This window comes from Phocoena sinus, chromosome 21 (assembly GCF_008692025.1).
Source record: "Phocoena sinus isolate mPhoSin1 chromosome 21, mPhoSin1.pri, whole genome shotgun sequence".
Taxonomy (NCBI): Eukaryota; Metazoa; Chordata; class Mammalia; order Artiodactyla; family Phocoenidae; genus Phocoena; species Phocoena sinus.
The window spans coordinates 10,695,279-10,838,816 of NC_045783.1; the positions used below are offsets into that span (position 1 = coordinate 10,695,279).

Genomic DNA, 143,538 nt, shown 5'->3' on the forward strand with positions numbered 1-143,538 from the left:
ACAGACAAGCAAAAGCTGAGAGAGTTCAGCACCACCAAACCAGCTTTACAACAAATGCTAAAGGAACTTCTCTAGACACGAAACACAAGAGAAGGAAATGACCTATAGTAGCGAACCCTAAACAATATATAAAATGGAAATAGGAACATACATATCGATAATTACCTTAAATGTAAATGGACTAAATGCTCCCACCAAAAGACACAGATTGGCTGAATGGATACAAAAACAAGACCCTTATATATGCTGTCTACAAGAGACCCACTTCAGAACTAGAGACACATACAGACTGAAAGTAAGGGGATGGAAAAAGATATTCCATGCAAATGGAAACCAAAAGAAAGCTGGAGTAGCAATTCTCATATCAGACAAAATAGACTTTAAAATAAGGACTATTAAAAGGGACAAAGAAGGACACTACATAATGATCAAGGGATCGATCCAAGAAGAAGATATAACAATTGTAAATATTTATGCACCCAACATAGGAGCACCTCAATACATAAGGCAAATACTAACAACCATAAAAGGGGAGATCAACAGTAACACATTCATAGTAGGGGACTTTAACACCCCACTTTCACCCATGGACAGATCATCCAAAATGAAAATAAATAAGGAAACACAAGCTTTAAATGATACATTAAACAAGATGGACTTAATTGATATTTATAGGACACTCCATCCAAAAACAACAGAATACACATTTTTCTCAAGTGCTCATGGAACATTCTCCAGGATAGATCATATCTTGGGTCACAAATCAAGCCTTGGTAAGTTTAAGAAAACTGAAATTGTATCAAGTATCTTTTCCGACCACAACGCCATGAGACTAGATATCAATTACAGGAAAAGATCTTTAAAAAATACAAACACATGGAGGCTAAACAATACACTACTTAATAATGAAGTGATCACTGAAGAAATCAAAGAGGAAATAAAAAAAATACCTAGAAACAAATGACAATGGAGACACAACGACCCAAAACCTATGGGAGGCAGCAAAAGCAGTTCTAAGGGGGAAGTTTATAGCAATACAAGCCCACCTTAAGAAGCAGGAAACATCTCGAATAAACAACCTAACCTTGCACCTCAAGCAATTAGAGAAAGAAGAACAAAAAAAACCCCAAAGCTAGCAGAAGGAAAGAAATCATAAAAATCAGATCAGAAATAAATGAAAAAGAAATGAAGGAAACAATAGCAAAGATCAATAAAACTAAAAGCTGGTTCTTTGAGAAGATAAACAAAATAGATAAACCACTAGCCAGACTCATCAAGAAAAAAAGGGAGAAGACTCAAATCAATAGAATTAGAAATGAAAAAGGAGAAGTAACAACTGACACTGCAGAAATAAAAAAAATCATGAGAGATTACTACAAGCAACTCTATGCCAATAAAATGGACAATCTGGAAGAAATGGACAAATTCTTAGAAATGCACAACCTGCCAAGACTGAATCAGGAAGAAATAGAAAATATGAACAGACCAATCACAAGCACTGAAATTGAAACTGTGATTAAAAACCTTCCAACAAACAAAAGCCCAGGACCAGATGGCTTCACAGGTGAATTCTATCAAACGTTTAGAGAGGAGCTAACACCTATCCTTCTCAAACTCTTCCAAAATATAGCAGAGGGAGGAACACTCCCAAATTCCTTCTACGAAGCCACCATCACCTTGATACCAAAACCAGACAAGGATGTCACAAAGAAAGAAAACTACAGGCCAATATCACTGATGAACATAGATGCAAAAATCCTCAACAAAATACTAGCAAACAGAATCCAACAGCACATTAAAAGGATCATACACCATGATCAAGTGGGGTTTATTCCAGGAATGCAAGGATTCTTCAATATACGCAAATCTATCAATGTGATAAACCATATTAACAAATTGAAGGAGAAAAACCATATGATCATCTCAATAGATGCAGAGAAAGCTTTCGACAAAATTCAACACCCATTTATGATAAAAACCCTCCAGAAAGTAGGCATAGAGGGAACTTTCCTAAACATAATAAAAGCCATATATGACAAGCCCACAGCAAACATCATCCTCAATGGTGAAAAACTGAAAGCATTTCCACTAAGATCAGGAACAAGACAAGGTTGCCCACTCTCACCACTCTTATTCAACATAGTTTTGGAAGTTTTAGCCACAGCAATCAGAGAAGAAAAGGAAATAAAAGGAATCCAAATCGGAAAAGAAGAAGTAAAGCTGTCACTGTTTGCAGATGACATGATACTATACATAGAGAATCCTAAAGATGCTACCAGAAAACTACTAGAGCTAATCAATGAATTTGGTAAAGTAGCAGGATACAAAATTAATGCACAGAAATCTCTGGCATTCCTATATACTAATGATGAAAAATCTGAAAGTGAAATCAAGAAAACACTCCCATTTACCATTGCAACAAAAAGAATAAAATATCTAGGAATAAACCTACCTAAGGATACGAAAGACCTGTATGCAGAAAATTATAAGACACTGATGAAAGAAATTAAAGATGATACAAATAGATGGAGAGATATACCATGTTCTTGGATGGGAAGAATCAACATTGTGAAAATGACTCTACTACCCAAAGCAATCTACAGATTCAATGCAATCCCTATCAAACTACCACTGGCATTTTTCACAGAACTAGAACAAAAAATTTCGCAATTTGTATGGAAACACAAAAGACCCCGAATAGCCAAAGCAATCTTGAGAACGAAAAAAGGAGCTGGAGGAATAAGGCTCCCTGACTTCAGACTATATTACAAAGCAACAGTAATCAAGACAGTATGGTACTGGCACAAAAACAGAAAGATAGATCAGTGGAACAGGATAGAAAGCCCAGAGATAAACCCACGCACATATGGACACCTTATCTTTGATAAAGGAGGCAGGAATGTACAGTGGAGAAAGGACAGCCTCTTCAATAAATGGTGCTGGGAAAACTGGACAGGTACATGTAAAAGTATGAGATTAGATCACTCCCTAACACCATACACAAAAATAAGCTCAAAATGGATTAAAGACCTAAATGTAAGGCCAGAAACTATCAAACTCTTAGAAGAAAACATAGGAAGAACACTCTATGACATAAATCACAGCAAGATCCTTTCTGACCCACCTCCTAGAGTAATGGAAATAAAAACAAAAATAAAGAAATGGGACCTAATGAAACTTCAAAGCTTTTGCACAGCAAAGGAAACCATAACCAAGACCAAAAGACAACCCTCAGAATGGGAGAAAACATTTGCAAATGAAGCAACTGACAAAGGATTAATCTCCAAAATTTACAAGCAGCTCATGCAGCTCAATAACAAAAAAACAAACAACCCCATCCAAAAATGGGCAGAAGACCTAAATAGACATTTCTTCAAAGAAGATATACAGAATGCCAACAAACACATGAAAGAATGCTCAACATCATTAATCATTAGAGAAATGCAAATCAAAACTACAATGAGATATCATCTCACACCAGTCAGAATGGCCATCATCAAAAAATCTAGAAACAATAAATGCTGGAGAGGGTGTGGAGAAAAGGGGACACTCTTGCACTGCTGGTGGGAATGTGAATTGGTTCAGCCACTGTGGAGAACAGTATGGAGGTTCCTTAAAAAACTACAAATAGAATTACCATATGACCCAGCAATCCCACTACTTGGCATATACCCTGAGAAAACCAAAATTCAAAAAGAGTCATGTACCAAAATGTTCATTGCAGCTCTATTTACAATAGCCAGGACATGGAAACAACCTAAGCGCCCATCATCGGACGAATGGATAAAGAAGATGTGGCACATATACACAATGGAATATTACTCAGCCTTAAAAAGAAATGAAATTGAGCTATTTGTAATGAGATGGATAGACCTAGAGCCTGTCATACAGAGTGAAGTAAGTCAGAAAGAAAAAGACAAATACCGTATGCTAACACATATATATGGAATTTAAGGGAAAAAAATGTCATGAAGAACCTAGGGGTAAGATAGGAATAAAGACGCAGACCTACTGGAGAACGGACTTGAGGGTATGGGGAGGGGGAGGGGTGAGTTTTGACAGGGCGAGAGAGAGTCATGGACATATACACACTAACAAACGTAGTAAGGTAGATAGCTGGGGGGAAGCAGCCGCAAGGCACAGGGATATTAGCTCGGTGCTTTGTGACAGCCTGGAAGGGTGGGATGGGGAGAGTGGGAGGGAGGGAGACGCAAGAGGGAAGACATATGGGAACATATGTATATGTATAGCTGATTCACTTTGTTATAAAGCAGAAACTAACACACCATTGTAAAGCAATTATACCCCAATAAAGATGTTTAAAAAAAAAAAAAAAATGTTTGAAAATGGGCTCTAAACTACTTCCAATAAATCTACGTGGAAATCTAACAGCCGGCCAGGCGGGCCTCTCTCTCCTGCTGATCTGGGATTCAAATGGGCGCCAGGAAAACACTTTTGAAAAACCGCTAACATCAAACTTGTAGGGCCTCTCTCTTTGAAACCCCCAGGCCTTCTTCCAGGAGGTGGGGACGCCCTTGATGTGTTTACAAGAGTGCTGGACACGGATTAGTTGCTGCTTCCCTCAGGCCCCCAGCTTCTGCTCTCAGCCTCCTGGGAAGCAGGCCGGCAGCTTTTGAGGGGGAAGGATGGCCCCCCCCCCCCCGCGACCGGGGACAGTTGCGGGCGCCAGGAGTGTGTCCCAGCAGCCACTTCCCCTCTGCCACCCCACCTCCACCCAGGGGTTTGTTCTGCAGCAGAAGGTCCAGGCGGCAGAAAGATGGGAGGGCCGGCTGGGCTGGGGCTCCCTCAGACCTCAGAGCCCCCAGCCCATCTCCTGCTGTGTCTCCCCCCTACCCCGGGGGTCCTGTGGCCTCGAGGTCTGAGGCTACAAGGGCAGAGGACTCGGTTGGTGGGAGGGGATGCAGGACGGCTCCTCCACTCACCATCCTGGATAAACAGATAAAGGCCACCCTTTCCTGCCGCCCCGAAGGTGACAGTGCCACCCAGCCTGACCTGTTCTTCCTGGAAACCCTCCGTAATCCTGTACGTGCCTCTGCACGCTTCCAGCAAGGTCCTGTCAGGTGCTTTCGAAGCCATCAGATAAACTCCTTGTTTATCTGAACTTTCAATACAGAAAAGAGAATTAATCTCGGGAGGGGGGGCGGGGGGAGAAGGGCCGGCCTCGCCCTCATCCCCACCCCCCGTCCTCCACCCCCAGGGAGCATCTCCCAGGCCTCATGGCCCTTCTGCAGTCACCACTTCTCCCAGCGGGACCACCACCCCAGGGCTCAGCTACCCTTCTCCCAGCTCTGCTCAAGGCCTGCCCCCTCGGTGAAGCCGCTTCTGGGGGCTTCCCAGCCGCTCTGTGCCCACACCTCTGTTCAGAGCTTCAGTGCTGTGCTCGTGCGCTGGCCCAAAGCTATCTGGTTCCGGGTCCGTCCCCCCACCAAGGTCTCCTCTGCAAACCCAGCTCCCAGCACACAGATGCTGCATGGACAACACTTTTTTTTTTTTTTCTTTTGTGCGGTACGCGGGCCTCTCACTGTTGTGGCCTCTCCCGTTGCGGAGCACAGGCTCCGGACGCGCAGGCTCAGCGGCCATGGCTCACGGGCCCAGCCGCTCCGCGGCATGTGGGATCCTCCCGGACCGGGGCACGAACCCGCGTCCCCTGTATCGGCAGGCGGACTCTCAACCACTGTGCCACCAGGGAAGCCCGGACAACACTTTTTAAACCGTGTTTGTATCTGCATATTTACATCACGCCCTGTCTTTGTCGGCTCGGGCTGTGGTGATATACGACTGTTTCTCTTCATCCTTTCTCACGGTCCTGGTGGCCAGGACCAGGGTCCTGGAGGTCTGGAGGTCTGGACGGCACCCTCTCCCTGTGTCCTCACTTGGCAGCAGCCAGCACACTCCGGGTGTCGTCCTCTTCCTCTAAGGACACAAATCCCATCACGGGCCCCCCCTCATGACTTCACCACCTTCCTGAGCGCCCCCCTCCTGACACCATCCCACTGGGGTACGGACTGGGGGACACACACAGGCCATAGCTCAGCCTTAGAGAAGAGCTGAAGGTCGTACACCACATAGGACCATCTCTGCCTGAGTATTTCGTTCTCTGTGCTTTTTCTTATCTCCTCCTGAAAGTATGTGGTTTTGCTTTTATCACTGGAAAGAAACAGGAAATGTGCTTATTTTCGACAGGTTTGTTTAGAGAATAAGCCCCACGGGAACGCTGCTGAGCGTCCAGCCCCTCGGCTGTCACCGGTCCCCGAATCAGCCGCCAGTCAGCAGGCCTTGCCTTACGCCCCATCTAGGAACCCCTCCTCCGGTCCTGCTGTCGAGCAAGGCCTCCCCCTGCCCAAGACAGCAGCCAGCCTGCCCTTAGGCCCCCCCAGGAACTGGAGAGTCCATCAAAGGACTCACTGGGATCTGACCGGCCCTCCGGGATCTCCCTGCGGGTGAAACGCAGCAGGTGGGACTGCGGTGCTGAGGGGCTGGGGGTTCGGGCACCTGGGCAAGCTTCCTGATCACACCTCTCATCTCAGGGACCTCAGCCTGCATCCGGGTTCTGGCCTTGTCCTCGGGCACCAGACATGGGCAGGGCTGAGGGGAGCTGTGTGTGCCCGGGGGAGGGGCTGGATGCCCTCGGGGTGTCCTGCTGCCCTGGGGCCCCCCACCCCCTCACTCGCTGCAGAAGGCAGGAGGGTAGGGAACGTTTCCCAAGCCTGGAAAGACCCCGGCCCACGGCCCACGTTAGCAGAGATCAAGTGAGCCGCCCCAGGTGCACCTGTACCCACAGGTGAAAGCAGCCTCCCATCCTCACTCTTCCACTCGGGCCTAAGGAGGACACCTCGGACAACGTTTCCTGGTGACAGGCCTCCCTCCACACTGGCGGGTTTCTGTTCTCAGCAACGGTGCAAAATGTGGGTGGGGGCTTCCCCAGACTCCCCAGAGACCGGCTCAGTGTGGCCCCGCTGACTGCCCCTCCATGGTGTCTATTCCTATGGAAACGGAACTTTTTCTTTAGTCTACAGGACTGTATGGTTCCCTGTGGCTGCTCAGACAAACTGCCATGAATTCAGTGGCTTAAAACAAGATAAATCTATGCTTTACAGTTCTGTAGGTTAGAAACCCAACGCGGGTCTCATCGGGCTGAAATCAACATGTCGGCAGGGCCAGTTCTGCTTGGAGAGTCTCGGGAGAATCCGTGTCCTTGCTTTTCCAGCATCTAGAAGGGCCTGTAGCACCTCCATCCGTATCAAAGCTGGCAGGCAGCACCTTCAAAGCTCTCTCTGACCTGTTCTGTCATCAGGTCTCCTTCTCTGGCCCCGACCCTCCCGCCTCTCTCCTATAAGGACCCCTGTGATGACACAGGACAGCCAGATGGCCCAGGATCAAATTCTCATCCCAAGATCTGTAATTAGTTGCAGTTGCAAAGTACCTTTTGCCACACAAGGTAACATATTCACAGTAGTGGATGACGAGAATGTGGACACCTTTGGGGCCATCATTCATCCAGCACAACAAGTTACTGAGATGGGGCTTGTTCAAGAAGTGAAGTGAACAGCCCAGTGGGGACAGCACGTCAGCCAGGTCGGGGAGAGGCCCACCTGCCCTGAACACCCAGCACAGGGCCTGGCCCACTGCACACAAACACCACGTATGTGTTGAAAGGGTGAAAACATCTAAATAGAGGAGAAACTGATGGGCTCATGAGGATAACCGTGAATTACAGGACTGCAGGTCCAGAGGAGAAGAGAACGAAGAGAAACAGCTGCTACGTATTGATACCAACTGTACGCCAGGCACCGAATGAAGACCCTCCAGCCGTTGTTTCATCTAAATCTCCTGCCAACTCCGTAAGGCAGCTTCTTCTAACTCTGTGTACAGATGAGAAGACGGAGGTTCTAAGAAGTGACGAGCCCCTGGCTGGACGTGTGGTAAACACAGCAGTAAAGCCTGTGTTCTTACCCCGGTTTGTGTTTCTAGAAAACTAACTGAAATGGAATTCAGACGCAACACAAACTTCACGCACCAGGAAGGTGGCTTCACGTAGTTTCCTGATCATCAGTTTGGACAGAGGGATGGACCTTTCTCCTGGGGCGGGGGGCGGGGATGCAGCACAGAGCGTGGCGGTCAGCATATTCTTTCTGGAAATTCACAGCCCCTGATGTCAACCGTGGACCCTGGGGAGACACGAAGTCTAGGGGGAGGATCCTCGTTTACACACATTCTGTGCTTGAGGAATTCAACAGCGCGTCTATCGTGAGTGTATGTGGGAAGCCAGAGCTCACGTCCGTCGCTTGCATACATCTGGATACGCGTATGCTGAACTTGCTTAAAATATCGTATATTAAGGTGTCTCCTGCCAGCACGGGTTTCTCTTTCTCTCTCTTGGCCAAGTATGAATCTGTGTCTTCTTCAGGCTCTAGACTAGCCACTACAGTGAATCTTGCTTAAAGACCAATTTAAGTAAGGGTGTTTGAATGTGGGCTGTTTGCCCCTGTTCACACCTGTTAGTCTGCAGGAAAAGTTCTGTTTCAGGACCTAAACAAGGTATTTTTATACTCAAATTACAATAATGTGCTAAAATGAGACAGACCAGTGAGAAGTCGGGGACATCTGGGAACAGAACGGGAATCCTGTATGTTCACATCACAAAAGACACCACACTGTGATGTCTGCAACGGGCTGGAAGGAAACAAGAAGGAACCTCCGGGACCTGGCCTCAGCCCCGGGGACGTTCGGGGTGTCCTGTGCCTTGCGGGGTGTCTGGCAGCATCTCTGGCTGCTATGCTCTGGGTGCCTGTGGCACTCACGCCCGCACAGGTGGTGACCAGACAGTGCCCCATGGCCCCCGGGGCCAGTTCACCCCTATTGAGAACCACTGAACTGAAGACAGAACAGGAATCCCATACGCTAGCACCGAAAAAGAAAAGAAGCAATTATTTCTGATGAGCAGAAGATAAAGGTAACTCCCCCATTACTTACAGACTGGAGCATCACACGCGCTGTCCCCTTCCTCGCCCGGCGCAGGTGTCCGGCCCTGACGACTCTCCTGCGGACGCCAGGGAAGAAGCCTTCCTGGCTGCTTCTCAGAGTCTTGCAGCATCCCTTCCCGGTGCTCCGCTGGCTCTGGGCAGGCCCCCACCGCCTAGGCCTCGGTTTTGCTGCCCCCAGCCTGCTGCCTGTGCTCCACGCACACCCTGGCTTTGCCGTCAGGCAGCAAACAGCATCCCGCACACTCAGGAAGGTCATCCCCTAGAAGGCAGCCCTACGTCCTTGGCTGTACACGCCAGACAAGGTGGTCTACGTGACCCCGACTTACCAAGACCCTCTGCATGCAGGTGGACGCAACCGGGTTCGGAATTTCCAGGAGGGAAGCCGCGCTAACGGGTGCTCGATTATCGCAGCAAGTGGCAGGAAACACTGAGGGAAGAGCTCCTGGATCCCCGATTTCCGTGGGCGGCTTTTCTGAGGTCTGTGCTCCCAGCCCTTGGTCTCCCTGCTCCGTGCCCTGGCTGGGCTCCAGGCAGCCCGTCACACAGTCCTGGCCATGCCCCTGCCTCCCAGTAGAGGCTTCAGCCCTTGTCTCCCTCCTTCCTCCTCTGTGAGTCCAGCCCTGTCATCTAAGATCTGGTAACTTCGGGGAAGGACGCGGGCCTACTCCAGCCCCTCTGCTGGCATCTCCTGCAGCCTCAGTGCACCCACCAACCGGCCTCCCCACTGCCCGGCCCAGCCTGCTGGCCCTTCTCCAAGCCAGTGTCCATCTGCAGGGGGACGTGAGCACAGCGGTCCCGGCCCCGTGTCTGCGAGGCTGCAATGAGCTGCCCTGGGCCCCACACTGCAGGGGGGCCCGGGGGACAGGCGAAGCTCCAGGGTCACAGCCTTCCATTTACACATGACAACACGGAAGTTTCTGCCCTGACTTGGCCCCTGTCTACCTCGGAACCAGGACTCGGCCTGTTCTTACCAGAACCAGGCAGAAGTGTCGCCAGATACGGGCCCGGAAGGCGAAGGAGGCACCAGGAATCCACCTGGAAGGACCAGGATGGCATTTCCCCCATTAAGATGCTGCAGAAATGTGCCTTCAACCCCCAGAAACTGTCAGGTTAGAAACCTGACAGCAAAGAACTCACTAACACGCTTTGCAGGGGTTAATTCTTTCAGACTCTGAGGGCGGCCCTGCCAGCCCAACAAACGCACTGCACCGCTGGGGCCTTGGGCGGGGGCCGCAGGGGTGTGTGCGCCCGCCCGCAGGGTGGCGCAGGGGATGAAGGGAGAAGAGGTTTCCCAGGGAGCAGGAAACGCCCTGGGCCCGGATAGAACTGACACACGGGTAAGGAAACTTCCAGAAGAGTACCACGCAATCATCTACTCAGTTTTTCTTCCACATTCACTCAGTTTTTTTTGCCGTACGCGGGCCTCTCACTGTCATGGCCTCTCCCGTTGTGGAGCACAGGCTCCGGACGCGCAGGCTCAGTGGCCACGGCTCACGGGCCCAGCCGCTCCGCGGCATGTGGGATCTTCCTGGACTGGGGCACGAACCCGTGTCCCCTGCATCGGCAGGCGGACTCTCAACCACTGCGCCACCAGGGAAGCCCTCACTCAGTTTTTTTTTAAAGCAAGTAAGTGAAGTGGCTGCTATCTCCACACACTGCTTCCCTCAGGAGCCGTGACTTGGCATCCGATGGCGGTTCTACGTCAATGCAGAGCTCCCGCTACTTTGAAAGCTTTATGCCTGAAAAATACCCAGTTTTATGAAATGCTTTCACGCATGTATAAGTCTAAAAGCCACCAAAAAAATGTGCAGTCGCTAGGGCTTAAATTATGTCCATTTGACAGGTGAGAAAACTGTGGCTATAAATTATCCCTCTGTCCTCAGGATCTAGAACATTTTTATCAAATTCAATATATGAAAATATTTACAGAAAAAGATACTTTGGGACGTGATTTAGAGAATCAAATCAGATGATTCCACTTGCAAAGAATCCCATTTCCTGCAGCTTGTCGGAGAGAGAATCAGTTACACGTACTAATTCAGGGAGTCCTCCAGACCAGCATGAACTCTGTTCAGGCCCGAGTCCGGTCACCGGAAAGAGACCGTCTGGAAGGAAACCTCTCCGGGCTCCAGGGTCCGGACTCCTGCTGTGAGCACTGCAGGTTCAAAAGGCACCGTGTCCCTCCCCCGCACTGGAACCAGGGCCTCTCGGCAGGGCCGGGTCCCGGAGTGACTACTCACATTTTAATTAAAAATGGGAATAGAATAAAGTGATATTGAAAGCTTCACCACACACCTGGAAAATAAAACCTGGTGAAGTGACAGATGGGCGTGAGTGACAGCAAGGCTTTCCTGAATACGTCACCAATATTACAATGTAAGTGGAAACCTCGGCTAGCACCATTTTTATTGTTTACTTATTTATCCCATAAGAAAATGTGGCAGTTGTAAGTTGAGTTTTTTGAGGTACTGATGAAGAACGACCAGTCTTTGAGCATCAAGGTTTGAGTAAAAGGCATATCCAAGTACTTCTGTTTTATGTGGACACTGAAAACACGGAGAAACTGTATATTTTTAATCAGTGCAAACAGTACGGAGCTGACGTTAGACACTCCTCTTTATATTTTATATTAAACTAATTCAACCCATGATGTCACTCAAGTACACGCGCCTCGAGAGAGTTTCTCAGCACCGACTTGGGATTCAAAGCGCTCTTTGACACGTACGTTGTGCCCGTCTCTGGAATCCACACGTAAACTCCCAAACCAGCACGTGGGGATGCCACATTGGAAAGGAACCCGACCGTCCCTCGAACCTAACTGCCCCTTTGCGTTTCACAGGAAAAAAAGCAACTCACGTTATTGTATTTTTAAATAAAAAGACTTTATTCATGAAATAAGATAGCAGCTAATAGTTTAAGGAAGGCTGGGGGAGATATTTCTTTCACATGGGGGCACACGTGCACCTTGGAAAATATTTGGCAAAGTCATAAAATTAGCATTTTTAGTCACCTGTAAAGTGCTGAGACATTAATCTCGGGTGGACTTGCATTGTTTTTCTTAACCATCCAGTAAGTAGAACATTGATAGATAACGACACGTGGAGCACAGCGAACTCACGGACCACTCGTGCATGACGCCCGCAGAAGGGGCCCTAAGTGCCAGTCTGCCGACCAAGGGCCACCTTTCCTGTGTCCTGTGTCCGCCGCCAGCACCGGCGCCCGCCCTGACCAGCACCGTGCATCCTTCAGGACATGCATTCAAAGCTAGAAGCGCTCCTGGTCGACAGATGCAAACACAGCAGGAAAGGATGGACCAAGACACCTTCTACGTCTCCTGAGACACTAAAACACACACATCTCCAACGTGGGTATTTTGGCATTGACGCTTGAGTCTAAATGTTGACAGGCGTTGAGGATTTTGGTTCAAAGCAAACGTTATTTGTGAAACGTTACGGATAACATAGTGACTAAAACTTTGTTAATTTTTTTTAATAGAAAAATGCGATATAAAAATACTACTTTGTTAAAAATATACAGTACACGTGTTATACCACTTTGGAAAACTCAGTTCAACTCAGATAGCACATAACACCACCCGGCCTGGTATGTGTTACGTGGCTTTCTTCATTGTTACAAATTCTATTCTGGAGTTAAAAGATATACAACATAAATAAAAGTAGTGAATCTGAATCAAGGACAATTACTTTAAGAATTGTTAATAAACCCCTCCACCAGTGAATACGCTGTATTTCCCCGTGAGTTCTGAGTCTGTGAGTTCTCTAGGTGACAGGCTACGAGAACAGGTCTGCAGCGTCCCGTGTTTATTAAGGACCACGGGGGTCAGAGGGGGAGCATCCTCCCGGGACCCCCACCCACTCGAACACGGCGTCCACCCCCTTCCTCATGCGCGTTCACACGGGGCTCCCCTGCCTGGGGTGGAGGGAGGGGCTGCCGGAGATGCCCCCGTGACGATATTGCACTTTTCGGCCCCGAGACGGCTGGCGATTCACACCCAGTCAGTATAGATGCGGCGGGACCGCTCGGGGTGTGTGACTTGGCTGAAAGGCCACCCCCGAATCTCGACCCTGGCTCACACATTCAGCAGGGGGATCTGCCAGACCATGACGGACGAGGCCAACTCCTCCGGCCGCTGCTGCCTGGCCTTCCTGCTCACCCGCCGGTGGCCCTGTCCCCCACAGGCCACCAGCACGGAGCTGGCCTTGGCCTTCCTGGCCCGCCGCCCTCGGCCGGGGGAGCTGCAGGGGAGCCGCAGGGGGTCCTGGATGAAACTCTCCTCTGAGCGGGGCCCCAGGGAGCCCGAGCCCTGGGAAGGCGTCGGGGACCCAGACGTGGAGGAGACGTCGCTGGCCTGGGCGAGGGAGCCCAGCGAAGCCCCCAGCCAGACGGCGTCAGGACTGCTGCGGCTCAGGCAGGGCCCGGGCCCCTCACCGGGGAGCGGGTCCCTCTGGTCTTCATCCTGGGGGTCGGCACCGGGGGGCGGGCTGTCCCTGGGCTTGTCTCTGTCCGCCTTGGAGGCGGCTGTGGCCACGACCAGGAACTTGACGGGCCCGTTGTGAGCATGGTAGGAGACCAGGCCTCGACCTGAAAGGGCACAGCGCTCAGCAGGGCTCCGCATGCTGGGCAGGGCCCCGGGCACCCCCCGTCCACACGGCAAAACCCTGTACTCGACAGCTCAGAGCAAAAACAGCTTCCAGACCACGTTCTCGTGGATCTCTAGGGAAGTCCAAGAATGCTCTCAAAACCATGGTCTAAAATACAACCGTGGTTTTCGTCAGCGGTATCTCAGTTCTGGTACTTGCGTGGTACTTTTAAAGTGATAAAGTATCTATTTTCCTGTTCTCTGTATAAATGCCTTCTCGCCTGCTCTAAGATAATATATTTAGGAAAAGTTTCCCTAAATCTTGGTTTTAAAAACTTAAATGCCTGAAACATGTCAATGTTAGGAATAAGATGCGTAAACTCTAAGTAGTTTCCTGCCATTTTTCACTTTAAAAAGATTCTGTGGTTTAGAATAAGTTAGTCCTATGGTATCGATTAAAATGGGGGCTCTTCAGTTCGAGGACGATGTGAATTGAATTTTAAAAGAAGCACCAGAAACTCCCTGTAGGCCGTTTTTATGAAATGCAGACTCCCCCATAACACCGGGACTCCAAGGGCCAGGCGGGAACGGGATGTCCATTTTTAAGCGCCTCGCAGGTGAGGTGACAGAAATGGGGGGGTAGATGCCCTTTTCACCAAATGCTTTGAGGCTGAAACAGGGCCCTAGCACCTCCCTCCCACTCTGGCCGAAGCAGAGGACGTTACAGGATTCCTCAGCTGGGCGAGATGACTTCCTTCAGTCAAGAACTCCACCAACAGCGGGTACAGGGTGAAGGGATGGGGACGCCCAGACACCGGGCATGGAGGTGTGATCTGACGCGACAGCCCAGGGGAACATCCCAGCATCACCGGGTGAACCTGAATGTGAGTGTTTCCTACACACCTGTGGTCCCCTCCCGGACACACAGCCAGAGGAACCCGAGTCCTTATGAGAAGGGGTGGCCAGAGGAACCCCCACAGAGGCATAGCACGTAACACACAGAACAGGAAACAACTAAATACCCACTGTACGTCACATGGGGAACAAAGCCACGCTCCAGAGCAGTGACACGCATGAGCTACAGCCACGTGACCAACAAGGATGCGCCTCAGAAATAACATGGAAAGAAAGCAGTCGGAGAGGAATACATTCACTACGAGACAATGATAGAAAATGTGGAAACGGCACAATTAAAGAGTTCTTTTTTAAAAAAAGGTACAAGTTAGCAAAACTATGGAGAAAAAACAATGGAACGGTGACGTGAGACCCAGCAGGAGAACGGCTATGTTTGGTTGTCGGGGAGAAGCGTTCCCAGCTGTGACGGGAAGAGCTTCTGACTCCTGAGCCTTTACCACTCAAAATGCCCGTAGTCATCATGTACAGCTTCTGCATGTATCACAGGCAGGTCATAACGAAGACAGCAGTTAAGAAATGAATAAACCAAGTTGGAATTCCATGATCCTAACAGGTGGATCATGACAAAATAGGAATTTATCTAAAGCACAGACCTATTTGCAGTAGACCCGTGAACGCTTGTTGAGGGAAGGAAGGGCTGCCTGTGGTCAGAGTGAAATACTCCAGCGTTGACAGTAGGAAGAAACTATAGACAGAGATCTTTATAAACGTTTCAATGAGTTTCCTACAAATCTTTTTCTCTGAGAGTTATTACATAATCGACATACAATTTTAAGATCTTGGTTTTCTTTAACTTACAGAATTAACATTTCTCTGTATCATTCCAAGCTCTCTGCAAACATCATTTTCACTGGCTGTGTTACGTTCTAAAATGGCAACGCGACCACTGTCTTAGGCGTCTCCCTACTCCTAATTTTGGATGTTTAGGCCGTTTCCTGTTCTTTCTGCATCATGGTTTATTCCTAGAGTTGGCTGCTTCACGAGACAGAATTTCCTGAATTGGAAACCCTGACTCCTGACGCAAAAGCATCTTCAAGTCCTAAACACCAAAGTGCTTTCCAAAAAGGGTGTGCCCATTTGAACTCCCCGCAACACTGCAAAACAGCACAACTGAGCTTTCTCAGATGCTGGGCCTCCTCCTTTGCAAAACATTAAAAAGCATCCATTTTCACTGGGCAAAACTGTATAGAATGATCAAAACCAACAGGTGGCAAAAAAGGTAACGTGAAAACACGTCTTGGGGATAAGGGTCTCCCTGGACCACTGACGTCAGAAACAGGAAGACAAAAGTATAACCTGATGATTCAAATTAATAGACATAGTCTTTATAGTAGGAAAGAAAGGAAGGAAAAAAGGAAGGGACGAAGGGAGAGAGAAAGCCACCTAAGTAATTTACACTGTTTAAGCAAAGACACAGCTGACCACAGACCCATGGGCTTGACGAGAGTACAGTACAGCACAGAGGCCTGGGAGACGCAGGCACTCGGGGGGTGTACTCACCAGTCACCTTGGGGATCCCCTGCAGACGAGGGACGGGCAGGGCCACCACGACGCCCAGGCTGGTGCCGACCATCAGCAAGCCGTGGCAGACGAGCAGGCTGGTCACAGACAGCCGCTGGTGTCCTGGGGGACAGGAGAGACTTGTGCCCCGCAGTCTGGCCTCTGCAGCCCACACGCTGGGGCAGGGGCCCCGGGAACTGCCCAGAAACCCTACAGACGCGCCAGAACGCTCCCCGGGCAGCCCCGAGCCCTCCCGGCCAGCGGGTGTCACCGGAGCCCTAGCCACACACCGCGACTCCTTCAGCCGGACGAGCAAGAGAGAGATCTGGGGGGCGTCCTGGCTGCACCCCGGCAGAGCACGGCCACGGCCTCAGGACACGTGCACGGTGCTCTCAGCACTGCTGGTGCGGCCCTTCCAGAGCCGATCACACACCCCCGCCCCGAACCGTCCATGTAAATCATCCACTTCCAGGCAGAGCTGCACACACACACGTACACACACGTACACACACGCGCACACACACGCACGTCAGACGGCAGCCCCGTGTGCGCAAGAGCCCACCTAGGCAGATAAGAGGGGACCTCGCAGGTAGGACGGGCTCCCAGCGCAGCCCGCGCTCAGCATCACAGGGGAGAGATGCAAGCGACCACCCAAAGGTTCCGTCTGAAGGAGACCACTCACGGCCTCGGTGGGAAAGTCCGGGAGACGCGGACACCAAACGCTGGAGTCCAAGGGCTTTGGAGCTTCCGGCTGTTCGCTCTGCCTTGTTTTGTTTTGTTTTGCAGTCGAGGCTCTGCGGCCCAGAGAGGTGGGTCAGCCTGACAACGTTAGGATGTGGAGGGAAAGGTGCGTGTCTCCCCGTGACTCTCGTCTCAGGGACTGAGTCTAGGCCCCGAGCATCCCACCCCTGCCCTGACCCTGCCCACAGCACCACCACCTTCGACAGGGGCTTTAAGCCCCTCCTGGCATCTCTGCTCAGCACTGAAGCTCAAGAGCAGAGAAGGGTCATGCGGCTGCTCCCAGGAAGGAATGGAGGGCGCTTCAAAACAGCTGGTTCTTCTGCTCTCTGGAAATGAGTCATTTTCAGTATCTCTGCGCTTGACCTAAGTTCATCTTAGATAAAAAGCATGGAAACAAATGGACTGAACACCAAAGCCAAAGGCAGGTCACCATGTCCACTGAAGTTATTTTATGATTATTGAGGCAACGAAACACTGAAACCAAACCGAGACAACAGCTACAAAAACTAAAGATCTGGTTTTACCTCTAAATACAGGCATATTTTTTGAAGAAAAGCTAATGTATTAAGTTCCCAGGAATCCAAATGCGTGCCCGTGCGAGCAGCTGGAGCTTTAGAGACGCCTGGGACCTGCGTGTCTGTCTACACCTGGGCCGGGAGCTGCCATTTCCAAACGCCAGGGAGAACTGCAGAAGCCATTCAGAAACACGGCTCTGGGCACAGCTCACAACGATTGCTATCCAGGGGCAGGTGGTCCCATCGTGGGGCAGCCCTTCGGAGAGGAGCTCCAGGGACCAGGGAACGTCCCAGGACACACGGGTGTGCCTTCCAGAGCAGAAGCCTCACTTGATGCCACGTGACCTAAAGATTCCCCACAGCTACGCTCGAGACAGAAAGCAAACCCGCAAAGCAGAGACCCTCCTCTCCAACCCTCCGGGAACCTTTGGTGGAAGCAGCTGGTGGAGGCGACTTTTGGGACTGGCTCACTGCTCTGTGTTTTGTTTTGTTCCGGTGACGTACGGCCTCCGCCACTGCCCTGGTGCCAGGGGCAGCAGGTTACATTCCATCTGGATATCTTACTTCTCAACACCAACGTGGAGAATGTCATGACAACGGGATGGACGGGGGACAGAGCTATTATTTCCCTTTTACAGCCACTTTCTGAAGCCACCCTCCTGGAAGGAATACAGAAACTGGGGCAGTGGTATAGCCCTGTGGTCCTAGACGTGAATAAATTTCCTTTTTAACACACGAAAGTATTGGCAACAATAAAAACAAGCAGACTCTCATGACGTGGTCTCAGGGCTCGGTTCCGAGGTTGGCTGTGGGTTTTTATATCATTTAAGTCCACCCACACCCTCATTTTGGTAGCCAAGTCCTGCATATAAGCGAAAACTGTTTGTATGAATAAACTGTTTTGTGATTTATTTGATCGTCCTGAAATATTTTGGTCTGGGAAACTGAGTTTCCTTTCATTCTCCAAAATAGGAATTTGTGAGTTAAATTTTCTTTCACAGAGAATATAACATTTTTAAAATATCGGCCTAGGACTATTAAAGAAGCATCTGAAATACTTTTAATCTACCACTTGGCTTTAAAGAAAACTAATGAGGAAAAGGGAATTTCAAACAGCCCACCTCCACAGTGAGGATTAACAGATCCTCGTAAAATATGATGTGAAATATTTCCAACCACTAATAAAAACATTAAGAAGATCTTACTTTCAAATTACAAAGGATAAAAGTTTACTACTTATTTTCATTCATAAATGCATTTTGAAAGTGACCTTTTATCCCCCTTAGGAATTTTCCCGCCTCTTTGCCTGTAAATAGCATATTAGGAACATCTGACGTTTCATCCTGCCTCCAGCTTTTACATCTGTGTTACGTTATATGCAGTGAAAATCTGGGAAACTCTCTAGTCTCTGTGAAGAAACTCCTCTCTCCAGAAGTGGATCTTTCTAAAGAGAAAGGACAAAACAATTCCAAGGTACAGAAGGCGCACCGTGTAGCATCGGGATGGGAAAAGTCACCGTGTGGGGAAAGGTTACGAAACATGACGAGAAGGGGAAAAACTACGTGGTCGGTGGGAAAGACCAACGGAAACAACCCCGGGGCTTCTGGGTGGTGCTCCTGGGGGGACACCCACAAACCTTCACTTCATCATAACAAACGCGAAAGCAGGGAAAACTGGGATGTTTTCCTTTCTAACTGGTTTGAAAGCCTTCAGTTCCAGCACATGATGGTTTGTTCCATTTTCAAAGTAGTCTAGGATTCATCTTTAATTTCACATATGAAAGTTTAACTGAATGGTAATTAGGGAACGTGGAGATTTTCCCATTCCGGAGGGTCTGCAGACAGAGCTGCTGAGAGGCGTCCAGGCTACTCCTTGTGGAAGCACCAGCTGTGGCCTTCTGAGCTGGCCAAGCTGCGGGCAGAGGGGCCACCCACTCAGCATCTAAGGGGGAGGCGGGGCGGGAGGGGCGGGGCAGAGATGCCGACAAAGGCTGCAGTTGGCACGGGGCGGAAGTGAGTTATCCACACGAAGGGGCAGGGGAGCTGGCCGCTGTGTGATGCACGCTCTCTGGGGACCCTGCTGTCCTCTCACACGGGGACACAGGAGCACGGGGGAGACCGGCCAGGTTTATTCAAATGCTCGCAAGAAACACACAAACAGGGGAGAGAATAGGAGAAGGAGCCAGCCTTCCAAGTGTGCTTGGAAAGGCTATGACTGGAACCCACTCCTGGCTCCCACCCGGGACAGAGACCAGGGAGGCGGGCAGGTTAGCGCAGGATTAACTGCTGGTTAAAGAGCCGCTGGTTAGCGCAGGACCAACTGCTGGTTGAGTAGCTGCTGGTTAGCACAGGATCAACTGCTGGTTAAGGAGCCACTGGTTAGCGCGGGGCTTAAGGAGCCGCTGGTTAGCGTGGGATCAACTGCTGGTTAAGGAAGCTGCTAGTTAGCTCAGGACCAACTGCTGGTTGAGTAGCTGCTGGTTAGCGCAGGATGGCACCAGAGCCCAAGGGACACGAAATCCACTCCTTGGTCTGTTCCCTAACTCATAAATAACCTTGAGTCTAGTTTAAGTTGCTGAATTCCCTTATGATGTGGTTTGATGGTACTTAGAAGAGTTACACTGACTTTTGTATTACATAGAAAATCGTGCCACTTTATTTGGTTACGTCACCCCTGGAAAGCAACGTGCTCACTCAGTGGGGACCTGGGAAGGCTAATCTGACAGGGGGCGGGGGTCTCAGCACTTTTTCATCCAGATACCCTCCCCTGACTGTTCTGGATGAAAAGGAAACAGCTGCATCCTGACGTGACTCATGCAGCCTCATGACCCGGAGGAGATGCCGCCCTCTGAACCACGGGCTGTAACCACCTCGGGGGCCGGGAAGGTTGACCGACGGCCCCTCGAAACGTGTGTGCTGACCCCAGGCGCCGTCATCCACTGTGTCTGCCAAGTATGATGTGGTTTACGGCAAAGCGCTTGAACTAATGGTGCTCAGAACAGAGCTCCAAACCGGACAGAAAGATGCAGCTCGTCACACGAGTCCCAGTCCACAGGGGAAAGCACGCCGAGACCTCTAGGGAACTAATTAGGGTTCTCAATTCTGCTACAAAAAGTCACAAGTTACAGTACAGTATAGTAATTTTTTTTTTCCAATTGTGTTCTTTCTGGCCTGGGAAGGCTTCATCTCTAGAACCTACTGGAATTTTATATTCCAGTGAGAGCACGAAAGGACAGTTTACACGTTATTGCCATATATACGTAAAAAACCCATTTGGGCAACATCACGAACACAACTCCAGAATGAGGTTTACATACATGTGTCCGGGATGATGGTGGTCCAAGGACCTGCAATTCCACAGGCTCACATAGGGTGCAAACACGCACTGACACAAGTATCTAAGTGTCAGAGAGGACAAAATGAAACACTTCTCACCGTGAAACACTGGCCCAAGGGTAAGGCGATTCAAAGAAGGACAGACAAGACATGGGTGTCTGGCCTCCCTGTTCCCCAAAATGCAAGAAAATCAGACCAACGTCAGATGCCTTTTTGAGGACCACATTCAAGAACCACTGCCCGGGCGTAGCAAGAGGACTGTCATTCTAAGTGTCCCTGATTTCTGCTCTAACTGTCCACCTTCCTCACGTCCGCCAGGTCTAGCAGCTACAAACCTGGGAGTAAAACATGAGATGCAGAGAAAGCACAGAACCCCCGGATATTGCTGAAACTGGAGGTATTTCGCACACAGCAGGCAGATGCGGGAGAACACGCCACCCAAAGGCTCCTTCTGCATGGGACATGGGCTTGGGAGAAAGAGCCCTAAGTCCTGGCACAGGGATAGGAGGCGGGGGGCCCGGGGGGGGGGGGGGCAGGGACTGTGTGTGGTGACGGTGACAGCAGGCGGGGGCACACCTGCCAAGGGGCCCGGGGACGTGGGGCCGCCAGGTGTCCCCACCTGACCACACGGTCTCCTGGCTCCACAGGAACCCAGGCGGATCCTGACCTGAACAGTGAAAGCCACGCAGGTGGATAAGAAACAAGGGAGTCGTTAACTGGGGGATGGAAAGAAGGAAAGAAAACAAGATGAAGTACAGCCGGTGGCCCAGGTGCAAACAGGTTACGTGGTCACAGGTACGTGACCGCTGGGCTTTGGTAAAACAGGGACTGGGGGTTCGAGCGCCCTGGGAGGGCTTCCTGCACAGGTCTGTTCACGCGGTGTGGGTGGCAGCCCACGTGCTGCACACCGGATCTTTCTCTTCTCCAACCGGGAGCCAGGAGACACAGCCAACGTGGGAAAGGAGGGGAATGCCATGCGGCATGAGCCTGGTCCTTAAAAGCCCCGTGGAGACGTGGGGCAATACACACCAGGCACACACACCTGTACACAGCAAGCAACGCGTATACATACAAGTTACATACATACACACATCTGCAACATGCTTATATACACTAGCCACACACCCGTACATAACAAGCTCACACGTGTACATACTAGCCACATACCTGTACATAACAAGCCCAGGTGTACATACTAGCCACACGCCCATACATAACAAGCCCACACGTGTACATACTAGCCACACACCCGTACATAACAAGCCCAGGTGTACATACTAGCCACACGCCCATACATAACAAGCCCACACGTGTACATACTAGCCACACACCCGTACATAACAAGCCCAGGTGTACATACTAGCCACACACCTGTACATAACAAGCCCAGGTGTACATACTAGCCACACGCCCGTACATAACAAGCCCAGGTGTACATACTAGCCACACGCCCGTACATAACAAGCCCACACGTGTACATACTAGCCACACACCCGTACATAACAAGCCCAGGTGTACATACTAGCCACACACCCGTACATAACAAGCCCAGGTGTACATACTAGCCACACACCCGTACATAACAAGCCCACACGTGTACATACTAGCCACACGCCCGTACATAACAAGCTCACGCGTGTACATACTAGCCACACACCTGTACATAACAAGCCCACACGTGTACATACTAGCCACACACCCGTACCTAACAAGCCCAGGTGTACATACTAGCCACACACCTGTACCTAACAAGCCCAGGTGTACATACTAGCCACACGCCTGTACATAACAAGCCCAGGTGTACATACTAGCCACACACCCGTACATAACAAGCCCACACGTGTACATACTAGCCACACACCTGTACATAACAAGCCCACACGTGTACATACTAGCCACACACCCGTACATAACAAGCCCAGGTGTACATACTAGCCACACGCCCGTACATAACAAGCCCACACATGTACATACTAGCCACACACCCGTACATAACAAGCCCAGGTGTACATACTAGCCACACGCCCGTACATAACAAGCCCACACATGTACATACTAGCCACACACCCGTACGTAACAAGCCCAGGTGTACATACTAGCCACACACCCATACATAACAAGCCCAGGTGTACATACTAGCCACATTCCAGTACATAACAAGCCCAGGTGTACATAATAGCCACACACCCGTACATAACAAGCCCAGGTGTACATACTAGCCACACACCCGTACATAACAAGCCCACACGTGTACATACTAGCCACACGCCCGTACATAACAAGCCCAGGTGTACATACTAGCCACACGCCCGTACATAACAAGCCCAGGTGTACATACTAGCCACACACCCGTACATAACAAGCCCACACGCGTACATACTAGCCACACGCCCGTACATAACAAGCCCAGGTGTACATACTAGCCACACACTCGTACATAACAAGCCCACACGCGTACATACTAGCACATGCCCGTACATAACAAGCCCAGGTGTACATACTAGCCACACACCCGTACATAACAAGCCCACACGTGTACATACTAGCCACACGCCCGTACATAACAAGCCCACACGTGTACATACTAGCCACATGCCCGTACATAACAAGCCCAGGTGTACATACTAGCCACACGCCCGTACCTAACAAGCTCACGCGTGTACATACTAGCCACACACCAGCCACATGCGGCTCCCACACCCCACTCCTGTACCTTGGCTGGTTTGACTCCCGCTGCCAGGAACACCCTTCCCGCGTGGGGCTGGCAGAGCCCCTTGGAGCCCCCCCCACCAGAGAGTCTCCTTTTCTCTGCCCTTCAACCTCAGATCCTTGCCCCCGCCCTCCGCCCCAGTGCTTTACTAACAGCACTAAACCGTCTGCGATGGGCGGCTCTGACCTCTAAGAAGGGCGCTTTAGTTCGCGTTACCCGACAGCCCCGAGCGCCGGCCCCGGGGGAGGTGGCACCGCCCCCCAGCGCCCCAGGGCCCACCTGGCAGCATGTGGTGGACCGGGGTGGCGACGTTGACGTCCTGGAGATGTTTGAGCGTCTCCGTGTGGAAGAGGCGGAGCGTGGACCCTGAGGTGAAGGCGATCCAGATGCCCACACCGGCAATGGCCATGTGTGAGACCACCATGCCCTCCTCCTGGTGGGCCTCCAGCTGGCTCTGCGGAGACCAAGGAGAAGGCGAGGGCGTGTCAGGGATACCGCACGGAGCTGCACCCACGTCGCCGTCACGGACCCGCCCTCGGGGCTGCGCGTGAAGCCTCGGGTGGCGCTGTCGTCCCCACCGTGCCAGCGTGTCCAGCTGGCACCCCGGATCTCACCTGCCCTCAACCACCTACAGCAAGGGCACCGTCACCCCAGATCCGCAGGTGCTGAGCAGCGCCCTGGACGCCGTGGACCATCAGCACCCCCAAACCCGAGCGGGAACGAGGGCCACGTCTGCCCGCGAGGAGGCCTGTACGGGCAGCTGAGCCCCGCCGAGCTCGCAGGGCCCCCTCGCTGTCCAGCCCCGTCCGGCCCCCGGGTGGCCACCTGCAGCTTCTCCGCTTGACCAGGCCCTTCCCGAGCCTCCGGGCTGCGCTCTGCTCCAGGTCTCCATCCTGACAACCCTGCTCCACGGGGCCCCCGAGAGGGAACTTTTGGAACTTGTCCCCATGGTGGACGGGCCTGTGCTGGGCAGCTGTGGTCACTGCCTACCAGGGATTGGCGGGGGGCAGGTGGGGTGAAGCTTGGAGACACAGTGAGAAGAAACACTACCCTCAAAGAAGTCCTCTTAGCCCACAGCAGGTCACAATCCTGCACAGCTCTCTAGCCTGAAAAGAGGTAACTTAAAACCCCCTAGGAAAAAAACAGGCTTATGCCTCTGTCCCCTTCCTCAAGGACTGAGAACAGTGCGGGACGCTCTTTACAACCCACTATGCGGCCGAGGGGGCCAAAGGCGCCATCCTCGCACGCCTACCCGCGTGGAAAGGGCTCGCCAGTTAGCCCCTCACGCTGCACCCACGCCGCGCGGCACTCCCGAGCTGGACCGAGGGGGACACGTGAGTCTCTGATTTTGTCAGAAGGGAGGCTGCCCGTCCAAGGGCACCACACCTTGTTTTAAGTGAAGACTGCAGCTGGACAGGCAGGGCTGGAGAGCGGCCTGGGGGTCATCCTGAAGCCGGGACTCAGGCGTGACAGTGATTCTGGAGTTCGCAGACGCCCCCGACGGCCTGAGCGCCCAGTCCTGCCATCACCACCTGCCCGGGCTGCGCATTCCCTCCAGAGTACCCGCGCACCTCCCGGGAGGGAAGACGAGGACCCTGCTCTCGGGGCGGACAACTGGCTCGGGCCCTCGGCCCCTCCTGCAGCCAAAGCCGGGGGGCCGCCGTTTCCTCCGAGACGCCCGTGCTATGCTCACCTCCACAGATACCTCCCTCCGCGCACGTGTGCACCCTCCCACAAAGCGACCCCGATCGTCACAGGTCTAATTTAAACACGCGTCAGTGGGGACGAGCCGGTGCCGGCGGTTAGGAAGGAGCCCCGAGTTCTTACAGAGTGAGTCCTCCTGAGTAAACACGTATGACTGGAAACGCTGGGCCACACAGCAACTCCACATTTCACTTTTTGAGGAAGGACAGACTGTTTCCCAACAGCTGCCCCATTTCACGTCCCCACCGGCGATGTGTGCAGCTCTCGACTTCTCCGCGTCCTCTCGGCACTTGTTAATGTCCCTTTTCTATTGCTGTCATCCTCGTCGGCGTGACGTGGTGTCTCATGGTTGCTTTGGTTTGCATTTCCCTAAGGACTAAGGATGGTGCACACCCTTCCCTGTGTGGCCGACTGTGTATCTTCTTTGTAGAAATGTCCGTTCAGATCCTTGGTCCGTGTCTGAACTGGACTATTTTTCTTTTGATCGTTGAGCTGTAAGTTATAGAAGCTGTTTGTTATGCACTCTTGGCAGATACACGATTCTTAAGTATTTTCTGCCATTCCGTGGGTCGTCTTTTCACTTTGCGGACAGCCCGTGGAGGTAGCTTGGGCTGCCCTGTACCACAGAAAAAGACATGGCTTTCCTCTCTGGCAGGCTTCAAGGGGCATAGCTTCCATGCTGTTTTGTGGACCGGTACAGATCCCCTCGGAGGAAGCCCACTGCCGAGACCAGGGCTGCAGGAAGCGGTAGCACTATTTCGCGTCCCACTGCCCTGTGTGGGGCAGTAAGGTGTATCACCTTACTGTGTATACCTTACTGTGTATACCTGTGTATCACCGAGCAGTAAGGTTTCAGTAGCAGAGCGGGGCTGACTGGGAGGAATGGGGCAAGCGGCCCACGCCTCCCACGTGCGCTGAGACTCGGCCTCACAGCTCTGCGTCTCTGAAGAGGAAAAGCCCAGCTGGTCCTTCAGGTCAGCTCAGGACAAAGCGCTCACTGCTCCCGGAAGGCCATCTCTGGCAGAGCAAGGCGGCTTCCAAAGAGAGGTTAAAAAGGGAAGAAAAACGTCACGTGATGCTGAGAAGTCCTTGTGCTACCTGGGCGTAAAGGAGCACAGGTACTCGCTCTCCTGGCTGCTGGCTCTTTCACAGTTACTGTTGAAACTTCTTGTGGAAGAAGAGAGAAACTCGCAGTCTGCTGGTCCTCAACCCCCGCTTCTTTCTAAGAACTCAGCAAGCCCAGGGAGGAGGCAGCCCAGAGCCACTGCTGGTCGGGGCCCATCCCGTCCCTGCCGTCCAGCGGCTCCGTTCGGTTACTGCCTTGGCCGCCCCACTCCCATCCTCTGTCTTGCGGGCCATCTTGTCCCACGCGTCCTGCACGCTGCTTCCCGGCCGTCCTGTGGCCACCTCCACCGCTGCAGCGGCTGCCCGGGTCGACCACTGCCTGCTCACGGGTCTTCGGCGTCTCACAACTGGCTGTTTTTCTTTACAGAAGTGCCTCGTTCTGCAAAATCTACCTCAGATTCTCCCTCTCTGTCCTCCACCCACGGGGAGTGGAATTCTCCCAACAGAGCTCTGGAACAACCTTCTCAGTGAGTCTTCAGTCCCCAATCTCAGCCCCCTTTCAACTCCTTGCAAAAAAAAGTCCTCGGAGAAGACAGATTACCTGGCATCTGTCCCTTGGTTAAATCCCCACACGGCCCCCACCGCGCACAGCGTGGCGGGGCTCAGGACGTCGCGCGCCGATCTGCCCCGGGAACGGAGCCAAGCGCGGCTGCCCTCACAGTCACGGCCTTGGCCTCGCCAGAGCTGCCCAGACGGGCCCCGTGAGCGCTCACGGCAACAGAGGCTGAAACCCCGGGAACCGAGGCGGGGACCGCACACTCCTGCGTGCGAGGGACCAGGTGCCCTCTGACCACACCTGCGCCAACCCCACGTCCCCACGCTCGGACTCACCCTGTTTCTGGGCAAAGGTCCTCCAGGAACTGCCTTCTCATGTCCTGACACACAGCACTCCTCCTCTGAGATGTTGTGCGTTTTTTGCCGCCTGCTGAAGTCCTCCTCTCCCCGGACAGGGCGGCTTTACGGGCCTGTGACCCTCGCGGGGTCTCAGGCTCAGAGGGCTCCGCACCTGGCATGATGCTCGGGCTGCTGGCATCTCGGAGTCCGGGCTAACTGACATTGGACGTGGGACCCTGCAGATGCCGTAGCCAGTCCTGCCCCCAGACCTGCCCCCAGGGGCCAGGTGGCTGGTGTTGCCCTCACCTGTTCCGGCACGGCACCTGGCCTGTGAGTTCTTCCTGGGCTTTGGGGTTTTCTGTATAGCCCTGTGCTTCTTAAATGCGTGACACGTCTGTGCTGGATGATGGGTGATGGGTGATGTGAACGGTAATTTATCTCTGGGATGCTGGCCATTGTCTCCCACCTTCTCAGAGGCTTGGTCTTCTGTGTGAAAACAGGAACTTTGGGCAACAGGGTGTCGGAGTCTCCTGCCACCTTGAAATCATACGGATCTGAAGGTCTCTGCAGGGTAGCAGGGCCGGGACCGGCAGTAGGTGTTCAAGAACCGGTCTGCCTGCCAGCTTGGGCCTGTCGCCTGTGTGCCCTGCATTCGTGTCTTTCTATACAATGACGGGAATTTATCTCATCAGGAAAAAAACGCATCAACTCAGAAGACGCTCTGCTACTAGGTCACCTTTAGTATCGTATCCATTTCATTCTTTCATTCTATTTTTCTCTTCAACGTCGGGGGTAGGGTTGGAAGGAAAGCTTTTTCTTCTTCTCCTGTCCTTCTGTCTGTTTGTCCTGAGTCAGGAACACTGCACATTACAGAAAATCGAGAGTAAGGAAGGACAGGTCGTACTTTAGAACAGCTCCAGTAATTAAACCGAAACTACCTGTGAAATCGGGGCTCCGAGAAACAAAGCTGTGAGGTCAGCACCCGCCGTATCCACCAAACCGCCCGCTCTTCAACGTCAGGTTGCTTTCAGAGCTGCGTCCGTGTTCCTAAAGCTCAACGTTTTCTTAAAAGGCATGAAGTAAACCCCATGAAGAAGGCCCTACGTAGCTGGGAAGGAAGAAAGAAGGCGCCCCCCACCCCAGATCCAGGTGCAATGACTGCAGCTTCATTACGTGCATTTAACACTTACGCTTCCCCGTCTGCTTTCCCTGACCTGGCGGGAAGGCGGGGAGTTTTATTCCTGCCACGCTGGGCACGCACAGCCCGCCTGGCTCGGCATCTCTGGGTGAGGTGCTCGGCGCTGCCCCATCAGAACGCCGAGCTGGCACTGCAGTCCCGCCGTCCCCACTGCAACTGTGCCAACCACTGCCGTGCAGAGGCCACCGCGAGAACATTCATGCCCCTGGACATCAGAACTCACACCCTGCTCAGCCCACCGCAGAGCGAATGCAGCCTCGTGGCCCCACGTCGCTGGCCCTACAGACAGGGAACATTCAGGGAGCCTCCCTGTAGCAGCTGTCCTCACCCCAACCAAAGAGGCTGCAGACGCATTGAGGTTCCAAGCCTGCAGAGCTGCACCGGTACCCCAACTGTGGTTTCCCCGCCCGGCGGAACAACTGGATAAATTACGTTTTTTTAATAACAGAGTAGATTTTGCTTCTCTCTCCATAAACACATTTACTCATTTTGGTACTAAAAACGCACAGAAAGGAGGCTTTTATTTAAATCCAAATATGTTACTTCTGAGTCTTCAAGATTTACAGCATATGGAGCCTCTGGAGCATGTGGAAATAACCCTTTAATGATAATAAGGTCGTAACGTTCTGTTAGTCTGGAATCGCCTTGGCGGCAGCTACAGAAACCATCATTCCGGCTTTCGGTACGAATTTATGGCAAAATTAACGTATTGGTTTTGGAGAGATGTTCTAAAGAAAGATTGTTACGTTATTATTCCTTCTCTGTGAAAAGAAACTGAAATACAGCTAACAGAATGCTATTTCTGGCTCTTGCATATTTACTCTAATAATAATTTATTCTAGTAATAAATAGCAACCACTACTGGGGTGCTCTTTACTGGCAATATTACCTCCCATTTTGATGAGGAAGTTGGTTGATCGCCAGCTTGTGGATCAGAGCCTGAGGCCCAGGTAAGCGGCTCACCTGCGACCACCGTGCAGTGCAGGGTGGAGTTAGGATCTGGACTCTGACCCTCACTACGTCACCGATAAGGTGCGACACTGCTGGTGTACAAGGCAGTGGAATACAGCCCAGCAGTGGTTACAGCGTCTATAAAGTGCCCTGCACAGGGGCCGTGGTTAATGACCTCTCCACACCCACTGAGGGCTTCTTATTACTCTGAGGCGTGTGACGTAAAAAGGAGCAGGTGGAGAGAAGTAGAAACAAGAAGTTACCATAAAAATACTGGGCAGAGACTTCCCTGGCGGTCCAGTGGTTAGGACTGCGCTCCCACTGCCAAGGCCCTGGGTTCAATCCCTGGTCAGGGAACTAAGATCCCACAAGCCATGCGGTGCGGTGTGGGGGGGTGGGGGGGGAACGAGCAAAAGCAATTTCACAGGTTTGTCTCCTGCCTCCTATTCTGGACATCAGCCCCATCTCCTCTACGGCTGACCGCTGACCCCCTGTCACTTGAGGAGGCTCCGCCCTGCAGGCCCCTGGGGAGGTCACGTCGGAAACAACACATGGAAGAACGGTTTGCGGTCCGACCGCAAGAGCGCCAGCCTGGAGTCCATGCAGGACCGAGCTCCTGGCCGCAGCACCTCGGCTCCTGGGCGTGGACCTGCTCCCCAAGCCGCCCACAGGGATTCGGGGCATCTGAAGAGGCCCCAGATCCACAGAGAGGTGGGCCCACCCCCCGCAACCCTCACCTGAACACACTTCCCTTCCTACTACCTTCCTTGTGAGGGTCGCGAGATTTTCACTTGTGAGGTAGTTCACTGGCTGCAAAAGCACCCGTGTTATAGGAGTTTCCTTAGGGCAGAGCGGAGCGAAGAGACGGTGATGAACAGGTAGGAAATAAGTATGTCTGTCTCATCTTTAACAATAAAGGAGTAACATGGCTAAACATATTACACGTGTATCGCATGTTTTAGTAACGTGGCTAAAACATTCAAGAGGTCCAATGAGAAGTGAAATTCATCTTCTCCATGTGTATATATGTACATACACATATACACGTGTACGGCTACATGTTTACGTACACCCACGTGTGGGTCCACTCTCTGTGTGTGTGTATTTTGAGTACGTCGCCTACTTGTACCTCTTCTTCTGTGAGCTGCCTTTTCATGTCGTTTGAACGTTTTCTATTAGCTTGGTTTCTTCTCTTCAATTTAGCGAGAATCCTCTTTATATAAGAACACTGACACTTGGTGGCAGATGCGGCAAATATTTTATCAGTTTTCATTTACGAGCGTTTTGATACAAACAACACATAGTAGATGTTAAAAAAAAAAGTTCTAAAACTTTACCAAATTTATCATATTCTTTACCATGGCAACTTCTAGGTATACGACGAATCTGGAAAGTTCCCCCCGCCGCAAAGTCACGGAACCATCCTACTGTCTGTACCTTGTAAGTCTGTGGCTTTGTCTGTAACTCTAACATCGCCGGCTCCGGAATGCCTACAACGGTGAAGAGCTGGGGCCTGAGACGCAGTCTGGTTTCTCCCAGTGACTATGCTCTCTACTGAATAATCCATTTATCACACTGACGTGAAACGCCTCTTCAATCAAACACTAATTTTCCACATGTCCTTGAAGACTTACTAGTATGTTGATACTGAATACACCTTTTAAAGTAACGTCTGTATTAAAGGTAAATAACAGACAATCAGTGCATGGATGTGGCTGGACAAGGGCTGTGGGACTTTTGAGTTAATCCTTCCTTCTAAGCCACACTAGGAGGGATTTTCTTTCAGCACAGAGCCGCAGGCAGGACACTGCCTGACCTTTCTACCCGCGAGAGGCGATCCTCGACATCAGCCTGGGAAGTTAGTCGCACTGGTTCTGAAGTGCGTCTTCCCGCACTGTGTAGCCACTTAAAATGACTTACCTCCACGGCGTGAGTCTCCACACTGATTACAGACACTTGACCTCCAGACGCCGCCCACAGTGTGTCTTCCATCATTAGCAGACTTCGAACTGGGAGGACGCCTAATTGTATCACTGTTTGAGGTTCGGAATTCCAGGATCCATCTTAAAAGAAGAGGTTTCTTTCAATTTCATTCAAATTCAGTTTCTCACACAGACATTTCTCCGAAGAAGAAATACAGATGGCCAACAGGTACATGAAAAGATGCTCTACATCACTCATCATCGGGGAAGTGCAAACTGAAACCACAATGAGATGTCACCTCACACTGTCAGAATGGCCATCCCCAAAAACACAAGAAAATACAAGTATTGGTGAGGATGTGAAGAAGTGACAACCCTTGTGCACTCTTGGTGGGAATGTAATAAACTGGTGCAGCCACTGTGGAAAACGGTGTAGAGGTTCCTCAAAAAACTAAAAATAGAACTGCCGTATGATCCAGCAATTCTAGTCCTTGGTATATAACGGAACAAAACGGAAACACTAATTTGAAATGATACTTGCACCCCAATGTTCATTGCAGCTCTATTTACAATAGCTAGGAGATGGAAGCAACCTAAGTGTTCATCATCAGATGAACGGATAAAGAAGATGTGGTACCTATGTACAATGGAATAGTACTCAGCCATAAAAAAGAATGAAACCTTGCCATTCGTGACAACACGATGGAACCTGAGGGCATTATGCTAACTGAAATGAGTCAGACAGAGAAAGACAAATACCGTATGATCTCGCTTTTATGTGGGATCTAAGAAAGCCAAACTCATAGAAACAGAGAGTAGAAGGGTGGTTGACAGGGGCTGTGGGTGGGAAAACGGGAGATGCTGGCAAAGGGTTCAAACTTCCGTCATAAGATGAATAAGCTCTGAGGATCTAGTGCACAGCGTTACAACACTGTACGATACACTTAAAAGTTGTTAAGAGACTAGATCTTAAATGTTCTCACCACAAAAAAGCAACGGTAAGTATGTGACGTGATGGAGGTGTGAGCTGGCAGACGGCGGTGATCATTTTGCGATATGCATCAGATCAAGACACTGTACACCTTAAACCTACACAATGTTATATGTCAGTAATAGCTCAATAAAGCTGGGCAAAAAGGTTCAAATAGCCCCCTCCCCAATTAAATAAATCAAAATAAAGCCTAAATAAATTCATAACACTGGAAGAAATGGACACAGACACTCCAAATCAAGTTGGGAGGCCTGCTAGACCAGACATATTATAGTAATTTCAAAATTTCAACTAGTTAATAATTCCCATGAAATTTAATCTCTACCGGAGCAGTGGAAAAAACAACTTGAATGAGCAAAGCCGTGCTACCAAAGCCAGATAAAGGTCGCAGAGAAGAGAAACAGAGAACCCCACGATAAACACTCACATGGTTCCAAATAAACGTGTATTGAAACACAAATCACATCCAGCAGGAGAGAAACAACGAGTCCTCGGCAGAGTAATCATGCCCCGAGGTGCCCCTGATCCTGACACCCACCCCCCACCCCCGGAATCCGCCTTTAGAAGGAACTGCTTCTGCCCTTCCAGCCCCTCACATCCCAGGGACCTGCAGTGGCTCCAGCCTCAGGACTCCTGGGATGGACGCTCATCCTCCAGGGCTCGCCTGACTGCCGTCCTCCAAAGAGCCTAGACCCCAATGCCTGCAGGCGCTCCTCCCAGGGCTCCTGAGCCCCCCAGTCTCCCCCCAAAGCTGGCCTAAGCCCTAGTTTTATGGTCTGTTTATGGTACAACCCCTCAGGGTGTGAAAAGTAGGACTGCTAGAATCTGTGGCCACAGGGGATCAGTCCAGGGTCTCCAGAACCAAGCTGACAATCAGATTCTCCCTGTGGTGATGGTGACACCGGGCCCCCCGCCTGGTGACAGCCACACCACACCGAAGGGGCATGCACCTCACTCCGTCCCAAAAGAGAAGCCCCGAGGGCCTTGAGCAAGGGCAGGATAAAGGCCTGCACTGAGGTCATCACTTTGAGGGACACGGAGAAGCCAGCAGGAGGACTGACTTTGCAACGACGGCGGGTGGCTGTCTATCTCACACCCTCCTTTAAGGACCGAGCGAGTCACAGGTGCCTCAGGACGAGGGCTGATAAAAGCCGATGAGCCTCGCATTCTGCGAGGCTCGGTGCAGAGTGAAACTCCCTCGGCCCACCCCAGGCGCGGCAGCGGCCCCTGCCGCCCTGCAGACGCGCCTGTGTCGTGCTCACCGTCCGCTCTGGCGTAGATGGCCACGGCCCCGTTGACCAGGCCGGCGTACAGGCTCTGCGGCGTGCAGGCCAAGCTCATGACCGTGGATTTCTCGGGAGTGAAGAAGTGCTGGAGCCGCACCTTCTTGGAGCCTTGGCTGCTTTTATAAATGGAAATGCTGGAAAAGAGAAATGTCAGCTCATGGGTACGTTTGCTCACAAGAAGTGCAAGCCTGCCGAGCAGAAGCACGTGCGACCTTCCTGTCCATCCCCCGCATCCCGCCACTCCTTCCAGAAACATCCCACTTGGCCGTGTTGTAAAGACTGCTACCACTCTGATCCCCCTCTTTTTTCTTTTAAAAGAGAAGTTCTGCGTTATTAAACAAACAAACACCTTAGTTCTTCCTGTAGATCTAGGAACTTCACATCAGGAAAATCATCGTAACTCTCCTTTATACTCTGACCATGTTCCGTGTGAGAATAACACAGAACAAGGCTCTGTCTCATTGCAAAGTGTAAGAGTGACGTGCACTTTAAAGCATGAACAAGAATGAAGCGTGTGCAAGGCAAAGGGCAGGAAGAACTAGAACTTTCCCCGCAAGGAGCTGCTGCCCCCCTGGGTTTCCTCGGGTGACTTCCTCAGTCACTGGCTCCTTCCAAGTCCTGGACCCAACAGTCTCCACCCGCGTCCCAAGAGAGGGGGGTCAGGGAGGGGCCGGCGGACTCCGCCGCCTCGCGGCTGGCAAAGCCGAGGGGCCCGTGTGCGACGCTCACCTCCCCTCCTCCGTCCCCAGGCAGACGGTGGGGATGCCCAGCACTCGGCCCCCCGTGCTCTCGGGCTCCCGGGGCCTGTCCTCTGCGGGCACGTACACCATGCACAGGACGCGGGACTCCACGTTGAAGCACTCGATGACCTTGGGGCTGGAGTTTTGAAAGGAGACGATGGCTATCTGACCCATCTGACTGGTGCAGCTTCCGATCTGGGGGGTTCGGGAGGGAAGAAGTGGGCTGCAAGGGGCTCCACAGCACGTGCACGGCTGACACCCCACAGCCACGGCAAGATCCGGCTCCCATGTGGGAGCCAGCTGGCCGATGAGGACCAAATAACCTTTAAACAGTCTGCTCACAGAGCCCCGCTCCCTCTGCAACATGTTTAATTAGGTCATCTTTTTCTTTTAATTTTAATAACAAGAACACAGTTTTGTTTTTGTAAAAGTCACATTTATATCCTTTAAAAACCACACACCTAGCACCACAGGATGGTAAAGGCCTATCCGTGCACAATTCAAAGTCTGAAAAAGGAGGCTGGTATCAATTTTAAACCAGGCCTTGCCTGAAAAAACAAGGGCTTAAAAAGAGACAAAATGGGGTGAGAATGGATCTCAAAGTGGGTCCCCAGCATTTAACACATCAGGGAGTGTTGCTGTTTTCTAGAACTTGTACTACTGCTGCCATGATATTTATGAGCCCCCTGTTTGCTGGATCACTTAGGAACACTCAGCAAGGTTTGCTTCCCAACTTAAACCTAAATTTGATTGTCTTTTCAGTGGGAAGGAGCCGGATCCTGTTACCAGGGAAGAGCATGCCTGGCTCTACAGGAGAACGCTCGTCTGGTTCCGGGTGGTGTGCGTTCTTCACAAATTCCTCTTCTTTGCCATCAACATTGAGGATGTCGTGACCCTCTCCTTATTCTAACGGATTTTCCCCTTCTGATCAATAAGCATCCTGCCTTTCCCGGGACAATGTCAAACTGCCAAGCCCGCTCAGGCCGACAGGAAGCCGGGGTCTGACCAGGTGCAGGTCCTGAAATGGAAAAAACCTCCTCTAAAATTCAAAAACCCTGAGGGAATTCAGCCCATCCCTTCGTTCTGGGCTGAGTGCAGAGAGCTATCAGTTCATCAGGCTGTTTTCTTTCCAAAACTCAACCAGGGACTCCAAGCAGGCCAGCGCTCTGGCTGTGAGACGGGGCGGGGTGTGTGGGGAGTTATGCGGGGTCAGGACACCCGGGAGAGAGCCAGGTGGGGCTGCAAAAGGACAGAGGGCCCATCGTGGAGGAGGTCTGGCGGCTCCCCACAAGGGGGGCACCAGGAGACCTGAAAACGCACCGCACAAGCAATTCCTCTGGTTTGCACGAGCCAGCAACGTCTACTGCAAACGCAGCACCGTTCAAAGGCAGCTCTTCATTTGGAAGAAACTAATTTTAACTGCTAAGTTCCCAGCGTGCACAGCCAGCATGGTCTTGGAAGAGAAAAAACTCCATGCCATTTAACCGTCCAAACTGAAAAAATATTCCAATGCTTCTATTAGTTCATGGACTTTGGACTGAATTTAATCTGGTTAAGTTTTACAGGAAAAAGAAAAGAGAGAAATGTTTTAATGCCTTAGAACTCGACACCTTTTCCGAAAGTGATCAGCCCCCTTTCCTGTTTGTGACCCCCATGTTTATAGACACAAGTTGGGACACACCAGCCACAACGAGCTATCGGACCACTCAAATCTGTCATTTCTCATCTCATTAGCTGTGGATATGGATTCTTCGTGAACTTGCATTAAAAACAAACAAAAGGGGCTTCCCTGGTGGCGCAGTGGTTGAGAGTCCGCCTGCCGATGCAGGGGACACGGGTTCGTGCCCCGGTCCGGGAAGATCCCACATGCCGCGCAGCGGCCGGGCCCATGAGCCACGGCCGCTGAGCCTGCGCGTCCGGAGCCTGTGCTCCACAACGGGAGAGGCCGCAGCAGTGAGAGGCCCGCGTACCGCAAAAAAACAAACAAACAAAAAACAAACAAAAGCATCTTACCCACAGGAAACCATGAGCCGTGGAAAACGAGTCTGGCTGATTCTCATTATTTAGGTAAGGCTCAGGATTATAAACGGCACATTCGATCTAAAGGGGAGAAAGAAATCAAAGGCCCGAATTTCAAATGGGACTCAGAGGAGGCCAGAGGCCACGTCTCACAGGGATGACAGCGTTCTGACATAAACCACGGCAACTCCAAAGGCTAAGAGAGGGGAAGATCGATGTATGAGTCTCAGAAATTTGCTTTTTAGAAGCAACACCTAAGTGTGCCCCGGGCAGCTGCAGCTCTGGGTTGAGGCCACACCAACAGGGCCCTTGCCTCTCCCGGCGAGCAGGTTCTGCCAGCGGGAATGGTCCCCATCGGCTGAGGGAGCTCCAGGGAAGCCCGGGTTCCAGGACTGAGTGTCGGCCAGGGACCAAAGTGAGAAAGACACACCCACAGGCCTCCGCAGTCTGTGTGGACACCGGCCGCAGCGCTTGAGTCCACTGTACAGCGACACTGACGAAACGCCACCCCAGACGGGGTCTGCTTCAGCCAAGAGCGGGCACCATGCTTCGGGCCACCGGGAGGTCTCCAATTATGACCACGTGGAAGCCGAGCCGCCCAGCGACGGGCGCAGAGCTGCCAGACCTGAGCCGCGGGGCCTGATCGCGGGGCCTCGGAGGAAGGCCCAGCACCGGCTCCGGATAAGCAGCCTCTGGCTTCAGACCACCGCCCTCCTAAATGACTGCTACACAAACGGGCCCTGGAGGGGCCACGCCCAAGGCTGCCCGGCGCCCCTTCCTGGTAACCGCCCGCTGCGTCACCTTGAACTCCTGCTGCTTGGCCACCGTCACAGGCATGTGTCCCACGAGGAGGGGGTGCCTCTCCTTCTTGATCTGATTCCCGTCGTCCTCCACGTAGAACCAGCCCAGGTGGTTCTCTTCCTCTGTGCCCGCGCCGGGGGAAGGGAACAGAGGTGGGCAAGAAGCACAGGCCCGGGGGCAGGGGGAGAGTCTGGCCCCTACTTTGGGTAAGACTGGAGAACTGAGGGTTTTCCTTCTGGAAAACAGCACAGCCTCTTCTCACGGGGGAGGCTGCAGACTTGTGGCTTTATGAGGTAAGCGCTCTGCCCCGAGTCTAATGGACGCCCACCGCCCCGTTCCCACCTTGTGGACCAGCCATCCGCTGGGGGCGGGGGCACTGCGAATCATCAAAGCGCAAACCACCTGGGTCTGGTCTGTTTTCCTCTGTCCCTTTTTCAAACTAGCTGAGATGTTTAGATTCAAACACCAGGGACTGAGTGAGAAGTTTTCTAACATGGCACAAAACCATGGGATAAAAAAGTACGACGAAATGAAGAAATGTTTTACTACAAAGCAAGTCATCCATCTCAGCTTTGAAAACATGACGCATCTGAAGATAAACGGGAGCTTATCCTCAGAGCCTATCCGTGTCCTTGTTCACGGGGTCACCCCGAAGCTGGCCTGATAAACCACTGAGTCATTCAGGGAGGGAGGGAGCCCTGTTCCGAGGATCACAGGCCATCCCGGATGGCCTTCCTGCCACCAGCCTCAGATCACGAGGCCTATTTCTCTTCCGTATTATATTTTCAGTTAACATTTCGGATTGTTTTGCACCTGAATGAGAGTTTTACACACACATGGACGCAGGACATCCCCGTGTCCTGAGTAACAGACCTGTGTGTGTGTAAATAACATCCAGGTATCTTATCCCACCCACCCATCTATCTAAATGTTTGCTACACAGATCAAAAGAAGGCAAGGCTAAAGGGACGTAGGGACAAGAAAATAATCAGAGTCACTCCCATCTCTGATAGAACCACAGGACTTATTTTTCGTGCTTAGAGGGTCTTCAGGGACAATTCGGTCCACTCCTGTGTTTTATTTCACAGGTGAGGGGTGAGGAAACAGGCTGAGACGAGCCATCACTTTCTCATCCTGTGGGCCAGACCTGGGACCGGGTCCTGCCTCACAGGCCACAGACTCAGAGGACTTTCACTTGTGTTGAACCATCTCAACTCATATTAATGTTTTGTTATAATAAAAGTGAGGTTTTTTCCCCTACAACCCTTAAATTATAACACAAATGTCTTAAAAATCGCTGCACTAGGGTTGATTTTTCCCACGTGGAAACATTCTTTCAGGTGAATGGATGAACCTGTTGTAAAGTTTACTTCTCAGCCGTGACCTCATCCTCTTGGGCGTGCATTTCTTCACAGAAGAGGAACGGACATTGTGTCTGGTTCGAACATGCCTCATTTAGCTGAGATCAACCGGCTCTTACCGAGGGCGAGCTTGGCCATCTGCAGGTTGTTGATCCAGGACTCCTTGATGGCGGCGGTGAAGGTATTGAACACAGCAGTGAAGAAAGTCGGCCGGCCGGACCTGCCGGGGAGAAGAAAAGACAATGCACTCCACGCAGTGGGCTCCATCGTGTGAAACCCAATCACGGGGCCTGCCCCTCAGATACAATCCCCAAACCGCGAAGACATGCACGTCATGACAAAGGGCCCTGTTCTCGGTGCTGGCCCGGAGGCTCCCTTCCGACGTTTACTGACTTGTCCTGTTTCCCCGGGAGCTGTAACTGGATCCGACAGCAGTCGGCCGCTCTGATCTCCTCTTCCTTCTTCAGAATAAGCCTCTGTAAACCCGAGGTCCAGTCGTGGGCTACCGACTGGTTCAAATTCTAGGAAGGAGATGCAGAAGCACACGTAAAGATGTTAGTAAGACGGGACCACCCCGAGGGAGAGAAAAAAAGTGATGCCGAAACATGAAAAACCCAGGGAGACCAGTAACACTCATCTGATCAGGAAGACAGCACCTTTGGGAGGCGGGTCATGTGGTGCTGGGACATTCCTAAGAGAACTGACGCTCAAGTCAGCCTCCGGATGAACAGAAGTTACACCAAAAGCGCTTCACCTTCCCCGAAATAGGAGAAAATACGCGATCAGATGGATTCTTAAAGTAACATCAGTGTTTGCTTTTGATAGAACCGGGAGGTGGGATCACACGCTGACAACGCCTGAGAAATTAAAAGAGAATCTTAAGCCAAGTGGCTTCGACTGTCACCTGATAGTTTCCTTTGAGGTTTCCAACCAGTTGAGTGATTTGACCGACGACATTTAAGTCATGCGCCAAATTTTGTAAATCTTGATACAGCTGCCCCGGCCCCACGTAAACTCTGTCTGCAAAACAAGACAACAAAGAGCACAAATCTCAGGCGTGTTCACGCCGGGGCTTGACGAAGGAGACACAAGAAGGGAGTCTAGTTCATCCAGATTTTTCTAAAAGTGAACGTTTTCAAGTAAGTAGATGCTTTTCCCTTTCCGACCTCTCATTTTGACATAATTTTAGACTTTACAGAAAAGCTGCAACGGCACAGAGCCCCCTGCACCAGGTCTTGGATGTTAACCTTGTAGAACCACAGAAGCGTCGTGCAAAGCAGGAACTCCCATTGCTGTAGCAACACCAACCGTCGCGGGCTCTACTCAGACCTCACTGGCTTCCGCACGGAGGCCAGCCTCCCAGGGACGCGAAGGCGGGTCCCATGACGCGTGAAACGGTCACACCTCCATGAGTCTCCTCCAGTCTGCTAGGTCAGTGCCTCAGGCCATCTCTCCCTCGTGACCTTGACATTTTTGAAGGACGCTGGTGAATTAGTCCATCGGATGTGTCACAATTTGTATTTTTAAAGCACCGTTGAGGTAATCACCATTAGGAAAAGGTCCCTGGTCTCTAGAAATGACCTTTAATCGCAACCAAAGTTTCAACAACCGCGCTCTTCCCAACGCCAACCTGAGCGCCCCAGTGAGCCTTCTCTAAACGCTTTTTTAAAAGGATGGAGAGGAGGCCTGCAGTGAGCCGGGTGGGTGCACAGGCTCCCAGCGCCCGCGAGAACAGCACCCACCGCTGACTCGGGTCGATCGCTTAGCCAAATGACCTAAGTCTGGGGGGACATTAAGCAAACGGTTAGCACACAAAGAGTTCTGAAGCTACCGGAGGGTTTCGGGAGTGAAGTGGGTGGATGGTGAGGATGGTGACTTTCTAGGCACCTCAGTGTAACTCTTGCCTGACCAGTGGAGTCATCTGGAAGCCCTGTGTGAGCAGCCATCCCGGGGGGGACAGGGCAGAGATTTGGAGCTGATTTAGAACTCTGCCTTCTGTGTCTGTAACCAAGAGGATCATAAATGAATAGGTACCTGTAAAGCCTCTTTACTCTGTATCAGAGAGTAGGTAAAGTGCAAGGTTCACACAGAGACGGCAGAACAAGAAAGAAAAGGAAGGAAGGAAGGAAAGGGCAGATTCCTCTGTGCACCTCCTGAACGCACAGGGACGCCCTGGAGGTGGGCGGATGGTCCTCGGTGTGAAAACAAGAAGGGCTCGGGCAGCCCCAGGGCAGCCGCACTCGGACTCCTGGGTCACCAGGAGCCTCCTGCCAACCCGACACACTGGACTGATGCCGTCCACCACCCGGCAGCTGGGACCCGACAGGCCCAGGCTGTCCAAGCAGAGGGAGGGCGGGGTGGGAGCCGGGGAGGACGAGGCCCAGCGTCCAGGGTGGTCTAGAGTCACGTGTTGGAGCAGAGAGGTCGGCGGGCGCCCGGGACAGGCTCTGGAGACGGGGGAGGACGGGAAACGGGAGGTCACAGGACTGGGCCTGGTTCCTCCTTAAAGCTGCGTTCACGAGGCCCCACCAGCCCCATCCTATCTCATCAAGGATAAAACCAACGCTGCCTGAGTCACCCCATCCCCAGAGGGAGAAGAGGACTTTTCCTGGCGGGTTAGAGAATCTTCCTTATTGGGCAGAAGGAGTTTCTCTGCCTTTACCCAACGTGAAAACATCTCAAAGTTCACACATGTGGTGAGCGTCAGAGATGCTTTATGGAAGGGCACGCTGGGGACACAAACACACAGCGAGTTAGATGCTAATGAACCCAGAGGACGCGCACGAAACACCACAGCATCCACTCAAGTCACACAAGACAGAACAAAGAGCCGTCGTTCTTTTCCCAAACGTTACTTTCAGTTTAGGAAAGAATCTCTTTTTCTGGCTAAATTCATATAAACAACAGATCTGCAAATCAAGATTTTTGTTGGGTGGACTTCCTACCATCTGGTCACAATGCCCAGCACCCTGGGTTTCTGGGAGCAGACGGCTTCTCACTGCGCCCGTCTCCATGGAAACCCCTGCAATTTGGCTTGAAAATTCAGGGTTTGAAAGCTAAGTGGAGTCCATGTGGCCAAGGAAACAGCAACACTGTCCAGAGACTCCCCGTGGTGCGGACTCAGGCCCCGGCGGGTATGGACCGGCTGCAGCTCTGAGGCCGAGGCCCCTGCGTCACACCAGCCACCTGGGTGGTGGGAGAGTCCGGGCCCGGGGGTCTCCAGGCAGGAGGCGCGGCAAGGAGGAGTAAACGGGGTACGGAGACACTGCAGACGGAATCCAACCCAGAGACAGTGGGTGGTTCTGGGGTGGCGAGAGGGATGCAGGGTGGGGGCTGAGTAAACACCCCACTGAACGAGAGAGGCAGACCTGCCCCACCCAGCAGTCAGCAGGCCTCGGGACAAGTTCTCCTTTCCAGAACTTTCCTTTCATTCAGAAAAGTTTGATATCTTACAAATCAAGGACTTTTTTTTTACCGAGGAAGAACGGACTGTTAAAAATTACACATCTTCGGGTCACAGTCTGGCGACCGGATACGCACACTTCTGTGGGAGCCTCTCTCCCACCCTCCCGCCTGGACCGCACGATGGCCTCTGCCCGGCAGGCCAGCCCCCGCCGAGCACCCTGTCCCTCTCGGGCAGCTGCTTCCGCACGGGGAACACACTTCTCTTCTTCCTCTGATGGCGAGGCTGGTGCCTACAAAGGAGCCCGGGTCTAACAGGGAACTTTCCCTCCTTTTCCTTCCAGAATGGAGTCGACCCAAAGTCGCATCTGCGGCTGAAAGAAAGCTTGACGCCCTGCAGCGTGAGCATCAGCTCCGGCCCTGGACCCTCGGTCCAGGGCCCCTCCGTCTGCCTCAGGGCTGGCCTCACATGCAAGACTACGGCCAACCTCGCGCGGGTTTCTCTTCTGTTTGTATCATGAAGAGCACCTCCTCCCTGCCCCTGAGCACCTGCTTCTTGTTTGTTCTTCACGCTTTGTCTTCAGCTGGGCTCACTTCTCCGGTCTTCGGTTTTATCTGCCCTTCTCCCACCCCGGCCTCTGCACTTGACTGTGGAGACCCTCCCTGCGTCCCCAGAGGGGCTCCGTCCCCGGCATCCCCTGCCCAGATGCTGCTCCCTGGAGTGTAAGGATGCTTAGGGCTCTTCCGGCTTTTTTGTTTTTTTTTTTTAATTTTTTTTTTTTTTGGATGTGGATCACTTTTAAAGTCTTTATTGAATTTGTTACAATGCTGCTTCTGTTTTATGTTTTGGTTTTTTGGCCGAGGAGGCATGTGGGATCTTAGCTCCTGGACTGGGGATCGAACCCGCTCCCCCGGAATTGGAAGGTGAAGTCTCAACCACTGGACCGCCAGGAAAGTCCCTCTTCCAGCTTACTTCTTTTTTTTTTTTTTTGCGGTACGCGGGCCTCTCACTGTTGTGGCCTCTCCCATTGTGGAGCACAGGCTCCGGACGCGCAGGCTCAGCGGCCATGGCTCACGGGCCCAGCCGCTCCGCGGCACGTGGGATCTTCCCGGACCGGGGCACGAACCCGTGTCCCCCGCATCGGCAGGCGGACTCTCAACCACTGCGCCACCAGGGAAGCCTCCAGCTTACTTTTAATCATGGCAGTAGCCCCCTCCCTCATTCCTGAGCTGCTGTACCCACTGCCCCGGCTTCCCCCTTCACAGCCAGATAGCAGGGATCCGGGCACCTGTGTTAGATTTCAGCCTACAGGGGACACGCAGTAAATGCTTCAGGATGGGAAGTGACACTGTCAGGCTGGCCTTCCATTCTCTCTGCAAAGTTCCTGATGGCAAACAAGGGCCCCATTTCCAAACAGGGGCGCCTGGCTCCCTAGAACTGCCACCTTTTCCCCTGCAGGCTGCCGGCAGGGGCGGGGGGCACAGGGCAGACCACCGCCGACATGCACGTCAGCGCCATGTCCACCACGGCTCTCCCTGGCCTGCGTCCCTGCCCCACGACAGGAAAGCTCCACAGCTGGACGCTGGTCCAGCCGCCCAGCGCCCCAGAGCCCAGGCCGGTCCTGTGCCCCTACAGTGTGTCTCACTGTGCGACAAAGAGGCCCAGCTACGCGTCTGGCTTTTACTGCCCATTTTAAGGATTAAGTAACCAAGTGGAGAGCAATGGGCGCGATTTTTACAAGACGACATGTATCAGTATTTACACATGAAAAAGCGCTTCCCTTTAAACCAGATCTAGCTGCTTCTCTCCTGTTGAAATGTCTCAGGAACCTCTCCTTGGGAAGCGTTTGCTGCTGGGTGGTGAAGGTTTCTCATTCTTGTGTACGTGACTCTCCGAGGGTCCGGCAGCTCATCCCCCCAAGGCCCCTGCAGAGCCGGCACTGTGGCCACGGCCCCTCACACCCTCCATGGAGCCCACCTGGCACAATTCCTTGCAAACTGGGGGCGCTTTAGGGCCCACTTGTGGGAACTAAATGAAGAAAACACTCTACAGCGTCACCTTATTTCTAGCAAAAGGGAAATTTTCTCATAAACCCACCTCCTGAGAAAGCGTGGAGCAGGGTAAAAATAAGACGCTATTAGCACAGAATTTTGCAAAGTCAGTTCCGGGGGCTGGAAGCTTAAACCAACCCAGGGAGCCCAGCTTGCAGGGCCCTGCACTAGAGGGAAACGTTTAAGGCCATCACGTGTCACAACTCAAGGACACGGAGGGTGCAAAGCAAAGGCACGCAGCAGGGGCCACGCTGTCTCCGCCGCTGAGTAGCAGACCCAGTCTTGCAGCACTGAGCTTCAGAACAGAGTCGTTCAAACGGCAGAACAGTCACATGAATATCAACGGGGAACAGGACTTCTAACTTAGCTGACGGGGCTTGAGTCCCGTCTTCCAGCACATTCAGAATTAGCAAACTTTAGTTTGTTAAAAACCATTTTTTTTAAATCTAGAAGGCATTTTGAAAACCATCTACTCCACACTCCCCTTTCACAGCTCAGAGCTAAAAATTAAACCCACTTTAAGGATGAGGAAGCTACAGAGGCACGCACTAAACCAGGATCCCAGGCAAACATCTGCGCCCACGGCGCTGACTGCGTCTCTGCCAGCATCGCCCCTGATCTCCAGACTCGGTACCCAGAGCATCCTGTCCCCCGCCCGCCCCCCGCACTGTCTGTCCACTTGGCACCTCGACTGGTAACACCCTGCACGTAACACTGGTGAATTGTGTTCATCTGTATCATTTTTTTTTGGATTCCACATATAAGTGATATCATATGATGTTTGTCTTTCTCTGACTTACTTCACTCAGTATAACAAATCTCTAGGTCAACCAGAGGGAAAGAATCGGGGGGGGAAGGATAGTTCGGGAGTCTGGGATTGACATGTACACACTGCTATATTTAAAATAGATAACCAACAAGGACTTACTGTGTAGCACAGGGAACTATACTCAATATTTTGTAATAACCTATAAGGTTAAATGTTACAGGGAAAAGAACTTGAAAAAGAATAGATATATGTATATATATAACTATATCACTTTGCTGTACACCTGAGACTAACACATTAGATTGTTAATCAACTATACTCCAAAATAAAATAAAAAGTTAAGAAGCAACATGTATCTAGGACTATTAAAAGAGTTTTGGACAACGTGAACACCAGCATGGGCAGCGGCTCTGCAAAGCGCCCTTCCCAGGACAGCTGGACCGAGAACATGTCCTCCCCGGGAGTCTCCCCACCTGGATACCTGCACCAAGACACCAGCCAGTCAAACTCCCACTGTCACAATCTGCTGATGACACAGACCTGTTAAGGGACGAATGGGCACCTTAATTCTTTCTCCTCAAGAAGCCAGCATTGCCTAAACATTAACAATCCCCTTCACTCTGCTCTCCTTTATTCCAGGAGACAGATATTCTACTGCGTTATCAGCAACTGTTTTGTTATCCTTCTCTGACCTTAGCCTTTGTTCTCCTGGCATCCGACCACACATGTAATGGAAACCATAAGAGTAAGAGGATCCTTGGATGGAGATGGATCCAGGGTCCCCGATTCTACAGCAACTTCTCAGGTCTTGAGGTCTATCTGGGGACCACTCAGTGGTCTTGGTCCTGCCTTTAAGGACTTAGCAGTATCACCAGTTGTAAAGCCAGAGTGAGCAGCTAGATAACCTGGAAGCAAAGTTCTCCTTAAACTCAGAATGAAGAAAAAGATGTACTCTACAGAGTGACATTTTCTTTTGACAGACAATGAGGATTACGTATCTGCATTTGCCACAGCTGGCAGGAACTCGAGATAACATCTAGGGCCACAGCTGGCAGGAGCTCGAGATAACATCTAGGGCCATAGCTGACAGGAGCTCGAGATAACATGTAGGGCCACAGCTGACAGGAGCTCGAGATAACATGTAGGGCCACAGCTGACAGGAGCTCGAGATAACTTCTAGGGCCAGAGCTGACAGGAGCTCAAGATAACATCTAGGGCCACAGCTGACAGGAGCTCGAGATAACATCTAGGGCCATAGCTGACAGGAGCTCGAGATAACATCTAGGGCCATAGCTGACAGGAGCTCGAGATAACATCTAGGGCCATAGCTGACAGGAGCTCGAGATAACATCTAGGGCCATAGCTGACAGGAGCTCGAGATAACATCTAAGGCCATAGCTGACAGGAGCGTGAGATAACATCTAGGGCCATAGCTGACAGGAGCTCGAGATAACATCTAAGGCCATAGCTGACAGGAGCGCGAGATAACATCTAGGGCCATAGCTGACAGGAGCTCGAGATAACATCTAGGGCCATAGCTGACAGGAGCTCGAGATAACATCTAGGGCCATAGCTGACAGGAGCTCGAGATAACATGTAGGGCCATAGCTGACAGGAGCTCGAGATAACGTCTAAGGCTCAAATGCAGCAGGAAACAGTCCAGGTTCTTTCTCGCGTGTAATATTTTACAAATTAAGTCATCCTGCTTTCTGCTTTTTAATACTGCTGACGTGAATCTTATTCTAAGTTGGCTCAGTACGAACCATAAATTAGAAGTTGAACGTGAGAACACAGCGTTCCCTGTAACACAGCATCTACTTCATGGATCGAAGGCATCCTTGGAGATCTGAACACAGTGAGGCAATCTTGATCACAAATCCACCTTGGGATTGCTTCCATTGTAATACACACAAAGGCATTATTTTTGTTCACAAAACCAAGACATAAATAGGATTTGCTATACTTCCAAGTAATTTAAACGGATTTTTAAGAACATTTAACACACAAAATCTTCACGTTGCTCTCACTAAGTAAAATTTTAATCAATCAAGTCAACTGGGAGACCGCCTCTCCCTCCTGCCCTTTCCCACTGTGTCCCCCTCCCGAAACCACTCCTCAGCTGCTCCCTCCTCACAGAAGTTTGGTATTTCGATTGTTAGTTGAGACGGTATGCACGTTATTTAAACAGGAGCACGATTTTTTCATCAGCAATTCAGGAGTTTAGGAGCACAGGCTCAAGCAACTAGCAGACCACCAAACCACAAGGCTGTTCACATCAGGCGCAGAAGAACAAACAATAAAAGAGACGCCCTATCAGATGGGACCCAACAGTCACCGCGACCTGTTCCTGTAAACCCAAATGAACGTGCATGTTCGCTCAGAAAAGCTGCATCTTTCAAAAGCAGCCTCCTTCTGACCGTGTCAGAAACAACACAGTCTAAAAGGTTATTGAACACACTTTTTGTTTTTTTTTTGTTTTTGGCGGTACGCGGGCCTCTCACTGTCGTGGCCTCTCCCGTCGCGGAGCACAGGCTCCGGACGCGCAGGCTCAGCGGCCATGGCTCACGGGCCCAGCCGCTCCGCGGCACGTGGGATCTTCCCGGACCGGGGCACGAACCCACGTCCCCTGCATCGGCAGGCAGACTCACAACCACTGCACCACCAGGGAAGCCTTGACACACTTATTTTTAGTATCATAAATTTAAATATAAAGGCTCATTTTATATATAAAACAATTTATGGAAAGCTCCCATTCACTGTACCCTAGGTGCTCCACAATTCAGAGGCCAAGGCCAGTGAGTGAGTAAAACTTAGCCAGGCTTTACTTGGATAACAACAAAGCAAAACAAAAAGAAAACAGAAGAAGAAAGTAATGATTATGACACCAAGTTCAAAATCTAGAATCTTCAGACCGTTTAGTAACAATAACTGTATTATAAGACTATTGGGCGAGTGCCGGGACCCTCTTCCCCCGATTCTCTGTGAAAGGCACAGGCGGGCACCACCTCCGTGGAGACGGAAGGGGAAGGGGTGGCAGAGCTGAGACCACCACCCAGGCCCACGCTCTCTGGGACCTTCTCTGCATCCACTCAACGCACCCTCCGGAGAGAGCATGGCCCCTGCCGCAGCTGCTGGCGGGAAGCTCAGGACAGGACGTGAACCAGGAAGATGGAATGCATTCCAAGGGCAGGGCCCCCACCCCCAGACCCCGACGGGGACAGGCTCAGAGAGGAGACTCCCGGCTGGCACGTGTGTCCACGTGCGCCAGCCAATGTTAATAAGCACAGGCTCTAGGACCGTGTCACCCGACAGATTTACGTCTTAACCAGGTCTCCTGACACGGTGAGGGGCTGAGGACCAAGCAGGTTACATCAGAGCCCTGGCGGCCCCAGACCTGCAAGCGCGTCCGAGACGCATCACTCACTTGGCTTGGTGCCGGCCACCGCTGCCAGGCTCTCGGGCGCGGGCACCACGGGACCCCTGCCATTCTCCCCCGCGCCCTCGCTGCCGCCGTATTCTATCACTTCCACGTGCCCGAGAGGGACGCTCCACTTCAACAAATACCTCTGGCCGGTCGATGTCAGGGCACTGCTGTCATGGGAGGTGCTGCAAGGGGCAGAAACCCTCGTGTCAGGCACAGCCAAGGAATCAGTCACGGGACGCCTCATCCCTTGGAGACTCAAGAGAGACGCCTCTGAACTGCGGGCTTGGGTGCTTCTGGCGTCCTCACCAGGACTGACCACGCGGTTCCACAGTGGGTTTTCACAGAGTATAAATATACCCAATTTTTTTTCTTTTTTTTTTTTTTTCTTTTTTTTGTGGTACGTGGGCCTCTCACTGTTGTGGCCTCTCCCGTTGCGGAGCACAGGCTCCGGACGCGCAGGCTCAGCGGCCATGGCTCACGGGCCCAGCTGCTCTGCGGCATGTGGGATCTTCCCAGACCGGGGCATGAACCCGTGTCCCCTGCACCGGCAGGCGGACTCTCAACCACTGCGCCACCAGGGAAGCCCAATATACCCAAATTTTATAAGAAAAACCATCAAAAACATATTTATAGAGAAGCAACTAATGAGAAAGGATTTGAACGATGATATGGACAGGAACCATAGCTGATTCAGGATGGCTAGAAACGGAGTTCGGTTCAGTTTCCAGCTCTGACATCTGCCTGATGTTTACAGAGAAAACCCACCCACGCGTCCCTCAGCTCCACCAGCAGTGAGTCGGGGACCCTCCCTGGACCCATGCAAGTCACAGGATGAGAGGCTGAGCTCTGCATACACATCTGTCCAGAGTGAAGGGGAAGCGAAGGCATCCGCTCACCGAGACACAGACCGCCTGTGACCACAGAGCTCCCCGCGGGGCCATGCATCTTACTGGACGCTGACCTACTGGGTGCTGACCTGCCGGGCGCTGACCTACTGGGCGCTGACCTGCCGGGCGCTGACCTACCGGGCGCTGACCGTGGCGCACATGAGCACGTCATTCAGCATGAAGAGCCGGCGCTCCTTGGTTTTCACGATCTCCCCCCGGTCGTTGTAGACAGTTTCTACCACGTCGTCGGAGCGGACGAGGTAGCGACTCCCGCTGCTGAGAAGCTGGACGTTCAAAGACCACCGAGAAAAAGAAGAACAATGAGAATGAAGCCTGGCAAAATACACGAGGAGACAACATCAAGGTTTTATAGATTCTTTTTTCTCTACAGATAATCCTTATATTCCCAATCACGCTTCGTGCACGTACAGTATAGAGTTTAAAAAGTGGGTTTTTTTTAAGGAATCTACACAGTGGCAGGGATCTAACTTCCTTACGTGAGCAGTTTCTCTAGCTATGAGATGCTGACGCAGCCACGAGGGCTCCGCTGGTTTTCACCCGTCACTCAATGTGCTCTCTCTCTTTCAGTCACTCCTCGGAATACACGCTCCGATCCTCACAGACGGTCACCCCAACCTTTCTGTTACTTAGGACACCGTATCAACCGGGAATGTCTGTGATTTTACTTTTCCCAAGGACAGCAAACTGAAGAAAACCTCCTGACTGCTCATGGTTTGCCATGTTTTACTTCTCTGGGCCAAACAAAGTACTCTTGGTTCTCCGGAAAGAGGCTTCATATTTATTAGTAAAGTGACATAGGTCATACAGAACTTATTTTAGCCGTTCAGCCCAGAAGGAAATCCGGAGTCCTTGGCCCAGACGTCCACACTGGCCGGTCGACCTCACGGGGATGAGGTTGCATCCTCACTAGCGCAACGGTAAGCAATGCGTCACCTCTGAGGGCCCTCGGACTGTCGGGGGTTCCCAGACATTCGGGTACCATAGGGAAGCAGGATTTTAAACAACATGAGCCACCTCGAGAATATCAGTGAAGGGAATTTTCTGCCTGTAAAAATTCCTGTACAAATCCTTTGGAGAATCAGGGAAAACCGAAGCTTAAAACATATGACAATAAAGTTCTTGTAGTTAAATCACTGGATGTCAGTATCCAGTAGGAAAGTACCCCTGCTGACTTATTTAGCACAGCTCATATCCATTAACCTCTTCCTGTGGACTAGAGCTTCAGATAAAAACGGCAAAGCCTATGTGAAATTGGATTATGGTGGCAGGAAGATGGCTTTGTAAATATGAAGCTGAGGTACAGCTTTGCTGAGGAACTGCTTTCATGCTGTGTTCTGCGTCCCTTCTTCATGATAAATACAGCCCAGTCCACGCACCGTGGACACAAGTAAGAATGCACGTGAGTATCTATGCTTCAAGTAGGACTAGGATGAAACGCTGCATTTTGAAAGTAAAATTCGGCTAAAAGAGTGGCTCTTAGCCTTTTTGGGGTCCTGGGTCCATGTGAGGACCTAGTCAATCTGCGAGCCCCTTTCCTGAGAAAATGCACAGACTACGAAGGCTCTGTGCACACTGCAACGTTCGTGACCCCGAGGCTCTCCACGGACCCTCAGTCAAGAACTCTGGGCCAAGGGACTCGCCGAGAGGTTCCAGGAGGTTAGTAATAAGTGGCTCAGGGAGCGAAGGCTCATTAGCACGAAGCAGAGCAGCCTCAGCACAGAGAGGAAAACTCTCAACCTTGTTCAGGTACCGCTCGTTTACGGCTTTTGCTATCTGTTTGATTTCGCAGCGTTGATCAGCGTCCCTCTTCCTCTCGTTTAATTTCTCCGCCAGTGTCTCGAGCTCCGTCAGCGCCATCTGGAGGGGTAGCCTGTCGGGGTGTCCTCGGGGCGTGTTCTTCAGCATGTCCTTGAGGAGGAACAAGGCAGAGGGGAGGCGGACGTGTGATGCGGGGGTGGGAGCAGCGGGCGGTCACCGCGCACCCCCGCCGACAGCATCCCGCGACTCTGGCAGCCGGAGGCTGGCCCTGGCATCCGCTGCTTCTGGGGAATAAAGTAAGCCCTGGGAAAGGGTAACAAACTCAGTGAGTCACAATTTGGCTGAACGTTCAAAGCTCCTTTTGCAAAAACAAAACTGCCTTATTAAACTGGGATGGGAATGGAAACAAGACACCATTTTCCAGGAAGGGACCCATCCCTACTGCGAGCTCGCCAGGACCTCAGAAATCTCTGCTCTCTGGTAACGGTCAGGCTGCTGTTCTCAGTGTGAGCCAGACCAGTGGACCCACAGACGGCCGGAGCCCCCTTCCCGCCGGTGGGTCTGCGTCCTGAGCGCCCAGCTCTGAGCCGTTGGTTTGGGCGGAGCGTGGCGGCCCTGCAGGAGCACGGCACAGGCACCAATGGCACCGCGAGCGTGGTGAGAGCCAACTCCAGGCTCTGAGTCAACTCTCGAGGGGGACGTCTACGCACCGGGTGCAGTCACCTTGCCGGCTTCGCAGAGGAGGGCGAGCCAGACCAAGGCCTCCCTGCCCGGGCCACCCGGCCCGCCCGCCCCCTGGGAGCTTCAGCAGCCCTGTCTTTTTAAGCTTCCTGCTCTCGTCGGTCTGGAAAGAACTCGCCTAACCATCGCACGTTCCCCGTCTGAATGAACAACACACACTGCTCCACGCGATGGCTTCCCTATGAGCCACGTCAAACCCTACAAGGCAAAATGAATCCTCTTCACAGGCGCTCTGGTACCAGCAGCGCAGCTGGGTCGCGCCCGCCCGGATCCCAGCACCATCCACAGAACCAGCGCCGCACGTGGACGGACAGCTGAGCGGAGGAAAGCGGGGTGCGCGGCGGCTGCCGGGCTGTTACTTATTGGGGTACAATGCGGGGGAGAACACGGGAGTCGGGATAAAGACAAAGGCTCCTGGGGGACCACGTAGTGGAAACCGGCAGGCCCAGAAAAGCCACGGCCACGGCCTGATCCCGAGCTCTGGGGGACGGCTATAGGGTCATCGCAACTACAGGTAACGGGCCCCGAGAGCCAAGGAGGGTCAGGTGTGGTGATAGGAGGAGAGGCAGGGGAGTGGCTGGGGGTCAGAGGCACGGGCCCCTCCACGCCGTCCCCCTTCACCGCCCCCTCGGCGCACGCGGACGCAGCAGGGCTCGGAGCTCGGCGGGAGGGAGGCGCCCCATCTTCCACCCCACTCCTCTCCAGGACCAACTCCCAGGAGCATCTTACCCGCAGAGCGGGGTCCCTGCACACGGACCTGTAGGTGTCTCTGAAGTACGGAAATACAGAAGTACAGACACCGCCCCTCTCTGACGCCGACTGCATTCTCCTGGGAACCAGCCCTGCTCTGTCTGAGCCCCCTGCCCCTGCGAACTGCCTGTGTTCAGACAGCAGGAAGGACTGAACACCTCCCCACGGGAACCGCATTCACACAAACCTGGGACCAGCCGTCTGGGTGCTATGCCGCCATCAGGCCAGGGTCAAGGCTATTTTCTGCCCTGGAGGGTCGGGGGCTGGCGCCCAGGTGGGGCGGGGGCGTGGGAGGGGACGAGCTGTACAAGAAGCTCTAAGGAACCCGGGAAGGGCCAGGCCAAGGGGCCGCATCTGTCCACGAGGACGTGTGCTTAAACCAAAACCCTGGAGTCTATCGTAACTGGATTCGGACTTTAAGAATTTTCATCTGTTTCTGCTCGGCAAACTGAAACATTTAGAGGTAAGTAAAAATAAAAATAAAAGGAAAGAGCAAACTTCTTACAAGAACCAATTTTTAAAATTTGGAACCGTGTGACGGGCGGGCCCAGTGAGGCCCCAAGGCCTTTGATGCACCCTCCCTGTCCCTGGCGATGATTTCACGGTTCATCTTTCATCACTTTTAATGACTAGGGGAGCCAACAAGTCGCCTGATTTAACTCTAGAAACAAGCTGAGTGTTCACTGAGAAACCGGAAGAGGCCACTGCAGACCCTCCTCGGAAACCAATTCAAACGCCCTGACGCTCATCTAAGGAGGGTGAGCCCTGAGCCCGCAAGGCGCGCGGGTCCCAGGTCTCGGGGGCCTGACAGCACATCACACGGCAGGGCAAGGCCTTCCTGATCCGACGATGCTTTATATCTGCACTCAAAGCCAGCTCTACTCTTTAGATCAACGCACGTACCTAACTGAGAATTCTTAGTCTAAAAAAACGTAGGGTCGGAGTATCTGGGAAATCTCTCTGCGCAGCTCCCGCTCTCCAAGCAGCCGGTCGGCTCCGCAGCTGACCGGCAGCTTTCTGGGCCTGCCCCTCCACTCTGGGCACACACCTGACCCCAGAGCAGGACCCTGGACATCTTGTGTCTACCTGCCTGGTGACCAGCCCACCTCCCACAGTGCACGAGCGCGTGTGGTTAATGAAAACTCACTCGGCTTTGCCCCAGTTCAGGTCCCTGGCCCGGGGCCCCTAAAGCCCTCGGAATTTCCTGAGTGATGGGGGGAGGGGCGTCTGGTGTTCATAACAAGTCCCTCTCACCCCCCCAGAGTCTATGCTGACGAGGGGAGTCCCGACGGGCCCAGGAGAGGAGCTCAGCACGGGTGGGGGCCAGAGGGACCGGCAGCTGCAGGCTGGGGTCTCGCCGCCCCCGGCCCTGCCCTGATGTAAGCGACCTGGGAGCGGAGGCAGCTGAGAGCCTGCCATCTCCACGAGGAGATGCTGGGACACGGAGGGACGGACGACGGCAAGACGGGACCACTGGCCGAATCCCGCAGGAGGCCTCACCTGGAGCAGCAGGATGAACTGCGGGAACCTCTGGATGGGCTTCATCATCAGGCTGTACAGCGTGACGCGGTCAGGGCTGGCCTCCTGGCACTGCTGCGGGGTGACAAAGGGCCGGCACTTGCGGCTCCCGCCTGGACGCTGCCCCCGGGGGGAGCTCGCACCTGCTCCCCTCTATGGAGAGGCTGCCTCCAAACCTGGTCCAAACACCTTCTACACCTCATACACCGCCAATGCACGCTGACGTCATTCAGGCTACAGCGAGCCCTGGCTGGTTTCTGAACTGAAAGCTTCAATGTTTTTATTTGATGTTTTAAGAGCCATTTATGAGCTAATTTCAATACTCTAAGAGTCAAACTAGTTTCTAAGATTCTGCAATCACAACGAAGGGCAGCTACAAAAAAAAAAAAGAAAGAAGAGGAAGAAAGTGACAGAATCCCAAGTGGGAGCAGCACGGGCCCCTAAAGGCACCTGCCCTGCGCCTGGGGCACAGTCCCTGCGGCTGCCGCGGCTTGTCCTGCACTGGGACAAACCTCCCCACTTCAGCCCTCGCTCTGCCGTGGAGATTCGGGGCGCGGCTGGGGCGTGTCCGTGTCCTGGCAAGTCTCCCCAGGGGAGGCCAGGGGGGAGGGAGTCCAGGGCCAGGCGCCCCCTTCCCTCTGTAGGGGAGGCTTCTCTGGCAGGAGGGGACGCCCCAGGCTGACCATTTACAAACTGGGGAGGAGTCCCCAGCTCTCTCCAGCTGAGGGGCCATGCGGTGCGGAGCCCGGAGCCCGGCTTGACCTCGTGGACACCGGGCACCTGGGGTAGGACAGGGGACTGGATGGTCTGCCTTCCCAGGCCGCCAGGGGCTGGCGGCCTGACGGTGGGGCTGCAGTGGCCTCCTGTCAGGTACTGTCGGCACCAGCAGGACCACAACAAACTCCTCAGAAAAAGTATACTTTAGGTCGTCCCGTGTTTCCTTTCTCCTGCTGTGACAGGGCAAGGCCAGAGCGCCGACCGCAGCTTTCCAGAGTGGGGTCGATCTAAGGACGGGCCACCTCCACCCCGGTCCTGCGTCAGTGGGGACCACCATATCACGTGAGAGGGAGCGGGTATAGCTCAGCCTAAATAAGCCTTCACCCTGGGCGAAGACACCCCCCCAGGGTTCACTGTGCGGGTGGCAGAACCTTCCAAGAACACAGTTCACGTAACAGGAACAGGCTTTGGTCCCAGGTCGTAATGCAAACTGGAGCCTCAGGCAGATGAGGCCCCGGCCCCGGCCCCGGCCTCCGGGACTCAGTATCTGAAGGGAAACTTTATCCTGGTTCCACGGGCAGAGAGCCCTCTGGGCACGTTTACGTCCCAGCCTGAGACGGGCGTCTTTGGATAGGGATGTCGCTGATTCAGTGTCACCCATCAACACCCGATGTCAGAGGAGGAACGGACCATGCAGCCCCCCTACCCACCGTGGGGGCTCATCTTTAGGGGGTCTGCTCACTGCCTGACCCAAAGAAGCCACGGAGCCCCCGACCGACTCCAAAGCCCCCTTCTGTTACTGCTAACGCTGTGTTGAGCAACAGCTGGCCACTTGGTTTGGGGTCTGAGCTCCACTTTCTGACCCCTCCCATCTATCCACATACGTCTAAGGATGTGCAAATGAAGGTTATTTTCAAAGAGCCATGCTGTCACTAAAAACTTCAGCATCCTTTCCAGCACCGATCCAACACCTAGGGTCCTGTTGGTGCTAAAATCTTTACAATAAATAACATTATACATTTAGAGGGAAGGTTTGGTGAAATTTCATCACAAAGTATTTTGACATCAAAGCTGTTATCAGAGGGTGATAAAACACACAAAGAAATTTTAAAGTGCCTACCTTTAAAAATTCAAGAAAAGCAGGTTTTGTAGCGCACGTTTTCTTAAGGATTGCCACAGCTGTGCTAAAATTATTCACATATTCGCTGTAAGCATCCAGCAGCATGGACTTAGAAAACTGAAATACAAGAGGAAATTGAGAAACGTAAATAATGCAGAGTCCTCCTGCTTCCTCTCCGAGCTTACAATAAAAGGCCGGAACCCGCACGCTAACGATAACCTCTCGGTCACTGTGATGTTTTCATAGGATAAACTTCATTATGACTGTGTGTGATCACTGTTTTCTTAAGGAGACTTGCTAGGAATTTTTCACTGGCTGGTTGATCTTATTTGCCAATGCTCTTTAAGGCTGCCCTGCTCAAAACTGTGGCAAGTTTGGGTTTCAGTTAAGAAATGTTCCTGACTACAGTCTACAGTCGTATAAAGACGGTGTTTACAGACATCCTCCTTTAAATTCCTGCTGACTGGCATTTTGTGGATTTCACCTCCAGGACAGAATGTCCTGCACCTCAGCATGTGGAGGTCCCAGCATCCTGACCTAACCATCCCCTTGAGATGCTCAGAGGAGGACAGCTGACCACACCTGTTTCCCCAGGCTGAGGGGCAACACCACATAGGTCCACTGCCCAATTTTCCCAGAAGCGCAAAGGTTTCCAGAGGCAGAGACATTGGCCTCACTCCCTTTTATGCTTCTAAGATCCCACATATTCTTGAGGACAGACAGCGAGTCCCATAAGTAGATGTGGAGCCACTTAGAGAAGAAATGCTTTCATCTAAATTATATATTTCTTAAAAAGATTTTCTTCTACATTAAAAAAATGTTCCCGCTTCCCTGGTGGCGCAGTGGTTGAGAGTCCGCCTGCCGATGCAGGGGACGCGGGTTCGTGCCCCGGTCCGGGAAGATCCCACATGTCACGGAGCAGCGGGGCCCGTGAGCCATGGCCGCTGAGCCTGCGCGTCTGGAGCCTGTGCTCCGCAACGGGAGAGGCCACAACAGTGAGAGGCCCGCGTACCGGAAAAAAAAAAAAAAAAAAAAAAAAATGTTCCCAAGGTAAACATTTTAAGAAGGACAGACTAAGAGTTGAAACTAATATATAAAATAGGCAGAAATGCAATAAAGAAGTAAATGTCCAATATCTCTTTTTTGTTTTTCATAAAGATCACTGAAGGGGATTATGCAAATTCATTTTAGAACTCTCTTTCCACGTTATGTTCAAAGTATACTTTATATACCTCACTAAACACATGCACAGAATATATAGAAAAAGGTTTCACGTTTCACATTACAGCATTCCTCTAAGTATACGGACACTTAAAAATCTTTCAAGCTCTTGTTCCTTGACAGTGCTGTCCTCAATCAACTTCAGAATCCCTCTGCTACCTCTAGATAGAAAACTAGCCAGTCCGCAGTGTGGACGATTCACAAACGGGCCGAAGATAAATGGCTTGGAGCCACCCAGCACTGGAGCTCAGGGCTGCGGCGGCTCCTGCTGGGAAAGGTCAGCGCAGCTGTGGGACCAGCTCGTGTCCCCTCGCGTCCTGTGTCACCGCGGGGCCTGGAGGCTGCGTCCACACAACGGGACACCAGGTCAGGGAGCACAGGGCTGAGGGAAACAGGTGGGTATCTTCCCACAAGGCGGTTCCCAGGAGGGGTGAGACCCTGCGAGGGCTTAAAGCCGACAACCCCACAAAACCGTTCACAAGCAGGGCCCTGACTCGGCGACGAAACCACCATCAAATTTCCTGTGATGCCTCCCAAGCTTGACGGTGTGTGGTCTGAAGTGTTCCAGGGGCAGCTCCACCGGAGCCTCCGGACGTTTCTCTCTACATCCTTCCCCTGAGCGCGCACGCGTGCTCAGCTTCCCGACCTCAGACCGGCCCCCGCGGAGAGCTCCGCAGTGTCGGCCGGGGCGCTGTGGGGTGCAGCTGAGCTCAGGACGGCAGGACACCCACCCTGAGGCATCCGTGGGAGAAGGGAGGGGCCCTGAGCCCAGGGGAGCCCCACAGACCCTCTGGGCACGCCGGCTCGGTTACCGAGGCCACGAAGACGTCTCCGATCATCTCCACCGAGTCCCACTCGGCCACGCGGCTGGCCAGCGCAATCTGGAACATGCAGTGGCACTGCAGGACCTCCTTGACCCGGTAGAAGACCGTCTTCAGCTTCCTCTCGCTCAGGATCTTGGGCTCCATCTCAGACAGCGGCTTCTCGTATTGCTGAGGCAGAAACACACAAGGACGGCCCAGGCTTTTCCCAGGGTTCATGAAAGAACGCGGAGAAACTCACCTGTGCAACTACGTTTGTGCCCAAACAAACCGGCGACCTTTGATGTCAATACACAGACACAATTCTCAGATTCTTTTAAGAATTTTGCCAATTTGAGTATTTTATAATTCATAGGTTCACAAAACATATCCATTATACAATGTGGCATTTAGATACCTCCAAAATCCTCTTAAGAGCATCCACGTAGCTCTTTTCATTGTCGACAACCGAACCCAGAATATATCTTCTTACGACCTGTTGAGAATTTGAAAAGACAACAGTCAAAACCTGCCTCAGAAAACACAACAGATAAATTTGACTTCTGTTGAGGCTTGTGGACAAAAAAGTTTTTTGTTTTCAAGACAGTACATAAATGAAACCTACCAAGGCCTTAAAATATATTAGTGCGTTAACTACCTACCATTATGGGCACAAAACGTTGGTTCCCCATCACTACAATTCTGTTATTTGTAAACCTCAAATAAACCACAACTACAGTAACACAATTAAATTATGGCATTAACAACAATTTCATTCACTCATCCAACAATAATGAACTGAATTAACGGGTTGTATTTTATGTGCCGAGTATGGAATTACATGGTATTTCATGTATACATACATTAAGCATAGAAAAGAAACCTTCCAGTCTTGACTCAAAGAATGCTATTACCAACACATCTAAAATCATTATTCCAAAGTTATTAAAAAAAAAAAAAACTTTTGGAAGGTGGAGGTATAGTTTTGTTTTGTTTTGAGGCCATTCGAAGCTTCCAAGGCTAAGAACGCAGAGAGTAAATGACCAACGTCAATTCCAGGTGCAAAAACTCCTCCAGACCTGAGATGCCTGCATTTCAAACAGTGACATCACTTTGGGATTTGTTTTCATGACTAGAGGACACGCAAGCACAAGTTTCTGGCTGTAAGATGCCTGTTTAAGGCCAATGACGACACTGGGCACTTTTGTCCAGTTTACACACCGTTTGCAAAGTTGCTTTTGCCAATAAATGGCAAGTGGAGCATAGAAACGACAAGGCTGCTCCTAACCCCACCCCCGGCAGCCCCATCCCAGGAACCGCGACGCCACCTGGCGGCAGAAGGCACATCCTCCGAGGGCGCGCCTCTTGTCAAGTCACCGACATCCACAAGGGAGCGACTCCTCTCCTTACAAAAGGGCTGCTCCTTCGCAAAATGAAGGCAAAAAGCAACCTTCAAGGACACTTAAGGAAGCAAGTGATGTGTGTAAAAGGCAGATGACTCTGGAATTAAAGCACAAGCACACGCGGCCGCAGCGATGACCCCTCCCTCTGAAACGAGGGTGGCACCCCACGACCCAGACACCCCCAAACTGCGGATGGTCAAATGTGGACCAGCCTTCTCCCAAAATTCAGATTCCCACACACTGTCTCAACTCTGGGGTCAGGATATTTGAGGATTTGCGGGGGGGGGTGTCTAACCTAGGAATTAAATGTTTTTTATAAGCCCTGAGATGACACTAATGTATCAGGTCAAAGGACCTGGAACTGTTATTACTGAAAAATACAAAGTAAAACCCCAAATCTCCCCCAGATCCCAGGGCTCCCGCAGGTCGGGTCAGCCCCTCAGTTAAACTCAGCGCGTGGACAGCATAGCCAACACGGGTCCCCAGGCCTCAGGCTTCCCGGGACCCTGACCCCAAGGCTGCAGGGAGACCTCAGCCCTGGACCAGCTTTCCTACGAGGCCACGGGGACCCACGGGAGATGTGCCTGGGCCAGGAGGTGATTAGAGCAATGCAGGAGGAGAAGGAGGGTGTAAAGGGGGGAGGGGGAGAGGAGGATGGGGAGAGAAGAGGAGGAGGGGGAGGAGGGGTAAATGCGAGGGGGAGGGGAGGGAGATGGGGGGCAGGAAGAGGAGGAGGGGGTAAAGGGGAGGGGCGGAGACGAGGAGGAGGAGGACAGCAGCCCCTCCCTGTGCCCGGACCCTGGATCAGAGGCCCGACGGTAGAGGATGCTGGCCTCATCCTTCAGCTTCAGTGCCACCTTTCAAGTAAACGACAACCCAGGAAATAAAGGCTTTCCTCCCACCAAACTGGGCATGTAAAGAACGCTTCACATGCAGCATTTTTCCTGACAGATATGTTACCTTATTTCAACTTTGGAAGAAAAAATTCAAAGAGCACTGACATCGGGTTTAATCTTTTAATGGAAAACTCCCCGGAGAACAAGCAGTAACCAGTGGGGAAAGCAACCTCTGTGAACCAGGGGGTAAGAAGGGAGCCTGCAGGGAGCAGCGCAGAAACCAAAACACAAACCCTCTCTGGCCGTCGTGCGCCTGGCGTGGCGCGTTCAGCCGAGGGCCACCACACGCGTCGCATCACTGTCTTGTCGGGCCACGAGGAAGACACCGCAGACGCCATGTCCCCGTTTCAAGGGAAGGAGGATGGCGCTGGCAGAACAAGTGAGAGGCCTGGCTGGAGTCTCCCCTGCCCCAGTGTGGGGCCCGGGGTGGGAACTGAGCTGGTGGGGGGGGGCGCCTACAGAGCTGCCCTTTCTACACCAGGGACCCGTCCTCGCTGTCACCACCCGGCCCTCCGGGGGACAAAACTGACTGGCAGGTGTGTGTGTCTGTTGAGATCCTGCGGGTTCAAAACTCCCTTGTCCCCCCGTCCCCTGGCCGACCCGCATGCCCCTGCTGTCTCCAAGTCTCGGCCTGGCCGGGGATGCCCTGCAGCTACACGCGTCTGCACGGCGGCCACAGTCCCTCACCCGCGGGCCCCCCATGGGGAGGCTCCACGTGCCTCCCAACCACGTGACCCCCACACTGTCCGGGAAGAGGACCCAAGTCCTAGAGCCCCAGGGGAGGCCTCCCAGAAACATCGAGAGTATTTTTGAGCAATCAATGCCCTTTTTCAGACTCGTGAGGCTAAAATGAGGTGGGTGAGCCAGGAACTTGGGCAGCGAGCAGGGGGGCGGTGAAGAGCAGCAGCCTCTCTGCTCCTGCAAAAACCGTCGACACGTCACTGCCAGCAACGCGGCCACATTTCAACCCCAGGAGCACGAGGGAGCTGAGGACGCGGGATCCAGGGGGGCACCGGACCCGGACACGCCTGTCACCCAATGCCGCCTGACCACGGGGCCCCTCTGGGCCTGGGTGTCCTCCTGTGAGTGTGCTCCACAGGGGTCATGCAAGGATGAGGGGGGCGACCTTTACACCTGCCTGACGTGTCCCCTCCTGAGCACACGAGCCCGGCCTCTCACAGCCCAGCACCCACACACCAGACACTTCACTAGCACCTTCAACCCGCTCTGCTGCCCCCTGCAACCCAACCAAGAGCCAGCTTCCTCCTCCAGCCTGACCTATGGCTAACAGACCTTTGGCAGCCTTTGCAACGCTCCAGCCTGACCTATGGCTAACAGCCCCTTGGCAGCCTTTGCAACGCTCCAGCCTGACCTATGGCTAACAGCCCCTTGGCAGCCTTTGCAACGCAGCTTGTCATCTTTCTTACTAGACTCTGAACCTACCACAGAGGATTTGTATGTGGTTCTGTCTGCACACCACATCTGTGCACGCGTGTCGTGTGTATGAGGCATGCATCTATCAACCACCTTGTATACCTATCACCCACCTACGTCTATCTACCTACATCATCTATTTACAACATCTGTCATCTCTCTCAGTCTCCATGGCCTGCATCAGGCTGCCCACGTGGGAAAAACTCAAATCACACCCCACCCAAAACCATCAACTCCTCCCCCCCAGTGCCCCCAACTCTGTGGTACGCCCTTGTCTCTGATGCCCTTGTTTCTGAAGCTTTCCTTTCCTTTTACCCAAAGATAATCAAATGGAAACCACGGAATATCTTCCCTCTGCTACCTACAGTATTTTCAGAGATGAAGAAATTCATTGATATCCGGCTAACTTCGTGAGCTGCTGGAAATCTATCTTTTAATCTCGGACTCAGGCACTGTGTACACACACACACTTTACATAGTCACATCTAGTCCCTTTGTGGAGACGTCCCATCAGTGTGAATGGGTATAAATGACCCTCACAAAGAATGCAGATATTCCACGCATTTTCACAATTACACTGGGGCTGATACTCAAAATATGTAGGCTCGCTGCTGGGTTAACCCCTTCCTTGCTGGACCAGGAGAGGCCAGTGGACGAGCCCAGGTGGCTAGAATGGCTGGGAGTCTGTGCCAGCAGGTAATTCCCAGCCAGCACAGCCGTCCTGGTGTAAGTACGGGGGTATCCACCCTGCGCATCCTACCTGCTGCTGAGACAAGCCTTCGGGCATTGGGGTGAGGACAGCTTCCGGATGCTTGCAGTCCACGTCGATGAACAAGTTCTGTTCCTCTTCAAGACAGGGTCTGTGGTCTTAAAGGAAGACAGAATGTGCTGGTTTCACACTGAAACAGGATATAACATCACAGCGCAGTCAAGTTGACTGTCAAAGCAACGCCTTGGGCAGACACCTCAGTTCTACGTCTCCTTTCCGCCCAGCAATGAGTAAAGTGAAGTTTTAACAAACCCAAGAAAATATCCTTCCCACAAGAGGAATGTGGTGTTTGTTGATATTTGAGATTTTCAATACTTGAAGTCTAACTTCAAAAAGCTGAGGTGTCATTTGAACACCTAGATGGCAGAGTAGAAATACATATTTCAATGTCTTAATCTATAACATATCAAAGTCAGAAACAAAGAAAAGCAGCTATGAATGACTAAGAACCGACACTCGATAGGGAAAACCAAGGGAGACTTAGTAACTTCCTGACTTTCTCCCTTTCTCACTAGAAGTCTGGAAAAAGCACAACTTCCCCAAGATCAAAAATTCTAGACCAAAATTAACTTCATTTCTAAAAACTTAGATGCAGCTACGTAATCTAAAGAATTCACAATGGGGCTTCCCTGGTGGTGCAGTGGTAGAGAGTCCGCCTGCCGATGCAGGAGACACGGGTTTGTGCCCCGGTCCGGGAAGATCCCACATGCCGCGGAGCGGCTGGGCCCGTGAGCCATGGCCACTGAGCCTGCGCGTCCGGAGCCTGTGCTCCACAACGGGAGAGGCCACGACAGTGAGGGGCCCACGTACCACAAAAAAAAAAAAAAAAAAAAAGAATTCATAAAACAGCTAGAAACCAGAAAAGCACAGGAAATTTTAGGTAATAGGAACCTGGAGATGTTCTAATTCAAAGATACAAAACCCTAGCTGCACAGAAGAACTGTCAGAGGAGATTTAAAGAACCTACAGTGTCTATACACCTATTGGAACAGCCAAAATCCAGAGCAGTGACTGCACCAAGTGCTGATGGGGATGCAGGATGGCGCAGCCACTTCGGGAGACAGTTTAGTGCTTTCTTATAAAACTAATCACGATAAAACTAAGCATGACCAGCAGTCATGCTCCTTTGTGTTCACCCAAAGGAGCCAAAAACTTATAACCACACAAAAACCTGCACACGGATGTTTATAGCAGCTGTATTCACCATCGCCAAAACTATGAAAGCAACTAAGATGTCCTTCAGTAGGTGAGTGGATAAAATAAACTGTGGTCCATCCAGACAATGGATATTACTCAGCTAAAAAGAAAGGAGCTATCAAGCCATGAAAAGACATGAAGGAACCTTAAATGCATTTAACTGAGTGAAAGAAGCCAATCTGAAAAGGTACAGACTGTATGGGTCCAACTAGAAAAGGTAAAACTACGGAGGCAGTAAAAAGATCAGTGGTTGCCAAGGTTTGGGGGGAGGGAAGGATGAACAGAGGATTTTCAGGGCAGTGAAACTACTCTCTGATGCTATAATGATAGATATGTTTCCTTATCCATTTGTCCAAACCCACAGAATGTGCAACAGCGAGAGTGAGACCTGATGTGAACCATGGACTCTGGGTGGTGGTGATGTGACACTGTAGATTCACGGTTGTAACGCATGGACCACTTGGTGGGGATGGTGACAGTGGGGAGGGAGGCTGTGCCTGAGTGGGGCTAGGTGTTTATGGGAAATCTCTGTACTTTTCACTCAGTTTTGCCGTGAACCTAAAACTGCTCTAAAAACAAAATAGCCTTTAAAAAAAACACAACATTCCAGTGTGCGGATGTCTCCCTCAGAGGTCCACTGACGGCCTGTGGGTGGAGGCCTGGCACCACTATTTGTAAGAGCTCCCGGTTCCCCCGTGTGAACTCCAGGGCTGAGAGCCACGACTTTAGCCCGGGCTTCCCACCTGACAGCTCAGGAAGCTAAGGCCACAGGGTTCCGGGGTGTGTGTAATGGGTCCCCCTCCCCCCAAACCAGGGACGATCCTGTGATACTCTGGTCACTCTCCCCCTGGCGCTGGCTTCCGGCCTGCCCCGTGCACCTGGACCCCGTTCCCTTGCGATCCTGGTTCAGGGGTCTCGGGTGGGCCCAAGTCGGCATTTCTGAGCAGCCCCCAGACTCCGGGGCCCCTAACCCCAACCTCGGCACCTGTGGGGCTCTGCCCGTGTGCCCTCCCACGAAGGGCCCCCTCTGGGGCACCTGCCCCGCTGCCAGTGCCCCACCGGGGAGCACACTCTATCAGAATCCACATCCCCGTCTCAGCCCCTGACACACTCTCCATCCTATGTGAAGAGGCTGGGGGCTCCGTGAGGATCACACCTTCTTTAAAGGCCCAGGTGGCTTTACGGCCAATTACAGTCTTCCCGGGCCATTCGCGGGGGGAATCACGTGACCTTCAAGTCCTCTCCCTGCACAGTCAGCAACCCTGCACTGAGCCGGCACCGGCTTTGCACATCAGAAGGTCGTAGCGGCAACAAAGAAACGTGCTTCTGAAGGACCAAGTGAGAGTCAGGACGGTCATTCCGCACGTAAACCCTCAGCTGCCCGCACAGCCGGGTACCTCGTACCACACCAGCGCACAGACATGCTCAGACGCTGGAGAACCCGCGCCCGGAGCTTGCTGCCGACGTGAACACACCCAGACAGGCTCTATCTTTCTGACACACAAGCACCACGGGCTCCTGCCCCTGAGTGAAATGTTTCACAAACCTGAGAATTCTGGAATCCTCTCACCAGCACAGAGGATCCTGAGTCCCCACTTAGAGCCCACCGTACTCAGCCTCAGCCGTGAAGGGGCGGGAAACGTGCCCAGGAGCCCCAGGCACTGTGAACGCACCTCCGTGACTGTGTTCTATTATCAACGACCCTGCTGAGAATCCAGGGGCTCTGTGGGGGGAGAGCAAGCCCCCGGGGGGACCCCCGATCACCCGACTGCTGGGAGGAGCCAGTTAAGGAGGGGGGGTGAAATCCACCCCCTGCGAGAATTCACTCAACTTCCTGCCGCCCCCCGGAGTCCCCGCTGCCCCGAGCCGGCCCTGAGCCCAGGCAGCCTCCCCGAGGTCGCGCCCCACAGACCTGCAGAGACGAAGGACTTGGTCCTGATGAAGGAGCGGCCCCGCTTCACCACAGCCTTCGTCTTCTCCAGGCCATCCTTGGTGCCCTCCTTGGCGGCCTTCACGAGCTTCTGCATCTGTGGGGAAGGGAGGCCGGGTAAGGGTGGGATGACTTGGTAAAACCTCCTTGTTGCTTTTACTCCATTTTAAAAGAATACTGTCAAGTAGTTTGCTCTTGAAACACCATCTGAAACTGGCTTTTTGATCTGGGAGAGCTTTCTTGGCTGTTGTGAAAGTATGTGTGTGTGTGTGTGTGTGTGTGTGTGTGTGTGTGTGTGTGTGTGTGGTTTGGGGCTGTTTGGTTTTTATTTTGCTGGTTAAAAAAAAAGAAGGAAAAACAAATTTATAAACAGAGCCCTTCCTTAACATAGTTTTAAAAAAGTCTCCTGCTGTGTTTAAGTCAGTCTTCGTTTTTATTACAAACACTTGCAAAGGGCTTTGCAGAAGCCGAGTGCAGAGAGCTGAGGCCACAGGTGTGAACAGTTTGCCCAAGGTCAACGGACAGATGGCAGGAAACAGTGGAGCCCCTGGCTGGAGACCCGCCAGCCGGCTCAGCCGCTGGACACTCCCCAGCCTCCCCCGGGCTCCCCCCTGGAGGCCGGTCCAGCGGCTCACGGGCCTTTCGTACTGATGGTCGCAGGAATGGCCAAATGGAGAGACCTGCTGGGATACAGGCAGAGGGACGGCCCGCGGGAGGAGTCGGCAGACCCCCTCCTCCGCAGAGACTGAAGGGTTGGAAAGACCGCCGGCCCCCACAGGGGAGTTTGTCCATCCCGGTTCCCTCAAGCCAGGTTCCCGGCATAACACTTAGACTGGCCATTGGTGCTGAAAGCTTCCAATGATGTGCTTTGGCATTTCACCCCCATTTCTTATCCTTAGACTCTAACGTCTGAGATATTGGCCACTGGGTACGGAGCGACTGATCCTTTAGAGAAAACCCAGATGGCCTCTTATGACACAAGCCAACACCCTTCGGGTCTGTCTAGGTGCCGGCCTCCCCGCCCTCCTGCGATCCTCCCCTGGGGAAGAGGCTTCAACACCCGCCCGCTCCCCTCCAGGGCTTCGCCTGGCCTCCCTCCGGCGGCCCTTTCTACGGGGCCACTGCCCGGTTGCGCGTTTGCGCAGAACGGCGCCGGCTGAGGGGCTCTCGGGGGCTGAGCGTGCACCCTGGACTCGGCAGCTGTGCCCCTGGGGGGTTCCCACCCGAGGAGCCTGCAGCCTGGTGCCGGACACTTGTAACTCCAGCCTGAGTGACTCTGCAATTCCTCGCTGTCCCCGCGCCTTAGGCTGCGTCCCTGAGGACGTGCCCCTGGCCCACCACCCACCTCGACGGACACCAGATCCAAGTCACACTGCCTGGCTGACCCCGACTCGGACGCCCAGCCACTCACCACCGCCCTACCCGCCAGGTTAAACGCAGCAAAGCCACTCCGCCTGCTCCGACTCCTGTATCCCTTCATCCAAACGCAGCTTCGTCTGCTGACAACCCTGGATAGCAGCCCGCCGTCCCCGCTTCTCCACAGCCACCGCTGGCGCCTCGCGCTGCCTGTGCGCCCCTGCCTGTCCGGCTGCCGGGCGCCCCTCCTTAGCTCCCTAGCCCCTCATCGTCCAGATCCCGCCGCCCAGACCCGGGCTGCACACGCTGTCCATGCTCCCTCCAAGGAGTCAGAGAATTAAGGACAGACAGATGGCCAGGGAGCCTGCAGGGGGCCGAGCCCCGGCTCCAGGTGAAGCCACACAGGTGCCAGGTTCCGGGCGGAGGGAACGGCCGCCCAGGGTCGCACAGCTGCAGCAACACGCCAGGCCCTGCTTCTCCTGCCGAGGACGGCAGCGCGTAGCCGGCCCCAGACGAGTCACCCTACCTGCTCCTTGCCGCTCTGCCGCCGTCTGACCGTGCACATTCCCCTCTCTTTGCTGAGCTGGCCTGCCTCGTACCCCTCCCTGGACCACCCGGCCCTGTGCTCCCTGGAACCCCCCGCCACCCCGGCCTCCAGATTACCCCAGGGGCTCTGCCTGTTTCCTGCACGGAACCAGCCCAACGCTGTGCCGGAGGAGATGCCATGATTCCGGGGGCTTCACTCCTGCACCGAAAAGCGTGGAACAGAGCTGTGATGTTCCAGAGACGTTTCTGAGTGAACACCTGCCTCAGGTAAGTGCCTTTCAACACGTGTGAACAAATCACAAACGTCAGAAGGACGAAGATCCCAGTGAAGGAAAGGTTACTTGACAGTGCCCTTTTAAAACATCTCAAACAGTGGACACCACGACACTCACAGCCAGCAGTTCTCAACTTTGTGGTCTCAGGAGCCCTTCACACTCAGAAAAGTCATCGAGCAGCCCAGACGGTTCTGGTTTGCCGGCTTTATCTATGTTACACTACGTAAGGAGTTAAAATCGAGAAAAATGTTGAATATTTTTGTTAATATTCATTTAAAAAATATTTAACCTATGACATTTTGTCTCAGGTAACGTTTTATGAAAAATTACTACATTTTCCAAAACAACAAAAAAAAAGTGCATTGTTTTGCACTTGGGGGAACCTGCCTCGCGTCTGGCGTGGCGACGGCGGATCCCACGTCCCAGCAGGCGTGGGTCACGCCCTGGGGCCTCCGTCCACACGTTGGGGGACGGAGGGGGACAGAGGCGAAGGATGCCCCGGAATTGACAGGAACTCGCCACTGCCCGGGTGGCCCTGGGGTTCCCTGGACCGCACCGTGAGAACCACCACCCCGGCAGAACTGGCCAGCTCTGGGGCTGAGTTTTCTCGTTAAAGGACAGTCTGTTTTTTGCAGAAGCGTTTTCAGCGTGAACCACACTACCTTCAGTTCATGTTTGTGCTTTAGCTGCTGAATCTCTACCGCGCCCACCGCGTTTGCCACCAAATGTCTCATCTTTTTCTCATAGTGCTCCTTTAAGCGGGTTAGGTCATGGGAAAGCTACAGTACAAAGAGATACAAGCTTTTCACAACACGCTCTTTCCGGTGCTTTGAGACAATCTTACATTGAAAGGGCTTGAGCAGCGTCTGGTGGGTGACGTTCACGCACCAAGGTCCTACTGCCCCGGGCCCCCCCTCCTAGCCCACCGGCTCTCGAGAAATAAACACACGAGTGAGGAAAACACATCATCAGAAGACAGACTCCAGGTGAGCCAGACTGGAGACTCTTCTATGCTAAACAAGAGAAAGTAAATGCACAGAAATATGTGGGTACCATCACGCCTTTACGTTTTGGTGAAATTAAAATGATCAAAAATGTAGAAATATATATAACATTATTCCGTTGTGTCAGCACCAAAGCAAAAGAAGCTTGAATTCAAGATTGTATTGATGGGGGAAATGATTTGGGGATGACCACGTAGATTTTTAAGTCTCCAAACTGACATAACTTTCTCTGCAGCCCACGGGGATGGGGTGAAATCTTGGAACTCAGTCCTCACGTGATCACGAACGTCTCCAATATGCAAACCGAGGCCCCTGCTCCTTAGTGAGTGTTTCCCATGTCAACCCAGACAAGGACACCTCAGCAATTTTTTAAATATAATCTGAGACTATGAGGGGAGTCGGAAACGACTTACAGTGTCATCTTGGCAGCTTCTGGAATACGACTTTTTAAACTAGGAAACTTGGTACTCCTTAGAGCTGCCCTCGGGACGCTGCCCCACAGGACGGACGCGTGCTGGACCTGGTGAGGACTCTGCGCTCGCGGCCGCCCGGGGCTGGCCCTCCACCGTCTCTGCTGCTGGGCCACCCGGCCTCCTCTATCAGCATTGCTGGTGGTGCATCTGGGAACACAGGTCCAGCTGGGCGGCCAAGAGGGCGGAGTGTCCACTAAGTAATCGTGCCCACGGCTCAGGGGCCATCGCCTGACCGGCCCAGTTTGCACGTCATCCGCCAGGCCTGCTGAAGTCGAAATTTACGAGCGTTTTAACCGCTCTCCAAGGCCCCACTGGGTGCCCCATCCTGCTGAAATCAGGCCCCAGTGCCGTATTTAAAATCTCCATTTAAACCTGGAATGTTGGACTCGGCTACAACAAGCCAAGCGTCACCTTAGTTACCAGCTCTGTTTAAAATTACAGCTGTAGCTTCGTTCGCTGGTTAAGTCTCAGCTGTAATAACTCTGGTGACAGAGACAGCTAAGTTCTGGGGAAAGCTTGTTAATGATATTGAGTAGCTGGGTTGACCACCACCAACTGGTAGAGTCTTCCTGAGTTTCAGGACAAGATTACAGACTATGCGAACCCTATGCGCCCGCAGTAATCTGTAAGCCGCACCGACGTGGAGGCCACGTCCAGGGGCCCATCGGCCTGGTTACGGGGGTGCAGGCAGGGGGAGGCGTAACTGATTGATCCTGCCCTGACTTATCGATTCTGCTGTGATGACGAGGCACTAGCCACAGCCTCCACCAGCGTGCAGCCTGCATCTAGACCTCACACAGAAAGGACATGGAGCGTGCTGATGTGACCGTGGACGGCAGTGTGAATCACCCTTTTACCAACAGCCAAAACACCCAGCGACAAGAGTATTCAGGGTGGCCAGTCACCCCTGGACACCGGACACCTCAGTGGGGTGATCTCCCTCAGCAGGGCCTCTCTCAGGTCCCCACCCTACAATCTCCAGCCCTGGAATCCACTCCTGCAACCTGGAGCTTCTCCCTGGACCCTCGTCTCGGGAGCTTCACACACACACACTTCCTCCCTTCAAGGGTGCTCCTGGGTAGCTCAGCCGCTTTCGTCCTGTAACATCCTTTTGTAACATGTTCTATTTTTATATCTTCCTGTTTGTGTTGAGAACACTGAGGTTCAAAACATCCCGTAAAGGACAGCAGGGCTGTGCTGTGTCCCACCCGGCCGGGCTCCATCCATGCAGCGGGCTGGGCACAGACAGCATTATGTGTACACAACACAAATATCCAGGGAATGCTTATTTACGTAAGTTATTCAAGATAGCGAACTCGCTTAGGGCCTTTGTTGGGATTTAGTTTATATAAATTTAATTTTCCCATCCTGCCGAGATTCTATTACGTGAACTAAGGGGAGTCTTCTCTTTTGCCAACATCTAGTGCTTTTCTCAAAGTACATATCAACAGCTTAAAAAACGACAGTTTAAAATAGTACGTGAATGAAAATGACATCTTATAGTCCCGTCCACATGTCCACGTGAGAACGTTTTCTCTCTCAGGCACACACACTGGACACGTACTTGCTTTTTGTGGTCGCTGCGCAGGAAGGACTGGGGGACCCCGTTTCTGCTCTCCGAGTCGCTCTGTTCCTCGTAGCTCTCAAATTCGCTCGAACTCCACCCGTACTCCAGAGAGCTGTTTCCACCTTCATCTCCATTCTCAACATCATCATAAATCATTTCATCTGAATGCATAAATGCCAAAAGGAAATTTAAAACGTAGACCCTCACTGGCTCTTGTTTTGTCTGTGCACGTTCGTCATCTGACCACATCGTTGGGGGCTGGCACCTCAGAAAAGCTTGGAGGAACGGAACTTCAGGTGTGGCCGCCCCCGGAAAGGCGCTAGACTGATGGGCGTGGGGTGACAAAGCTCTGATAACCCCCCAGCCCCATCCACATCCTGAGGACCACTGGTCTATGAGAAGCCACCACAGTTATACCAAATGATGTCTTGCCCATAGAGAACTTCTGACAAAGGAAAATATTTCTTTAGATAAATGTATGGAATAGAAACAGATTAGACATACAGACAGATTAACAGATCACAAACAGATGACAGAGATATTCAAATATGAATGCAAGTGAAGCTTACTGCAAACAACTATAATTTTTGCTTTTGTGCTGAAGCTAGCCCACAGTACCTATAACCTGTTACTGTATTTAAATATCTTCATCACATCAGTCACCTTAGAATTAGCGAAGAGCACATCTGTTTACACCGCCAGATACAATGCCAAAGGCACTGCCTGCGGAGGAGACACACCGGTCTAACAGAACAGTTGTCACCTTCGGCCGGGGCACCGCCAGCCCACCTTTTGTTGCCGTTTGGTTTTTGAGACCCCAGATCAGCCCATCTGCGCTGGGAAAGGTCTACCAGGGAGGATCAATTACTCAAAAATGCATTTCAAACTTGGTTTTACAGCAACCTGCCTTTAGTCTCCACGTTATTTGCAGCAGGTACTTAAATAACTACCCCGGAGCACACTTATTCTAAGGACCTGGCTGGTTTATGTAGAAAGAGGGCCGAAGGTAAGCACGGGTCTCCTGTCATGTAGGAATCTCGGGAGGAGGCCTCCGTTAGCTGAGGCCCTAACAGTGCTGGGGACCTGACAGCGTCCAAAGCATTTGTGGGATGAATAAATGAATCCACGCTTTTAATTAGGAAGTTTGCTGTCAGTTTTAAGAACACGTCCTCTATTCTATTAGGCCGGGAAAGTTCCCTCCTATCAGGAGTTTTTAACACCGGAAGGCATGGTACCAAGTACCTTCTAAGCGTGTATCAGGACGAGCGCATGGTTTGTGTCATTCGCCTGGTTCTGTGGGAAATGACATCTAAAGAACCAGCCGATGTTGAAAGATACCTGAACTCTGGAGACAAACCTCCAGGGCTAGGATGGGCTTTGGCTTGTTTGCTGAGATGCTGCCAGACGTGGTTTCCTGACATTCCATTTGGGGTGTTCTGCATCACGCCTTTCGGGCAAAGGGGGCTCTAAGGGGGATGAGAGGGGGTCAGTTCACTTGCTCACTACTCTTTCCTGCCTTCTATGGGGTTCAGTACGCTTTTCCTTGAACTATTCCTCGAGGTCTACGAGCGGTGAAGCTCTCCAATCTGCGTCTGAGGTCGCCCGTTTCTCTCTTGTTCAAGGACAAGACTTGGGCTGGATGTGAAGATGCGGGCTGGAACCGAGCTTTCTTCAGCACTTGGGGAAATTATCCTGCTGTGTCCCAGCCTGTCGAGAAGTTGCAGTTCCTCCCGGGTGACGGCGCCCTCACTCCTGCTGCTGTTAAGATATGCACAGTGGGCTGTGCTCGGCAGTTGGAATTGTACACGCCTCGTGGCGGATTCATGCTCAACCTGCTTTGAATTCGTATTTCTACAACCCGGGAACTTACATCTGTAATTCTGGAAAATTCTTAGTAATTCCTTCCTCCATGACTTCCTGTATATCATTTATTAGAGACATGCTGGCCCTTCAAGCCTCCACGTTTCTTCCCTTTCCATTCATATTTTTCCCATCTTTAACTCCTCCTGTTTCTTTTTAGGATAACTGAGAAAGTTACCCTACCTTGAGGGCTGGGATATAAACACGTGCGCACACAAAATTGTAGCGCACAACACCGGTGAGACACCGTAAGCTTACAAAACGTGATTACAGACACACAGAGCTGTGCACCTAAGGTTTCTGCCTGCCCGCCTACATCCAGAGGGAATGACGGTAAACTGCGTCTCATAAAACTCCACCCCAGACAAAAATCAAACCTGGCTCAGAGTCTGAATTTTCTCTTGGCACGTCATCATAAATGGCTTCTTCCGGATCTGGAAGGAAAGGAAGGGGAACTTTAAAAACCGACCCCGACCCAGGGAGAGCGTCCTGCACTTCACGGAGCTACAGACGCCTGTGATGCTACGGCTACTCGAGAAGTCAATGTTATGATAAGGATGACTCGTGGGGCCTTACCAAAGCATGAGCACTGTTTTTAGGGCAGAACACTTCCTTGGGACGGAAGGACATCTCGAAACGAAGCGGTTGTGAAATGTATCCAACAGGAGTTTTACGGTCTCCAAGCCAATTTATTCCATTATTTTGCATTCAATTACACGTCTCTACACGGCTCTTTATAAACACTTTTAACCTTATGCAGTTGATGTGTTCTGATACACAAAAATTACAAAGGTGGCGTGCAGTCTCAGAAACAAAGGGGCAGCTTCACTGCTGCTGTCGGGTAGGAAGCTTCAAAATCAACCGATGGCTTCATCTCATTTTTCACCCCTGAAGTTGAAACGTGGCCACACGCGCGTTTAAAAATGCTGAGCTTTGAGGACAAAACCTCTCAAACTGCATTACGTGAAACGTTAGCATCCTAGGAAACTGTAAGGTGTTTTCTTTAAAAAAAAAAAAAGGAGGGATCCTCCACGGGCAGATACTCCGTGTGCGTGTCAGTGGTCCTACAGGAGAGCAATGGGGTTTGAAGTTCATGTACATATTAAGAGCTCCATGCTCTACAGGGAAGCCAACCAAACTATAGGGTCCTCCATCCTGGAACCCACGAAGGTGACTGATTACTAACCAACGCAAGCCAAAATGACATAAATACAGCCTCGCCCTCCTCTGACGTGCGGCCACCGTCCCCTCCCCACATTCCCAGGACCCAGCTTCTTCTCGTGCTGCGCTCAAGCTCCCACGTCAGAGAGGCTTGCTGTCCCGGAATAATGTTTCTCGACTGTGACCACGGTATTTGCACCCCCGTTAGACAGTGTGGGGGCTGCTGATGCACAGACCTTACTTTCAAATACAGCTGTTCTGCTAATAAAAACGAGTCATGGGGCTTCCTTGGTGGCGCAGTGGTTGAGAGTCTGCCTGCCGATGCAGGGGACGCGGGTTCGTGCCCCGGTCCCGGAAGATCCCATGTGCCGCGGAGCGGCTGGGCCCGTGAGCCACGGCCGCTGAGCCTGCGCGTCCGGAGCCTGTGCTCCGCAACGGGAGAGGCCGCAACAGTGAGAGGCCCGCGTACCGCCAAAAAAAAAAACAAAAACGAGTCATGGGAGAACGTCAGATTTTACTTGGGAAATAAAATTGCTTGAGGATAGTGAGGTGACAACTTAATCCTGGAATGATCCAGAGGTAATAGCCCCCTAGTAGAAGCATCTACTTATGCTGAGTTGTCTGTTTTGGCAATGTCATAATTAAAACCAGAATGAAACATTCCAGGGGAGAATTTAACAATTAGGAGATTAAGATGGTTCTACCTTGTAAGTCAATCATATAAGATGATTACACAGAAATTAGTGAGCCAGTGGATAGTAAAAGGGATAATTAGAAAAGTCTCACTTTAAAAAAAATAATAAAAGACAAAATTAGCTCTGCTTTCTACACCACACATGGAACAGAAGGTCTGCTGCACCATCTGGTCAGTGGCCTGGCTTAAGCATCCACCACTCCCTCTTTAAAATGGCACCATGAGAAGTCATCTCATCGGGGATCACAAGACACAATGCCTTGTTAATGCCTCAGTCCCCAAATCTCTGACTTTTATGACAAAAACCAAGACCTGTACTAGAAAGAATCAATCAGGAAGAGGGAGATGCTGGGATGCAGACAGCAGAGATGATCTGATGGGAGACAAAAGTGACAGCTTCATGGGGCCCTGGGGAAGCATCTACACAGTCAGCTCTGGTCAGTACTTCAGGTGAATGGACACAGGACAGGAGAATAATTGGCTGAGGCTGACAAATACACACTGTCCCCAGGGGGCTCAGGGGTGGCCCTCCAGGCTCCCGGCGGCCGTGGTACTCACTTTCCATCCAGGCTGTATTGGCCGGATCTGCAACCCACCGGGCGAGGGCGCTGTCCTCCTTATGGACTGGACCTTCACTTAAAGAAAACACACCAGAACATCAGGATGTTGAGAATCCCTCCAGTGATTGAAAAGCCACTGTGCGTGCAGATTGGGCACTTTCCCAGGTAGCGTTACAGGACACACCAGGTTCAAGATTTCCTCCACAACCATGTATAAATAAGTGCATCTGAATGCCTACCACACACACACCACATGTCTAGCACAGCATCCAGTGCAACAAGACATGAAGAAATGCAGTCCCTGTCCCAAGAGGCCTGACTCGTCCTCCTGTTTCTCAGATCTTACAGAGGGTCCACTATGTGCCCCAAACGATGCTGGGCTGTACGGACACACCCAAGTGAGACTTGGGCCTCTCAGCTCCAGCAACAGGGCAGACTTCAGTACAGCACTTTCAATATTGGATAGAAAAACCAGGCAGGAGATCAGTAAGGAAAAAGAGGATGTAAACAGCACTACCGACCAACTGGACCCACCAGACCTCTACAGAACACACCCCCACCAGGCTTAAGAGCTACAATTATAAAACTCTCAGAAGTAAAGGATGAAAAAGCTTCAGGACATTGGTCTTGCCAATGATTTATTGGACAGGACACCAAAAACACAGGAAATAATATGAAAAAATAGATAAACTGGGCTTCGACAAAATTAAAAACTTTTGTGCCTCAAAGGACACTACCAAGAGAATGAAAAGACAACCCACAGAAAGGGAGAAAATTCATGAATCACTTATCTGAAAGGGGTTTAATATTGAGACTATATAAAAAAATACCTACAACCGGGGCTTTACTGGTGGCGCAGTGGTTGAGAGTCTGCCTGCCGATGCAGGGGACTCGGGTTCGTGCCCCAGTCAGGGAAGATCCCACATGCCGCGGAGCGGCTGGGCCCATGAGCCATGGCCGCTGGGCCTGCGCGTCCGGAGCCTGTGCTCCGCAACGGGAGAGGCCACAACAGTGAGAGGCCCGCGTACCGCATAAAAAAAAAAAAAAAAAACCTACAACCCAACAACAACAAACCCAATTCAAAAATGGGCAAAAGGACTTGAATAACATTTCTCCAAAGAAGACACGCAAATGGCCAATAAGCACGTGAAAAGATGCTCAACATCATTAGCCATCAAGGAAACACAAATCAAAACCACCACGAGGTACCACTTCACACTCACCAGGATGGCGATGATTTTAAAAAGCAGGAAATACGTTTAGTAAGCTTGGAAAAATTGGAGCCCTCACACAGCTGGTGGGAATGTAAAATGGTGCAGCTGTGACGGAAAAAAGTTTGGCTGTTCCTCAGAAAATTAAACATAGGATTACTGTGTGATCCAGCAATTCCACTCCTAGGTATGTGCCCAAAGGAACTGAGAGCAGGGACCTGAACAGATACCTGTATGCCAACGTTCACAGCAGCGTTATTTACAGTAGCCAAAAGGTGGAAATGACCAAGTGTCCATCAGTAGATGGGTAGATAAACAAAATGTGGTATATACACACAATGAAATATTACTGAGCCTTAAACAGGAAGGAAATTCCAACATACACTGCAATACGGATGAACCTGGAAAACATGATGCTGAGTGAAATGAACCAGACACAAGGACAAACACTGTACAATTCCAATTATATGAGTTACCTAGAGTAGGCAAATTCATAGAGACGGAATGCAGAATAAAGGTTACAGGAGCTGGGAAGAGGGGGGATCGTGGGTAGGGTTTCTGTTCGAGACAATGAAAAAGTTTCAAACGTAGATAGTGGTTGCACAACAATGTAAATGTATTTAATGCCACCAGGTTTTAAACTTTAAAATGGTTAAAATGGCAAATTTTATGGTATATATTTTTGTCACAATTTTAAAACGAATAATGCAATATACCAAAAACCAGAATGGTCCACTTTAAATAAGTGAAATGTACTATGGTATGGGAATTATAACTCGATAGAGCCGTTTAAAAACAAACAAAAAAACACACCTACCATGCACCAAGCATGTTCCCATGCTAGGTGGTAGGTGCTCTAAGACTTGGTAAAACCTGGTCTTTGTCTTTGAAGAATTCAATCTAGTAGCAGAAAGGGACACAGAAATAACAGTGAGAGCACAAAGCCATCAATTAGAATGGAGGTGTGTGCACAGAGCTCTGGAAGCGCAGAGGAGGACAGTTTCATGAAACGAAACATTTAAGCTGGGTTTTGAAGGGTGAGTAGGAGTTTGCCTAGGGGAGGGGATTTTCCTGGGAATTTCGAGCAGATGCAACAGCATTTGTGAAGGCAAGTGGCATGAAAGAAAGGCTTATAATCAAGTCAGTTTCAAGAATTTTAGATGAAAGCTGGGTTAGACAAAGTTAAAGATCCTTTCTCCCCCTCGGGATTCTGAGAACCTTTACAAGGTTAAGTACTCTGAACGTCTCTGGCAGGGAGACGGGAGTGGTGCGTCATCCAGCTCTCTGTGGCTGTGGACCCGCAGTTTTCTCTTTTTCTGCAAAGCATAATGTTAACGTCTTAAAGAGTCCTGGTGTTTACGAAGACCCGATCTGGGGTCCCTGGGCTAGAGGGCAGAGGGTACGGAGGACAGAAAGACCACGGGGCGGGGGAGGGGCCTGGGCAGTAAGAGCCTCGGAATCACTGCACACGACATTTCAGGAGAAGGTCAGGGACTCAGAACATCCGTGGAAAATTAGTAAAGATACCTGTTTGTTGGATCCTCAGGACTCAAGGAATTCAACTGGCTGTCTTCTGCTCCTTCCTGTGTCTCTGCCAGGAAAGAGAAAAAGTTCACATTGTTTTATGCCTGAAAGAAATGTTGAGGAAGTTGCTTTTTATCCTCAAAATGGTTTCATATTTTCCTTTCTTATCAACGAGAGGTTTACCTTATTGTGAAGATGATCAACTGATAAAGATTTTCAGTTTTTAGATCAAACGTATTCAAAATAGGATTACGATGAAGAGTGACACCCAAAGGTCTTATGAAACGACCTGAAATAAAACGGTGCCCAAAGAAACCGAGCTAGAGAAACACCATAATTACCTCCTGTTTCTTAAGTTTTCATGGGAATTTGCAATTGTGATTTACTTGAAAATGTGTCTACATGACAAGCTCAAAAGATTCTCAAGGAAGAAGTACTGAAGTTGGTGATATCTGACAACCAAACTCCCTGTTTTCCTCAACTGTCTTGACTGGGAAGGAAAGAACCCTCTTACTGAAATTTCACACAAATATGTCCTGATCATGCTTCTGTGACGCCAATGTCCTCGGGGCTACTCCTGCCCATCAGGACGTCCACACCTAGGACAGTCCTCACGGTGCGTCCCAGCACAGAACACGGAAGCGGAGCAGGTGAGAGAAGGGAAAACTCAGCCGAGATGCCTTTACTGGGCTCATTCTGAACAGAACCAACTGCACTTCTCCAGAGGAGGGAGGGTTTGTGTCTTCAGCTGCCCTCCTGACCTGGACGTGCGGGGGGGTGGGAGGCAAGGAGGGAGTGGCAACCACCCACGGGCTTCGGCCGGGACAACGGTGAGCTGCACACTCGGGCCCTGGCTGCTCCCACAAAGCACTGCAGTCTGCGCGGCTTATGGACAACAGCCTGGAGGCTGGACGTGCAAGGTCAAGGCGCTGGCAGGTGCAGTGTCTGCTGAGGTCCCTTCCTGGTTCACAGACCATCTTCTCTCTGTGTCCTCACTTGGAGGAAGGGCTGGGGGCTCTCTGGGGTCCTTTATCAGGGCCCTGAACCTATGCGTGGGGGTCCATCCTCATGACCTCATCACTCCTGACACCGTCACCTTGGGGGTTAGGTTTCAACGTGTGACTTTCGGGGAGACACACACTCTCCCTTTAAACCTAAAAACTGAAGCCCTGCAGAAACAGCTGAGGCTGGAGCAGTGCAGCCAAGGGGCATCTGCGAAGACGACTTGAGGCGGCTGCTTAAACCACGTCCTCGGAGCTACACGCCTGCTTCTTCCCGCTAAGTGGAGGTGAAAGCCGTGACTCACTGAACCAAAACCCCAGTCACGGAGCTGGGCCCCCTCAGCACCCCGGCCCCCGACAGCCAATATCACAGGTACGGGGACAGGCTCCCTGCACCTGCCCAGCCTCCTGAGGAACCTCCTGATTCTCCCGACTCCTGCCCCTCTCCCGGGTCCTCAGTGTGCCTGCTACACACGCATGCACATGCACACACACGCCCCAGGTGTGCAGTCTGCCCTGAGAGATGGAGAGCACCTTCTGCCCTCCCCCCAAGCCCCGCCGCCCCGCGAGGTGAGGCACAGGTGTGGCAGCGCTACCTGCGGGGCCCGCGGGGGTGAGGGCAGGGCTGGAGTAGGCAGGCAGCAGCAGGGGCAGGCCGGAGGGCACGGCGTAGCCGCAGGGCACAGGTACCGAGTACCCGCTGGGCACATGCAGGCCCCCGCCCTCCCCCTCGGCCTCCGGGTCCGGAGGCGGCGGCTGGTCCTCATGGAGGGGTGTGATGTCGATGACGGAGTAGGGGTTGACTCTCGTCGGGACCCCGGGTCTCAGTGGTTCCGCCACGGCGTCTGTGTCCGCTCCCGTGCCATTTTCATGTCCTGAGGGTGAGAGGAGACCGTGGCAGACACCTGGCCGTCAAGGGCACGGCCGACACACCCCAGGTCTGGAAGCACTGTCCTTTGGGGCATCTGTGGGGTCAGCGCGACCTTGGGGGCGGGGCACGCAGCCTGGCTGAGCCCAGGGAGGCTCCTCCAATGAGGCGAATGGGTGACAAGCTGCCAGAAGTGGGGGGTCACTAACCACGTGGAGACGTGGTGACGGTCCCAACCAGACCATCGGTGAGTGAATAAAAGTCACCAACTCCACCCCCAAATTTTAAAATATAAATTAAACTTCTACATTTCATCTCAAATGGCATTATTTTGAAAAAATGTTTAATGCAACACAGTGACAAACTGGTGAGGCCATTTTTATTAGAAAATAACAATACCTGTTTCCTCCAAAATATAAATAGAAAAGTAGGTAGACAAGACTGAAAATCACGGAAAATAGAAAACAAATAAGAGAATCTCGGCCAAACTTGAGTTAAGTCATTTCAGTTCACATCGTATCACAGAAACATCACACATCTCGGGCTCCCGGACCCCACCTTTCCCAGGACGTTCCAACCCACAGGTGGGCCGGCTGGTTCCTGGGCGGCCCAAGGACGCACCTGATCCGGCCGCGGTGTTGGTGGCGGGGATGGTGGTGTTGGAGGCGGGGCTGTCTGCTCCCGTGTCCCTGGCCTCGGGGGCACCCGGAGCCCGTCTGTCTGCTTCTGGAGCTTCATCTACGCCGTAGAGATCCAGCTGTTCCCCCTCCTCTTCCTCATTGTTGTTAGTGTCGTACTTGACTTCATTCTCTGAAGTTTAAGGTAACGTAAACCACAGTGTCAGCGTTACCGGGAAAACGGCTTCCACGCTCCTAAACACACCGCAGCCAAAGTCAGCCAGCGATGAGCACCCAGATGGTCACCTAGAGGTGCTGGCGGCACCAGGACACGCCCTCCCCGCATCCCCCGCCGGGCTGGCCCACTGCCTATTTTTTTTTTTTTTTTTTTTTTTTGCGGTACGCAGGCCTCTCACTGTTGCGGCCTCTCCCGTTGCGGAGCACAAGCTCCGGACGCGCAGGCTCAGCGGCCATGGCTCTCGGGCCCAGCCGCTCCGCGGCATGTGGGATCTTCCCAGACCGGGGCACGAACCCGCGTCCCCTGCATCGGCAGGCTGACTCTCAACCGCTGCGCCACCAGGGAAGCCCTGACCCACTGCCTTTCTACTGGGGAGAGTTCGTGCCATCAGGCTTTGGGGCAGCGATCTGGCTTTCCTCTCAAAAGGACCCACAACTCACAGTCTGGAAAGAAAAAAGGAGAGACAGAAAGGAAGAGAAAAAGCACTTCCCACACTTTACACCTGGACTGAGAACCCCATTCGTAAAAATCAACTTGGAATAACATTAAATAAACCACCAGGCAAGGAGCAGTTCCTACGTGACCAGTATAATGATTTCATCCCTTCTGTTCATCCCAGCGGGCTGCGTACTGTCCTCACAGTTAAAATCCACAGCTGTGAGCTACCTGTGTCACCCTGGTCATGACAATTCTTTCCAACACTGCTTTCTTTGGGGGAAAGTGAGAGGGGATGCAAGGATTTGCTGATATAAGGGTTTTTACATAACAAACAATAAGATCCCTCATGCAGACTTTTACAAGAAAAAAAAAAAAAAGTCAGTTGAATTTAAAGGATCAGAACATTGTTCCTGCCATAATCTCAAATCACTAGGGGGTGACTTTCTTTAAAAATCTTTTCCAGGAAAAAAAAATGCATATGCTGGAATTAAAACGTGAAATGGCATTAAAATCCTCTGTGTCTATCTGAGTTTTCTGTACATTATGTATATAAATACTAAATAAATTACACTTATAAATATTTTGTTCTAAAAAGAAATGGGTGAAGGTGGTCACGGGAGAGCCTATGTCTCAGGTCCCACTGCTCATGTTTTGTTCTGTCCCCTCGCAGATATTTTAGAGCCTATTTAGTGTGAGATACTGTAAAGCTTTTTTCTAACAATTTTCATAAATTCACTTGTAGGTATATTTTATCTAATTCTCAAAGTCTGGCAGTTGTACGATATAATCTCAAACAAGAAGTTTGACAAGAGAAAACCCCAGCATGTAGCTCGGAGTCCATGCTCTCAAGAATCTCAACACTGCCCGGCATGATTTGTTGTTACTAAGTCAAGACATAAGCTACTTTTTCCCCATCACTTTTGTCAGGGTATTTAATTGGTATTATTTCCCTGTCACATGTATTTGGCAAACGTGAATTTAAGGAAATGATGACAACTGTATTTAGAAAACGTTCTGGAAAATTTTATTTTTCTGTTTCAGAGATTTATTTATTTATTTTTTTTTTTTTTTTTTTTTTTGAGGTACGCGGGCCTCTCACTGTTGTGGCCTCTCCCGTTGCGGAGCACAGGCTCCGGACACGCAGGCTCAGCGGCCATGGCTCACGGGCCCAGCCGCTCCGCGGCATGTGGGATCTTCCCGGACCGGGGCACGAACCCGTGTCCCCTGCATCGGCAGGCGGACTCTCAACCACTGCGCCACCAGGGAAGCGCTGTTTCAGAGATTTTTTGCTCTAATATGTGTTCGCCGGTTTACTTCAGTGAATAAACTGAGTACCTAATGATTTAGCAAAAAAAAAAGGAAAGAAAGAGGCGGCAGCTGCAGGGAAAGCGGGGTGGGGTGGGGGAGGGAATCCATCAGTCCCAGCCCAGCCCGGCAGCCCGCAACTCCTGGCAGAAGTTAGGACCAAAGGCCACAGTCCACACAACTGACCAGGAACCCTGGTAATCAGGATGGGCTGGCTGGGGTCCCTGGCATTCCCAGTGGGAGAGCGCTGGCCGCAGGGGTCATCCCTCCTCTGTGAGCAGACAACCCTCCAGGACAGCTGAAAACCCATTAACACCTTTTAAAGATGTGCCACAAATTATCACATTAAGGGAAAAAAATAAAAGAGCATTTGTAAATTCAGAGATCGGAGCTAGGCATGTCATTCCTGGGGCTTGTAAGACCATAGCTGATTATAATATGCAAGCTTAACCCGAGACATGCTTCTCTTTATTTCAAATGAAGGCTGTTTGTTTCTTAATTCCTCTCACTGTTATGAAGGAGAGCTTTAAGAAGCAGCAGGCCTCACACAGCCCCACCAACAAGGGGCTATTCACAGCCCGTCCTCTGCTGCCTCTAGGCTCTGCGTGTCACAGCGGGGACCAGGTCCCAGGGCTGCAGGGTGGCGGAACAATGCCGCCCCCTGTCACCCGCTGGCACGCCACCCGCTGTCCTTCACTTCTGCCCGAGCTCGTCACTGTCACCGGGCACCTGGTGAGGACTGTCCCGAAGCAGCAGGAACATGGTGACATTGCTGACTTCCTTTCCCCACCATGACTCACTTTTCTTTTGTTTTGCTATTAATTATAGAAAAGCTTTAGCTGGTAGTGACTTTACCATCATCTAAGTGTTGAGTTCTACATCCTGAGACATCCTGGACCATCTTGGAATACAGTGTTTACATCCCGGAGCATCTTCTAGCTTGACTCTCTGAGAGCCTCCAGGGGCCCCGCCTCTAAGAGCTTTATGGATGTTACCTCCTGAGGGCGGGGCTGCTCCAGCTGTTATCCCAAAGGAGAAGGAAACCGAGGCCTGGAGAGATGCACACATACCCCCGGTCATCCGCTCGCGCACCTCAGGGACCACGCTCAAACCCGAGCAGCTGTGTGCAAAACCCTCGAAGCCGCGGGCTTCTCCGCCACACCCCACCTCCTCCCAAATCCCACTTTACCCGGACGATTTGACTTGTCGCCAAGGAAGCTTCTGGAAAAGGCACCGGTGCCTGATGACAGGTAACGATGGACATGGATAGCGTTACCTCACCTGAACACGTTATGACACTGTGCACGGGATACTATGCAGCCACTGAGAATGACAGCTGTGAAAGCTATGTGGTGACACGGAAAATACTTGTAAAGTTTCAAGTACGACATAAAAATGTATACTCAACAATCTTAAAAATGTAAATTCAATGGCTGCAATCATGCAGAGAAGAAATACGAGGGGAAAGACAGAACAGATGAAAACACAAGTGTCCCAGTGGTGCTGAGGAGAACGGACCTCAGTGATTTCCAGCCCCTCTGTCATGTTCAAGGGAATTATTTTTTTTAAGATTTAATTTTATTTATTTTTGGCTGCGTTGGGCCTTTGTTGCTGCGCACGGACTTGCTCCAGTTGCGGCGAGCGGGGGCTACTCTTTGCTGCGGTGCTCGGGCTTCTCCACGCGGTGGCTTCTCTTGTTGCGGAGCACAGGCTCTAGGCATGCGGGCTTCAGTAGCTGCGGCACGCGGGCTCAGTAGTTGTGGCTCACGGGCTCTAGAGCGCAGGCTCAGTAGTTGTGGCGCACGGGCTTAGTTGTTCCACGGCATGGGGGATTTTCCTGGACCAGGGCTCGAACTCATGTTCCCTGCATTGGCAGGTGGATTCTTATCTACTGCGCCACCGGAGAAGTCCCTCAAGGGAATTTTTAAGAGGACAGTTTCATTTTCACAATGGGGGAAATTATACCTAAGGCATCACTGAATCATCAAAAACGAGGCCAGGCTGTTATCCCCATTGCTAATCATCACAAGTGCTAACTACCCAGAAAATCTTGTATCAGAGATTAATCATGTTTAAGGCATGGTACTAACATGTTTAAATTGTGGTCTTAGCCCTGGGCTGTCAACCAGGAAACAGCCATCAGCCCGGGGAGATGGAGCTGGTCCTCTCCCGGCATCCTCAACACCCCACGTCGGCGGGACCTCCCCAGGCTCCCCAGAGGAAACCTCCCAGGCGGCCCATGTAGAAGGTGGTCCACGTAGAAGGTCCCACCTTCTCCCAGCTGCGAGTCACCTCCCAGCTAAGAGGGGCCCTGCCTGGGGACAGGGTCGGGGGAATCACCCGTGAACAGCCTGGCAGGACTGGCTACGCCCCGGGAGCGACGGGCTTTGCCGGTGACTCGCTCGCGACCGTGAAGACAGCAGGCGAGCAGGGCCCAGGAGCACCTGGTGCTAGAGTAGCAAGGGGTGGGGGGGCAAGCGGCCCACTGCGGGGAGAGGACGGAGGGCGCTCGTGGGAAAGGGTGGTGAACTCTGCTCGGCCCTCAGCGCCCCTCCAGCCCCCCGAGGGACCCTTCGCTCTCTGCACCTGTCCTCTTCCGTCTTTATTCAGGCATGAGTGACAAATAAAAACTGTATTTATGGCGCAGGACTGGATGATTTGATCCACCTGTGCTCTGTGAAATAATCACGGCAATCAGCCTACACCCCACACAGGTACCGTCTTCTCTCTTCTCTGCTTTTCCCGCCAGCAGAACATGTAAGCTGCCCTCTCAGCAGACAGGCCTAAGCATCTCATCCCTGCGGCTGGACCTCGGACGTGGCCTCCTGCCAGCTGAGTCCCCGCACAGGCCTGGCTGCCACCTCGTGGTGCCCGGGCGTCTGGCCACGCACCCTGGGCCGAGGCCTGTCCCAGGCTTGCAGGCCCGCCCACCAGGACGTGGTGCTGCTGGGCCAGGTCCTCTCCTCCCGGGACCAAGCGCAGAGGTGCCTCTGGGGGTGAAGGTGGACGGGCGTTTTTGCAGAACTCGGGGCGTGACTGGGAGGCCGAGCCCCTGGGGGGTGGGCACCGGCGGACACTGGGCGTTTGTCGAGAGCAGGGCAGGCAGGCGTGGCCTCCTCTGCGGAAAGCAGACCCTGTGTCCTGGAAGGACAACGCACCTGCCACCAGGTTTGAGCAGCGCGCACGTCACCCACAGTCCTAAAAACCAGGTGCAGGTGCTTCTGGGCCTGCCTTTTGTATTCTGATGCCCCCAATAGCCGACGCCCCCTGAACACCTCGGAGCCCAGCAGCTCCCTATCCTGCATGGGTGCCGAGGGTGCTGGTGCCCCATGGAAACAGCGAAACGGCACAGAAGACAGCGATGGCTGGTTTCAGTGAAAGGCCAGGAAGGAAGGGGCGGGAGGGCAGTCGGGGGGTAGGAGGGAGCCCACTGCCCGGGCCACACTCGGGAGCGTGCGGCCAGCACCAGGAGACAGCCCAGCGCACAGGGGGCCGTGGGGACCCCAGGCCTGTCCCTGAGAGGCCACGCTGCCCGGCATCGTCTGGGCATCACCTCCTTGACGGGGATGAAAAGTGGTGAGCGGTGTTGGTCTGTCTCGCTTTCAGTTCAAACAGTCAAAGTCGGGTCTAGCCTGAAAGACCCCAAAGGCCAGCCACTCACACTCAGATCAAACTGCGGCCCAGAAACAGGCCCCAGAACCCCTGGCAGACCTGGAGGGAGCCGACAAGGAGGCTGCCTTAAGCTCCGCTGGCAGGTAGCCAGTGGCCGCAGGGTTCGGCCTAAATCTCGTCTCTGAAATGGGCCGTCACCCCCCCTTACCACCTCCAGGGGGTTCTGATGGGTCGGGTGAAAGTAAACACAGGAGACCCTAGACACTGGTGTGGGCACCGCAGGGATGGGTGGAGGGGCTCGGCCAGGATCCCCAGGCCTCCGCCCCCTAGGGCCTGGGTAGACCCTCCTCCCTCCCAGGAGCTCCTAGCCCAGGCCCCACCCCAGAGGCCACGGGTTAGTGATGCCCGGAGCATGGAGCCTGGGAAACAGCCCCAATTCACCTGCCCCGCCACCGGCCTGCAACCTGTTACCTTCCCGGACGGGAGCCGGCGGGCCCGGCTGGTCCATGCTGCCGCGTCCACCTCGCTCCTGGGCTCGGAGGATCTGGGACCTGCGGGGATGAAACACGCTGTCAGGGCCAGGGAGAGGGTGGCCCCGGACGCCTCTGGGCACCCCGCCGACAGCCTGAGAGAAGGAAAACGCAGATTCCATCCATAGCTGCAGCGAAAGATCTAAGGACGTGAGGACCGCAAACTGCCTCGAAATAACACTCAGGGCAAAGCCAAATGGAGATTGACGGTGTCTTGACGTCACCTTGAATTGCAGCCAGGCGTTGATTTTTGCAGCTGGGTTCAATGGCCGGACCCCTCCCGGCCCAGGACGCCTTGATTCTCTGCTTAATTTCACACATGTTCTAAGGGGAGAAATAGACACACAAGTCCAATGGTTTTTCTTCCTCCTTCAACTAAATCTTTAACAGTTCTGAGTGAAGGATTAGTTTCTGAGGATGAAGGAGGAGGCTGACCGTTTCCTCAGGCCCTTTCGAGCCAGCGGGTCAGTAAACCCTTGGGTCTGGGCCGGATGCCTGCATCCTGCTTTGTTTCCTTTCTCTTTTCTGCTCTTCCTGTTTCCTCGCACGCTGGTCTAAGAATGAGCGTGAACCGCCAGGCCGGGAGAAGGCTGGTCCCGCACCCCTCAGCGTCCTGTGAACCAAGGTCTCTGGTTATGGGTGTTGACACCACCAACACCTGCCTGGATTCTTCCAGAACGGTCGCAGGAAAGCAAACCTCACTCGGGAAGCCGCACTTTGCAGAAGCACCTTCCCGGTTCTCAGGGTCCCAGATGAGGCCCAGGGAAGCCCCTCAGTGACACCCTAGCCCCACGGACGACACACGACATTCAGTGACGCCAACCGAGGCAGTTCACCCTCTCGGAGAGGAACTGCAGTGCGGTTTCCAAACCATTAACGACAGACACGTTCAGACCACAAGGGTCAGGGAACTCAAGTCCCGGAGAACCTGGAACAGTAAGCAGACGACCAAACCTTTCTCCACGGGGAGACATGCCGGCTCCTGAGAGCGAACGTAAAACGACTGCTTCCGTTTCAGTCAACAAACCCTCAACCAACACCTGCCACATCCTGGTCTGTGAAGTCACAACAAGGGGACACGCATGCGCACGTGCACGGCCACGTGACTGAGGTGTGTGCACACACGTGCTCACACACGTGCTCACACACGTGCGCGCACACACACACACACACACACACGGAGGCCCAGGGGGCTGCAGGGAAGGAACAGGAGGGAGGACAGGAGGATTCGGGGCCTCAGAAGCACACAGAACCGGGGCGATGTCCGCTGCCATGTCCTCTCCCAAGAAGTAAATCAAAATACCCGAGTGTGTTTTTAACATCCCGTTGGATTCACATCGGCTTCATGTGGCGCCAGGTCAGCAGTGACATGACACAGACACACGGACCACGTCCGCAGTGCTGAGCCTTAGGTGACGCCCAAGAAGGAAGCAGGTGGGGCCGCTGGGCGGCCCTGGACCCGGTGCCAGGACCCCACAGGCGCTACTGGGCAGGACAGACATGGGTCCGCAGAAGGAAGACAGTGCGATCCCTGTCCTGGGAGGAAGCGAGGAAGAAGGAACTGGTCGGGGCTCCCGGAGCGATGAGGGCTCCCACGTTACTTTACATCCACACCACTGACTGAGGACGGAGGCTCTGCCTCACTCCCCCAGCACGAACCAGCCAAATGCACAGCAGTCCGAGGACCTGCCGGGTCGGTGAGAACAGGGCCCAAGTTGCCAGGGAGCTGGGCATCAGAGCAGAGCACGCCCCATGCACCCCTCTGTGTGACCCCAGCACCATCCCTCGCAGACACTGCTGGCACTTTGCCCAGGCTTGTCCAGAACAAGCGGGACGCAGAGCCATGCGGGACCTGCCAGCCACGTGGCTTTCCGTGTCTTACAGATTCGGGTTTCTCAATCACGTCATTTACTCACCTTAAACCATGCTGGACGAATCTCATTAATGCTATTTGTTTCTACTGAAAATGCACAAAACAGAGTCAAATTGACTTCTCGTTTCCCATTGCTAACGTGTGGGACAAAACAAAGAATGACTATGCCTGTGCTTTTTCTTACTCTGATGCCTGATCCTATTAAACAGCCACCGCTCACCCTCAGAGCGCTCCCAGGATGCCAAGATGGACCTCGCAGCCGTCCTAGTCGTCCTACCCGAGGGTGAGAAGCTGAGAGAGCACGGCTCTTGTCTCCAGAGGCAGAGCTGGGACCGGAACCCAGGCCCCTGGTGCCTTGGTCTGTGTGTCTGACTGCCTATTAATTTCAGTCAGACCACGCCACTCAGGGACTGTTTTCTTCCCAAATCAGCATCCATGGGAAACTGCCTTCCTGGAAGCTCACACACACACACACACACACAGGATCTGCCTCTGGATTTGGGGGGCCTGGGTGTCCGTGATCTGAATTCCACTCCACGCAGGCATCACCCAGCACTGAAGTATCAGTCCCTGGACCTCCCAGCAGCCCTAGGAAGCCTGCTCCCCGAAACTGGGCACCTGCCGTCTCCCGGATGCCCTCCAGGTGTTTTTAGGGACGGGATGAAGCCCGATCGGCCCACAGCCGACCTCGGGACGGAGGACAAGTCTCGCTTTCACAAGGCTCCTCCCCAGCAGACGAAGCAGCAGGAAATAAGGCCAAGCTGGGCTGCAGGGCCGTGGGGATTATCACTGCCATTTTCCAATTTAAGCATCCTAATGAGAGATTTCATTGTGCGCTCAGGTTGTGGTTTCCAGCAAAAAGATGACACACGCGGTAGAAGCAGCAGCCCGGAGAGACGGGCGCAGAGATGGTCCCTGCAGCGCGGCTGTGACTCTGCCTCAGAGCCTGGGCGGCGGCAGAAGTGCCCCAGTCACTTGATTTTTTTTAATTTCATGGAAATAGCCTGAGTCTTTGCTCCAGTGAGGTTTCCAGCATCTTGGCCGTCTCTGCAGACCTGCAGGGAGAGCACCGTGGACGTGTGGACGCTCTGAGGGACGGGACCCGCCGCCCCTCCCAGCAGGTATTCCCTGCGCAGGGGAGGCTCTGGGTCCTGCGGGTGTGGAAGGCAGAGGGCTCTCCACAAGGTCCTTTCCGCTGAGAAGCAGCATGACGAGTAAGCAGGGGGCTGGGAGCCTGGACTCGGTAGCCAGTCCGGGGAGACCCTGCTCGGCTCCAACCCTCCGGCTGGACGAGCTCGGTCTCCTCGCTGTGAACCGAGGTGACAGGGACATCTCTGCTGGCGGCCACGGGCCTGGGAGCAGACGGCACTGGGGTTGGTTCCCCAACTCCCACCCCGGCCTCCGTGCTGTCCAGTCACAAAAAGTTGGCGGACAGACTACAGGCTGAGCCTGCCCCCGACCCACCCAGCTGGGACCCGTCGAGTCCACGCACCAGAGACTGCGCCGCGGTAGGTCGGGGCACCCCGCGTTCCGTACGAGGGCTGGATGTCCACTCAGAGCCCAGCGGGAGCCAGTGCACCTCAAGCCCAGGGACAGAGCCCAGGGACAGAGCCCGGGGATGCGGGGGACGCACGAATCCTCATGGCTCACGGCCGCTGGCGCTGGGTCCGCCGTTGCCTAAAACCACGAGCTTCCCAGCGACCTCATGTCAGGAAGGTTCTGTCTCCACATGGAGATCCAGGAAGGAAAAACTAAAAGCTCACAGGACCTTACGGTATGAGTCGTGTTGGAAAGGCTCCATCTAAGTTTAACCAAACAAACTCCAGGGCAAACCAAACACACCAACCCTTTTCACTGAACATTTTCATAGATTTTTAAGTAGACATAATGCTCACAGAAACAAGAAGGAAGGAAGGGAGTGGGGAGAGAGGGAGGGGAAAGAAAGAAAAGCACAGCTTCTCCCTAAGCCGAGCACAGAACTTAGCCGTCAGGGACGTCTATTTTGTGCTCATCGAATGTGGACCGCAAAGGGCACAGGAGTGCAGAGCATGGTGCCTCGCTGGGGGTGTGTCCTGGGTCCCGTGTTTCTCTGCTCACGTCAGACTGAGGCCACTTCCATGGGGCCTCCTCCCCTCCCCTCAGAAAGGAAAAAAGCGAATAGAAGTGATTTATTCCGTGTGGCGATGGCTATTACACAGCATCCAACCCACAGGTGTTCACCTGCTCACCATCTTTTCCAAATGGTCCCCTGTCCAGGGGATCAACCCCTCAGGACTCCTGGAGGGGTGCTCACCTGGACGGAGGCTGGGAATCGTGCCCGCCCCCCGCCCCAGGCAGCGCACGCTCTGCCACCCACACCCGTGCTGCCTCGGCCCTGCTGCCCTGCCTGCAAATCTTTATGAACCAACCCCCTCCCGCATACTCCTGACCCGAACTCACCCTGCGAACAGCTCCCGGGCACCTCTGCGTGTGTGTGTGGTGTGTGTGTGTGTCTCTGTCTCTCTGTGTGTGCCTTTCTCTCTGTATCTCTGTGTGTGTGTCTCTGTCTCTCCATGTCCTCTCTCTGTCTCTCTGTGTCTGTCTCTCCGTGTCCTCTCTCTGTCTCTCTGTGTCTCTTTCTATATCTCTGTATGTGTGTCTCTGTGTGTGTCTCTCTCTGTATCTCTGTGTGTGTCTCTCTGTATCTCTGTGTCTCTGTGTGTGTCTCTCTGTGTCTCTCTCTGTATCTCTGTGTTTCTGTCTCTCTCTGTATCTCTGTGTGTGTCTCTCTGTGTCTCTCTCTGTATCTGTGTGTCTCTCTGTGTGTATCTCTGTGTCTCTGTGTGTGTCTCTCTGTGTCTCTCTCTGTATCTCTGTGTTTCTATCTCTCTCTGTCTCTCTGTATCTCTCTAAGTCTGTTTCTGTATCTCTGTGTGTCTCTGTCTCTCTGTATCTCTGTGTGTCTCTCTGTCTCTGTCTCTGTATCTCTGTGTGTGTGTCTCTGTGTGTGTGTCTCTCTGTGTCTCTCTCTCTCTGTCTCTCTGTGTGTGTCTCTCTCTCTGTCTCTCTCTGTGTGCCCACCCCCTGGGGAGTCCACGTGGCTCGGGACGGGGATACAGCCCTGGAGCCTGCCCAGACACTGTCCCTGCAAACACCACAGGCCGTGACACACGGGCCCAAAAGAATGAGCACGTGGAAGCTTGGCTGATGCCCAGGCCATAACCTGCACTTTTATGGGGTGAAAACATGCATTTAATTATTTATTAGGGCCTCCTAATAAGGAACAAAACCCAGAACTGTGCCTGACACGGGGTCTGCTTTCAGAAGAACACTTGTGGGGGGCAGGGGTAGACAAGGGGGAGGGGGGCGGGGCGGGGTGATGCTCCTGTCCCCACTTTCCCTTACCTTCTCTGCCCCTCACTCTTCCATCCCTTAAACACCTGGACCACAGGCCAGGCCTGGCCCAGACCGGACTGGACTGGCCTGGACTGGACTGGCCTGGCCCGGACCGGACTGGCCTGGACTGGCCTGGACCGGACTGACCTGGCCTGGACCAGACTGGCCTGGACCGGACTGACCTGGCCTGGACCGGACTGGCCTGGACTGGCCTGGACCGGACTGACCTGGCCTGGACCGGACTGGCCTGGACCGGACTGACCTGGCCTGGACCAGACTGGCCTGGACCGGACTGACCTGGCCTGGACCGGACTGGCCTGGACCGGACTGACCTGGCCTGGACCGGATTGGCCTGGACCGGACTGACCTGGCCTGGACTGGACTGACCTGGACTGGACTGGCCTGCACTGCTGCTGTTCTGTGCCAGGTCCCTCCAGAATCCAGCAGGCCCTGCCCCCAGTCGCAGGTCCACATCAGCCGGGATGCATGTGCCCCGAGCCAGACTCAAGCATCAGAAAGACAGCTGCCCCGCTGCCCCCCGAGGACCAAGGCACCCAGAGACTCACAGCACAAACGCTTCACGCCCCGCGGACTCCTGAAGCCTGCCCGCATCCAAGGCCCCCAACACGGTTGTCCATGGCCACACAATCCAGCCTGAGAGCCTTCTCTCAGAACCTCAAAACCACCTAGACAAAAAGCATAGTTGCTTCATTTCAAAACTTACCAAGGACGAAGTTAGTTCTGTCTTTAATTGGCAGTGTCCTTGAGAAATGTTTTCATCAAAGGGGGTATTATATTCATAAAACAAAACACGACAAAGTTACTCTTGCAAGGGGGTCATCACCATCTCCGTGTGTGACATTCTGTGCCCTCTCAGTCGGCTGGTGGGCATCTCTTCCTCTGATTAATTCTTGGGCTGCAGCCTGTCCTCTGTCCGCCCAGGCCTCCCTGCCACCTCCCCCGCCACACATGCCCCTCCAAGGACAGGCACAGAGCACCCCAGCCGGTGGCAGTTCAGGACTTGACCAAGGACGCAGAGCAAACAGGCACCAAATCACCCCAAGGGATCAGGGGAGGAGGGCGGCGAGGAGGCGAGACGGCAGGCAACGCCCCACCCCTCCTCCTGTGACCCACACGCGCAGCAATTTCTTGCATGATGTGAATCCCAACTTTCAAAAACAATCCTTACAGACAAGGACATCCAGCCTCAGGAATGGAAGGAACCTGGGAAAACCCTGGGGCTGACATCCATCCCCCTGCCTTCCTTGCAGGGGCACGTGGGTCAAGGTCAAGGGTGACGGACTGTGAGGGCCCTGGCCCAGGGGCTCATATTCCAGCAGGAGTTCCCGTTACTTACAGGAAACACAATGAAATTCTTCCACAGAGAAGGAAGTGTGCTGTGCGAATGTGTAATTACAGCAGTCGGATGCAGACGAAGCCACTGTCCTCGCAAAGCTCCCTGGAGCCTTTCATCACGCGTCCAGGGGCAGCAGCTCAGCCCAGGTGTGGGGCGGCCTGGCTCCACCTGGTCCCACCCTACAGTCGCCGTCCCCTGGGATGCTGGCACTGTGCACACACCCAGCACTGGCTTGGGCCACACTGTGGACCACTGTGGGGTGGGAAGGAGGGCTGTGTCCAGGCAGCGTCTGCAGTCACATCTGCCCTGCTGCAGGGGGGGCTGAGACTCCCCAGGACGGGAGGAAGGAGGACAGAGCCGGAGTGCAGCCTCAGTGTGGGGAGTGGAGAGAGCTTTCCTGAGGAAGACTCGGGGGAGAGTAGCAGGAGGTGAGGGCAGGCAGAGGAGGCTGTGGCCTGAGGTGGGGCCTGTCCAGGGCAGAGCCTCGGCCTCAGCTCGGAAGGCACCACGGAAGGTGTTTGATCAGGGACTGATGTGGCCAGACTTGCTTTTTTAAAAAGGTCACACTGGGGCTTCCCTGGAGGCGCAGTGGTTGAGAGTCCGCCTGCCGATGCAGGGGACACGGGTTTGTGCCCCAGTCCGGGAAGATCCCACATGCCGCAGAGCGGCTGGGCCCGTGAGCCATGGCCGCTGAGCCTGCGCGTCTGGAGCCTGTGCTCTGCACACAACGGGAGAGGCCACGACAGTGAGAGGCCCGTGTATCTATCACAAAAAAAAAAAAAAGGTCACACTGGCATCAGGTGGACAGGGCATCGGGGAGGAGGGCCAGGTGGCTGGAGGCCATCCCCCAGGAGGCTGTAGGGCAAGAGGCTAGGCTCATGACCACGATGATGATGGGAATGAGGAGGGAGAGGCAAAGGAGACGGCAGAGAAAGTGCAACTATGGCAGCCAAGCCACAGGGATGGGCACCTTCTGTGAATCTTCCCACTTTCTTCTGGTGGTTGATTAGCAGTTTCACACCATCGTGGTCAGAAAAGATGCTTGATATGATTTCAGTCTTCTTAAATGTATCAAGACTTGTTTTGTCAGCTAACGTGATCTATCCTGGAGAATGTTCCATGTGTGCTTGACAAAAATGTCCATTCTGCTGCTTTTGGATGGAATGTTCTGTACATATCTCATAAAATTCACTAAAGTTGCAGAACATGAAGATGTCACAAGAAAGTTATAAGCCAATATCCCTGATAAACGCAGATTCAAGAATCCTCAACAAAATACTGGCAAACCAAATTCAACACTAAGTGAAAAGGATTTATTCCAGGAATGCAAGGATGGTTGAACATCTGCAGATCCACCAATGTGATACACCATATTTTAAAAAATAATGAAGGACAGGGGCTTCCCTGGTGGCACAATGGTTAAGAACCTGCCTGCCAATACAGGCAACACGGGTTTGAGCCCTGGTCCGGGAGGATCCCACATGCCATGGGGCAATGAAGCCCATGCACCACAACTACTGAGCCCACGCTCTAGAGCCCCCGAACCACAACTACTGAAGCCCACGTGCCTAGAGTCCATGCTCTGCAACAGGAGAGGCCACCGCAATGAGAAGCCCGTGCACCACAACAAAGAGTAGCCCCCACTCACCGCAACCAGAGAAAGCCCAAGTACAGCAACGAAGACCCAACGTAGCCAAAAATAAAATAAATTCTAAAAATATATAAAATAAAAAATAAATTTAAAAAGGATAAAAATCATATTATCATTTCAATAGATGCAGAAAAAGCATCTGACAAAACTCAACACCCATTCAAAACAAAAGTTCTCAACAAAGTGGGTACAGAGGGAATGTACCTCAACATAATAAAGGCCATTTAGGACAAACCCACATCTAACATCATACTCAAGAATGGAAAGCAGGGCTTCCCTGGTGGCGCAGTGGTTGGGAGTCCGCCTGCCGATGCAGGGGACACGGGTTCGTGCCCTGGTCCGGGAGGATCCCACATGCCGCAGAGCGGCTGGGCCCGTGGGCCATGGCTGTTGAGCCTGCGCGTCCGGAGCCTGTGCTCCGCAACGGGAGAGGCCACAGCAGTGAGAGGTCCGCGTACCGCAAAAAAAAAAAAAAAAAAAAAAAAAAAAAAGAATGGAAAGCAGACAACTTTTTCTCTAAGATCAGGAACAAGACTAGGATGCCCACTCTCACCACTTTTATTCAAAATAGTATTGGAAGTCCTAGATAGAGCAATTAGGCAAGAAAAAGAAATAAAAGGCATCCAAATCAAAAGGAAAAAGTAAAACTGTCACTATTTGCTGACGACATTATATATAGAAAACCCTAAAGATTCCACCAAAAAAATTGTTAGAATAAACAAGTTCAGTAAAGTTGCAAGATACAAAATCAATATACAAAAATCTGTCTCATTTCTATATGCTAATAATGAACTGTCAGAAAGAGAAATTAAGAAAACAATCACATTTGCAATTGCATCAAAAAGAAAAAATCTAGGAAAAAATTTAACCAAGGAGGCGAAAGACCTAGACACTGAAAACTATAAGATACTGGTAAAAGAAACTGAAGAAGATACACATAAATAGAAAGATATTCTGTGCTCACGGACTGGATGAATTACTATCATTAAAATGTCTATACACTGCTCAAAGCAATATACAGATTCAATGTAATCTCTATCAAAATTCCCATGGTTTTTTTTCACAAAAATAGAACAAACAATCCTTAAATTTGTATGGAAACACACAAATAGCCAAGAGAAAGAAGGACAAAGCTGGAGGCATCACATTTCTTGACTTGAAACTGCACTGCAAAGCTACTGTAATCAAAACAGAATGGTATTGGCAAAAAAATAGACACAGATCAATGGAAAAGAACTGAGAGCCCAGAAATAAACCCATGTGTATATGTTCAATTAATCTGCAAGAAAGGAGGCAAGAACAGTCAAAGAGGAAAGGACGATCTCTTTTCGATGATTAGTGCAGGGAAAACTGGACAGCTATATGCAAAAGAATGAAACTAGGTCATTACCTTACACCATACACAAAAATTAACTCAAACTGGATTAAAGACTTGAATGTACGGCCTGAAACCATACATCTCCTAAAAGAAAACACAGGTGATAAAGTCCTTGACATCAGTCTTAGTGATGAGGTTTTGGATTTGACACCAAAAGCAAAGGTAACAAAAGCAAAAATAAACAAGCGAGACCACATCAAACTAAAAACTTTCTGCACAGCAAAGGAAACCATCAACAAAGTGAAAAGACGACCTACAGAATGGGAGGAAGTATCTGCAAATTATCTATCTAATACGGGGTTAATGTCCAAAATACATAAAGCACTCATACAACACAATAGCCGAAAAACCACCGATCTGATTTCTAAAAACACGGGCAGAAGAACTGAATAGACATTTTTCCAAAGAAGAAATTCAAATGAAAAGATGCTCAACATCACTAATCATCAGGGAAATGCAAATCAAAACCACAATAAGATATCAGCTCACACCTGTTAGAATGGCCATCAACAGACAGACAAGAAATAACAAGTGTTGATGAGGGTGTGGAGAAAAGGGAACCCTCGTGCACTGTTGGTGGGAATGTAAATTGGTGCAGCCGCTATGGAGAACAGTATGGAGGTTCCTCAAAAATATAGAAAATAGAGCTACCATATGACCCAGCAATCCCATCTCTGGGTATTTATTCAAAGGAAATAAAAACAGGATATCACAAAGATATCTGTCCACGACCCCTCTCTCCTTCCTCTCCCTCCCTCCCTCTCTCTCTCTCTCTCTCTCCCCCCACCATCTAATCCACCAGCAAATGCTGTCAGCTCCACCTTCAGAGCACATCCCCAATGAGGTGAGCCGTCTCTCCCTCCCTCCATGGCCACCATCCGTCTCTTGCCTGAGTTTCTGTAAAAGCCTCGTAACTGGCCTCCCTTCCCCCATTCCTGCTCCTCTGTAACCTTCTCAAGGCTGCACCCAGCAGGCCCCATGAAAGCACAGTCGGCGTTCGCACCCCTTTCTGTCACTGTTTCCTCCCCAAGGTGGAGCCCTGCCTCAGCCTCCATCACTCAGCACTGCGGCCACCAGCCTTCCTGCTGCTCACAACACACTCCTGCCGCAGGGCCCTTGCACAGGCTGCTCCTTCCGCCCGCAATGCTCTTGGGTGGACATGAGCGCAGCTGTCACTCTCCATCAGGTCCTCACTCGAACATCACCTTCCCGGTGAGGCCTTACCTACCATCTTTGTGAGTAGCAGGCCCCTCCCCCCAGCACCCCCAGGCCTGTCTCCTGCTTTATTTCTATCATCATCTAAAGTACTATCTACTTTTCCTGTCTACAGTGTCTCCCGGGCACAGGACACAAGCCCTATGAGAAAAGGACCTGGGCCTTCTGCTCACTGCCTAGTCTTGGGACTGAGGGCACTTGGTAGTCAGCACCCAGTAGGTGCTCACTAAATATCCATCAAATTAATAAATCCCTTCCAGATTTGCTGCATCATGTGACCATCTGCACCTCTTCCCATCTGTAAAAAGGTTGTTCTTTTTTAAAAAAGTTTAAGTACAAGAACTTGATTTTTAAAACGCATGAAAACAAAATGACATTGAATGTATTTCATCAGGGGAGAGACGGAGGCCTAAGGCGATGGCCTAACATCAGATTCCCTGCTGGAAGCTCCGGACAGACGGCAGGCGCGCCCAGGGAACGGGGCCACGGAGCACACCCAGGCGCCGGCAGGGAATGAGCCGTGGGCACAGCACCCTGGTGTGAACCCTCCTCACCTTCCCCGGGGTCCTCACCCTCCTCCCACGAAGGTGGAGAAGGCGGCGGCTCTTCCGGGGCGAGCAGGAGGTGAGGCAGGGTCCCGATGCCCTCCTGTCGGCCCAGACTGGCTGCAGCGGCCGCACACCCTGCAAACAATCTCTCGCCCCTGCAACTACCTGGGATTCGTTTCCCAAATACTTCTGTCGTCTGGCAAATGCTGCACCTTTCATTCCTTCCTCTTAAATCACCAGGAGCAGCAGGTGTCTAAACGCTCTTGCAGAACAGAGGCCGGCAGCAGGCCCAGTGGGCTCCCTCTAGACCCCAGCTCTGGGCCTGAGACGGGACTCTGTCCTCCGCAGACCCTGGACCCCAACAGCCTGAGTCTGATTTTAGTTCCAACTGAAAAGCGATCTAGGGCACGCCAGCCGGGACAAGAACTCTGAGACAGAGGCCCACGTCCGGCACTGCTCTGGGAGAAGGGCCCCGCTGGCTGAGTCCCTGGCCACGCAGGTGACGTCCAACCCAAGCTTCTCTGATGGACGTGAATCGGTGCTGCCCACGTGGCCGCTTCCCAGCGACCTGCGGAGTCAAGTGCTTGAGAACAAAGCATCAGTCAACGTCTTATCACTTTTGCAGCAAGAGGGCCGCCGGCCGGGGCCAGGGGCCAAGTCCACGTCCTTGGGAGAGAGCGGGCGGCCAGCCCCGCGACGAGCCCCAGCCCGGAGCAGGCACCGCCACCCGGCCAGGCTCAGACCTGCCCACACGGGGAGGCAAGAAACATGCCGGATTCCTGCCCTCAGAGCTCAGCACTCCTTACCCAGAAGCAGGCTCTGGCTCCCAAAATGGGATCACGGTTAAATCTGGAACTCCTGGGTAGTATCTACAGTGGCCTACACCGCCTCCCATCCCCACCACTAGGCAGATGCCTACACTTTCGAGCAGCCCTCGCAAGCCGCTGCTGAAGCAAGGCAGAGCCTGGCCCGAAGGCAGAGCAGCCAAGCGACTCCCCTACATCCTTCCGGGGGTCTAAGGCCTTCCAACCCCAGTGGAGATGGGCGCTGAGCATGGCCTCAGCATAGACGCTACCCCTTCTGCTCGATGTTCTCCGTCCCGTCAAGTCAGAAACCAGCTAAAGTCACCCCCACCCCCCATCTTCCCTTCAGGGAAATAAGGCGAATAACAGAATAAAACACTAGGTGTGCACAGAACACGTTTATCAAAATAAGACTCCTCAGGTTTTCCAGTACTGTCAGCTCCCATTCTCCACACCACTGAGAAATGACTCAAGTTCAAAGTTCGTATCTGTTTGACTTCGGAGTCTGAATGTCCACAGTGCTTTCTTAAAAAAAAAAAAAAATGATGTCCACACATGAGGCTCGGGTTCCCCACAGCCTGCTGGCCTCCAGCCCAAGAAAAAGAGCGAAACCTCAGCCCAGGAAGCAAAGCCCTGCCCTCAGGACCCTGACACACCTCGCGTGTGAAAGGTCCTCTGCTACGTGTAGCTATCAGTGTACAGAGTATTCGGGCATCCTCACCTATTCCTTTTGTTTTCTTCCTAAATGCCCAGGTCAGGGTCACAGGGGACTCACTGAGCCAAGCCCTTGGAGTCTCAGACAGGCCACCAGGTCACCAGCACTCCCAGTGGAAGGCTAGCTCAGCCATCTGTGTGGGAGCGCAAAGCATCACCCTCACCCACCCATGACCTTTCTTCACAGCTCCCTTTCCCAAGGGCACTGCAAGGCTGGAGAAGCTTTTGGCGCTGCATTTTACTTCAAAAAGTAATTTCTAGTATCAGAACGTAGCTCATGGAAGAAAAACACTTTAAACCTAAAAAAAAAAATAAAAACTTAAAAAAAATCTTTTGAACACTCTTTAATGAAACCATAAAACATCAACAACCCAGAGAAAGCACCTTCTACTAGCAGGTACGCATTACTTTCATGATATAAAGAAGAACAGGAAATGAAAGAATAACACCAGTGCCATGACTGCTCATTTTTATAATCAAAGTTTTGAAACTGTGCATGCAAAAACAAAGCAGCAGCAAAAACAAACTTTGATGTCTGGATCTTTGAAGAGCTTGAGTTGGGAAGGAGAGACAACGGGGGGGGGGGTATGGTGGGTAGGGGCTGGTGGCAGATAAGAGGGTCCTTTGCCAGCTCTCCTGTGCCTCACTGCTCACAGCCATCACCCCAGAGCTGGCCCTGCCCCCCACCCGCAGACCCGCACACCCCTCTGTACCGCAAAGCTCCCAGAACTTCCCACCTCATTTTCTCAAATTACACTTCCAGAAGGCTTAACCGAGAGAGCAGTAATCCTACCCCATAAATGTTTAACATCTATGTTCCCCTTCTATCTTGTTTCACTCCACGTATGTTTCTACCTGTGCAAACTATGAATAATGTATGAAGTATACATGAATATGCTCTGAATATCCCAAGATGTGAATTTTTCGTTGCAGCTTTTCTATTATGCCTTGTGCAATAAGAACATTGTAGTTTTCAACAGGGGTCTGTATTATTGATATTCCAGAGTAATACAGCCAAACTCACAGCATTTTTATTTTGCTCTAACTTATGCAGAACGTCCTTATTTTAAAACACATTTCCACACACTTGCGGTCCAGCAATTTCCAAAGTGAGTAAACAAATTCTGTGGGGACCTGACTCCCCAGGGTGGGGTGAGCAGTTCCAGAACTCAGCCCAGGGTCCAAATGCCACCAGAACCCCTCGATCTCCAAGAATTCCCAAAGAGTCAAGAAGTTCTTCTAACCCCACCAGAAAAACTGCTGAGAAAACACGGCACGTCAAAATATCAAGATGACAAATTTGGTAAAACGAGAAAGTCAAGTTCGATTTTTAAAAGATAAAAAGCTATATTGAATAACTTTGGGTTTTACCTCATCCCTAAATGTCTACAACTGCTTTGCTAGAATCTGGCCTGTATGGAGAGACTAATCTATTATGAAATACCGCTTTCTATGAGTGACTTTTCTTATGGACATGAAATCAGGAAACCATGAAGAGTCACTGAGTCACCTAACTGCACATGTGGCCGCTAAATCATATCCCAGGGCCAATCAAGTAAACACTGTGCAAGCTTAAGGGGTAAATTATATTTTTAAATTACACAGAGTATATCTCATCTTTCCATTATAATAAAAGTTATTTCCTAGAAAACAGATGTCCAAAATATATTTTTTAAGCAATAAATGAACAGTGAAAACGTTATCCCTCCCAATGTTCTACCTGAAGGGATATTAAGTAACTCTTGCACAAAATCCAGAACACTGATGACTACTTTATTTTTTTCTTTGTGGCTCAACCAAAGAAGAGCTAAAAATCCATTGCATTTTGAGTTAATGAGAATTTTTATCTCTAGTAATTAAAAAGAATATCACATTGCACCAAGTACGTCTGCTGCTTTCTCAGAATGATCACGTCCTTTTAAAAGCTGAAACATTTCATTTACTCAGATTTTTACGTTCAAACCGAGGGTCTCCCAGAGGGGAGGTGTGGCCAGGTGGGGATGAGCAAGGTACCTGCCGACCACTGGCAGCACACCCGCTTCAGTCTCCCCAGGAATGGTAGATGGGGGGAGGGGGAGGAAACACGTACGGGTTTTTTAAGTACAATAGTAATTATTTTCACCCTAAAGTGGGCCAAGGACTTTTTCCTCTTTCGGAAAATATACATGACTACTCCCCACCTAAACACCCCAACTCGCCACTCCTCCTGCAACGTCACTGGGGCCCCGGCCTGGGGTCCCTCCTGCACCCTCCTGACAGCCTGCGGGGTCTCGACCCGGCTCCCGTTACCGCCGGGATTCGCGGTAGATGGGGGCTGTCCCGGGCCTCAGCTCCGCCACCTGCACGGTCCGTGCCCGAGGGCAAGGTGCACCCCGAGTGGCCCTCGCACAGTCACCCAAAACCTGGGGCGGGCGGGCAGCCCGGACTTCAAGGAGCGGTGGTATCTGGCCAATTCGGGGGAGTTAGGCAGAAGTGCAACTTTCAAAGGAAAAAAAGGAAACTCCGAATCCCCGCGATAGGTGGGCTCGCTGGAGGCGCCGTTCAAGGACCCCCGCCCGCCTCCCACCCACTCTCACCCCGCAGGACCCCCACCCGCCATCCGCCATCCGACCCCCGCCCATCCCCGGCCCGCACTCACCCTGCAGCCAGGACAGAACCCCGACCCTCCGTCCCTCCGAGGACACCTCTCCCCTCCTCTTGTCCGCGGCCCCGGGATGCGCCCTGGCCCCGCCCCGCCCCGCCCACAGGGAGGCAGGCCCACCCGCACGCCGTGATTGGCTGGATTGGGTGGTGCCGGGCGCCCACTGGCTGCCGCGCCTGCCCGTTCCTCTGCGGCGCCCCGCCCCCGCGCCCGCGCATTCTTGCGGAGCCACGTGGCCACCCGCACCCCCTCCTTCGGCTCAAAGCCCAGCCAGGCTGCGCCCACGTCGGCTGGGGGCGCCAGGCGGGACCCTTAGGCCCGTGTCTTTTCCCCACGGAGCCCTCGGGCTGCTCACTCGTGGGCAGGGGGTCGCCCGGCAGGGCACCTCCGGACCCCCAGACCCCCATCTCTTCCCCGGGGAGCCCTCGGGCTGCGCGCGCGTGGGCAGAGTCCGCTGGGCAAATCACACCCCTACATCTCCCCACCCCCCTCGCTGTCCCCAGAGCACCCACCCTCCCTTCGCTCGCTGGCCGTGCCAGCAGGGGCGTTCCTGGCTCCTCAGAAGGTCAGCTGCCCCGAGGCCCGCCAAGTGTTTGGAGTTTGGAAATGCAATGATTTCACACATTGCCGAGACAATTTTTAAAGCTTGCCTTTTACTGGAAAGCGCTCATTTTCATCTTTACCTTGACGGTGAACATGGGTTCTAGAATTCCGTATCTTGTAAGAGCCAAAAAGCAATGCTGTAAGAGGGAGAGCTTGACCCTGCGTTTTCACCCTTGGAATGGACAGTGCTTATTGGGCCTAAAAAGCATCCTTATACTACGAGCCCATTTGAGGTTAAAAATCCACGCAGGGCTTCCCTGGTGGCGCAGTGGTTGGGAATCTGCCTGCCGATGCAGGGGACGCGGGTTCGTGCCCCTGTCCGGGAGGGTTCCGCATGCTGCGGAGCGGCTGGGCCCGTGGGCCATGGCCACTGGGCCTGTGCGTCCGGGGCCTGTGCTCCGCGGTGGGAGGGGCCGCAGCAGTGAGAGGTCCCCGTACCGCAAAAAAAAAAAAAAAAAAAAAAAATCCACGCATATGCTTGGTTCCTCACAGAAGTGCCTAAGATAAACAAGAATTTCCTTCTGTGCTGTTGGAATTGTTTGCCAGGAGCATTTCTTTGTTTTATAATTTAAAAAAGGAAGCATATTATTGCTCTAATTTCTGCTATAGGACAAAACTCGAGACAAAGCATCTTTAACAAGAATACAAACCAAAATGACAGCTGAAGAATGTTGCCTGTTACCTGGTCAACAAGGTAAACAGGTGAGCCATGCCCTAAGCTCCTCTCCCATCTCCTGTCCAAATCTCTCAATCAAATCTCTCTCTAGAAGTAATTTAAAGTCAGAACGTCAGAACTGCCAGACACCTTAAAGATCTAAGGTACCATTCACTAGGTTTATAGAAGGAAGACCATGTAGCTAAATGTCAGAAAGTTAATTTGAACATTGAGTGCCTTTAAAGCCCCCATGCTCTGTAAAATTTCTTTCCCTGGAAATTGTGACTCATATAAATCATAGCTACCATATAAAGACTACAATGGTTGGGAAAAAATAAGAGTAGGTAAGGGAATATTTTAGCAATGTTTATTATTAGCATTCTCTAACTTTATGGAAAAAGACTGAGCTGTTTTTAAATACTATTTCAGACCTATCTTAGAGCACCCTGGGAAGATACTAGAGCCTGAATCAATTGAAAAAGATACTTCCTCTCAGTGTCTTTAGTATCAGAAACATTATTTGGGGTCTCTTTTCCTAGGGCTCTTTGAGTACCTTATTCAAAGTTCTCCTACCCAATTTTCTTAGTAGCCATGGTGGACAGAGGTAGAAAGACCAAGTGAATTAGTTCTGTTCACCACAAAACAGGAAAATCCTGTTATGTGTTGTGTTTCTGATCTAGTGGAGCAGAGATAAGAGGGAATTATACTGTATATGGATGAAACAAGGGATTGGGAGTCGATTTGGGGATCCTATTTTGGTTTCTAACACTAACAAAATCCTGTGTGACTTACACAGGTCTCTGAGCTTCCATCTCACCATCTAGAAAATGTGACTAATAATATCTACATCATAGATAAGATGTTTAAAAGGGAGAACTATATAAAGAACGCAGTATGATATCTGGGAAGAGTAGATGCTCACTAAGCCATAATATAATTTGGGTCTAACTTTTTTTTTTTCAGGAGCAAGAAAACATATTGAATCACTATTTCTAATAGATGACTCACAAGTTCATTTTAAGAAACTTAAGGAAGTTCAGGAGGCTGCTATTGTCATCATTTTTCACTCAGAAATCATGCTCTTTTGGACCATGGGGACAATACAGTAGCAGCGTCATAGCTAGAAGCACGGAGTGCAGCTTCCCCATTTCCACAATGGCTGTGTTGACCCCCTAAGCTCAGGGCCACCAGGCAGGGCAATGCTGAAGTGGGTGCGGCATGGTGCTGGGGCAGAAAGAACTCTGATTGAAGCCTCCAGTCCTGTCTAGTTTATTCTAGTGTTCTTCAGATATATCACCATTTCCTGTAAGCCCTGATGTGGAAGAGAATCAGAATTTCCACTGTAATTTCCTCTTTGACCAGTGGGATATTATATACATATATGGAGAGAGGGAGAGGGAGAGGGGGAGAGAGAGAGAGAGAGAGACTGAATATGAGGAAGTGGCTCACACAAGTATGGAGGCTGACAAGCCCCAGGATGTGCCATCTGACTCAGGAAAGCCGGTGAACCAAGGGAGCCGATGGTGTGAATCCCAGTCAGAGGACAGGAGATGACCTGAGATGACCCAGCTCATCAATGAGGCAGAAAAATGGGGAATTCCTCCTTCCTCCGTCTTTTGTTTTTTTCAAGCCTTCAGTTGATTGGACGATCCCCACGCACATGGGGTGGGGGCCATTTACTGAGTCCACGGGCTCAAACGCCAATCTTCTCTGGGAGCACGTGGAAAAAATGTTCATTCAGGGTAACCCGTGGCCGTCAGTTGCCCCATAATATTAACCATCACAACTACACATTGTTGATGGGAGGGTAAAATGGTACAATCATTTGTTTTGCAGCTTCTCGTAGGACAAACACAGCAACAGCCCTCTGAGGTATTCCTTCAAGGTACAGGAAAACATAAGCCCGTAAAAAGACCATTAAAAGAATTTTTTTATTCGTTAACAGTTCAAACTGTTCAAAACAGTGCACATAGTTCAAAACTGGGAAAAGTCAAATTGCATCAAAGGGTGGCTGTAGCCACGAAGTGTGGTCTGGTCCCACAGGAGAGCGCTGCGTGTAACAGTATCAGAAAGGACAGTAACAGAAAGGAATAAACTGCGCTCAGTGGCTGAGATGAACCTCAAACACACTGCGTTGCGTGAAAAGAGGACAGACCTGGAGCACACCCTCTGCCCAGAGCTGCGTGTCCGTCTCTACGGAAACGACCGCCGTGGTGGGTGTGTGGGTGCCTTCGCTCAGCCCCAAACCAGCCGGCTGGGCCGGAGGCGGCTGGAGAGTGGGAGGGGCTCCCAGCCCCTGTGCCCTGATCCGGGCCGCTCCCTCCCTCGCTCTCGCTCGCCCTTCCGCGGCCTGCCTGCAGCATCTCCGCCCCGCCCCGCCCCGCCCCTACCCGCATCCCCTCCGAGGGCCGGCAACCCAACAAGACACGAGGGGGCGAGGGAGGGAAAGGAAAGCCAAGAAGCGGCGACGAGGCGGAGGAACCCGGCAAGATCAGTGAGGCGGGTCCCACGGCTGCTGTTTCTGGCGTCACGGGAATCTGGAGGGCGAGAAGGAAGCATTGTTCCAGGCGGAGACAGGGCTGTTCTGTTCCCAGAGCCCTTGCCGTGAGGCCCGAGCTGTTTTCTCACTTTGCTGCGTGTCCAGCGGGGGAGGCGAAGGGCCCCGAGAAGGGCAGGCAGCGCCCACCAGCCGCAGACGTGGGTCGAGAGCCGGGTGCAAGGCCTCCATCCCAGGGCTTCAGGTTCACATGCAGGCTCCCCTGAGGCCAGCAGGTGACACCTGGACTTGTGTGGGCTGGAGCGCTGTGTCTCTTCCCTCCCTCCATCCCGCCCTCCCCTCCTCTCCTCTGGCAGGACGGTTCAAAGTTTGGGGAGCTGGAGCTGGAAAGGAATGTCCAAGAAGGGACAGAGAAGGAAGACGGGTGTTCTAGAAGCTTCTTTCCTGCTCGGAGAGCCCTGGTCCTGCCCAGAATAAGCTCTGATTCTCAGCAGGCTGAGCACAGGGGTCGTCGGTGCCGAGGAGACACGCAGTCAGGAAGGTGCCATGATTCGAAGAACCCAAAGGAACGCTCCGCACCCCACTCCTGTGTGTAGGTACATCTGTTTTTCTGACCTGGTGGCCTGAGCTTCTCCGCCGGTGAGAAGTAGGGCATCTGCAGCCCCTGCTGTCCTGTAAGAGGCCAGCACACCTCAGGGCTGGGCAGTCAGCCACCTTGACCTTATTATCATCCAGGACTGCTAGGAAGAGCAAGGGGCGGGGGAGGACCGTGTCTGGGCTCTGGGAATTCTGGTGCCGAGTGGTCTGAGCAGCGGAGGAGAGGGAGGAGGCTGCAGTGGACAGAGGGGCTCAGACCGACCCCACCCGCAGTGCCTGCTTCTAGTTCTCCCCCCTGTTTCTGGAGCTGCGTCACCCAGGACGATCCTCGAGGATGTTTCCTAAGCTCGGGTTCATTCCCATCCCCACAGGGGTGATCCCAGCCTTGACCATCCCACGGGGCTGACCCCCTGACCACCGCCTCCCTCTCAGCAGGACGCTGACTCCCATTGTATCTAGAACTGCTGAGGCAGAGGGTGACCTCCTTCTCCCCACTCCCATCCATACCAGAAGGACGTGAACGCCTTTCTCGGGGACGAGTCGCCCTGCTCCTGCCCAAGGCCACCGCGGTTACTTTGTAGTCCAGGTTCAGACCTCTGCTCTGTCTCTGCTTCCATCCACCCCACAGATCCCCACCCCAACTTCCAGACCTTCATCACGGTGCCTGCAGGCAGGCCCCACCTCTGTTTCTGGGACCCTTCACGTGAACTCTGAACGAGGGTGTGTGTCTGCAGAACCCGACCTGAGATGCTCACCGCTTCAATTCCCAGCTCCCCTGCCCGCTGCGCCCCGTCCCACCTGGCTGTTGTGACACAGCTGTGACCTAGTGGACAGATGTGTGTCTGCCCCCAGTGCCCGTGCCCAGAGCTCCGCAATCCCCTGGGGCTTCCTGGGTGATGGGAGCATGTTTGTTCTAGTGAGGCAGCTCCCGGATGGCGGATGGCTCAGAAATACTGAGCCAGGATGAGAGGCTTGGAACTTCCAGCCCCACCCCCATCCTCGGGGAGGGGAGAGGGCTGGAGATTGAGTTAACAATGGATCGTGCCTACATGATGAAGCCTCCAAACAAATTCACAAACTATGGGGTTTGGAGAGCTTCCAGGTGGGTGGACACATCCCCAACTCCCAGGGACGGAAGCTCCTGCCCCCAGGACCCTCCCAGACCTCGCCCTCTGTGCCCCTTCACCTGGCTGTTCGTCTGTATCCTTTACTCTTATCCTTCAGTAGGTAATTAAACCAGTAAACGTAAGCAGTGTTTGCCTGAGTTCTGTGAGCAAATTACTGAACCCAAGAAAGGGCTTGTGGGGACCCAAGTCAGAAGTGTGAGAGACCTGGGCTGGTGTGTGGAGCTGGGCATCGTGGCACCAAGCCCTCAACTGCAGGACGTGATGCTAACTCCGTGTGGATGGTAGCACACCCAGCTGGCGTCTGAGGATTGGTTGGCATGCGGAAAAACCCACACGCTTGCTGTCAGAAGTGTTGTGAGTAGAAGTTCTTTCTCTTGCCATCACTCTGCTGAAACATCTGGCTGAGGACCCGGTTGGTCCCCGGCTGCTGCCCCTAGGCAGCGAGCGGGCAGCTCTGTCTCTGTGCCAAGCTCTGCACCCTGAGGCCTGGCTGCTCAAAGCTGCCTTCTCCCTTAGCTGACAAGGTGCCTTCCTGGTTAAGGTGTTTTCAGACCTGCCCATTTCTCCTCCTACACTCTCTCCCGCCCTACAGTCAGCTTTCAGGATCAGAGTCTGGTCTGTGTCATGTGTCTCTGTTTTCCCTTTTTAAGTTTCATCCTCCTGATGGCCAGTCTCTGCACAGCAGCCAGAGATGCACAAAGCAGATCGGATGCAGTCACGCCAAATCTCAGGGACCTAGGATGGTTCCCTCCCGACCTCCGGCAGAATCAAGTCCCAACCTCTACTTTACAGAAATGGGCAGCTTGGAGTGTATAATTGCAGCTGACTCTTGAACGGGTTTGAACGGGTTTGAACTACAAGGGTCTGCTTATATGCGAATTTTTTTTTCAATAAGCGTAGTACCTGTATTGTCATTTTACAGATTTTTAGATTGACTAAGTTTGGGGAAAGTTTGTGTTTGATTAGAGATCACAATATGTGGAATCAAAAGAACGAGGGGTGGAGTCCTGATCCCATCCATACTGTTTCAGCTTCCTGCCCTTGGCCGAGTCATGGACCATTTCCTTTGTTTTTGAGGCAGAGATAGCAGTACCCATGTTTTCGATGGCTTGGGGGTCAGTGCTCCCACCTCCCCATTGTTCAAGGGTCAGCTGCATTGGTTTCTGCCTTTCCCACTAGACCGTGTTAGCAGATCACACTACAGTTTAATTCTTGTAGTTATTCAAAAGATTAACTAATGAGGCAGCTCCTGGAATGATAAAGTGGAGAATTCTGACAACACCAAGTGTTGGCAAGGCTGTGGGACGACTGGAATTCTTGTATGTGGGTGATGGGGGCACAGATAGGACATTGTATTGGGAACACCACCTGCAGTCTCATAAATTAAGTGTATAAGTGCCATCTGACCCAGCAATTCCACTAGGTATTTATCCCAACTACATTAAAAGACTTGTACAAGGAGTGTTCTTGGCAGCTTTATTCAAAACAGCCCCTATGGAGACAACCCATCAATAAATAGGTGACTAGATAAATCTTGTTACATCCATACAACGGAATGCTACTCGGTAATCAAAAAGAACAATATTGATAAATCTGCAAAGGTTAACTGAGTGAAAGAAGTCAGACACATAGGACTGTCTATTCCCATGTACATGAAGTTCTGGAACAGGCAAAATAATCTACAGTGAAGTCTAGGGCAAGAGGGGGGATGGCTTGGGAGGAGGCCCCCCAGGGCACTTGGGGTGATGGAGATGTTGGCTGGCGTGCCGGTGACATAGGTGTATGCGTTTTTCTAAACTCATCTCACTGTATATTTAAAATGGGTCCATTGACTTTATAGTATGTAAATTGTACCTCAAGGGAGTTCTTTTTTTTTTTTAATATATTTTATTTGTTTATTTATTTTTGGCTGCGTTGGGTCTTCGTTGCTGTGCACGGGCGGGCTTTCTCTAGTTGCAGCGAGCAGGGGCTACTCTTTGTTGCGGTGTGCAGGCTTCTCATTGTGGTGGCTTTGCTTGTTGCGGAGCACGGGCACACGGGCTTCAGTAATTGTGGCTCGTGGGCTCAGTAGCTGTGGCTTGCAAGCTCAGTAGCTGTGGCTCACGACCTCAGTAGTTGTGACTCGAGGGCTGTAGAACGCAGGCTCAGTAGTGGTGCATGGGCTTAGTTGCTCCGTGGCATGTGGGATCTTCCTGGACCAGGGCTCGAACCCTTGTCCCCTTCACTGGCAGGCGGATTCTCAACCAGTGCATCACCAGGGAAGCCCTGAGTTCATTTTTTTTAAGTGAGTCAGATATCAAGGTAAAGAAGAGGCAGAATTTGAAGTGAGTTTTTTCTTTTTTTTTAAAGAGACTATTCTTTTTAAGATTTTTTTTTATGTGGACCATTTTTAAAGTCTTTATTGAATTTGTTACAATATTGCTTCTGTTTTATGTTTTGGTTTTTTGGCCGCAAGGCATGTGGGATCTTAGCTCCCTGACCAGGGATCGAACCAGTACCCCTGCATTGGAAGGCGAAGTCTTAACCACTGGACTGCCAGGGAATCCCTGAAGTGAGTTTTAATGTGATAAAGAAACTCTGTGAATGTTAGAGTTCATCATCCCTGCGGCCTCCTTTCAGACTCTCAAGGCTCTCCCTCCTTCCTCTCTAATTAAACTTACTTCTTTGGGGGCAGCAACATTTGATATAAAATTTAAATAATTTCAGGTTCAATTCTATTATTTTTCTCTTTGGTTTACTTACGTGGATAGAAACACTGTGTTCTATGTTATAGTTCCAAATGCACGGTATTGTAGCTTTGTTAGGTTTTGTGCGCTTGCCTGGGTATAAAGCAACAATCAGAGCAATACGGTCACAGATATTAACTTCAACTAATGATCAGGATAAGTTCTGTGTCACAAGCCACCTTCAGCTTAGGGACACTCAGTCTACCAGACACTCCCCCATAAGGTGCCAATTTTACTGGCAAGCACTTGGTAGCAATAGATTCAGTTTTCTTACTACATCCCAAATCAGAGATTTTAATTAGCTTTTATCACTTTTTACCTTTTTTGATTTTCACCTAATTATCCCCAAATTTAAATCTGACTGAATTATTTAACAAGCAGACAACAAAGAAGCTATTCTCAAAAACAAAGAGCCCCACCCTTTCTGGTTCTTGGCCCCTGCTGGGTCAGATCCAGCCAAGATTTGAAAGCATTTGTGGAAAAGCCATGACTCAGTGTATGCTCACAGTATGGTTGTTTTCCTATTTCCCTCCCAAATGAAACTTAGACAAGACCACCATGTTACCGAAGATGAAAAAAATCAACAAACTAATTTGAGGGGGAAAACGATGCCATTTTCTAAAATCTCCTAAGCATTTCCTTTTCTGAAAACAGACATGGGAATCTTAATTGAAAATGATAAGCTAGTTAAACGTTACTCATAAGAAGCACCATCCTGTGGTAATAAAATGTGCATTTGGCTGAAAATAGAAAGATGTATGTCTTCACCTTAGCCACGCTTCAACTAGTTGGATGACTGGATAAAGTGTTTAATTTCTCAGCCCTGTGAGATGGGATGGATGATCTCACACTTCCCCCCAGTAATACAATCGGGAATAGATAGCCTCTTTTTCTGATAAGGGGTTAATACCCAAAATATATATAAAGGACTCATACAACTCAGTAGCCAAAAAAAACCCAAACAGACAATCTAATTAAAAATGGGCAGAGGAACTGAATAGACATTTTTCAAAAGAAGACATACAAATGGACAGCAGGCATATGAAAAGATATTCAACATCACTAATCATCAGGGAAATGCAAATCAAAACCACAATGAGACATCACCTCACACCAGTTAGAATGGCTGTTATCAAAACGACAAGAAATAAGTGTTGGTGAGGGTGTGGAGAAAACGGAAACCTTGTACACTGTTGGTGGGAAAGTAAATTTGTGCAGGCACTATGGAAAATAGTATGGAGATTCCTAAAAAAATTAAAAATAGAACTACCATATGGTCCAGTAATCCCACTTCTGGGTATTTATCCAAAGGAAACAGAACTGCTATCTGGAAAAGATATCTGCACCCTCATGTTCACCACAGCGTTATTTACAATAACGAAGATATAGAAACAACCCAAGTGTCCATCAACATATTACTGGATGAAGAAGGTGTAGTGTGTGTGTGTGTGTATACACACTTATGTATACATATATATATGTGTATACAGAGATTGTATTGACAGTTGCCAGAGATGAGGGTGGGAAATGGGCGAAATGGGTGAAGAGGGTCAAAAGCTACCGACTTCCAGTTATAAGTTCCAGGGATGTAATGTACAGCATGGTGACCAAAGTTAACAATATTGTATATTTGAAAGTTGCTAGGAGACTAGATCTTAAAAGATCACAAGAAAAACATTTTGTAACCATGTAAGGGGATGGATGTTAACTAGAATTACTGTGATGATTATTTCACAATATACACATATATCAAATCATTATGTTGTACACCTGAAACTAATACAATGCTATATGTCAAATATATCTTTTTTAAAAAATTGGAAAAAAACCAATAAAAGTCCAGCCTGAACTTCCTTGTAAATGTAATGAAGCCTTTCATGACACAGGGGAAGAAAAAGAGTGGTGGTGGCTGTGCTCTTATCCCTTTTATCACTATTTATTACTTGTACTACTATTTATTGCTTCTATAACTATTTATTACTTGTATCACTATTTATTGCTTGTAACACTATTTATTGCTTGTATCACTCTTTACTACTTGTATCACTATTAGTTATACTACTATTTATGGCTTGTATCACTATTTATTGCTTGTACCGCTGTTACTTGCACCCAGCTGATGCTGAGGGATTCTGTTTTGCCAGGCACCGCAGTAAAGCAGGGCAGATTCCTGCTGAAACTGGCCCCCAGTCTGCTCCCTTCTCCCTCCATGAAGTCCCAGTTCTAGAAGGTGGTGCAGCCCTTCTCCCTAAACCCACGCTGATAGATTCTACCCCCTGAATGAGGTTCATCACTGCCCTTCTCCTCCTGGTCCACAAAGTGGAAGTACGGGGCTTGGTGAGTGGAGCTCTTGGATTTCAGCTGCCACAAGTCCCTTGTGCAGTCAACAACCATACAGGTCACACCTGTGCCCTCAGAGCTCCCATCTAACTCGGGGCTTAAGACTTGTCTCCGTTGTAGCCCCCGCCACCTAGCGGTTTCTTCTTTCTCTGAACCCCTATAGGTCAGGTTGTTTGCTTATGTGATGCTCTAAAACGCATTTTAAACTTGGGTTGTATGATTTTTAAGGCTTCCGTTCCTGAGGTTCTGATCCTCAGAAGGGCTGGCTGTCAGTTTAAAACATGAGAGTAAGTCGAGATATTTGCTTTCCTACATTAAGTCATTAAACACTCGTCAGAGGTATTGCCCCGGGTTTCAGGAGGAGGAAGTAGGCATGAGACACGCTGTGTCCCCACCCAGACCCTGTTATTAGTCGGGCCAGGTTTCAACCCCGGACACTGACCGTGAACAATTGAACGTCTCCTGGAGGCTCGATTCCTGTGAGCAATCTCATTTTAAAACCTCCTTATAAGTCAAGGATCACAGCCACGTCCCTCGTTTGAGGCTCAAACTGAAACCGTGGGTCAATCCATTGCACCTGCCCTCACTAATCAAGGTCATTTTAAGACTTCATGTCCTCCAAGCTGCAGGGAGCCTAAACAGTAAGCTGTTTGCCCGAGCTGTTTTCCGGCAGCTTGGCCTCGAGCTTAGGCTGAGCCGGTTGAGACTGGATAGGAGCACTGACCACTCAACTGGGCCTGCCGACCTGGTGACCTTGGGGAGGCCTGGCGCCTAGTTACGCCTGCTCAGAAGGTCTATTACGCACCTTATCCTTTTCCCCGCGCCCCCCCCCCCCCCGCACTGCCCACGCCCCCACGCCCCCCCTCGCCTCAGCCCGCCCCCACGTGCCCCACGCCCCTGCACACCCCGCCTCAGCCCGCCCCCCCACGTGCCCCACGTCCGTCCCACACGTCCCCCACGCCCCCCACGCCCCACCCCCCGCCTCAGCCCGCCCCCCACGCCCCACCCCCCGCCTCAGCCCGCCCCCCACGCCCCGCCCCCCGCCTCAGCCCGCCCCCACGTGTCCCACGCAGCTCAGGCCCCACCCCTCCCAGCCGCTTTATTCCTGACCCGGCAAGGCCTGGCCTTTGCTGAGGTGGGCTTGAGGCTTCCTGTCTTCTCCTCGTCTGGCTGTGAGTAAACCTCTCCTTGCTTCAAACCTCAGTTTGCTGTGCGTTGAGCAAAACGAACTTGGTTTGGTAACAGATTTGGAAGCCGGCTGGGAGGGAGTCCAGAGGAACCTTGGCCCAAGGGTCGTGGCCCCACTTGGGTACCGGGAGCCGGTGGCCGAGCCTGAGCCTCGGGTCCCTTGGCTCCAGGGCCGTCCCCCAGTTCCACCCCAGGCACCCCGACCTGTGCTTGTTTCGTTTTGTGCCAGAAAAACGGTTTTGGGGTTTGGATAGGAAGACATCTTCGGGGTGAGTGATGTTAAAGTAACGCACCTGCGTCTCGAACGTTGGATGGTCCTGACCCGATGGGGGCTGGAGGCCCGGCTGGCGGGCGTTTGGGGGACAGTAGGAAAGGTCGCGGCTGCTGAGGTACCGGGGTTGGAGGCTGGGGCTCTGGTTTCTGGTCTCATGTGTTCATGTCTGTGTCTGATTGTTTTGTTTTTAATCGCAGGGACCAGGTTCAGGAGGAAAGGGAACAAAGGAGAATGAAACAGGTTATTCTGCTGGCGGCCGCCTGAACCCAGGGAAGAGCCGGACCAAACGGAGGCCCCCATGAGGGACTTGGCAAAAGGTAGGAGGCCTCAAGGCCCCCCTCCTTGAATGTGGAGCCTGATAGTGGGACCCCCCCCCCAAATGTGGATATTGCAGGCAGGAGGGACGCTGGAAGAGTGCCCCATCCTGAGACTCTTGAAGGTAAGCAGGTGGTGCCTCAGGTGCCCCAGGTAACTGCTGATGCCGGTGACCAAGGATGATCGCTCCGAGTCCATTATTGTTTTCCATGTGGGTGACGTGGCAGTGGGAGTCAGGGGTGGGGCTTATCAACACAGGTGGTGGGGGGAACTTGGTTTTAAATATCTGGCTTTCTAAACTTTGTTTTGAGACTGTTAGTAATAGGGGTGTGAGGAGAACCCTTGAGAAAACCTTTTCTCCGGCTGGGAAAGAGCCATTGATAGCTTTCCGTACATGCCTGGTGGCCTCACTCCCCTTCTGGGATGAGATGGACTGAATTAAACGCCAGGGTTGCCTTTGCACCTGGACGCTGAGTGGACATTAAAGCACCCCCTGAGCAGACCTGCACGCTGCAGGCTCTATCACTCTAACCTCAAAAACAGCCTGCAGTGATTCCGGGAGCGATACCACAGAGGGTGAGTCTGGGGGATGGGCGGATGGGGGGTGCTGGGGAGAGCGGAGATGGCCACACCTGTACGGGCCAGGCTCTGCAGGGGGCCAGACATTCCAAACTTAATGCAGTATCCGATAAAGTAGCCAGCGAAGTGTGGGGTGAACTTCTAACAGCCTCCCTGCGTTATGACCCAACATGCTCTTGCTGGTCACGTGGTGATTGGTCCACAGCTGAATGTGTTATGTGATTGAAGAGCAATTAACAAGTTGTAGGAATTCATCCCTAGCCCCTAACCATACTTTGCTAATGACTTTCTCCACAGACTCTTGTTGGGTTACCATCTTGGATTTGAAGGAGGTCTTTTTTGCACACGCTTGAGTTTTGAATCCCGAGTTGTCTGCTTTCGCTGCTGGACAGTGCTTCCTCAGGGAGTTAAAAATTCTCACAATACTTGGAGAAATCCTGGCGAGACCTGAGGGACCTTGAACTAAACAGGGGAGCCCTGCTCCAGGCTGTGGACAACGCCCTCATTACCACTGAGACAAAGGACTTCTGAGACCAAGATACGGGTTTGACTTCCAACTTCTTGGCTGAAAGAGGCTGTCAGGTGTCCGAGAAAAAAGTAGATTCTCAGCCCTCTGTTAAATATTCTGGGGTTTTGAACTCAAGGACAGAGCTGCTCCCTGCCGGGCGGGAAGCTCTAGCCAGGACTGCAGTTGCCACCAGGAGACAACTGTGGGATTCCTGGGAGCGACTGGGTGCTGCTACACCTGGACCCCCAAGTTTGGACTCATAGCAAAATCCTTTTAATGAAGCTTTTAAAGGCAGTAACACAGAAACCCTAGGCTGAAATCTTGAAGGATAAACATACATGAGACCGGCTTCATCCCTGCAGGACGGGACGTTATGAGAAATGCGATGGGAAACCGCGACCAAGGTCATCCAAACCTTGCCTGGTTCCAGCCCCCGACACTGACTTCTTCCAGCGGCAGGTGAACCCCAACAGATCTTCAGCTGCTTTTCAGAAGCTGCGAGAAAGAAATCAAGGTGAGTGGGTTTGCTACAGTGGTGGCTTTGGTCACATCAGGTGCTTCAGAAGGCAATTTAAATAACTTGTTATAAGAAGGATCTGTTCTCTTGTTAGTCCTTTGTTTCTAATCTCCCAGGCTTGGAAGGATTTCTACTTTGGTTGCGCTGGTAACCTATCAGGCTGATCACCTGACCCCTGTCTTTCCCTGGATCCCTAAAAATCCTAAATGTTAACCCTGGCTGGTATTCTCTGTGCCCCTGAGGGGTATGTCTTTGCAGTTTCAGTTACCAATCTTGGTCCTGTGGCTACCTTGATGGCTGGTGTGTGGGTGGTATTTGTTTATTGGGAACAGTGTTAATGTCAAACCAGAAACAAGAAAATACTCAAATGAGTGCTTGACAGTTTGACTTCTCAAGCCCTTGTTGGATCTATGCCCCTTACGAGCAGGGAGTAGCCAGAGGCATCCTCACTCCTCTCCCTTGAGGTTGAGGAACGATGAGAAGACGGGGGTGCTGAACCTTGAACCGTGGGTTAAACGCACTCCACCTGCCGTCCCTGATGGAGGTTGTGAAGACTGGCGTGGCAGCCTAATCATTAGTAAGTGTTTGTCGGAGTTGGTCTCCAGGAATTGGAGTCAGCTGTGTCGAGTTAGGGCTGAGCCAGTTGAGGTGGGGTAGGACCACCGGCCCCTCAGCTGGGCCTGCGCCTGCACTGGAGACCTCGTGAACGTGCAGAGGCCTGGAGCCTAGTTACGCCTGCGCAGAAGGACGAGTACACACCTTTTTCCGATTGTGGCTGCCCACTTCGCCGTCCCATTAGCACCCCAGCGCCTTGCCTTCTGGGAGGCAGATCTGGGATTTGTTCTCCAGCTTCCTTGCTTGGCTGCCTTGCGGTTAGGCACTTTTTGCTGCAGACCTCGGCAGCTCAGCGTCTTGGCTGGCTCTGCACCGGGCAGAACGAACCTGGTTCAGCAACTGGGACTAACGGTGACGTGTCACCTAGGAGGGTGCTCGAATGCACCATCTCCAGAAAGCCCCCGATGGGAAACCTGGTCCAGCTGGGCTCAGCACCCTCGGACGCTGGGCCTTCCCGGTTGGTCTGAAGACACAAGTAACTCGTTACCAGAAATAGCTAGTCTTTCAGTTGTTTAGGTCTCAGAACTCGGAGGCAACTCCTTCCTCCCAGGCCCGCAGTCCTCCCTTCCCTCCTGGCTAGCGCACTTCCTGAGTGGAGGACGAAAGCTGGAGAAGCCCAGGGCACTGGATCCGGGGGGTGGAGACCGCCCCTGCTGCCGCCAGGATGGACACCAGCTGGTCCCGTGGACCGGTCCAGCATCTCAGCTCCCAGGGAGGCGAGCCTGACCCGGAGCGAGGAGGTGACTGCCTGAGGTAAACATCTGGCTTTCGGCGCAGAGGACTAGTAAACGGCTCTCCTAACGCCTAACCCTTCACGGCAGGTGAAGCTGGAGGGGGAGGCTGACGCACCGCAGGCAGAGCTGTGGGCTGGAGGGAGGCCGTCCTAGGGGACAGAGGTCACCTGCTGAGGGAACCTCATCTGCGCTCAGCCCGCCTGGGGACCTGAGGCTTCTACCCATCCCCAGCCCCTCACCCTCGACACAGACTGGGTCCTGTCTGTCTGTCCCTGGGAGCACGGATACAACTCTGCGGTTTTGAGGGCCAGGCTCAGCTTGCAGGTGGAGGAACGAGCCGGAGGGAGGGCCAGCTACCCGTGGCCGCAAGGCCAGTCGTCACAGCTGAGACCCAGGCCCGGGGTGCTGGGCTGTGTCCCCACGCGCCGTCCTGTGCTGCGGGCTGAGTGGGTGTGCCCTTGGTGCAGCGGACAGAATGCTATTCTCAGCCCGGGGCTTCAACACGGTAAGACCATGTTTGTGGATTTCATCAGCAGCTGTGACACAGGATTTCCATTCCCTGATTGTACAGGTTTTTTAAATTAGTTAATTTTTGGCTACATTGGGTCTTCGTTGCTGAGCGCCGGCTTTCCCTGGTTGTGGCGAGCGGGGTCTATGTGGTGCACGGGCTTCTCACTGCAGTGGCTTCTCATTGTGGAGCACAGACTCTAGGTGTGTTGGCTTCAGTAGTTGTGGCACACAGGTTCAATAGTTGTGGCTCACAGCCTCCAGAGCCCAGGCTCAGTAGTTGTGGCACACGTGTTTAGTTGCTCTGCGGCATGTGGGATCTTCCCGGACCAGGTCTCGAACCCATGTTCCCCGCACTGCCAGGTGGATTCTTAACCACTGTGCCACCAGGGAAGTCTCTGATTGTGCAGTTTTAAATGTAACGTAATAGAAGCCACAGGTGTACGTATTTCAGTGTCTTCTGAGCTATGAGGAATTGGGGTCACTTCACAAGACATAGGTCGCCTGTGCTGCCTCTTCAGAATGAAGATGTGACCTGCAGGCTCCCCTCCGGCGTGGGTCAAGATAAGACACTCAGGCTCTACGCAGGGAGCTGTGTTGTCACGTCCTGGCTGATCCTGGGGCGTTGTCGCGTGACCCCCGGGCCAGAGCTGGAAAGGGGGTCTCACCCCAGCAAAGCCTCCGTCAGGGGAAGCTGCTCACCTTTAAAAGTGAGAAGCGGACCCTGTGCCATCAGAGCACAGAGTTCTCTGGAATAACCTGGGGCAGCAGGGGAGGAAGGTGGCCCAGGCCTCTGGGGTCTGGAGGGCTGGCCTGTGCAGCCCCTCCCGATCAACCCAAGGGGCCGACCTGCAGGATGGAGACCTGAGGAACCAGGTACGAGGCAAACCCAGGGTCACTAACGCTTTTCCAAGACATGGTAGTCTCTGAATGTGAAGGACAAGGGCCGAGTCCCCCGACCATTGTGGGAAATGCTGTCGTTTGCAGGGCTGAGGAGAGGGCGGTGGGCAGCTGTGCCTCCTGCAGGTGAGACCCCCGCCTGGTCCTGCACTGAGGGTAGGTGCTCCTTGAGTGGGACCCTGGGTGACTTTCCTGGCACTGGGTCAGATAACACATTTCTCCCGGGTAGCTGCCGCTCACGTTTCTGCTGTTCCCCACGGGCTCCGGCGACCGCTGCTCTGTGCTCTGCGGATGCTGCGTTCTTACAAATCCAAGGTTTGTGGCAGTCCTGCGCCGAGCAAACCTGGTGCCGATTCTTCAGCTGCACTTACTCACCTTGTGTTAGTTATTCTTAGTGTTTCAAACTTTCATTATTTGATGCGTGACAGTGATTTTACTGATTCTGATTTGGAAAACTCAGGTGCTGGTTAGTGTTTTTTAGTGATGAAGTGTTAAGGTGTATAGGCTGTTCAGATGTGAGTCTGTATACATAACAGATTGAAACAGTGTGAACAAGCTTTATATGCACCGGGACACCCACCAAGTCATGTGATTCATGTTATTGTGATCAGTTTCCGGTGATGGAGAGATTTTGGATTCACATCTGAGGTCTGCCTGTCACACGCCCTGGGGGAGCCTGTGGAGCTCTGGGAACAGGACTGGGGCTCCAGGAACACTGTGTCCCCCTGCACCCTGTAGAAGGGACAGCCTGGACTAGTGTGACAGAAGTGACAAGTGGTCTGGAGCAGAGGAGGGTCGCAGTCTCTCCTGGACCAAACTGGTTGGGCTTCTCTGAGCAGTTCCCAACTAGGCCCTGACCCTTCAGGCTTCAGCGTCTGGATTTTCATTGTTCATTTTAGCACGATTCCTGTTGTGTCAGTGTAGTCAGAGCTCCTCAGGCTCAACTTCTGACCACCATCAACATCTGACTGGATTCCTCATCCCCCTTCCTCCCCCTAATGAGGTCTCACTCTCTGGTCTGCCCTCAGCATGAATCCTGTACGTCGGTTCAGTGCTGTGATCTGAATGTGTGTCCCCCAAGCTCCTGTCGAATCCTAATGCCTGACGTGATGGTGTTGGCCTTTGGGAGGTGATGATGTCATGAGGGTGGAGCCCTTGTGAATGGGATTAGTGCCCTGATAAGAGCCCCCAGAGAGCCCCCAGCCCTTCCCCCATGTGAGGACACAGGGAGAAGATGCTGTCTGTGAACCAGGAAGAAGCCTCCCCAGACGTTGAATCTGCCGTCACCTTGATCCTGGACGTCCAGTCTCTGGGTTGTGAGGACTCGACTCGTGTTTAAGCCCACAGTCCGGTCCTGTTAGAGCAGCTCAGACAGACACCTCCACCCCTGCTGTTTCCTCTGACTTCCCGTTGGTGGCACCACCCTGCTCCCGGCTGTCACCCCCGCAGTGGGAGGTGAGTCTGACTTGTCCCCTATGTACAACCCCAGGGCAGGAATGAATCCCTCTCGCCTGGATCTTCTTCCGTCTTGACAAGTGTTGGGTGGGACAGCGACGGGACCTAAGGATAGAGGGGTGGCTGCCGTGCGTCCTGTCAGGCAGTGTCCTCATGTGTTTGGTCTCAGGACTGGACAACTCCTGACTTCACGGAGGAGAGCGTGGAGCTGGGATTTGGTGGGCTGTATCGATAGTTGTCTCAGTTTTCATTTATAGTAATCACTAAAATATAGTAAGCCCGTTACATACTAACAAAACATTTTCTGTTTTATGAGAACTGCTTTACCAAAAACAACTCTCCACTGAGAAGAGTAGATTGTACATTTTTGTCATCTTATCCTCGACTGACAGAAGCGAGAAGTGTTAACACCTGTTTCTGAATTTGCTGGTCGTAACAGTACCAGTGCCTGGAACCCTGGCCTGTAACTGGGGGAACGTGAGTGCGGAGGGAATAATGCCCTGGGGCTGATGGGAACCCAGCTGTGACCTCTGGGGCCCCAGGCCACCCCCGGGCAACTCTGTCGGCAGCCTGGCCGGCATGTGAGATCTGTAGCTCCAACCCTGAGAGCAGGGCTGCTGGGGGACCTTCAGCCGAGGGCAGCTGTGTGCCCACTCTAGCACCAGGGTCGCTCTGCCGTGTGGGCCAGGCTGTAGGGAGCAGCGGGACGACGGCGGAGGCTGGGAAGTTGGGGAGACACGGGTGGAGGTGACGGTGTGCCTTGCGGGTACATCTTGCGGGCAGAGCCAGTGGGGCCTGCTGACGGAGGGGATGTTCAGGAATCAAACAGTGGAATCGAGGACGATGCTAGGAGTTGTGACGTAAACAGGCAGTAAAGATGAAGCTGAAGGAAGACAGGCTGTCGAGAAGAAAATCAAAGCCTATTTGGGGTGAAGTGGAGCCCGACGCCTGCCCAACACGGGGGACGAGATGTTCGAGGGAAGCTGGCTGTGCAGCCGGGGCAGAGGTAAAACCTGGGAGCCTGTGGGGAACAGATGTAGCTGAAAGCTGGGCCGGGGGCGCCCGTGGGGGGCACGATGGGAGAGGTTGGGAGATGGGGGAAAGCAGCGGGAGGACGGAAGGATGAAGACGGTCACGTTCAGGACCCCCAGGAGGAGCCTCACGAAGGGGGAGCGAGCGAGTGAACGCCGTCAGGGTCCAGTACCAGTGCCCATGGGGCGGGGTGGGGTGGCGGGAGGTGGTGAGGGAGCCAGGCCTGTCGATGAGGGGACAGAGGGTGCGGGGGGCCGCCTGTATGGGAGATCCTTGCTGGGTGTTCCGAGAAGAGGGAAAGTGGCGGTTGGAGGAGTGAACTCCCGGGACCTCTCAGCGTCGGGAGCTGTCGCTGCGTTTGTGGGGTAACCTTCATCAAAGCAGAAGAGGAAACGGTTAGGTGCAGGGAGAGGGCGGCTGCTGAGAAAGGCCTGGACGGGCCCCTGGCGCCAGCGCGAAGAAGCCTTAGACGGGGTGCGGACGGGGCCCTCGAGGCAGCGGGAGATGGTGAACTTGAAGGTGAGAATATCTGGATGTTTTCTTCGGTGCAGAGGCTCAGATCCCCCTCCCCACCGCCTGAGCTCTGATCTCCGAGACCCTCCGGATACCCTCCTCTTACAGGGCCGACTTGATCTGCCTCTGACCGTGGTGGGTCCCAGCTCCTGCTCTGTCCTCCCCAAACCCCAGCCTGTATCCACACAGGTGCAGACTACTCCCGGGTGCACAGTAAGCACTCATGTACCCAGTAGCGTGTACACGGTAAAACCTTTACCTCTGAGATCTTGTTTTTTGTGTCCTACCCATAAATACCCAGAAGCAGGATTTCAGGGTTATGGGGCAGGTCTGTTAGCTTCCTGAGCAACCTCCCCAGTCTGACAGAAAGAGACCAGGTGATGCAGGAGGTGGACACCTGGAATGACCCCCAGGCTGGGCAGCTCCGTGACCCTGCTGGGCGGGGCCTGGGGGAAGCTGAGCGGGGAGGGTGGTGGGATGCAGGAGGGTGGGCCGTGGGGCTGTGTGTGGACGGAGCCACAGCTGCGGGTTGGGGAAGCCCGGATCCTGCAGGTCCTGGCTGCGTCCTGTTCTCTGGAGACACACGTGCACGGAGGCCTCCCGTTCTGCTCCGCGGGCAAGGATGCCGGCGACTGGGGCGGCCGGCCTGGGAACACGGCCACCTGTCCCTCCCCCAGCGAGGTGACCACACGCAGAGCTGGTGACTCCTGCCCTTCGCCCGCTGAGCGTTCTCCAGAGACACTTCTTCCACTGCTACTGCTGCGACAGATGCCGTCACCTCCGCGCTCAGTTAGTGCCTCCTGAATGCATACCCCGCAGCACGTGCTGCGGGACCTGGAGCAGGTCGTCCCAGGGGGCCCTGTAGCAGCCCGTGTCACAGGGAAGGGGGGGGACCCGGCGGAGGACTGTCTCTGGCTCCCGACATGGCCGGGGCTGGCCCCAGGTCCCTCGCTGGCCGGCTTCAGTTATAACGCCCACCGTGCTCGCCAGTCTGGGCGTGGCCTGGGCCGGGCGGGTCTTAGGCGCCTCCTCACAGCCCGGTGGGTGGGCGGGTGGCTGGCAGAGTGAAGGCCGGAGCTCTCAGGCCGCCCACCCCCTTCTCCTGGGCAGGCATACAGGGCCAGGAGACACACGTGGCCGTGCTTAGACCTCGTCCATCTCAGGAGCAGGGCCGCGGCCGGAGCCCAGGGGGCACGGACCTACCCGCTGTGCCACGTTAACGCTGGAGAAGGGTCACCTGCAGATGCTCAGGCCAGGCTGTCCTCACCTCTGAGAGAAACAGCCTGAGGCAGACCAGAACTGCCTCGCCTACCGGGAAGAAGAGGCTGGAGAGACGGGAAGAAGACCCGGCAGCGCCAGGACAGCGGGGACTGCAGGTGACCTTGAATAGTGTAGGGGTGGGTCCCCTGCCCCGCCCTCACGGTCCTGTCTGCGTAACCGCACTGAGGTGTAGTCAGCAGCGTTCCTCTCGGATAAACAGTGCGGCGATCCCGAGCTTTGGCGACACGTACATCGTGCTCCACGTACGCTGTGCAGCATCGCCTGTGTTCCCCGTGTTGTGCAGTACGTCCTTCACGCTTACTGTATACGCAGTAGCTTGTACCTCTTGATCCCATCCCCCAGAATTACCCCGCGCCCTGCGTCTCCTCGCTGGGAACCACTAGTTCATTCTCTGAGTGTTTTTTGTTTGCGAGTTTTATTTTTTAGACTCCGCATTTAAGTGAGACTCATACGGTATGTTTTTCTCTAACTTCACTTAGCAAAATATCCTCTATTACATTCGTGTGGTTGCAAAATATCCTCCACTACATGCACTACCTCCACCTCGGCCCCCAATTAAGATGGATAACAGCGCTATAGATAATATGAGGTTTAGGTTGACAGATGGTGAGATGTGATACAGTACTGACGGGGGTGCAAGTTTTTGTCGTGTTAATAGCATTGAGCCTGCTATTAACGGGATGCACTGAGAGCTGGAATGGGGATGGGCCTGGTTTTATGGTTAGGGCTATGGTTGCTGCTGTTGGATTGACTATTTTGGTGATGGTTCATTGGCCGGAGTGCAAGTTAACAATAACTGCTGTTATAAGTAGTGTTGATGCGGCAGCTTGTGTTGGAAGATGCTTAGTGGATACTTCTGTAGCTCATGGGTTAAATTTTTCTGTTATAATGGGAATAATGGCTAGTGTATTTATTTTGAAGCTGATTCAGATTAATAATCAGTGGGAGCTGGTTATTACAGTTCCTGAGATAACGGTTAAGATGATAATAAAGATGATGGGATTTATTAGTGCAGGAAAGGTATAAGCCAACATTTTTGAGGCCCAAGAGCTTATTTAGCTGACCTTATTACAGAATATGGTGTAATATGGAAGCACGAAGAATTCTGAATTCTGAAAGGTAGGTTCAATTTCTGTGATCCTAAAAATAAGAGGATTTAAACCTGTATCATTTACTCTATCAAAGTCTTTTGTCAGACATATGTTTGTGGAGGGATGCTTGATATTATAATAGGTGATGAGATGGGTCGTACGCATAGGGCTAGCGTTAGTGGTAGGAAATATTTTCAGAGTAAATGTGTTAATCATATCAGAGTCGAGGATAGGATGCTTGAATCCATAGGAAGGAGACTGTTAATAGTAGGTTTTTTAAAAATTTATTTTATTTTTATTTATTTTTGGCTGTGTTGGGTCTTTGTTGCACACCGGCTTTCTCTAGTTGCGGAGCATGGGCTTCTCATGGCGGTGGCTTCTCTTGTTGTGGAGCACGGGCTCTAGAGTGCAGGCTCAGTAATTGTGGCGCATGGGCTTAGTTCCTCCGCGGCATGTGGGATCTTCCTGGACCAGGGCTCAAACCTGTGTCCCCTGCATTGGCAGGCGAATTCTTAACCACTGCGCCACCAGGGAAACCCAGTAATAGTGTTTTGATGCTAAAATTGGTTGTATAGAGTTCTGTTATGTATAGGTTGTGGAATGCTTCTAGGAGTAAGATTGTCGTGAAGATATTTATCATGATAACGTTGGCATATTCTGCTAGGAAAAACACGGTGAAGGGGCTTGCTGCATATTCTACATTGAAACCTGATGGAAGATCAAGATTCTCCTTCTGTCTGGTCCGAGGGGCCTCAATTAGTTTCTGCTAGAATGGAAAGAAATATTGTAGCCAGTGGTCATGATGGGAAAATTATCATAATTGTTCTTGTGTTGTGATGAGGGTTGAAAGAGTGAAAGATCCATTTATTAGAACCAGTGAAAGAATAATTGCTGGTGTTACTTCATATGAAATTGTGCTGCTGCTCGTAGGGCCCCGATGAGTGTGTATTTTGAGGTGGAAGCCCGTCGGGATCGTGTGGAGTATACAGCCAGGCTTGATGTAGCTAGTATAAATAACACCCCAGGCGTCTATTAATGAAGGAGTAGGGGGACTCGTCCGGTTAGGGGTAGCTAGGATTGGGGCGATGATGAGTATGGAGATGGAGGATGCAGCTGGTAGTAGCCGTTCTTTGATGAATAACTTGACTGCATCTGCAGTGGGTTGTAATAGGCCGTATGGTCCCACGATATTTGGCCCTTTTCCGAGTTGCATATAACGTAAAATTTTTCGTTCAGTTAGTGTTAGGTGTGCTATGGCTAAAAGAATAGGGATAATAGACATTAAGATGTTGATTATAAACATTTTGCTAGGGAGAGAATTCGAACCTCTGGTCATAAAGGTTTAAGTTTTACGCAATTACCGGGCTCTGCCGCCTTAACAAACCCTGGTCTAGGGTGGCTATTTTGTGTTTGTTAATTAAGTTAAGATTATATCATTAATTATTTTAAGGTGCTTCTGTGAAGTGGGCCTCATTTCTCTTGTACTTTCATACTGGAAGAAATACAGGAACCGACCTGGATTACTCCGCTCTGAACTCAGATCATGTAGGACTTTTTTTTTTTTTTTACCATCTTTATTGGAGTATAATTGCTTTACAATGGTGTGTTAGTTTCTGCTTTATAACAAAGTGAATCAGCTATATGTATACATATATCCCGATATCTCCTCCCTCTTGCGTCTCCCTCCCACCCTCCATGTCCCACCCCTCTAGGTGGTCACAAAGCACTGAGCTGTCTCCCTGTGCTATGCGGCTGCTTCCCACTAGCCATCTATTTTCCATTTGGTAGTGTATATAAGTTCATACCACTCTCACCCTTCCCCCTCCCCGTGTCCTCAAGTCCATTCTCTACGTCTGCGTCTTTATTCCTGTCCTGCCCTGGGTTCTTCAGAACCACCTGATCCAACATCGAGGTCGTAAACCCTGTTGTTGATATGAACTCTGGAATAAGACTGTGCTGTTACTTCTAGGGTAACTTGTTCCGTTGATCAGTTTTTGGATCAATAAGGGATACTATGTTTTGACTGGTAAGTCTAGATTTTAATCACTCGGAGGCTTTTTTGTTCTCCGAGGTCACCCCAACCAAAATTGTTAACCCATATGAAATTTTGTTATCCCTTGGTGGTTTAATTATATATTTTTGGATTAACTAATTAAAGCTCCATAGGGTCTTCTTATTTTGTTATTCCTGCCTCTTCATGGGAAGGTCAATTTCACTGATTAAAAGTAAGAGACAGTAAAACCCTTGTGTGGCCATTCATACAAGTCCTTATTTAGAGAACAAATGATTATGCTACTTGGCACGGTCAGGATACTGTGGCCGTTTAACAGTTGTCACTGGGCAGGCAGTGCCTCTAATACTGGTTGTGCTAGAACTGATGTGTTTGGTAAACAGGCGGGGTTTGTGTTTGCCAAGTTCCTTTTACTTTTTTTAATCTTTCCTTTGGTGCATGCCTGTGTTATATTAACAGTGCAGCTAATAATTTAGTGTTGAGTTGTATTTATTTACTGTTAATTATCAGCATATTAGTTACTGATGTAAACTTACGTAAGGAGAAGTATTTCTTGTTACTCTTATTAAGAGTATTGCTTCTATAACTTAATAGATTGGTCTAGTAGTAAGACTAGGAGTTGATTTGTTTATTGTTGGTATTGGGATATATTTATTGTTGAGCTTGAACGCCTTCTTAATTGGTGGCTGCTTTTATGCCAGCTGTGGTGTTTGTTTTTTACTCTCTGGTTATGGTCGTATCCATTTCTAAAAAGCTGTACCTTTTTAGAGTAACATTTAAAAATACATTAAAACTTATAACGGGGCTTCCCTGGTGGCGCAGTGGTTGAGAGTCTGCCTGCCGATGCAGGGGACATGGGTTCGTGCCCTGGTCTGGGAAGATCCCACATGCCGCGGAGCGGCTGGGCCCGTGAGCCATGGCCGCTGAGCCTGCGCGTCCAGAGCCTGTGCTCCGCAACAGGAGAGGCCACAGCAGTGAGAGGCCTGCGTACCGCAAAAACAAACAAACAAAAAAAGACACTTAAAACGTTTTTTAGTACTTTTTAAGGTTGAATTGAAATTCTTGTTTTGGACAACCAGCTGTCACCAGGCTGGTTAGGCTTGTTAGCTCTACTTATGAATCTTCTCACTGTTTTGCCACATAGATGAGTTTGTTCTAATAAACTGTTCATAAGTAGCTCGTTTGGTTTTGGGTTATTTAAGTTCTCTTTGTTAAATTTTTGCTAGTTAAGTCATTATGCAAAAGGTACAAGGGGTAAACTTTGCTTTTTATTACTTTTAATATTTCATCATTCCCTTACGGTACTTCCTCAATAGCACCAGAGGGTAATTTAAATTCTATCTCCTATATTTTAAGTGTTGAGTGAATGTTTAATCTGCTTATGCTAATATAATGGGAGGACTGTTGGACTAGCTTTAGTTCAAGGCATTCATGGGATATGAAATCTCCTGGGTGGACAGGTCCTTTATTTAAGCTATGCTTTGATTTATCCAAGCATACTTTCCAGCATGCTTACCATGTTATGACCTGTCTCCTTGCATATAATTAGTATTTGCTGATAGATTATAGGAAATTATTATACTTGAGTAGGATGACGGGCGGTGTGTGCGTGCTTCATTGCCTTATTCAACTAAGCACTCTGTTCTTAATTTACTACTAAATGCTCCTTTGGTTTTTAAATTTCATAAAAAGTTTCGTGGGACGAAAATATGTTCTTGATATAGAAAATGTAGCCCATTTCTTCCCACCCCGTAGGTTACAACTTGACCTAACGTTTTTATGTATAATAGTTATGCTTGCTTGTATGCCATTTTAGGGTTCGCTGAAGATGGCGGTATATAGACTGAACTAGCAAGGGTTGGTGAGGTTTATCGGGGTTCACCGATTATAGAAGAGGCTCCTCTAGAGGGGTGTGGAGCAGCACCAAGTCCTTTGAGTTTAAGCTGTTGCCAGTAGTACTTTGGCGAATAATTTTGTTCTTGTAATTATTTGGGTTTAGGGCTAAGCATAGTGGGGTATCTAATCCCAGTTTGGGTCTTAGCTGCTGTGTTATCAGGAAATAGTAAAGTCGTCTTCATCTACTTTCATTTGAATTATGGCTTAATTAAAACTTTATTTTGCATTACTCTTTAACACGCTTTATGCCGTATTTCTTATTATTTGAGTTAATCTATGACCCTGGTGGCTAGCGTGAAATTTACCAACCCTAATTAATATAACTTAGTCGAACTTTCATTTATAGCCTAATTTTTACCATTGCTGTTTGCTGTGGGGTGTGGTTAAGCAAGGTGTTGTGAGCTGCTGGTGTTGGCGTGCTTGATGCCTGCCTCTCTTAATCTCAGTGGTTTAGAGGGCATTCTCACCGGGGCGTGGATGCTTGCATGTGTAATTTTATTAAAAACGAGAACGGCTGGCACCAAACCTATGTGTTAATGGAGTTAATGAACTCACCTAGGCATTTTCGGTGCCTTGCTTTAGGGTTTAAGCTACATTAACAAGTTGACGTATGTGATGGATTAATATTTATGTGATTATTTTATGTGGCTTATGTCAGATTTAGTATTAAAATTTTGATAAAAATGGCTACTAGATCTAGGGGGATGTCTGTTTCTATAAGTGGTGAATATCTAAGTAGTTTATTGGTACTGTTAATGACAGATTGGCTCTGGCCATCGACCTCTACAAGGAGTAAATCCTGTGCTCCTGCAGCTCTCACTCTCAGCACCCCCTGAAAGGAGTTCAAGGTGGAGAGCTGCAACGAGGCTCTCTGTGCTGGGAAAAACTGGCAGAACAGGTCTTCAGGTAGTTAGATATTTTCTGGAGCCCATTTTAGGAGCCCAATTCTCGTATCTCTTTATATCTAGAAAAGCGCTAAAATCCTTCATGGCAGCGTCTGCTCTTCGTGACTAGCAGAGTAACCTGCACAAGACAGCAGAAACCTTCAGTAAAAAGTATGTGCTTGATTGCAGGTATTCCCCCTGCACCAGAGTCACATATATACTGACCTTCCCCCTGCCTCTTGGGAGCAGTCTCTCAGAGCCATCTGGGATGCTGTCTCCCGGGCTGCAGTCCTCATTTTGTCCCAAATAAAACTTAACTCGCAACTCTCATGTTGTGCGTTTTTTAAAAGGTCAGCAGTGCGATTGGGTTATTTTCTTGTCTGTTTAATTTTGGGTAGGTGGTTAAATTGTACTTGCACACGTGTGTGTAATCTTCTTATGTCCTGTAACCATTGACTGAACAGCAGCTTATGGTTGATGATGTTGGTAAATGATGTTCAATTAAGTCCAGTTACAATTTATTTGAGTTAAGGCCTCAGATGGCCGTAGCTGAGTCCAAGCATCCCTTAAAAGTTAAGAAGTACCAAATGCATGTCACCAGTTATGTGTGAGCATGGGCTGATTAGTCATTAGTCCATCAAGATGTCTTGTTTAGGGCTTCCCTGGTGGCGCAGTCGTTGAGAGTCTGCCTGCTGATGCAGGGGACACGGGTTCATGCCCTGGTCCAGGAAGATCCCACGTGCTGCGGAGCGGCTGGGCTCGTGAGCCATGGCCGCTGAGCCTGCGCATCCGGAGCCTGTGCTCCGCAACGGGAGGGGCCGCAACAGTGAGAGGCCCGCGTACCGGGGGAAAAAAAAAAAAAAGTCTTGTTTAAGAGGAAAGAATGGGCGATTTTAGGTGAGATGGTCCTGAAATAAGAACCAGGTGTCTGATAAAGTTCATCAATAGAAACCCGCAGAGATCACGGGCCTGGAGCGAGAGGAGGGACACCTGCCAAGTGGGTCGATGGTCTCACTCGGCCTGGTGATTAAGCTCGTGATCTATCGGATATGATATGCATGTTGACCTGAATTGATTTGACTTAACGTGCTATGTACGACTGACAACGTATATGTTCTATGTAATATCAGTAATACAATTACATGCTTATAAGCACGGGGTAAATGTGTGATTATACATAAAGTGTATTATGTATGATGTGGCATGTATGTATGTACTGATGTGGTGATGCAGATATGCACGAAGTACACACTAGTTTATTGTAAAATGAGGTCATTTTAATACTGAAATAGTACTCAATTTTGTAAATGTCCCATGACAAAAGTTTCAAGGAATAGTGTAAGTAGAATTTCAGCTTTGGGTGCTGATGGTGGAGCTGGAGCTACTTCCTCGAGTCTTAGGGAGATGTGTTGTTCTCCTTCTCTGGTTTATAAGACCAGGATGATGTATCTTCTACAAAGACTCTTCATTTCAGGTGATTGTTTTCCACAATACTGGTTACTGGCATTAGTGCTAGGATTAGAAAGAAGTATAAAATAGATGTTAGTTGTCCAGTGATAACGAAAGGATGCTCTACATGTTGTCCTCCAATTCATGTTAGTGTGACTAGGTCTGCCACTAGGATTCAGAACAGGCATTGGCTAAGGGGTCAGAATATTATGCTTCATTGCTTGGATGTGTGGAGCATTGGGATAAATGCTAGGATTACGATAAAAAAGATTAGGGCTAGTATTCCTCCTAGTTTATTGGGGCTTGATTGTAGGATTGTGTATGCAAATAGGAAGTACGTTCTTGTTTAACGTGAGGTGGTATATTGAGAGGATTTGCTGGGGTGTCGTTGTTGGGGTCTCCTAGTAAGTAGGGTGGGAATAAGACTAATACTATCAATGCTAGAACTAATAATAAAGCACCTAAAATGTCGTTAATTGTATAGTAGGGGTGAAATGGAATTTTGTCTATGTCAGATGGGATTCCTTTGGGGTTATTAGGTCCTGTTTCGTGAAGGAATAGTAGGTGGACGGCTGCTAGTGCTGTAGTGATGAATGGGAGAATAAAAGGGAGGGTGAAGAATTGTGTAAAGAGTTGCTTTGTCTACCGAGACGCCGCCTCAGATCCTATTTGACAAGGTTGTACCGGTGTATGGGATTGCTGAGAGGAGGTTGGTAATAACTGTTGCTGCTCAAAACGGTATTTGTCCTCAGGGTAGTACATAGCCTATGAATGCTGTGGCTATCACTGTAAATAGGATAATTCCGATCTTTCATGTTTCTAGAAAAGCACAGGACCCATAACATAGCCCACGTCCTACATGAATAAGTAAGCAAATAAAGAATACGGAAGCTCCATTTGCATGTACATACCGAATGATTCATCTCTGATTTATGGCAGATGGGTGTCACTGATCAGAAAGCAGTTATTGTGTCTGACGTTGTGATGTATTGCTAGGAACAAGCCTGTTAAGATTTGTAAAATCAAAGATACCCAACAGGGAGCCAAAATGTCATCATGATGAAATGTTTGATGAGGCTGGAATATCAATGAATGCAGTTGATGATTTTTATTAATGGGTGTGATTTTTGGATGTTGGTCACTAGTGTTCTTATAGTTGAATAACAACGATGATTTTGCATGTCATTGGCCATGGTTAGATTCCACGTAAGAATAATGATACAACATTTATTTTGAGTCCTTTATGATTTTATGGGGTTTTCTTCAAAACCTTCCCCTGTCTCTGGAGGGCTTGGACTGACTATGGGTGGTGGTGCTGGTTGTGTTGACTTTTGGTGGTTCATTTTTAGATTTAATGTTTTTTTCTTTTTTTAAAACAGGAAAGTAGGATGTATTGGTGTGCCTGAGTAAGGAGGGGACGGCGCCAAGGCCCTCCTGAGCGCAAAGCCTGCCACGTGTCCAGGGGCCATGTCATATTTTACCCCACAGCCATCCGGGATGAGCCATTTTTCTGCCACCATGTCATTAAATTCATCCGCATTAAACTTAGGAAGTCCCCACTTCGTGGTGACGTAGATCTTCTGGAGGCCAGAGCACGTGGACTGGGCCCTGCAGAGGGCCTCAGTCACAAGCTCCTTATCCTGTGCTTGGTGTGGATGTGCATGATGACTTGGCCATCGTGGACCCTGGCCACCGTGCTCTGGAGCTCTCCAAGGGCACCTTGCATCCCTGTCTGCAGCCTAGACTGGGGACGGCATGCCAGTGACGAGTGTGCACTGGAAAGGGCCGAATCCAGCGTCCCTGAGGGCAACCCGTACAGTCCACAGGCTGCACGTACCACCGAGGAGGTGCACACTGGGCCCCCACGGGGAAAAGAGCACAGTTGGCTCAACTGGCTGAAAATTCATGGTACTTTTGATTTATTTAGGGGGGATGTTGGTAGTGTTTGGTAATACGACAGCTGTAGCTACTGAACAGTACTCAGAAGTGTGGGTTCTTAATAAGACTGTCTTGGGTATATTTCTTTCAGGCTTCATAATAGTTTTCAGTGGTGTTTTATGTTTTGAAAGATGAGGAGGTAGAAAGTGTACTTCAGTGGGCTAGGGGATTGAGTAGTTTATGATACAGGTGGTGAGTCTGGAGTTTTAGGGAAGCGGCTGTGGGAATCGCGGCGTTGTACAGCTGCGCTTCTTGGCAGGCGATTGTTGCTGGCTGATCACTGCTTACTGGTGTTGGGGTTATTATCGGTTACTTGTAACTAGAATCGTGCTCGGGGCGAGGGTTATGAGGAGTGAGAGGGGATATAGCTTGATTAGGCCTTTTTGTTCTGATCCTAATGTAGAGAATTTTATTTGAATAAGGGAGGTGGTTTTTGGTAAAATGCTTTCTAGTCAAATTAAGTCTCGGAGAGAAGATGCTGATTTTTGGCTTGTTGATGGGTTCCAGTAGGGTGTTAGGCGGTGTGTGAGAGTGGGAAAGTATCCTGAGGGGTTGGAAAACTTGAAAATGTCTGAGAAATACTTACATTTTAAGTTTTGAGAAGTAAGATTAAGTTCGAGGGCTAGAGTCAAGCCGAGGATAGTTACAGCAAGGGCAGCTGGTTTACGAAGTAGGGTATAGGTATTTGAGGGACTGTTACTGGAAGAGTATTGTTGATGATAAACCCTGCGAAATGCTCCCCGTTAATAAGCGTTTGATAGAATAGATTAGGAATGGGTTACTTTCACTCATGAAAGTTAAGGTGGGAAAGCGAGCTTGTCCGAATAATGCAAAGAAGATAATAAGTACTGTGAACAGCTGTGAGGGATGTGGTGATTAGGGTTAGTAGCAGGGCTCAGCTGTTGGTATAAGACATATTAGCAGTCTTGATAATTAGGTCTTTAGAATAAAATCCAGTACAGAAAGGTATTCCTGTTAGGGCTAGGTTTCTGATAATGAGGGCTGTTGTAGTAAAGGGTATTGCTTTGATTAGGCTCCCTGTTTTTCGAATGTCTTGTTCATCGTTTAGGCTGTGAATAGTAGACCCAGAGCATATAAATAATATGGCCTTAAAACAGGTGTGTGTGTGCAGCTATGGAGGAATGCTAGATAAGGCTGGTTTATACCGGTTGTTACCATTATAAGGCCTAACTGGCTTGAAGTGGAGAAAGTGATAATTTTTTAAATATCCTTTTGGGTAAGAGTGCATATTGCTGTAAATAATGTAGTACTAGCCCCTAAGCATTGTGTTATTGTCTGAATAAGCTCATTCTTTTCTGTTAAAGGGTAGAAGAAGATGAGAAGGAAAATACCTGCTACAACTATCGTGCTTGAGGAGAGAAAGGCTGAAACGGGTAGCACCTTCTATTGCTGAGGGAGTCAAGGGCAGAGACCAAATGGGGTGGATTTTCCAGCTGCAGCTAGTACAAGTCCTATTAAAGGTAGGTTTGAGTGGCTTAGGTCAAGTACGAAGATTTGTTGCAGATCTCACGCATGTAAATTAAACAAATCATGCTATTGATATAATAAATCCAGTGTCTCCAATAAGGTTACACAGAATTGCTTGAAGAGCCACTGTATTTGTGTTTGCTCGTCTGTACCATCATCCGATAAGCTTGTTAGTGTACAGAAATACAAGTTTCTGTATATTAATTTGGTATCCTGCAATGTTACCAAATTCAATGAGCTCTAGTAGTTTTCTAGTGGCGTCTTTAGGATTTTCTATGTGTGGTATCATGCCACCTGGAAACATGACAGTTTTATTTCTTCCCCAATTTGGATCCCCTTTATTGCTTTTTCTTTGATTGCTGTGGCTAGGACTTCTAAATAAAAGTGGTAAGAGAGGACATCCTTGTCTTGTTCCTGATCTTAGAAGAAATGTCTCAGCTTTTCACCATTGAGTATGTTAGCTGTGGGCTTATTTATATGGCCTTTATGTCAAGGTATGTTTCCTCTATGCCCACTTTGAGGTTTTATCATAAATGGCTGTTGAGTTTTGTCAAAAGCTTTTTCTGCATCTATTGAGATAATAATATGGGTTTAACTCAATTTGTTAATGTGGTGTATCCCATTGATTTGTGGATACTGAACCATCCTCATATCCCTGCTTGATCATGATGTACGATCCTTTTAATGTATTCCTGGATTCAGCTGCTAATTCACTGAGGATTTTTGCATATATGTTCATCAGTGTTACTGGCCTGTAACTTTGTTTTTTCTTCGATTTGTCTGGTTTTGGTATCAGGGTGACGGTGGCCTCATAGAATGAGTTCAGAAGTGTTCCTTTGCAGTTTTTTGGAATGATTTCAGAAGGGTAGGTATTAACTCTTCTCTGAAAGTCCAGTGGAATTCACCTGTGAAGCCATCTGGTCCTGGACTTCTGTTTGTTGGGAGTTTTTAAATTACTCATTCAGTTTCACCACTGGTAATTGGTCTGTTCATGCTTTGTTTCTTCCTGGTTCAGTCTCAAGATTTTGTATATCTCTAAGAACTTGTCCATTCCTCCCAGTTTGCCCATTCCTCCCAGTTTGCCCATTTCACTGTGTATAGTTGCTCATAGCAGTCTCCTTCTGATCCTTTGTATTTCTGTGGTGCCGGTTGTAACTTCTTTTTCACTTCTGATTTTTACTGATTGGGCCCTCTCCCTTTTTTTCTTGATTGAGTCTGGGTAAAGGTTTATCTATTTTGTTTCTCTCTTCAAAAAAACAGCTCTTCATTTCATTGATCTTTCTGTTTTTTATTCTTTTTCATTTATATCTGCTCTTATCTTCAAGATTTCTTTCCTTCTAAATGTGGGTTTTGTTTATTCTTTTCCTAGTTCCTTTGGGTGTAAGGTTAGATTGTTACAGATTTTTCTTGATTCCTGAGGTAAACTTGTATCCCTAAAACTTCCTTCTTAGAACTGCCTTTGCTGCATCCCATAGATTTTTGGATCATTGTGTTTTTGTTTTCATTTGTCTCCGGGTATTTTTTTTATTTACTCTTTGACTTCTTCAGTGACCCATTGGTTGTTCAGTAGCAATTACTCAGGCTCCATGTGTCTGTGCTTTTTGCAGTTTTCTTGTTGATTTCTAGTCTCATAACATTGTGGTTGGAAAAGATCCTTGATATTATCTCAATTTTCTTACTGAGATTTGTATTGAGGCCTAGCATGTGATCTATACTGGAGAATGTTTCATGTGCACTTGAAAAGAATGTGTACAGTAAGTTCCCTACACATGAATGAGTTCTGTTCCGAGAGTGCGTTCGTAAGTCCAGTTTGTTTGTAAGTCCAACAAAGTTAGCCTAGGTACCCAACTAACACAGTCAACTATATAGTACTGTACTGTAATAGGTTTATAATACTTTTCACACAGATAATACATAAAACCAAACAAGATTAAAAATGTTTTAATTTTAACAGTACAATACCTTGAAAAGTACAGTAGTACGGTACAACATTTGGGGTACAAGGGCTGGCATCGAGTGAACAGGCGAGAAGAGTTACTGCCTGGAGGAGGGAGAGGAGGTGGGAGATGGTAGAGCTGAAGGATCCTCAGCAAAAGGAGACGGAGGGCAAGCTGCAATTTCACTCACGCCTGACGTTGATGCCACAGGTTCTGATTCCTTGCTGGATTCAATTCTATCTACCCTCTTGAAAAAATGACCCAGTGATGTCTGGGTAGTAGCTCTTTTTTCCTCATCATAGATGACATGGTAGCATGGAATTACATTCTGAACAGCAGCTGCAACCTTTGTCTACCATTCTGCATTCGGGTCCTGTGCCTCAAACAGTAACAGTGCCTCCTCAAATAAAGCCCCCATGCCATTTCCTGCACCGTGAATCTCTTTGGTTCTTCACTTACTTCTTCTTCCTCTTGTTGCTCCACTCTCTCAATTGTTTTCACTTTTCTTTCAATTGTTATTGCTTGGCGCTTCTTAGCAGTACCAGCTACATCACCACTGCTTTTACGCTTGCTTCCGGACATCCTGGGCTTGAAATAAAGATACTGCACCTACTGTACTCTATACTGCAGAGTAAACCGCACAAAAGCACAACCACTTGTAGAGGATGTGCGCATGTGACAGTGCACGCCAGCCGTGAACTAACTTATGTGATTGGACATGCAAGTGTATGTTTGCATCTTTAAAAGTTCACATCTTGAAGGTCCATATGTAGGAGACTTACTGTATTCTGCTTTGGGGATATTCTAAATATATATATATATATATATCTCAAGTCCATCTGAACTAATGTGTCATTTAAGGCACGTGTTTCCTTCTTGAATTTCCTATCTGGATGATCTGTCCACTGATTGTAAGTGGTGGTAAAAAGTCCCCCACTATTACTGTGCTGCTGTCGATCTCTCCCTTTATGTCAATACTTATATATTTACGTGTTCCTATGTTGGGTGCATATATATTTACGATAGTTGTATCTTCTTGGATTGACCCCTTGAGCATTATATAATGTCCGTCTTTGTTTCTTGTAACAGTCTTCGTTTTGAAGTCTCTCTTGTCTGATAAGTATTGCTACCTAAGCTTTGTTTAGATTTCCATGTGCATGGAATACCACTTTCCGTCCCCTCACTTTCAGTCTGTATGTTTAGATCTGAAGTGAGTCTCTTGTAGGCAGCGTATATACAGGTTTTGCTTTTGTATCCATTCAGTCACTGTCTTATTGGAGTATTTAGTTCATTTACATTAAAGTAACTGTTGATATGTATGTACTTACTGCCATTTTGTTAATTGTTTTGGGGTTGTTTTTGTGGTTTTTAAAATTCCTTTTGTTCTTTGTGATTTGATGACTACCTTTGGTGTTTAGATTTCCTCTGTTCTTTGTATCTTTGTGTAGCATTATAGATTTAGGGTTTATCATTACCATGAGGTTATATATAGTAATATACATGTGTGATTAAGTTGCTGATCACTTAATTTCAGATGCATTTTAACAGTCCTGCATTGTTACTCTCCTAATTACTGTCTTTGTCATGTCTTACATCTGTTTTGTAGATGATCACACTAAATTGACTTTTAACTTTCTTACTTGCTTTGTACATGATTTAGTGCCTGTACTAAATATTCGCCTTTACTGATGACCTTTTTCCCTTTGTAATTTTCATGTTTTTAGTTGTGGCCTTCTCTTTTTTTGCTTAGAGAAGTCCCGTTAATGTTTCTCGTAAAGCTGGTTTGGGGGTGCTGAACTTTTTAGCTGTTGCTCATCTGTAAATGTCTTAATCTCTCCATCAAATCAAAGTCTTGCCAGGCAGAGTATTCCTGGTTGTAGGTTTTCCCCTTTTATCACTTTACATATATTGTACTCCTCCCTTCTGGCCTTCAGAGTTTGTTGAAAAGTCAGCTGATAGCCTTACGGGAGTCCCCTTGTTACTTGTTGCTTTTCCTTTACTGCTTTTAATGTTCGCTCCAATTTTTGCTATTTTACGTACAATGCGTCTTGGTGTGATCCTCCTTCGATTGGTCCTGTTTGGGACTCTCTGTGCTTCTAGGACCTGGATGTCTGTTTCCTCTCCCAGGTTACAGAAGTTTTCAGCTGTTTCTTCAAATGTGTTCTCTGCCCCTTTTTCTCTTCCCTTTCTAGGACCTTTATATGTAAATATTAGTGCGTTTGAGGTCCCAGGAGTCTCTTATACTGTCATTTATTATTTTTTCTCTTTAGCATCAGTGATTTCCACTACTGTCTTCCAGCTTACTAATCTGTTCCTCTGTATCAGTCTGTTGATTTCTCCTACTGTGTTCATTTCAGTTATTACACTCTTCACCTCTGTTGGGTTTTTTATACTTTCTAACTCTTTAAAACTTCTAACTTCTTGCTCCGTTAATGCGTTCTCCTCCTGAGTTCTTCGGTCAGCTTTACGATCATTCATCCTTAGGTAGATTGCTTATCTCCACGTCACTTAGGTTTTCTTCTGGGGTTTTATCTCACTCCTTCATTTGGAATAGGTTCCTCTGTCACTTCATCTTGCCTGAATCGCTGTACTTCTACGTATCTGGTGGTTGGTTATGTTTCCCGCCCTTGGAGAAGTGGCCCTCTGTAGGAGACATCCTGTGTGCCCCAGAAGCACACTCTCCTCCTGTCGCCAGAGCTGTATGCTTTAGTGGTTCCCCCAGTGAGGGCTGCATAGATCCTACTGCTGTGGTGGTCTGACTACTGAAGGTGCCCTGGTAGGCGTGGCCGGCCCCCATCCATTTGGTTGCCAGGCCCTGCCTTGTACAGAGGCTGCCGCATTCTGGTTGGTGGGGCCAGGTCACGAGGTGGCTGGCTGCAGAATCCCCAGGGGCACGCCGGGCTAGTGCTGGCTCACAGGTGGGCAGTGCCAGGTCCTGGGAGCTGGCTGGAGGGCCCAGGGGTTCAGTAGCTGGTGTCAGACTGCTCATGGGTGGGATCCAGGGGTCCTGAAGCTTGTGTTGGCCAGCTGGTCAGTGGGCTGGGTCCTGTCACAGGCTGTGGGGCTGCAGTAGTCCTGGGGCTGGTGTCCGCCCACTGGTAGGTGAGGGTGGTCTCAAGGCTGGACTAGGCTTGCTGGTGGCCAGGGCTGAGTCTCAGGATCTCTGACTGCAGGGCCTGGGGCTCCCTGGTCTAGTGCCTGTGCTCTGGTGTGTGGGGCAAGGTCCTGGGCCCTCTGGTGGGCAGGGCATGTCCAGGGGTGGCTGTGGGCTGGGGTTTCTCAAAGAAGCCTCTCTGCTGGGTGGGGCTGTGCCCCAGCCCGCTCACTGCATAGCCTGAGGCATCCCAGTACTGGTGCCTAGAGGCTATTGGGCAGGGGTGGGGCTGGGTCCTGAGGCTGAGAAGCTAGAGGGAGGATTCTACAGTGCAGGTTGCCAGCGAGTGTCCATGTGGTACACTGGCCTCCCAAATGGTGGCTGCCAGTGTCTGTGTCCCCAGGGTGAGCCCCCAGCCTCTCCAGGAGGATGAGATGATCGGCAGGTGGGTGTGACCCAGGTTCCTTCAGATCGCTGCTGCTGCCGCCCTGAGTCTTGGAGCTTGTGAGAGCCTGTGTGCATCCTTTAAGAGTGGAGTCTCTTCCCCACAGCCCTTGGGGTCTCCTGAAAGCAAGCCCACTGGCCTCCAAAGCCACATGGTCTGGGGACTTGTCTTCCTGGTGCAGCAGCCTCAGCCTGGGGAGCCGATGTGGGGCCCAGACCCCTTGCTCCTTGGGAAGCACCTCTGCAGTTGAAAGTCTTCTCTCCTTTGTGGGGTATGGGTCCCCTCTGCTGAAGCGTGGTCGGTCTGCAGTGTTGTTTCAGTACACAGCACAGTGATTCAGGTTCAGCGTCTCCACAGGTCAGACTGTTACAAACTACAGGATAATGAGTGTAGCACCCTGCACTACATAGTAAATCCTCGTTGCTTATTTTTTTAATCTGCTAGTTCATATCTGTTACTCCCTTACCCCTAATGTGTCTCTCCCTGCTTCCATCTCCCCTTTGGTAACATAAGTTTGTCTTCTAGAAGTCTGTCTGTGAATCTGTTGTACATATACATTCATTTGTGTTTCTTAGATTCCACACGTGAGTGATACCATATAGTATTTGTCTTTCTCTGACTTATTTCTCTAAGCGTAATATTCTGTAAGTCCATCCACATTGCTACAAATGGCGTTATTTCATTCTTTTTTATGGCTGAGTAATATTCCATTGTATGTATGTACTACATCTTCTTTATCCATGTCTCTGTCGATGGACACTTAGCTTGCTTCCATGCCTTGGCTATTTACATATTGTAAATAGTGCAGCTATCAACATTGGGGTGCATGTATCTTTTCAAATTAGTGTTGTTTTTTCCAGAAATATGCCCAGGAGTAGAACTGCTGGATCACGTGGCAGTTATATTTTTAGTTTTTTGAGGACCCTCTGTACTGTTCTCCATAGTGGCTGCACCGACTTACATTCCCATGAAAAGGGTACTTGGGCTCCCTTTTCTCTGTAACTTCTCCAACATGCATTATTTATAGACTTTTTGATGGTGGCCATTCTGACTGATTTGGGATAATACCTCATTGTAGTTTTGATTTGTATTTCTCTATTGATTAGCAAAGTTGAGCATCTCTTCATTGGCCCATTTGCCATCCATATGTCTTCTTTGGAAAAAATGTCTGTTTGAGTCTTCTGCCCATGTTTTTGATTGGATTGTTTTTTTGGTATTGAGTTGTATGAGCTGTTGGTGTATTTTGGATACTCACCTTTTGTTGATGTGCATGATTTGCACACAGTCCCTCCCATTCAGCAGGTTGTGTTTTTGTTTTGTTGATGGCTTACTTTGCTGTGCAAAATCTTTTATGTTTAATTAGGTCTCATTTGTCTTTATTATTATGTGTTGTTGTTTTGCTTTAATTCTTTTGCCTTAGATGACTGATTCAAGAAATAGTGCTACAATTTATGTCAGAGTGTTCCTATGTTCTCTTATGGTTTTGTCTTTTAGGTCTTAAAACCATTTTGAGTTTAGAATGTTCCCTCACACCACATATAAAAATAATCTTTCTTTTACATGTGGCTGTCCAGCTTTCCCAGAACCACTTGTTGAAAGAGATGGTCTTCTCCCCATCGTATATTCTTGCCTCCTTTGTAGATTCATTGACTGTAGGGTATGGGTTTATTTCTGGGTTCTCTTCTCTGTGACATTGCCCTGTCTGTTTTTCTGCTGCTACAACACTGCTTTGACTACTGTAGCTTTGTAGTATAGTCTGAAGACTGGGAGGGTCATGCCTCCAGTTTTGCTCTTTTTTCTAAGATTGCTTTGGCAATTCATAGTCTTTTGTAGTTCTGTACAAATTTTTGGATTATTCCAGTTCTGTGAAAAAATCTTAGTATTTTGATAGGGATCGAGTTAAATGTGTAGATTGCTTTGGGTTTTATGGCCATCTTAATATTCTTCCAATCCAAGAGCATGGGGTAGCTTTCCATTTCTTTTATCAATGTTTTATATAGTTTTCAGCATATAGGTTTTTCACCTCCTTGGTTAAGTTTATTCAGCTAGGGTTTTTTTTTTTTAGTGTGACTTTTAAATGGGATTAAAAAAATACCCCTTTCTGATATTTCATTTTTAGTGTATAGAAATGCAATGTATTTCTGTATATTAACAAGCTTACTGAATTCATTAGTTCTCATAGTTTTTAGGTGGAGAAACTTTAGGGTTCTTGATACACAGTATCATGTCATCTGTAAATAGGGACAGTTGTACCTCTTTGCTTCCGATCTGGATACCCTTTATTTCTTTTTCATATCTGATTTGCTGTGCCTAGGACTTCCAATATTATGTTGAATAGAGGTGGTGAGAGTAGGCATACTTGGCTTGTTCCTGAATTTAACAGTAAGGCTTTCAGCTTTTCACCATTGAGTATTATATTGGCTGTGGGTTTGCTTTAATGACTTTTATTAATGTTGAGACATGTTCCCTCTCCACTTCGGTAAGAGTTTTTATCATGTTGCATTTTATCAAATGCTTTTTCTGAAAATACTGAAATGATCATGTGGTTTGTCTTTCCTTTTGTTAGTGTGGAGTATCACACTGGTGTTTTTGTTTTCGTTTCACATATGTTAAACCATCCTTGCAACCCTGGAATGAATCCAAATTGAGAATGGTATATGACCCTTTTTATGTATTGTTGGATTTTGTGTGCTAACATTTTGATGAGGATTTTTGCATCTTTGTTCATGAAAGATATTGGCCTATAATTTTCTTCTTTTGTAGTGTCTTTGCCTGGTTTTGGTATCAGGATGATGGTGGCTTCATAGAATGATTTTGGTAGTGTTCCCCCTTCAATTATTTGGAAGAGTTTTGGAAGGACAGATAGAAGTTCTTTGTATGCTAGGTAGCATTCCTCTGTGAAACAGTCCACTTTTGTTTGCTGGAAGTTTTAATTTATTTTTGTTACAGATTCAATTTCACTTCTAGTGATCAGTTCAAATTGTCTACTTCTTGACTTAGTCTTCGCAGTCTGTAGATTTCTATAAAGTTGTCCATTTCTTCTAGGTTGTCCAATTTGTTGACATATAACTAGTCATAGTAATGTGATTTTCTTTTATATTTCTGTGGTGTCAGTTATTGATCCTTTCTTATTTTGTTTACTTGGTCCTCTTTTCTTCTTGGTAAGTCTGGCTAAAGGTTTATCAGTTTTATCCTTTCAAATAGGTCTTTGTTTCATTAATCTTTTATTTCCCCTCTGATCTTTATTTCCTTCCTTCTGTTCACATTGGGCTTTGTTCTTTTCTTAATTCTTTTAGGTGGTAGGTTAAGTTGTTTGAGATTTTTCTTGTTTCTTGGAGGCCTATATTGCTATGAACTTTCCTCTTAGATCTACTTTTCCTTCATCCTATAGATTTTGTAGAGTTATTTATTTATTTTTGCAGTACGCAGGCCTCTCACTGCTGTGGCCTCTCCCGTTGCGGAGCACAGGCTCTGGACGCACAGGCTTAGCGGCCGTGGCTCACAGGCCTAGCCGCTCCGCAGCATGTGGGATCTTCCCAGACCGGGGCACGAACCCGTGTCCCCTGCATTGGCAGGCGGACTCTCAACCACTGTGCCACCAGGGAAGCCCTGTAGAGTTATGTTTTTATTTTCATTTGTCTTCAGGTATTTTATTTCCTCTTTGATGTCATTGTTAACCCATTGATATTTTTCTTAGAGGCATGTTTAGTCTCCACATGTTCTTTTCCCATTTTTTCTTCAGTTGGTGTAATAGTGGGAAAGATGCTCGACATTATTTCTATCCTCTTATATTTGTTGAGGCTTATTTTGTGATGTGGTAAGTGCTCTATCCTTGAGAATGATCCATGTGCACTTCAACAAGGATTTGTGGGACTTCCCTGGTGGTACAGTGGTTAAGAATCCACCTGCCAATGCTGGGGACACAGGTTTGATCCCTTGTCTGGGAAGATCCCATATGCCACGGAGCACCTAAGCCTGTGTGCCACAGCTACTGAGCCTGCGTCTAGAGCCCGCGAGCCACAACTACTGAGCCTGCGTGCCTACAGCCTGTGCTCCACAAAAAGAGAAGCCACTGCGATGAGAAGCCTGCACACCACAATGAAGAGTAGCCCCCGGTGGCCGCAACTAGAGAAAGCCTGGGCACACCAACAAAGACCCAATGCAGACAAAAAATTAATTAAATAAATTAGTTAATTAAAAGGATTTGTATTCTGCTTTGTTAGATGTAATATCCTATGGATATCATTTAAGTCCAACTGATCTGTTCTGTCATTTAAAACTACGATTGCCTTCTTGATTTTTTTTTGGTCTTATCTGCCCACTGATGTCACTGGGGTGTTAGTCTACTCCTGTTGTCAATTTCTCCCTTCATGTCTGTATTTGCTTTATATAGATTAGGTGATCCTATATTGGGTGTGTATTTGTTAACAAATATTCTCTTCTTGCATTGATCCCTTTATCGTTATATAATGCTCTTCTATGTCTCTTTTTATCCTTTGTTTTAATGACTGTTTTGCCTGATAGGAGTATTGCTACTCTTGCTTTCTTCTTTGTTTGCGTGAAATCTTTTTCGATCCCCTCACTTTCAGTCTCTGTGCATCGCATCTTTCACCCTGAAGTGAGTCTCTCGTAGACAGCATATTGAAGAGCTTTGTTTTCTTAATCCAGGCAGCCACCCTATGTCTTTTTTATTTACAAAGCTATATTTTGAGCCACTAAAGAAAAGATATTTAATGACAGTAAATAATTCAATGTACATAAATGACTAAACTCCACAACTACTTACAACATTAAAATATAAATTGCTAATTTTAAGTAACAGCACAATGTGTTGAATAATGTTAATTCCAAATGTGCATGTATTATGTACTATTTCACATAGGAA

The 143,538-nt window shown here is 50.8% G+C and overlaps 1 protein-coding gene and 1 pseudogene across 9 annotated transcripts; both read right to left on the minus strand.

Moving 5' to 3' along the window:
* Positions 1–11,868: 11,868 nt before the first annotated feature.
* ARHGEF10 (Rho guanine nucleotide exchange factor 10) lies at positions 11,869–101,529 on the minus strand. 9 transcript variants are annotated; one of them, XM_032618147.1, is made up of 30 exons: positions 101,455–101,527; positions 86,127–86,226; positions 85,814–85,923; positions 79,784–79,972; positions 78,891–79,169; positions 77,297–77,360; positions 74,557–74,633; positions 72,521–72,577; positions 70,281–70,444; positions 67,902–68,018; positions 65,045–65,159; positions 61,927–62,033; positions 57,852–57,929; positions 57,446–57,625; positions 55,413–55,529; positions 53,558–53,650; positions 50,546–50,716; positions 48,926–49,071; positions 47,901–48,082; positions 39,158–39,273; positions 38,647–38,774; positions 38,373–38,473; positions 36,893–37,014; positions 36,086–36,172; positions 34,062–34,267; positions 33,309–33,466; positions 31,054–31,196; positions 23,601–23,775; positions 16,021–16,143; positions 11,869–13,607 (listed from the first exon to the last, which is right to left on the minus strand). In XM_032618147.1, exons 3-30 carry the CDS (start codon positions 85,878–85,880, stop codon positions 13,096–13,098), a joined length of 4,074 nt encoding a protein of 1,357 aa, XP_032474038.1. In that variant the 5' UTR covers positions 85,881–85,923; positions 86,127–86,226; positions 101,455–101,527; the 3' UTR covers positions 11,869–13,095. The 9 variants fall into 9 exon arrangements, with proteins under 9 accessions (XP_032474038.1, XP_032474041.1, XP_032474037.1 ...); XM_032618150.1 differs by having other exon boundaries at positions 11,876–13,607; positions 85,844–85,923; XM_032618146.1 differs by lacking the exon at positions 101,455–101,527 and adding an exon at positions 86,338–86,515 and having other exon boundaries at positions 11,876–13,607.
* Positions 101,530–131,534: 30,005 nt separating this feature from the next.
* LOC116746914 lies at positions 131,535–131,652 on the minus strand (annotated as a pseudogene).
* Positions 131,653–143,538: the final 11,886 nt, after the last annotated feature.

Excerpts from the sequence above, each read along its gene's own strand:
- ARHGEF10 (XM_032618147.1), bottom strand. The coding sequence starts at position 85,880 with ATGGACCAGCCGGGCCCGCCGGCTCCCGTCCGGGAAGGTAACAGGTTG. Across the intron at positions 68,019-70,280 it reads GCAGCGACCACAAAAAGCAA|CTTTCCCATGACCTAACCCG; the intron begins GTACGTGTCCAG and ends TTTGTACTGTAG. Across the intron at positions 34,268-36,085 it reads CGGCTCATGGTTTCCTGTGG|ATCGGAAGCTGCACCAGTCA; the intron begins GTAAGATGCTTT and ends CGAACCCCCCAG.